The sequence below is a fragment of the Phascolarctos cinereus genome, unplaced genomic scaffold (assembly GCF_003287225.1).
Source record: "Phascolarctos cinereus isolate Bilbo 61053 unplaced genomic scaffold, phaCin_HiC Scaffold_1;HRSCAF=81, whole genome shotgun sequence".
Classification (NCBI taxonomy): Eukaryota; Metazoa; Chordata; class Mammalia; order Diprotodontia; family Phascolarctidae; genus Phascolarctos; species Phascolarctos cinereus.
Window position 1 is genome coordinate 295,113,199 of NW_027555514.1, and position 143,304 is coordinate 295,256,502.

The 143,304-nt window shown below is 44.7% G+C and overlaps 5 protein-coding genes and 2 pseudogenes across 7 annotated transcripts; 1 reads left to right on the forward strand and 6 right to left on the reverse strand.

Annotated features, from left to right (window-relative positions):
• Nucleotides 1-16,903: 16,903 nt before the first annotated feature.
• LOC110201631 (uncharacterized) lies at nucleotides 16,904-64,451 on the reverse strand. Its single transcript, XM_020977436.2, has 7 exons — nucleotides 64,360-64,451; nucleotides 62,769-62,903; nucleotides 62,602-62,684; nucleotides 54,558-54,684; nucleotides 54,007-54,102; nucleotides 44,587-47,932; nucleotides 16,904-19,386 (listed from the first exon to the last, which is right to left on the reverse strand). The coding sequence occupies exons 2-7, from the start codon at nucleotides 62,776-62,778 to the stop codon at nucleotides 17,946-17,948; spliced, it is 5,103 nt and encodes a 1,700-aa protein (XP_020833095.2). The 5' UTR covers nucleotides 62,779-62,903; nucleotides 64,360-64,451; the 3' UTR covers nucleotides 16,904-17,945.
• Nucleotides 64,452-70,034: 5,583 nt separating this feature from the next.
• LOC110201643 (uncharacterized) lies at nucleotides 70,035-79,608 on the reverse strand (annotated as a pseudogene). The gene is made up of 5 exons (XR_013483847.1): nucleotides 78,229-79,608; nucleotides 78,062-78,144; nucleotides 76,569-77,744; nucleotides 76,368-76,463; nucleotides 70,035-73,148 (listed from the first exon to the last, which is right to left on the reverse strand). The product of XR_013483847.1 is annotated as an uncharacterized LOC110201643 (transcript).
• A 7,013-nt stretch (nucleotides 79,609-86,621) lies between these two features.
• Nucleotides 86,622-99,746, reverse strand: LOC110201621 (uncharacterized). 2 transcript variants are annotated; one of them, XM_020977414.2, is made up of 6 exons: nucleotides 99,589-99,746; nucleotides 98,810-98,959; nucleotides 98,442-98,521; nucleotides 95,807-95,933; nucleotides 95,311-95,406; nucleotides 86,622-91,270 (listed from the first exon to the last, which is right to left on the reverse strand). In XM_020977414.2, the coding sequence occupies exons 2-6, from the start codon at nucleotides 98,904-98,906 to the stop codon at nucleotides 88,785-88,787; spliced, it is 2,886 nt and encodes a 961-aa protein (XP_020833073.1). In that variant the 5' UTR covers nucleotides 98,907-98,959; nucleotides 99,589-99,746; the 3' UTR covers nucleotides 86,622-88,784. The 2 variants fall into 2 exon arrangements, with proteins under 2 accessions (XP_020833073.1, XP_020833074.1); XM_020977415.2 differs by having other exon boundaries at nucleotides 99,585-99,746.
• On the forward strand, nucleotides 99,125-108,204 carry LOC110201644 (olfactory receptor 1N2-like). Its single transcript, XM_078150527.1, has 3 exons — nucleotides 99,125-99,249; nucleotides 99,723-99,884; nucleotides 105,059-108,204. Exons 1-3 carry the CDS (start codon nucleotides 99,125-99,127, stop codon nucleotides 106,032-106,034), a joined length of 1,263 nt encoding a protein of 420 aa, XP_078006653.1. The 3' UTR covers nucleotides 106,035-108,204.
• Nucleotides 108,205-108,426: 222 nt separating this feature from the next.
• LOC110201607 (vomeronasal type-1 receptor 4-like) lies at nucleotides 108,427-109,341 on the reverse strand. The gene has a single exon (XM_020977379.2). The coding sequence runs from the start codon at nucleotides 109,339-109,341 to the stop codon at nucleotides 108,427-108,429; it is 915 nt and encodes a 304-aa protein (XP_020833038.1).
• A 17,936-nt stretch (nucleotides 109,342-127,277) lies between these two features.
• LOC110201645 (vomeronasal type-1 receptor 4-like) lies at nucleotides 127,278-128,192 on the reverse strand. The gene has a single exon (XM_020977458.1). The coding sequence runs from the start codon at nucleotides 128,190-128,192 to the stop codon at nucleotides 127,278-127,280; it is 915 nt and encodes a 304-aa protein (XP_020833117.1).
• Nucleotides 128,193-142,188: 13,996 nt separating this feature from the next.
• LOC110201646 (vomeronasal type-1 receptor 3-like) lies at nucleotides 142,189-143,099 on the reverse strand (annotated as a pseudogene).
• Between the last annotated feature and the right edge of the window lie 205 nt (nucleotides 143,100-143,304).

Below are 143,304 nucleotides of genomic sequence, written 5' to 3' on the forward strand. Positions count from 1 at the left end.
GATATTCCTCTGTACAAAAGCCACTCATTGCTATTTTGTCTTTCCTCTGGGGTGAAGCACAACTATTCTACACAGAGCACCCCTCTTTCAAATGTTTGAAGACAATCAACAAGCCATATTCAATCTTCTGTCCTTCAAGAAGAAAGATCCTCAATTCTTCCAACTGGTCTGGAGACATAGTTCTATCTCAAGGCCTTTCACCATCCATATCACCCTACTCTAAAGGCTCATTTCCATGGTCTTCTCTCATTACAAGCCTCTGGAATGCCCCCTAATTGAGGAATTGCAACAAGATGTGTACGAGAACACTTATAAGCTCATGGTGATTGAAAGGAAGATCTATAAGGAACAATTAGGTTCATCAGTGAGGCAGATTAATAACAGAGAAACATTATATACTTAGAAAAATTACAAATCAATTATGATAAAAAGGGTTGGAGAGAGAAATATTCTTCCTCAGTGTAGAACAGAGTTGCACAATGAGGCCTGTAAGTTCACATGTTCCATTGTTCCCCTAAGTGATAAGTGAGAACCATGCTCCCAAAGTATAAATTCCACAGACAGGAGAGGAAATCCTGGAATAACTGGACCACAAGCATTCATCACATTCAGAATCACTGGAAGCATATTTGTGTCTATATGCAAGGAAGTGTCTTTTCTTTTCCCCCAAGAACATCCCAGAGATCACCTTGGGAAAATCTTGAGAAAAAGGTTCTCCTTATCTGGAAAGTGTTTTATTGATCCAACAGATTCTGGCATAGTTATGCAAAGAGATGCAGGACCAATTTATGGGAACCATCATTTATCATTTGGGAAGCCCACGGCAGCAACCCTAAAGTAGTAGCACCCTCTATTCCTGAGGAAAAATCCAAGATACTTTCTGTGTAAAGAGTACTGAAGGTAGACTCAAAAGATATGGGTTTTAATCATGGCCCTGCTTCTTACTAGATATGTGACTCTGGAGAAACTTCTTTTACTCACTTGGTCCATTTTCTTCTCTACAAAATTTATAAAATAAGACCTTTTCTCTCCACAGTCATAAAGATGTTATGAGGGGTGGAGGGGGAATAAAAAGGGAATAAGCCTTTACAAAGAGACAAGTATATGCCAGACTCTTCCAAGTGATTTACAAGTGTTGCATTTCATCCTCATAACAGTCCTACAAGGGAGGTACTATTAGGATTCACATTTTATAGTTGAGGAAACTGATGCCAACCCAAGTTAAGTGAGATTCTCATGGTCACACATCTAGTAAAAAAATGTCTGTGGCCAGATTGCTTTCAGTTCTTCCTGACTCCTGGCCCAATGTTCTATCTACTGGCCCTAAATGATATGTTAGGCAAATTATAATTCCTTAAGCAACTTAGAAAGGCCACTCATGCCTCCTCCTAAAAGTAAAAGGTGGCTCTTGCATAATGATCATTCTTACCATGAAGAGGACAAGGAGCAGATGTTCTAGCTGAGGTGGACCATGGGAAGGGAAGAAATCATTGTGTTCTGCTCTCTGATAGAGTGAGTGAGCTGGGGAAGCAGAGAGGTGACCAATGGATAGAAAAGAGGTTCCTTGTTTCTCATTTTATACACCTCAGCTGTCTGCTTTCACTGGGACCCAGATTTCTTCTAGAACAATGTCAGTGGCATATCTGAGGTCAACAGACAGGATGCACTTTCTCTATAGTTTACTGGAATGGTCCATGTTTAAAGTGGAGGACACAAAGTTATCTAGTTAGATCATTGAATCAAACAGATGGCCAGAGAAGGAGACAGACAGTGGAGGTGTTTTCCTGGGAGAGAAGATATTGATTCTCTCCCTCAGAGACCAGAGGAACACAGACAAGAGAAGGCAAAGTTTCAGAGGGAATCTGCCACATGAAATAGGAGAGGTGACAGAGCTCCTGATGGATTTTCTCTGAAATGAGCATTTGTGGATGTCTGCTGATAGAGAAGGACATGGGGCAATGTTGAAGGCCTGTGCAAGCAGACTGACCAAGAATCCAAATCGTGGGCATTAAGGAGGCACCTGGGTATCACAGAAGGTAGAGCCCTGAGCCTGGAATCAGAAAGACCTCGGCTCAAATCTAACCATAGACCCTAGCTGTGTGACTTTTGGAAAGTCACTTAATCTGTGTTTCCCTCACTGGCATCACCATATGATAATATAATAAAATAATAGCAAGTACCTCCCAGGGTTGTTGTGAGGAACAAATGAGATAATAACACTAAAGTGCTTTAGTGCCTGCCACATAACAGGCACATGATACATGCTGGCTATAACTATTGTGATTACTTCTTTGGGTCATCAATTGTCATCTGAGTCTGTTCTTCATTAATTTTGGATTACTTTTGACCTCAATGACAGGTATTTTTTCATAACTGTTAGAACTCAATTGACTAAATACTCAAAATCAGTCTCCTGAAAGTCATTTTTAACTCTTTAAAGAGTCTCCCTGATCATTAAATGTGATGTAGTTTGACAAATCAACTCATGATGCAGATGATGTACCTGCTACATGTTGTGCTCTTTGCCAAGCAGCAAAATGGTAAAAAAAAAAAATGACCCTGAATCTGAGGAGTCTAAACACCAATAAGCTAAAAATTGAAGAGTGTGGTTACACCAAGAGGACCAGTAACTTTAATTGAGAGGGGAACATGATGTAAGTGGGAGTTATATGACCTTAGAGACAATCTAAAGAAGGAAAGGAAACTTCCAACCATTTACACTGGTGAGGTGGGATGTAGTTTCTTGTTCCTTTTAATATTCAGGTGTTTCTTAAAGCAAAAACATAGCCAGGTATGAAAGAATTGAGTAGGAAATATTGATTTTTATTTTCTTTCTAATTGAGGTGAAACCAACTTGACAAATTGGTTCACTGCTCCTGGAGGAAAAAGGCTCCAAATACAGAGGTGATCATGATGACCAATCATCCAGGCAGTTATCCCAGAAGGTTTCAGCAGACCGCCCATTCCCATTTCCAGTGGCAAGAAAAGGATGCATCATTTCTAAGACATAATATGCCACCGATCAGTTCCTCAAGCAGAACTCAGAGATGTAACTCAGATGTTGCACAAAAAGCTGGTCAACCACAAGGTAAAGTTCTAACGGCCAATCTTAGAAGCTGATCAATTCGATTCCCGCATGTTTTGGTAATTTTTTCTGATTTTTCATTCATCTTTTGAGCTTGATGATACAAGCAACAACAGAATATTTAATTGAACCACAGGCCTGGAGTCAGAGAATCAAAGAAGACCAGATTCTCAGGACCTCAGTGATGGCTGCATAGTCTGAGTTCTGTCTCAGTTCTTACTACACCAGTCTCCAACCCTACCTCTTCACTGCATGCATTAAATGCAGACATGGGGATTCTGATGGCAGATACCATGTGGAAGACATACATTTGAATTCTCACTCTCTAACTTCTGTGAACTCAACCTAGTCAATTCAGCTGTCTGTGTCTACATATATATAATATTCTGTTAATCTAGGCTTGTCTATGGATTCTTGCTCCTTTAAAATTGGAACTAAGTATATTGCAGATGCTGTCTGAGGTCCTGAAGATTTTTTTTTTAATGACTTGAAGTTTGTCGAGGTGAGGAAGGAAAGGGAACAAGCTTTCTTTCTTTCTTTTTCCCTTTTTTTTTAGAGGAAGGATTTCTTTATTGAATACTATAAGCCAGAGTTATACATAGGGTAGGGTGATGAGTTTAAGGGCCTAATAGGTTCCAGACACTGTGCTAAATACTTTATAGATATCATCTCATTCAACTTGTCTGAAAGACCTGAACTTGGTAGGGAGAGGGTTGCCATGAAGACACAAATAAAGTCTAAAGTATTAGTTTTTAGTTAGAGAAGGAAGAGTCTTCTGGAATGGGATTCAGTTCCTTCCTCTGTGTCCTATATCTGGAGACTTCTGAACCCCACACCACCGACGTGAATGTAGTAATTAATCAGTAGCTACTTGCTACTTTGTTCTTCTCAAATTTGTTATGTCTAAACCAAACCTCATCAAGTTGCCTATGAATCCTACTCATCCTCCTAACTTTCCTTTTCTGTCAATGGTGCCATCATTCTTCCAGTTATGCAGCTTTAACCTGAGAGTCCTCCTCAGTTCCTCACTCACACCATCTACCCAAGCGACTCAAAAGTCTTATTGCTTCTATTTCTGAGTCAAGCACTCATTTGATCAGGTCACCCCCATACTCATTAAACTCCAGTAACTTCACTTTACCTTCAGGACCAAATACAAAACTGTCTGATTGGTGTTCAAAGCCTTTCATAACCCAACACCCCTATCTTTCCAGTTATCTTACACCTTACTCTTTCCCCACCTACTCTTTGATACAATGTCACTGGCCTTTTTGCTGTTCCTCCCACAAGACACTCCATCTACAGACCCTGGGCATTTGCACTAGCTCTCCTCCACGTCCAGAATTCACCTTTTTCCTTTCTATCTTGGCATCCTTCCAGTTTCCCTAAAGTCCTAACTTCTACAGGAAGCCTTTTCTAATCCCTCTTATTTCTAGTGCCTTTCCTCTTTTATTATTTCCTATTTGTCCTGCTTATAGCTTACTTGCACATAATTGTTTTTCTCCGTTTTTAGATTATGAGCTCCTCAATGACTGGGATTATCTTCTGTTTTCATTTGTATATCGGGCACATAGCTCACAGCTTGTCATGCAGTAGGCAATGCTTCGTGGCAGATTGCCCGATGTCTCTCTCCTTCTCTCAGACCTCAGCACCTGATGCTAAATCCAGGGGCCACCACCTCTCAGTCAGACCATTTCCACATCCTCCTATCTGGTCTCTTCCCTTTCACATTGTCCCTTCTCCAATCCATCTTCCACACACCTGCCAAGTGATTTTCCAAATGTGTGAGTCTAACAACAGCATTGACCTGCCCAAAAATCTAGTGGCTCTCCATTGCCTCTGAATGACCTAGGAACTCCTCTCATTGGCATTTGAGTTCCTTCACAATCTGATGACAACCTGCCTTTCCTTCCTGAATATACATCACTCTCCTTTCCACAGCCAACTAACCAGCTTTTCTCACCTTTTTGGCTCTTCCCTACGTACAACACTCTCTGCCTTTCTGCTGGGTGTGCTCCATGCCTGAAATGCTGTCTCTCCTCACCTCAACAAGGAGGCTTCTGGAATCCTTCAAAACTCAGCTCAATCACCACTTTCTAATTGAAGTCTTTCCTTATCCCTGTTTTTGAAGCCTCCCCCCTCTCTGCTCCCCAGGCTTCCTGGGGTTCCTTAGGATTCCTTTTTTTTTTTTTTTGCATATTTTGAGTGAGTGGTATGTGCTGCCTCCCTAGGTAGAATGGAAGCTCCTCAAGGACAGGGACTCTTTAGTATACTGGGGTCTGTCTATCCCCATGCCTGGCCCAGTGACCCAACAGAGTCCTTGATGATTCTAGGCTGATTGATTCATTTTTGACTCATTTCCTCCCATGCAGGTGTAGCAAGGAACTTAACTGGCTAGATTGCTCCAAGAGGGGCTTCATTTCACCCCAGTGAGACTCAGATCCACAAAATGACATTTGAACAAGTTGTAAGCTCCATCCTCCAGTTTCTTGGAAATGATCCGCTGTACATGGCATCTGTTGACCCGAACCATCATGGCCAATCCAAATCACGGAAGAGGAAACAGAATTCCAAGGTAGCTTTCTAGCACGAATCTTTGATGATTCTCAATATTAATTCACTCTACATGGCCTTTGTCTTAGATTTTTTTTTAATTTACTGTTTCATTATATCGATAAATTTTCTGAGTTTCATTATATTCATACATAATATTACTATGGTCAAGTAGGAAGATGGATGGCTTTAGAGTCACAGCTCTTGCCTTCAGATGCTGGCCCTAATGGCTGAGTGGCCTCAAGCATGTTGGCTCTGTGGACCTCAGTTTCCTCAAATGTAAAGTGACTGGCTTAGACCAGGTGGCCTCTAAGGGTCCTTCCTGCTCTGAAGCTAAATTTTATTAACTTGTCATACTCAAACTTTGTTTTGTTCATCTCAAAATATGATTTTGAGAAGGGTTTCACCTGATTGCCAAAGGACACCATGATACACAGGAAGGGGAAGAACCCCTCTTACAATCGATTTCCCTGTTCACACTTCAATCCATTCTCCACTGAGGTTTTTCTAAAGCTATTTCCCTAAAGCAAGCTCTGAACAAGCCCCTCCATGATTAAGTAAATTTCAGAGCTCTCTATTGATCCTAGGATCAAAAGCACTGGAATTTCTTCATCATCTGCCCCCTTTTCTCACCTTTCTACTCTGTTTATGAGAGAATATTTGAATAATAGTTGTAGATAAAATAATATTTCTATAATACCTAGGACAGTACTGGCAAAAAAAAGAAAAGGCATTTAAGACCCTGCTGTCTTTCCTCCCTCCTTTCTTTTCTCCTTCCTTCTCTACCTTCCTCCTTCCCTTTCTTCTCTCCTTCCCTCCTTTTTTTTCTCCCTCCCTCCCTTCCACTTTACGATACATCTGCTATTGCCTACTTGCTCTTCCTCACACAATACTCCACTTCCCACTTCTGCTTTTGCATTGGCTGTCATCCATGTCTGGAATGCTCTGTCCCCTCACCTTTTGTTCTTAGTTTCTCTGAATCCCTCCAGACTCAGCCCACATCTTTCCTTCAGCAGGAGGCCTTTCCCAATTGCCCCAGCTGCTAGTGCCTTCCCCTCCCAGATTAACTTCAATTTGACCTGTGTATATCTTGTGTTTGCCTTGTTATGTGCATGACTTCTATTAGAATGTGAGCTCTGGGCCAGCAGGCACTCTCTTTTAACCTTCCCTTGTAACCCCATTGATCAGTACATGGTCAGGCTGATGGCTTGCCACTATCTCTTCCCCCTTCCTGCCCCATTACTGAACCTCTTGCTTTTCTTCTCAAACTTCTCTTCCTTTTGTCCCACAAGATTCAGTCCTTGTGCTGCAGCAACTTTATTGCCTTCTCATTCCTTCAGACTTTCTGTTCGGCTTCCTCTATGTAGTATTTTGTCCATGTGGGTCTTTTGTAACAACAACAAATATCACCATCATAATAACCACTGTTATCACTCTAGAACTAGCATTTATTGGTTACATCAAGTTTGCAGAACTTTACATATGATAACTCATTTGTTCCTCACTACAACCTTGGGAGGTACATGCCATTATTATTTCCTTTTCACAGTTGAGGAAACTGAGGCAGGTTAAGTGACTTGATCTGGTCAGGCAGATAGAAAATATTCCATCCACTCAATTTTAATTATTGGTTTTGTTTCATTTTTCATTTCACCATTCAACATGGTATTTCAATAGTTACCCACCAAAATTAATCCAGGGCACCAGCTACATGTTGCCATCCATTGTCTTAATACCATCTCATTTGCCATTTTGTTTTCATTTCAGCTCCTGGAGACAACAGATCAGGCTCCCAAGAAGAGGACAGAAGACAAAACAGTTAAGTAATTTGGCCTTTTCACCCTCGCTCTTTTTTACCATCTAATTCCCCCTGAGCAGTAGTCCAATACTACCTTAGATCATTTAAGCAACACTTATTAAGCCTCTGCTGTGTAATTGGTGCTGTGCTGAGCACTCAGGAGGAAAGACTAAGGAGAAACAGTCCCTGCCCTCAAGTAGCTTGCTTTCTATCAGGGAAGAGAAATGCATATCTACATTACATATGTATGTGTGTGTGTGTGTGTGTGTGTGTGTGTGTGTGTGCGCGTGCACGCGCGCCTCCAACACACAGAGCTGACACAATGTAACATTGGGTGGCAATCATCAAGAAACCACCACTGATAAGCAAATAAGGGCAAAACCCTGGAAACATCTCTTTCTAAGTCCTCCAGCCACAACCCTGCATTCATCTGGGGATGGAGACCTTGAGACTCCACAGGGGCTGAAGTGCCCCACCTGCTCATTAATACTATTACTAAAGATCCATGAAAGAATGTTTGGACCACCAAAGCCCTTGTCACATTGACCCTATGCCAATATCAGCATCAGATAGTTTTATCACTGGAAATATTAGTATGGGAGATGAGTTACAATGTGTTTTCTAAGAACCATGCATTGTTTCCATCTGACTTGCACATGAAAATTCCTATATATGCTGTCTCCCTGTAATTAGACAATAAATGCTTAGAAAGCAAGAAATGCCTGGATTTTGTGTTTCTATGCTGTCATACTGTACCAAGTTTGGCATATAGTGAGTAGTTAATAACTGCTAGTTTTGGGTATTTAATATGGATGTATATGTAGAGCTTGTATGAGATTTGCATATCATTATGGGGTGGAGGATGGGGGAGAAAATTTGGAACTCAAAATCTTATGGAAGTGAATACTGAAAACTTAAAATAAATAACTATTTTATAAAGAAAAATGTAGAAATTTTACTTATTGAAAAAATTAAAATATCTTTAGCACATAGCTGAGTGTCTGACACATAGGAGGTGTTTAACAAACACTTGCTAATTAAGTGGATATTAAAGGTGACAATAGAAATAAATTGTGACCAGCCCAGTGAATGTTGATCAAGATCTCTGGAAGCCTACATTCTCTCATGTTGGCTCTACCTTTTACCCATCATCCCCTCTTTCATTCATAGATCAGTTCACTGTCTCACTTATTTCACCTGTTCTTGGACTTAGGCTCTGATGGATTTTCTGTTTGTGTGGTTGGAGGCAGCCTGGGAGGTAAGGCTAAATAATTTAGAAAAGGCCAAAAGCAGGAGTCTAGTGTGAATATGCAGACAAGTTAGAGATGGGTTTAAAGTCAGAAAGCTGGCCAACCAATCAATCCACAAACATCAACTGGCTGTCTCTAATGGGGCAGGCATGAGAAATGAGAACAAAGGAAGCCATCGGATTTACACAATCTGAATGGAAGCAGAGCGTGTGGACTCTGGTGTGTTTGTGATTCACTTGCAAATTGGGACATTTGTATTATCAGTGATCTTTAAGGGCTTAGTGGTCTCAGGACCATCAGTCTTTCCTCCAACTCTGGAGCAACACTCTCCATGACACACTAATGATGGGCTACCAGACAATTTGTGTCTGCTTTCATGTTGGAGTTTTTGAAGCAGAGGCTGACTGATCCTGAACTTGAAGATGATGCATTTTACAACTGAAGTTACATTGGGAGTGAGGAGGGCTCCAGTGCGTGTGAAGTTAGACTAACAGGCTTCAGAAATTGGTCTTTACACATCCCCAGATTGAAGTATCCATAATTGTTTAGCTGACATCTTGATCTGAGCCTATGTAAAAACATCATCCCTCTGAACTCACCCATAAAATAGAAATTGATAGTACAATGGATTAAAAACCAGAATCCTACAATGCGCTGTTTATAAGAAACACATTTTAAGCACTGAGACACAGCCACAGAGTATAGGTAAGGGGCTGGAGCAGAATATATTATTTTTTAACTAAAATTAAAAAAAAAAAGCAGCAGTAGCAATCATGATCTCAGACAAAGCAAAAGCAAAAAATAAATCCAATTAAAAGAGATAAGGAAGAAACTATAGCTTGGTAAAAGGTGCCATAGACAATGAAGTAATATCAATACTAAAGATATATGCACCAATGGTATAGCACCTACATTTTTAAAGAGGTTAAATTAGTTGCAGGAAGAAATAGACAATAAAACTATGCTAGTGGGGGACCTCAACTTTACCCTCTCAGAACTAGACAAATATAACAACAACAACAACAACAACAACAACAACAACAACCCCAAGAAAGTAGGGAATAGAAGGGAATAGAATTCTAGAAAAGTTAGATATGATAGATCTCTGGAGAAAATTGAATGGCAACAGAAAGGAATATACTTTTTTTAAGCAGTACATGGCATCTACACAAAAATTGACCATGTGTCAGGATATAAAAACCTCACAATCAAATGCAGAAAAGCAGAAATGTATCCTTTTAAGATCTTAATAGAATAAAAACCTCATTCAATAAAAGGCAGTGGAAAGATAAATTAAAAATTAATTTGAAACTAAGGAATCTAATCCTAAACAATGAATGGGTCAAAGAACTAATCATAGAAACAATCAATAATTTCATTAAAGAGTATGACAACAACGAGACACCTTATCAAAATTTATGTGATGCAGCCAAAGCAGCACTTAGGGGAAAATTTATATCTCTAAGCGCTTACATCAATTAAATAGAGAAAAAAAAAAGCAGATCAATGAATTGGGCATGCAAGTAAAAAAAAAATTAAAAATCCTCAGCTAAACATCAAATTGGAAATCCTGAAAACAAAGAAGAGATTAATAAAATTGAAAGTAAGAAAGCCAGTGAACTAATAAATAAAACTAGAAGTTAGTTTTATGGGGGGAGACAATAAAATATATGAATCATTGGTTAATTTGATTTTAAAAAGTAATGAAGAAAACCAAATTGCCAGTATCAAAAATGAAAGGAGTGAATTCACCACCAATAAAGAGGATATTAAAACCATTATTAGGAACTATTTTGCCCACTTATTTGCCAATAAATCTGACAATCTAAATGAAATGGATGAATATTGGCAAAAATGTAAATTGCCCAGATTAACAGAGGAGGAAATAGAATACTTAAATAGTCCAACCTTAGAAAAAGAAATTGAAGAAGAAATCAATGAACTCCCAAAGAAAAAACCCCAGGGCCAGATGGATTCACAAGAAAATTCTACCAAATATTCAAAGAACAATTAATCCCATATAAACTATTTGGAAAAATAGGCAAAGGAATCCTACCAAACTCTTTTGACAACAAGAATATGATGCTGATACCTAAATCAGGAAAAGTGAAAACAAACAAACAAAAACAAAAAGAGAAAACTGTAAGCCAATTTTCCTAATGAGTATTGATGGAAAAATTTTAAATAAAATACTGGCAAGATGACAGCAATATATCATAAGGATCATACACTATGGTTAGGTATGCTTTTACTACAAATGCTGGGCTGGTCCAGGATTAGGAAAACTATCAGCACAATTGACCATGTCAATAACAAAATTAACTGAAATCATATGATATTTCCATAGATTCAGAAAAAGTTTTTGACAAAATACAGCACCCATTCCTACACTAGTGAGCATAGGAATAAATAGAGCTTACCTTAAAATAATAAATAATATGTAACTAAAACCATCAGCAAGCATTATCTGTAATGGGAATAATCTAGAAGCCTTCACAATTAAATCAGCAGTGAAGTAAGGATGCCCATTATCACCACTATTATTCAATATTGTTCCAGAAATATTAGGTATAGGTAGTTATAACAATAAAAGAAGAAAAAGAAATGGAAGAACTTAGAATAGGCAATGAGGAAACAAACTATCACTTTTTACACTTGATATGACAATTTAGGGAATCAACTAAAAAACCCGTTGAAATAATTAGCAATTTTAGCAAAGTTGCAAGATACAAAGTAAACCCACATAAATCATCAGCATTTCTACATATTGCCAAGTCCAGTAACAAGAAATAGAAAGAGAAATTCCATTTAAAATAATTGTAGAGGGGCAGCTGGATGGCGCAGTGAATAGACCACCAGCCCTGCAGTAAGGAGAACCTGAGTTCAAATCTGGTCTCAGACCAGAGGCTAGACACTTACTAGCTGTGTGACCCTGGGCAAGTCACCTAACCCCAATTGCTTCACTACTACTACTACCACTACTACTACTACTAATAATAATAATAACAACAACAACAACAACAACAAACAACAACAACGAATAATATTAGACAACATAAGGTATTTTGGAGTCTACCTGCCAAGATAAACCCAGGAAGTATATGAACACAATTATAAAACACTTTTCATACAAATAAAGTTAGATCTGAACAATTGGAAAAGTATTAATTGCTTATAGGTAATCTCAGCCAACATGATAAAAATGACAGTTCTACCTGAATTAATCCACTTACTCAGTGCCATACCAAACTACCAAAAAATTATTTTATAGAGCTAGAAAGAAATAACAACAAAATTCATCTGGAAGAACAAAAGGTCAGGAATATCAAGGGAATAAATGAAAAAAAAATGTGAAGGTAGCCTAGCTTTACTGGATCTCAAACTTTTTTATAAAGTGGTAATTATCAAAACAATTTGGTACTGGCTAAGAAATAGAGTGATGGGTTGTTGAGGGCCAGCTCTGAGGAGTCAGAGGATTCAGGCCATCCCAGGTTTTCCCTGTAGATTGTCCTCTATTCAATGGCTGTATAAACTCAGGATGTTGGCTGACCACCCCCCTGTTCTGTCTCTTGAGAACAGGATAACCTTGGAGATTACAAGGAAGCAAGAAGGAATATACTTATCGTTACTTTGGGTGATGTTCCCAAGAGAAATACGCTTGTTGCAAATATGCTTATTGTTGCCCTAGTTAAAAGATATATAAACCTTACCCTCAGATTAAAAAACGGAGTTTGTTCTTCACATCTCCCACCTGGCCCATGTGATTCTTTCTCTCCTCACACTCAGCCGGATTAGATTAGACCACAGCCATGGACACTGGTGCTCGTGGCAAGTGGCACACAAACAGGGACCTGAAAGAGTGGCTTCCTCTGGCAGAGTAGCCCTGGACAAGGTGGGCTGTTTGGCCAACAGCTCTAGAAAAGGACCTCCGGTCATTGAGAAAAGACAGCTAACAAGGTGGGGCAATAATTTTCCGTTAAAATAAAGCAAATCACCAGGTTAAGAGGGGATTAAAAAGAAATGAGACTGCCCTTTTCAGCGTCTCCCATTCAAAGCAGTCTTCAAGACCTTAAGGAAATTTTTGCCTGGTCTCCATAAGATCTGGAGAACCATGAAAACATTGTTTGATTTGTGCAGGGAATTTCTCACAAGCCTCTCTGAGGTTTTGGATTTCCCCTGTCATTACCATCTTATCTGTTCTGTGTGTGTGTCTGTGTGGTATGAGTGAGCGTCTGTGTGTGTAATCTGAAACCCTTTGCAGTCAGATAGCTGGAATGCAGCTTTCTTTCTCTCCCCTTCCTACCTCCCTGATAACAGCAGCCTCAGAGGAGTGGATGGGAGAGAATAGGAGAGAATAATACTTTATTATTTAAGTTATATTATTGATAAAAGGCAAGTCGAGAAGGATCCTCGAGTGTCAGGTCAAAATTAGAAAGAAGTAAGATATGTGCAGTTTTAAAGGGACTTTAATAGAAAGAAAGGCAAGAAAGTTTAAGCATGTAGAAGAGAGGAGTAGGTGTAGAAAGCTTAAGGAAGGTATAATTTATTTGCATGAACAGTGTGAACAGAGGGTTTGAGAATAATAGATTTGGAAACTTTTGGAGAATTGTTAGGAAAAAATTATCTTTCTTTTTACATTCTGGACTCTGGCCAAAGTTTTTTGAGTGTGGATGGAAAGATAAGAAAAGCAAAGTTGTTGGAAAGTTTTCTCTTCCCCTCTTCTGCATTCAGCTTTGGCTGGGTTGTGGTGCCCAACTAGTTCGGGGCTGGGGTGCAGGAGAAAGGATGAGAAAAAGGAAAAGAGGGTGAATTTTTTCCCCTCAGATCAAAAAGAAAAGTTTTTATGCATTTGGAACAAAACCAAAAGATAATTTAGTTCATTCTAATTGGTAATGTGTTTGTTTCAAGTTTTTAAAATCTAGTATTGTTTCCAATTGGTAAACTTTTGTATTGTTATGTCAAGCAATTTTTCATAATTTGGATGTTATTAAAATGTGAACTAAAAGAAACTAAAGGATGGTGGAAGAATTGGGTAAAACCAGTTAAATTATTTTATCAAGCCCTGTTAATCTTGTCTCATAATGTTTTATAGCTGTCAATTAGAAAATCAGGTATTTCCATCTTTACCTGTAATTAAAGAACAGCTTACAGTTAAAACAATTTGACTATCACTTATGAAAATTACCAGATTGTTAATTAAGTTATTTGAAGTTACTGTTTTAATGTTAAAACCTAGAATTTTTAATTACTTATGAGTGAAAAGGAAGGGAACAAGGCAATTCCCTTTACTTTGTGGACTTGCCAGGGTTCCTAGAAACCATCTGTGTGGGCAAGGTCATCTGCCCTGAGAAAAGAACTTGTTTGTGTTATAGAGTTCCTAAACAATTAATTTGGCTTACTGAGAAGTTGCAACTTTATGTACAATAGAAATGATTTCTAATAATTGGATTTTACAGCAGAACAAGTTTAAATTTGAGAAAAAAGGATATTAAATGAAATCTCTTACATATGTGAGTCCTACTAAATCTTCATTACTTATTACAACTCCATGAGAATAAAATTAACTGTATCTGGTTTTAAGCTGTGATTAGTGAAACTTGCTGTTTGAGGTAAAAGACTCCTGAACTTGTATTTTTAGCAATAGTAGCTTTACTTTCTGCTCAAGTGTGTAATATACAGAGTGCTCAGCACTGGACTTATTTTCCTTTTCCACCCTGGTTGCAACCCCTCACATATATGGACAAATTGGGAACTATATATACACTAATAACACCCATATATTCGGAAGACAAGAATATTCCTTTCTCCAGGACAGAGGCAACGTTACAATTACCCTCAGATCTCTAGCATCCAAGACACCTATATGTTTTTCAAAATTTAACAATAATATTGAACCCTGTGTTTTTCTTGTTACATCATTTTTAATACCAGTTTGTCTAATGGATATGTAAATTTTACTCAATCTAACACTACTTTTGAATAGAATGTTACTTCTGTCAATTTACTCTCAAACAATGTAATGATAACAATGACCATATTGTACTTTTGGTAGAACAATCATCATTTGCAATTTTCCCTACTAACATCTCACATGAATAGTTCCAGAACTCTGGTGAACATGCTCCTCAAATTATTACTTTCTCCTTAAGTCAGTCAAAACCATTTATTGGTCTCCTTATTACCGGTTTAATCATTGTTGCTTCTCTTATTGCATCTACTACTGTTTCATCTATTGTGCTACAATCTGAAATTCAAACTGCACACTTTGTAAATGACTTAGCAAAAAATATATGTTTAGCACTTAAAACACAAGAAGTTATTGATAGAGATATATTGTGTAAGATATATTAGAGCAATCAGTATTGTCTTTAGGAGATGAGATAGATACCTTGAAAACAAGGTTGCTATTGCAATGTGATTATAGATATTCATATATTTCTGTTAAACGCACTTCAATTTGAAATGTAATTACCTCTATTCTTTTATCTGTGTGACTCCATACGTATACTCAAATTCCACTAACGTGACTATTGAACAAATACTAAATAAGCTCCAGGGTGCATGGCACTCTGAAAATATTACATGGGAAATCTCCCAGCTGTCTCTTACACAGCAAGAGATGGCTGAGGCTTATATTGATGGTATTGACCCTCAAGATATTGCAAGCAAACTGTTAAATTGGATGAATCAATTTAATCCTTTTTAAAATGTATTGAGCTTGCTGTTGCAATTTCTACCTTGGCTATGTTGTATATTAGTTTTTTGTTTCCTTTTTCTCTGTTTTTTAAGATGGGCTCACCACATCTTAAGTGAGCTTCATACATCCCTTCATTATCTCAAGTTAGCACAGAAAAAAGGGGGAGAATTGAAGGCCAGCTCTGAGGATTCAGGCCAGCCCAGGCTTTCCCTATAGTTTTTCCTCTATCCAATGGCTGTGTAAACTCAGGATATTGGCTCACCACCCCCCTGTGCTGTCTCTTGGAGATTACAAGGAAGTAAGAAGGAAGCGAGGAAACCCCCTGTTCTGTCTCTCGAGAACAGGATAACCTCGGAGATTACAAGAACGCAAGAAAGAATACATGTGTTGTTAGTTTGGATTATGTTCCCATGAGAAATATACTTGTTGTTGCAAATACGCTTATTGTTGCCCTAATTAAAAGATATATAAACCCTTATCCTCAGATTAAAAAAAGGAGTTTGTTCTTCACATCTCCCACCTGGCCTGCGTGATTCTTTCTCTCCTCACACTCAGCCAGATTATATTAGACCACGGCTGGCAATGGGTCAGTGGAAAAGATTAGATACACAATATGTCACAGGAAATGATCATAGTAATCTAGCCTTTGATACACTGAAAGATCCAAGCTTTTGGGACAAAAATTACTGGGAAAACTGGAAAACAGTGTGGCAAATTAGGAGATCAAGGAACAGTTTGCTTGTCAGGTCTACAGATAAGGGAAGAATTTAGGACCAAACAAGATATAGAGAGAATTACTAAATGTAAATGGATTATGTTGATTACATAAAATTGAAAAGGTTTTGCACAAAAAAAAAAACCCTAACGCCACCAAAAATAGAAGGAAAACAGAAAACTTGGGGGAAAAAATTTTATAGCAAGCATCTCTGATAAAGGCCTCATTTCTTAAATAAATAGAGATCTGAGTCAAATTTGTAAGAATACAAGTAATTCTCCAATTGATAAAGGTTCAAAGGATACAAACAGGCAGTTTTCAAAGAAATCGGAACTATCTATGGTCACACACAAAAAAATGCTCTAAATCACTATTGATTAGAGAAATGCAAATTAAAACAACTGTGAGGTATCACCTCACACATATCAGATAAGCTAATATGACAAAAGACGAAAATGATAAATGTTGGAGGGCATGTGGGAAAACTGGGACATTAAATCACTGTTGCTGGAGCTGTGAACTGATCCAACCATTCTGGAGAGCAATTTAGAATTATACCCAAAGGGCCATAAAACTCTGCATGCCTTTTGATCCAGCAATACCACTGCTAGGTCTGTATCCCAAAAGGACTTTTTTAAGGGAAAAAAAACCTGTTTCTACAAAAATATTTATGGCAGCTCTTTTTTTGGTAGCTAAGGATTAAAAATTGAGGGGATAAAAGGGACAAGATAGAAGAACAGTATAGGAAAGGGCTAGATGGGATGGTGCCCATTTGCATAGTACAGAACAAAGAGTCAAAGACAAATTCTTCAATTCAACAAATGTTTATTAAATACTGACCTGATGCTTTCAGCTTCCTTTAGAGGGCAGTCCTGCTGCTTCCTCAGTTTTTATTGTATCTTTGGATCAACTGGAATAGCCAGGCCCAGCAGTCAAGAGCATAACCTGATGTGAAAGGGACTGGTCAAGTTCTGCAGACACTCCCTAAGTCTGGTCCTCTCTGCCTAACTCCCAAACCAAATTAGTCTCAGCCACTGGCTGGATCAGTTGCAATACAAAGGCTTCTACATGTGTTTCAGTCCTGTGGTACCATAACTTTATCACTGGAGGGAATAAAAAGGTAGGAGGATTTAATAGGCAGGGTAAGGAAAACTAGATAAGAATAGGGAGGAATCTAAGGAAGGGTTACTTAGGTTGAATAAGGCTTTCCTTCAGGTTCTGGAATTTGTTTCTACTACAGGAACTATTTTAAGCTTTTAAGTATGATGGAATCCATTGGTCAATGGTAACAAGCATATTTATAGCCAAAAGAGCAGAGTTCACAATTAAACTTGTTCATCAATTTATGACAACATAATCAGGGCGACCCTGATTATGTGAAGTTATGAACAGTTACGGAAAATCAGAGGTCATGAGCTATAATACCAGCTCCTTCATCCAGATAATGACTTAATTTTCAGCTGTGATGAACGACTTACAGATTCTTTTTCTCTCTCCTTGGCATTCTCCACTTCCTCCTGATGCAGGAAGAAAATCTTTCCTTTAACCACTCACAATCATATGATTTCTTTTCACTCTGAATTCTCTGATATAGAAAGGTTGTTGGTAAAAAGCCTCTCTGGGTCCATTGCAACCAAAAAGATTCTACTCCATGATGCAACTGGTGATATGCAGTAAGAGTTACCCTCAGGTCAAAGATTTTCCCACAGGATTTTCACTCAAAAGGTTGATTTCCCAAGCGAATCTTAATGATGCCTCATGAGGGACGTGCTGCTACTGAAAGCCTTTCCCCAGTCATTCCATTGAAAGAGTTTTCTTCCAATGTGAATTTGATGATGGCTCCTACATTAGGAGTTTATGAGGAAGGTCTTTTCACAATTATTACACTTATATTGTTTTTCTCCAGTGTGAATTTTCAGGTGTTCTGTAAGGATTCCCTTTTGATTGTAGGATTTCCCACATTCATTGCATTCAGAGGGTTTCTCTCTGGCATGAGTTGTCTGATGTGTGGCAAGATTTCCACAGTGCCTAAATGTCATCCCACATTCGGGGCAATGAAAGAGTTCCTTTCCAGTGTGAATTATCTGGTGTGACCTGAGAGATGAGCCTGTGGCAAAGGCTTTCCCACAATCATCACATCCATATGGCTTCTCTCCAGTGTGACTTCTCTTATGTTCAATAAGGGATGCCCCTCGGTCAAAGCCTTTTCCACATTCATTACATTCAAAGGGCTTCTCACCAGTATGAATTCTCTGGTGTACGGTGAGGTTTCCTTTCTGGCTAAAGGCTTTTCCACATATACGACACCCAAAGGGTTTCTCTCCAGTGTGAATTAATTGATGGGATCTAAGGGTTGAGGTACTCTTGAAGGTTTTCCCACATTCGTTACATTCATAAGGTTTCTCTCCAGTATGAATCTTCTTATGTTCAGTGAGAACTGTCCTCCAGTTGAAGCTTTTCCCACATTCATTACAAGTGAAAGGTTTCTCTCCGGTATGAATTCTCATGTGCTCAATAAGGGTTACCCTCTGACTAAAGGCTTTCCCACATTCATTGCAATCAAAAGCTTTTTCTCCCGTATGGGTTCTCTGATGCTTAATGAGGTTGCCCCGCTGATTGAAAGCTATCCCACATTCACTGCACTCAAACGGTTTCTTTCCAGTATGAATTAGCTGATGCCTCTTGAGGGACATGCATTTGCTGAAGACTTTTCCACAATCATTACATTTGTACAATTTCTCTCCAGTATGAATTCTTTTGTGCTCAATAAGTCTTTCCCTCTGGCTGAAGGTTTTCTTACATTCACCACATTCGAAGAATTTCTCTTTGGAATGAATTCTCTGATGCATGGTAAAGTTCCCTCTTTGGTTAAAAAACATACCGCATTCACTGCACTCAAAGGTTTTCTTTGAAGTATGACTTTTCTGATGTGTCCTGAGGGCTGAACGATTGCTAAAGGTTTTCCCACAATCATTACATCCATATGGCTTTTCTCCCGTATGAATTCTCTTATGTCCCATAAGGTTTGTCTTCCGGTTGAAGCTTTTCCCACATTCATTACATGTAAAGGGCTTCTCACCAGTGTGAATTCTCTTATGCTCAATAAGGCTTCCCCTCTGGATGAAAGCTTTCCCACATTCATCACATTCAAAGGGCTTTTCTCCAGTATGAATTCGTTGATGTTTAGTGAGGTTTCCTTTCTGAGTGAATGCTCTCCCACACTCACTGCACTCAAAGGGTTTATTTCCAGTATGAATTAGCTGATGTTTCCTTAGGGATGAGCTATTCCCAAGGACTTTCCCACAATCATGACATTCAAATAACTTTGTATTTGTGTGCTTTCTTTTATGCTGAATAGGATCTGGACAATAACTGGAGGAATCACTGTACTTACTACACTTACAAACCTTCTTCCCTGAGGAGATTCTATTCAACTGAATCAGGTCAGAAAATGGTTTGAAACTCTTTCCATATGTAGCACATTTCTGGAAACTTCTTCCTGTGCAAATCCCTGGCAATGAATTCAAGGGTGATTGCACATTGAAGCTTTGCTCCAATGTAGTATGTTCATTGGAAGGATGACCAGTTTTTTCACTGGTGATGGCTAGCTGCCTGGATTGTCTCTTCTTGCTCCCATTCTGTCTCTTTAACCAAACAGGAAATTCCCAGGCTTCCCCAAATCTGGAATCCCAGATGCCATCCTTTGCAAAACTTTGTGTGGATAATTCTCTTACAGAAGTGTTCTCTTCTGGAGTCAACTCTTCAGTTGGACAGCTCTCCATCTGTTTACAGAAATCTGAAAGGAAAAAAGAAACATCAACATTGACTGGTTTCTATTACTTACTAAAGGTAAATGCTTTACATCTAGCTGTTAGAGTCCATCTCCTTCCTTAAGAAGGATGACTATCAGGGGCAGCTAGGTGATGAAGTGGATAGAGGATTGACCCTGGAGTTGGAAGGACCTGAGTTCAACTCTGGCTTCAGACACTTATTAGCTGTATGACTATGGGCAAGTCACTTAACCCTGATTACTTCTCTAAGAAAGAAGGATAATTATCATTCATACATGACAGAACACTGCCCAAGAGGGAATCTAAAGACAATATAAGGAACAGGCCCCAATGTAGCCTGGAGGGGCAGCACTGCAAAACACTATCCCACAGAAGTAATAAGATTCATGTCATTCTTCCAGTGAAGATGGTAATGTAAAAGGCAGAAGCTCTTACAGACTCACACACACATAGGTGTGTACCCAGAAGATATCTGAAAAAGTACCCAGAAAGAACAAAAAAAAAGTGGATAGAAACAAAAACAAGCTCCTCTGTGCGTGCACACACACACACACACACACACACACACACACACACACACAATATGAACAGAACCCAGAGGCAGTGAAGTGATGGCTCTCAGCAGGGAGCTCAGGACAAGCCCCAACAAACATAGGGAGAGTGGCCTTGAAAGGAAAATACCAAGACACAATGAAGAAGTATTATGTATTAAAAGGAGTCCAACAGATGAAAAAAATAATTTTACAAACCAAAGATTGAGCTTTGAAAAGCTTGCTTAGCCACAAGGACTATAACAACAACTAGAAGAAATGAAGCAAGAATTTTTATTTTTAGCAAAATTACAATTGAAGACTCTGAAGGAAAAAACTGGAAAGAAAATTAATAGTTTAGGACAGGAGATAGAAAGTCTTGCTCAAACACTGCGCTCCATGAAAAACAAAATGGAGCTATCAGAACTCATGTCTTCCCTCCATGGCACCACATTAAAAATCTTGGAATAGGACGCTCCAAAAGGCAAATGAGAAAGTCTTACAATCAAGAATAACTTAACTTGCAGAAATGAGCATAATTATCCAGGAATAAAAATGGACATTCAAGCATTTCTAATGAAAAGAACCAAGCCAAGCAGAAGCCCTGAAATACAAACATCTTTTACTGATGATGACATCAAATAAAAATTAAAATCATCAAAATGCCTTTTAAGAAAGGATTCAAATTTAGATAGTAAATAATTTAATTCTAAAGAATTTTTGGGTCAAAGAACAAATCATAGAAATAACAGGTAATGTCATCAAAGAAAATTACAACAATGAGACAACATACCAAAACTTTTGGAAAAATATGGCCAAAGCAGTGGGTGGGGGGAGGGGAGAGAATTATTTCTTTAGTCACTTGGCACAAAAAATAAAAATAAAAAAGGACAGAGAGAAAGAAGAGATAAACGAATTGGGCAACAAAAAATAAAAACAAAAGCAACAAGCCAAAAAAGCTCCAACTAAATATAAAAATACAAACTCCAAAAATCAATGAAATAAGTACAACTGAAGGCAAAAAAATCCACTAAGGTGATAAATACAGCTAGTAGCTGAACTTTAAAAAACTAATAAAATAAACCATTTTCTAATATGATCTTTTTTTAAAGAGAAAAAAAAACTACCAATCAAAAATAGAAAGAACTCCCAACCAATAAAGAAGAAATAAAGCAAATTTGAACCCAGGTAGCCCAATTATATGTGTACAAAAATGATAAAGAAATGAATGAATATTTTTAAATAGCTGATACACAGATTAATAGAAAATTAAATCAAGAATTTAAAAAACCCAATCTCAGAACAGGAATTTGAATAAATAGAAGTTCCCCAAGGGGAAAAAAAAACAGAACCAGGTAGATATAATAAAAATAAGTGTATTCTATTAAAAATTCAAAGAACAATTCATTCTAATATTATATAAATTGTTTGCAAAAATAGAGAAATAAGAGTTGATTAAATTGCCCATGAAATTAACATCACCCTAATAGCTAAACTATGAATGAGCGAAAGAGGCAAAGGAATCAGCCCAACCACAACTTCCTCTAGGGAAGCCCAAGCCAGAGTAAACTCTCATTGAGAAAGAAAGAAACAAAAATCCAACAGGTGAAAGACTGTTAATATGTAGTTTGCTAAGTCCACACAGCAGTCTACAGGGATCCTTCCTTAGTTCAGTGACCCCCCTTTCTATTTAAATTTGACACCACCAGTTTAAAGTATGCTCGGCTTAAAAATGAAACAAACAACAACTAAGAAATTAGCTGAAACAGCAACTCTACTAATGTAGCAGGAAACAAGAGACCTCCCACAATGTTCATCAGCCATCCCCCGTGCTAGGTCAACAAAATACAGCAGGAAGAGATGGAAAAAATGAAACTCCTTTCAAAGTAAAGACAGAATGTATAAAATATCGGAGAGTCTCCCTCCCAAAACACAGGCAAGGCCCAAATGAACATAACCATACACCATTTCCCAATAGGTAAGGTTCCCTGGAACCACAACCCTGTGCCCCTTTCCAGGCATTTCCACAGATGCCACCACAGACGTAACCCAACCCTTCACCTCTCCCCTCTCCCACTAGCTTTAATTTTTTTTTCATTTTTAATATTTTATGTTTCCCCAACTACATGTAAAAAAAAATTAACTTTTTTTAAAAAATTTTTTAAGTTCTAAATTTTCTCCCTGCCTCCCTCCCCTCTCCCCTCCTTCAGACAATAAGCAATCTGACACTGGCTAGACGTGTGCAATCATTTATCATTCTGTCCGACTAGCTTTACTGACCTTTGTCTTTCATCATGAAAATGTAAGCTCCTTGCGGGCAGGGATGGTCTAGGGGGCTTGTATTTGTATCCACAGTGCTGGGTATAAATAAGCACTGAATAATTGCTTTATATTCTCTCCATAAATGAGTTTATGTAATTCATTCGCTTGTTATATAAATAAAGACAAAAAAAATTGAGAGAGATTAATTGCATATGGTTGGGCTGAATCTGAACTCTGGTCTGGCTGACCCAAGTTGAACACTGTTGGCCCACCCTGCCTTCCCTTGGAGTGGGATGTGTGGGAAACAGCAGGGTCAAGCCAAGAGGACTCAGGAATACTGTTTTCTTTCTAATTCTAAATCAGATGATGTCCATGGGGGGGGGGAGGGAAGCAAGCAACCTGACCAGAAGGAGAGAAGAGGATGCGGCAGGCCAGGGTCAAGAGCATCGCTCACTCACCTGGACAGCAGCTTTGGTGGCCTCCTCTTTCTGGCCTCCATGGTGCTTCTCCCCTCTCCAGCCGGGAGATCACAGCGGGTTTGCAGCCCAAAAGTCCTGTTCAGAAGCCAAGAAACAGCAGGCCCAGCAGATGACACAGACAGGATGTCCTCTGTCATCCAGTCAGCCCCCAGCCCACCCTCCCATTGCACAAAGCAAAGAAAGTCCCTTCCCTGAGACCTGAAGGCCCTCTCCCCAAAAGCCAAGACTCCAGGAGAGCCTCCCAGACCCCCTGGCCCAGCAGCTGGTGAGAGCACATGGAGACCCCAGGACTGTCCTGAGCACTCCTTACCCAGGGACACGAGGACCTCATAGGTGTCTAGCATCACCTCCCTGTACAGGTCTTGCTGCGCAGGATGCAGACGCCCCCACTCCTCCCAGGTGAAGACCACAGCCACATCCTTGAAGCTCACAGCTCCCTGGAACCCCAAACACATCGTGCTCAGGCAGGGATCAGCCCTGGCATGCAGGGGGCGGTGGGGACGGACACCAACTGGGCAGGAGTCACAGGGAGCACCCCTCAGCTGGGGACTCACCCTTGAGTGCTCCACAGGGTTACTTGATGTCTCAGGTAGACAATTGTGACTTTCCATCCCTACTCCGCTTACCTTGACAAGATGGCCCCAGAGTGAGCCCCTAGAACATCACGCTGCAACCTTCCCCACAAACACACATACAGCAACCAAAATCCACATCCCAGGAGTGAAATGGAAATTCTACCCATTGCAGCAATCACAGAAAATTACTGGGCCAGATGACTGGCCAGAGGATGGCAGCCCTGGAGTTATCAGGGACTTGAGAAGCCATGAAGTCCAACCCCTCATTTTACAAATGAGGAAACTGAGGCCCAAGGAACAGGAAGCCTGAGGTGGGCCTTGAACCCAAGTCTCCCTGACCCCCCAAGTCCAGGGCTTAACCCACCACTCCACACGGCCTCCTCCTGGACATCAAAGCCTCCTGCTCTCAACAGATTCATCCCTAACTTGCCCTGATTGGTTAAAATACACATCCTAGAGCTCAGCCCACACAGCCCTTCTCCTTGATCCAGAGGCCTTTAACCCACATGTCATCCCCTGCCCCCAAGCTGTCCACACACCTGTTATGACTGGCACCCAGGGCAGTCAAGAGGACACCAAGGTCTCCCCCTGGAAGGCGGGGGGAGCCCCGTGACCCAAGCAGGGCTCTCCAGGATTTAAGGCTGGAATGACAGGTTTAAAACCAGCAAGACATCCATCTAATTATACAGCAAAGGACCAGAAAGACCTGAAATCAAGAAGCAGCGTCCACTGGCACAGCATTATTCCTTATCCATAAGGCAAAGAAAAAAGAGGTCACAGGATGAAAATTTATATTGCAGCATAAAATTATAATATATTTGCATCAATGATGAGCCTGGTCCTGTTAGTGTTAAAAGTTTCTGAAGGGAGCACAGACAAACAGGACAGCTTTGAAAGTTCCATCGGGAAGTTCAAGCTTGAGCGTGTGTGCGTGTGCGTGTGTGTGTGTGTGTGTGTGTGTGTGTGTGCGTGTGTGTGCTTGTTTTAAGAGAGCAAGTGTGGGGGCAGCTAGGTGGTGCAGTATACAGAGAAACAGCCCTGGAGTCAGGAGGACCCAAGTTCAAATCTGGCCTCAGACACTTACTAACTGTGACTCTGGGCAAGTCACTTAATCCCAATTGCCTTTAAAAAAAAAAGAAAGTGAATGAAACGGAAATTTTGTTTCAAATAGAATTCTATTCTGAGCTCTGCTGTGGCGCAGAAAAGCTCTTCTTGAGGAATTAAAGGTTGAATTTTAAAAGGCAATTTTTAATTTATTTTTGTTTGTTTTTTTTTGGTTAGGCAATGGGGTTAAGTGACTTGCCCAAGATCACACAGCTAGTAAATGTTATGTGCCTGAGGCCGAATTTGAACTCAGGTCCTCCTGAATCCAGGGACAGTGCTCTATCCACTGTGCTACCTAGCTGCCCCCTTAAAAAACAATTTTAAAGAACCACAGACCAGAAGAACACATGGGAGTTACCTACTGCCCCTTCCTTCCTCCTCCCTTCTGCCCTTCTTCCCAATACTCATGTTTAATGTAAGTTGTGAACATGGAAGAGACAAGACCTAGGCTGCCAAGTCTGCATGCACCTTCCTCCAGGCCCCTCCACACCTCCACAGCCAGGAACAATGGCTTGTGCCCCAGCTCCTCTGCCCCACCAATTCTGCACAGAAAGGAAATCCACAGATCAAATCCGGGAAAAGCAGGGCAGAAGCTGGGCTGAACCCCAAGCCATTCTGTACTACCTGCAGCCAGACGTCCACAGCTACTGCCTCACTTAGCTCTACCTAAGAAACCCAGCGTTAAATCAACACTGTCCCTTCTCCAAAGGGGTGGAGAGGGAGGCAGGGGAGTTTTCAGGATGTACAGTCCCTGTGCCCGGAGTCAGAAAGACCTGAGTTCAAATCCAACCTCAGAAACTTACAAGCTGTGTGAGCCTGGGCAGGTCACTTCACCTCAGTTTCCTCATTTGTAAAACAGAGGCCACAACAGCACCTACCTCGATATCTCAAAAGATTGCAAAGATCAAGTAGGTTAATATTTGTAAATCACTTCCAACGGTGTCTGGCGCTTAGCAGGCAGGTGCCTAATAAATGCTTTTTTTCTTCCCCTCCCCAAAACCTCCGGTTCCTGCTCGACTCCTGAGGCCAACGAGGAAGGTTCCCCTCACCTGGTGGGATGATGCCCGGGATCTGCTCTGTGACCTGACCATCTCTCCCAGGAGCGGCTAGGTGGGGAGGGGAGACTGGAGAAAGAGATCCGAGGTAAGAGGCCCATGCCCTGCCCTGCTAGCTCCCAGCACCCCGAGAGCTGCTGTCAGCACACCACGCTTCTCCCCCAGGCCCTTCCCCGCTGCACTTGGCCCCTCTGCCCGCCCAGCCCCCCACACGTATGTACTGCCAGGGGTCCCCCCCCAGGTCTGTATCCTCTATTCCCCAACCCCCATGCAGGTGTATTCAGCAGTCCCGGGCCCCTTCCCCGTGGTCCCCTCCCCCTCCCCCAGGCCCTCTCCACCTTTCCCGACGCCCTCCTCCAGGAGCGCTAGGGAAAGAGAGTGCCTCTCACTGCCAGGCCAGCAGAACACCGGGACCACACCCACCCGGGCTCCGGGCCGAGCTCATTCCTTCCCCTCCCCCGCTCCGAGGAATTCTGGGTAGCGGAGACTGAGGGAGGGGGTACTTAACCAGTGCGCACGCGCTCACGCCCTTTAACGAAAAGGGAAACTGAAGTCACTTTCCTTACGCAGCCTCGCTTGATCTTTGCGGCCACAGAGACCCTGACGCCTGTCCGAGCCTCAGTTTCGCCGCCGGCTCAGGGGATGGTCCTGGGTCGGGGGGTACCGAGGAGGGTTTGCATCGAGCGGCCCTGAGTTCAAATAGCGGTTCGGACCTCCGGGCCGCGTCCCTTCACCTCGGAGAGCCTCAGTTTCCTCCGCTGTGAAAGGAGGTGGTCGCACCGGGACGCCTCGGAGGCTCAGCTCGAAATTCCTTCTTGGGGATCTTCAGTTTCCTTGTCTGTAGCAAGTCGGAGCACCCACTACCGACCTTGGCGGAAGGTCCGGGGGCCAGTACCAAGGCGCCAAGGGGGCGGAGGCCCTCGGGTCAAAAGGGAGCCCTCCCTCCTGTCGCAGCCCCTTCCTGACTCCTTCCCCCCGGGGTCCAAGCCTGCGTCCTCCGGGGCCTAGACTGCCGAGCCCAGCCGGTTCTAGAGTCAGCCGAAGAGTCCTGGGGAGGTAGTGGTGGGGGGAGGGGAAACTGACCGAGCTGAAATTGATCAGCCGGCAGCACGGTGATTGGCTTGTGGACGCCGAAGGCCCGCCTCTACGGCGGCGCATCCCCGACTCCAGGGCCGGGGTCAGGGTTTATAATGATTGGCAGAATGGCCAGGGGGCAGCCAAGACCGCAGAGGAGTCGCCCACCAACTGTGCCACCCGCATTTGGAGGAGCTCCGGGTGCCAGAGGGCCTCCACAGGTGACACTCATAGGTGGGCGCTGGGCAGAGACCGTCTAAGCAGCCGTGGATGCCACGGTCAGACACTGACCGCCGGCGGCTGGGCTCATTCTTCACTCCCCCCCCCGCCCCCAACACACACACACACACACCCTCCAGCTCCAGTCGGGGACAAGCTGCTTGCACCGTGTGACGTCAAAGTATCCAACAGCCAGGTGATGAGCTTGGATTCTGGGGACAGCACATACGCCTTTTCTGCCAGGCTACAGCCTAGCTAAACTGTCACTAGGAAATCCAGCCCGTTCAGCTGGGGCTGTGCCCCTGCTGGCCCCTGGAGATCTTTCTCCGACTCTCAGACCCCCTGGATTCTATGGACTGACTTCCCATGAGAAGAAACTCGCAAAGGGGTTTTGGGGTTTCTCTCCTAGAGAAGGAAGACCGAGGGATTACTCGAACCTGGACATCTATGTTTCCCCCTCTCAGTAACAGGTCATTTAGGGAAGAAGGAGGGAAAAACCATTTGGTTTCCAGATAGAGGTAAACTTGTGACGTGGGACCCTTTAACTATAAAGGGGAAGAGAGGCCAACCCTAGAATGGATTTAGGATAGACCAAAAGCACCCCACTGCCATCTTGTCATTTCAGCCCACCACAGGGTCGGATTACCTCCACCCGGGTAGAGGTCTGAGGTTACAAAGGCGTAATTGTGGCCCCAGCCCATATGCCCTCTCCTCGTCCATGACCAGAGCACAGCCTGCCTCCGTGTGTGAATGAGTTTGTGTCTCCCGAAGATTTGTTGAGTAAGACTGTTACCTAGACCTCACCTAGTCCTCTTTCTTTTCCTAGACGTCTGGGCGTGGGATCGACTAAAGAGTCTGGTGTTTTATGCATGATTGACACTGTATCCTACCCGAAATTCTTAAGGGAACGTCATTTTGACTCTTACACATACACAAATTAAAAATAAAGGACACACGAAGAAAGAATTCCAGAGAAAGAATTAATAAATAGAACTAGGTATAAAATAATTTTATATGTAATATACATTATACATATATAATATATGTATATCTGTGTCTAATAACCATCTCTAGGGCAGGACAGAGGAAGAAAAAAGAAATTTACCTGTTAACTTATATATTAAAGGGAATAGCAAGTTGTACATAATAGATTTGTAGTTTCATGTGCAATTCTTTTTTTTATCATATGTTATGAAAATGTGTCTTTTATTCCACAAATTAAAAATCAAATACATTTTAAAAAAACATGTGACTTGTGTAAGCCAATGATTATTGGTAAAGTGGTCTTCAGGACTAAGGGGTGGATTGTGCTCATTGTAAACTTTCTAGCATTTGATGCAATAATGATAATGATAGGACTCCATATGGCATCACTTGGGCTAAGTGGTCCCAATGCCCATAAAGTCTTTGGGTGATGCCACGTTTGGACTTTTCCACTATTAATTGTTCGTCGGGCATCTTGACAGGATGACACTCTGGACCTCCTGCAGGGGTCTGAGCCTGTCCTCTCATCTGCTCCTGAGATAGCAGTAGATCCGACCCTAGTCTGTGGTCCTAATAAAGAAACTCCCTCTATGTGAGCCTCACCCAAGACTAGCACGGACAAGCGACCCTGACACGTACTGCACCAAATCTGGGTATTATTGGGAACGCCTCCTGCCGCCTCTGGCAGGGATTACTCGTTCTCAGCCACGCCCATTCTTAGGGTATGGTTCAGTGTTTCCACCCCACCTCTGCCGGGTGAGTTTCTGCCGTAGTGTTTGTATGTCGTGTGTTTTGTTTGCCAGCTAGCTGAGACAGAGCACTAAATTTTAGCAGCTTCGTGCCAGATTCCTGGAAAACTCGAGCTGCCGGCGGGTGGATGACTCAGCGGAGCTCCAAGAGACCGGCTGTCCAAAGTACAGGCACACCTCGGAGGTAGTGCAGATTCGGTCCAGACCGCAGGAATATCATCATAAACTGAGCCACACAACTTCTGGGGTTTCCCAGTGCATATAAAAGTTATGTTTACGCTATTCTATAGTCTATGATGTTTGGTGTTAACTCGTCATGACCCCTTTTGGGGTTTTCTTGGCAAAAATACTGGAGTGGTTTACCATTTCCTTCTCCAGCTCATTTTACAGTTGAGGACTGAAGCAAAGTGAAGTGACTTGCTCAACTTACACAGCTGGTAAGTGTCTGAGGCTGAATTTGAACTCACAAGGATGAGTCTTCCTAACTCCGGGACGGCACTGTATCCACCTCCTAGCTGCCACCTAGTAAGCGTGCAATAGTTGTCTAAAGAAAAATGCACATACCTTAAACATACATTATGGCTTTTAAAAAAAAATGATAACCATCACCTGAGCTTTCAGCAAGTCCTAATCTTTTAGCTGGTGGAGGGTCTCGAGCCATGCTACTGGCTGCTGGGTGGCAGTTGCTGAAGGTTGGAGTGTGGCAATTTCTTATAATCAGATCCCAATGACTTTGCCACATCAATCAGCTCCTCCATTCACTTGAGCCCTTATAGGACAATGTAGGATCATTAATGGGCTTAAATTCAGTATTGTCTTGTCTCAGGAAATGCTGGCAGGTTGGTGGGGCAGTCAGAACACATACACAGCATTTATCAACTACATTGGATGCTTTATGTGGGTGGGGTTTGTGGGGCCCCAAAACAATGACGACAGTAACATGAAAGATCACTGCTCACTGGTCACCTTAACAGACAGCACAATAATGAAAACGTTGGGACCAGTTCGAGCAGAGCATTCCCAGACTGTGACATGATGTGGGCCCCTGCCGTTGGGGAAATGGTGCTCATGGATTTGCTGGATACGGAGCCGTTTGTGGCCACCAATCTTCAGTTTGTAAAAACGCAGCCTTCCAAGGGCAATAAAGTGAAGGGCCTGTGGTCTGCTTGTGGTCTCTTCCCTCCCCCTCCCTCATTAGAATGGGAGCTCCTGGTGGGCTGAGTCTTTGGGTTCCTGGCACCCAGGAGGTACTTAATAAATGCTCACTGACTGACTGTATTGACATTGACTACTAGGTAGTTTCCCCCAAGTTCACAACCTAGAAATCAAGCTGTAGGCCTCCCATCTCTCCCCACTCTGCTCTCCACCACCCCTATCCAATGTGTTGCCTAGGCCTGTCCATCTCACCTCTGCAATATTTCTCTACAATTCCCCCTTCTCTCCTTTGACACTGTTCCCCCACTGGTGCAGGCCCAGACAATTGCAATGGGGGATGGGGGAGTGGGGGGCTGCCTCAAATCTCCTCCCGAAGTGATTTTCCTAAAGCACAGGTGTGACCATGTCACCCCCAAATAAATAAACTACAGTGGCTCCCTATGGTCTCAAGAATCAAACAGCAAATGTTCTGTTTGGCATTCGAAGCCCTTTGTAACCAGCCCCCTGCCAGTCCCCACCACACACTTTTTTTGATCTGGTGACACTGGTCTCCTGGCAGGTCCACAAACAAGGCCCTCTGTCTCTGGGCTTGGGAGCTTTTCTCTGGCTGGCCCTTCTGCCTGGCATGCTCCCCCTCCTCTCCTCTGACTACTGACCTCCCTTCCAGTCTCAGCCAAAACCCCACCATGTACAGAAGCCTTTCCCCACCCTTCTTAATTCTAGTGCCCTCCCTCTCTCCATTTCTTCCTATTTATTCTGGCCAAAGCTAGTTGTGTCCTCCATTAGACTCTGAGCTCCTTGAGGGCAGGCACTGGCTCTTGCCTCTTTTTGCATCCCCAGCATTTAACACAGTGCTTGGCACATAGTAGACACTTAACAAATGCTTAATGACTGACTGACTGATAGTTATTGAATGAAGGCCACAACCTTTTGGGTTGGGGGAACCCCTTTGTTTAAAGCCTCTTCCTTAAAAACTCCAGAAAGAAAATGCAAATGGCAGGGAAAGAGAGAAATCCTTGGGTCGTTGCTTCATCCAGATGGACAAGCCTGACTGGATCAAAGCCCCAGGAAGGTATGTGTATGTGTGTGTGTATGTGTGTGTGTGTTTGTGTGTTTCATGTAGCTCAGCCAAGAGCAGAAAACAAGTGTGGGAATGTGTTCATGTGGCCTGGCATAACCTTGCACAAGTCATTGACTCTGCCTCAGTTTCTTCACTTGTAGAATGAGAATAACAGCCCCTGACTCAAAGGGTTGTTGTGAGGGTCAAATGAGATAATGTAGGTCAAGAGCTGAGCACAGTGTCTGGTACACAGTGAGTGCTATAAAAACGTTAGCTATCATTATCACTATTATTATTATTATTATTATTATTATTATTATTATTATTATTATTATTATTATTACTGTTAGGATTACATGCCAGAGAATCAAGGCATGAGTGTCCACTGTCACTTGCTGTAAAAGGAGAGGCCAGGTGAAGCAAGAGTCAGAAGAGCAAAGCTGCTGTTTCCCTTACTTTTCCTCTTTCCTATGGTCCAAGCAAGAGTGTGTGTTTATTTTGTTCCTTTGGCTTCCTCTGTTTTTGGAAGTAATCTGATCAAAGGAGGTAATACTTGCAAGGCTCTTAGCGTGGGATTCTTGGGAGCTTCCCTGCTAGAGGGCGATCTGGCCAACTTCTGGAGCTGTCCTGAGGAAGGGGTTGGGGACTTACCCTGGCTTGGCTGACATTTGCAGAAGGAGATAAGACATTGAAAGAAAAAAATCAAAGTTGAAATCATGCTCATGGAGGACACCCACAGTTGGGGAGCACAATAAGGGTGATGAGTCCATGAGAAGTCAGAGAGGCTGGGGCATACCCAGGGAGAGCATTGACAACAGAGGGTGGTGGTGCCTTCAGGCTTCCCTGCCAGTCTCCTTAACGTTTTTCTGCCTGCAGCTAGGCCCTCCCCTTGCTCACTTCTCTTTCACAGCTTGGACACTGAGGGGGTTGGTAAAACTGCCCAACTCCCATTCGGCTAATCAGTCCCAGGTTTCCCGGGCATCTCTGTTATCTCCAGCCCACCCTTAGTCGACTTCTAGTCTCTGATCCAAGAACAGACCTAACAGTGAAGTGGGGTCAGGCTTTTGGGTGGCTGTTGAGAGGACTCTAGTCAGTGCCCTGGCTGGGGAAAAGCCAAAACTTGCAGGGAGGAGGAGGGAAAGTGCAGGGGACAGGTAGGGAGAGACAGAGGTGAGCTGAAGGCAGCCCAGCCCCGGCTGAGCAGGAGGCAGGGAGCTGCCTGTGTGGGACTGAAGAAAACAGGCCTCAGCAGGCAGCTCCAGCCTGGTGGAGGGGCTCCTCGCTCAAACAGAAGGCAAGGAAAGGAAGTCAGGCCCTGTTGAGGGTCCCCAACCAGCCCTGCTACCCCACTGGCTCTGCTCAGCCCGTGGAGATGGACAGTGTCCAGCATAGGTTCCCTGTGAAGCTCAGGAGGGCTCAACCAGCATCTGAGGAGAGGGACTGAGCAGTTGAGAAGCAGGTTGTACCTTGGAGGAGAAAAAACATGTCTGGCCTAGTGGGGTGTAGTCGCCTATCTATTCTACCTTGGTCTGCCCCTCTGACAATGGAGCTGATGGAGGCTCTTTGAAATCACCACAAGAGGCACACTGTCCGTTTAGCCTTGAGCCTGTGTGAGCCGAGCTCAGGGGGGCCAAAGCCCCTGGCTCCAGGCCCTGGGGAGGTTGGTGGAGGGCAGAGGTCCCTCCTGGCCTGGCCCTGGCTCTTCCAGCCTAGGGAGGTTGGGATCAGTGCTGGGATTAACAAAACTTATTGCCAATAAATTTTCAAACACATTTATCCCTTCAAATTCAACATGTGACTTTGTTGTTATTCAGTCATTTATGTTGTGTGTGACTCCGTGACCCCATTTGGGGTTTTCTTGGCAGAGATGCTGGAGTGGTTGGCCATTTCCTTCTCCAGCTCATTTTACAGATGAGGAAACTGAGGCAAACAGGGTGAAGTGATTTGCCCAAGGTCTCAAAGGTAGTAAATGTGCAAGGCCAGATTTAAACTCAGGTCTTCCTGACTCCAGGCCTAGCTCTCTATCCGCTGCCAAGTCAGTGAGTAAATAAAAAGTCAAAAGCAGTGCTGGTGAAATCATTAGCTGGTTAGGAGTTCAAGGAAACTGGCTTAATTTATGCATTTGGTTATTTCTGGACTAGTCTTTCCATGGATGAGATGACTAAGCTAAGAGAATTTAGGGTTAAGAAGGCAAGTGCCTCCCCCTTCTGATCCAAGCTTGGTGGGCGATGGGGCTGGGGGAAGGTGGGAGCTGTGCCTGGCCCAGCCTCCCACTCATGAACCAGCTGTGGTGGGTTATGGGGGTGGGGGAGGGTAGGAGCTGTGCCCCTGGCCCAGCCTCCCACTCATGAACCAGCTGTGGCACCTGAGACAAGTCATTCAAGCCTCTGACTCCACGCCTGCTTCACAGCCACGTGGCCTGAGCAGAGTGGAACAGCAGCCAGCCTGGGTCTGGCATCTGCAGGGTCTCTTTCTGCTCCAAGAGGCCAGAGCTCTACTCGCCTCCTGCCAGCAAGGCTCTGCTCCTGGGAGGTCCATACTTGAAGCCTCCTTAGCCACTAGCCTTAAGCCTCAGCACATGGCTGGCCAGCCATGCAGTCAACCCCATTAAGTACCCAAGATAGGGGTGGGAGGTAATGGGACCCAGGCTGGGAAGGATGGGAAGGATTTGTATTCCAGAGAAGACCCTGGCCTAGCCAGAGTATTGGGATTGGTTCTGGGCCTCGCCATCAAGAAAAGACTTTGCTAAAGCTGGAAATCATTGAGGACGTGACAACTAGGCTGCTCATGGGCCTTGGGCTGGGGTCAGATAAGGCAGGACCTTGGGGCAAGGGTGGTCCTTTGTCCCTCCTGATTCTCCTGGTGGTGGGGAGGAGGGGAGGTTAGGGCTGGGTGGAGGCCACAAGTGAGGCCCCAGACAGCCAAAAGGAAGGCCCTGGCTCAAGACAGAGGGGAGTGTAACAGACGGATAGCTGGGGAAACAGTGTCCTGGGACTGGAGCTAGGCAGAGCCACCACCTCTGTTTTACAGTAGCTTAGATTCATGCCCAGGCCTGCACAGGCTGGACTGACCAGCTGAAACCTGACAAGCATTATTCCTTCCCCTGGGAGCCTTGACTGCAGAGTCATTGCAATGACTTTTAACTCATCTCTCCCTGCCCCGCCCTTTCCCCCACTCACTCCAACATAACTAATTATTCTGTTTAGTGGCCTTGATTCTGCACCTGCATCCATATTGTAATTAGCAAAGAAAATAACTGATGGAAAAACATGTTTGGAAACTTCAGAGTGTCCCCCAAGGGAGGACAGAAGGGACTGCTCTGTGGGGGGGCTGGACTGGGATTTGGGGGTGCTCCCTCCCTCTCTCCTTCCCACGTCAATGAGCTCTCCAGGCATGTTACATCTAGTGGTGACAGCAGCTGCCTCACATGGGAGGTAGAGAATCCCCTGACTTTGACTCCAGTCACGGAAAGCCAAATCTCAGGAGAATTCTGGGAAGCCACAGCAGTGCCACACTTCATTGGCTTCATGGAGCTCCTTCAGTCCAGACTCCCCTGCCCCTGTGTGAAGACTCCCTCCCTCCCCCCAGATGCTGAGCAGAGAGATGGGGGCACAGGGTGGCCTAGGCCAGGGGTTCTTAACCAATCAGGACACTTTGGGACCCCCAGAACTCTGGAGATAAGGTTGAGGGTGCATAAGACCACCTCTTTATTTCACTAATCTCCAACTCAAAGTTAGCATTTCTTTCCATTTTTAAAAAATTATTTTAAAAGTCTGAGAAGGGGTCCATGGTCTCAGCAGATACCAAAAGGGTCCATAACACAAAAGAGAGGAAGAGCCCCTGATTCCAGGCAAAGCTACTCTGACATAAATCTCAAAGCTGTTTAAAAAGTCAAAATGCATCCAACCGAGTCAACATCTACCAAGTCCTTCCTGCCCCACTCAAACAGATCCTGCAGCTACCTGTCCGTGGTCTCAGGTAGAAGCCAATACCAGCCACCTCACACTTGAGCAAACACTGCTGCCAGTCCAATGTGGCCAGTCAGTCAGAAGAGCTGTGCCCCTGGCCCAGCCTCCCACTCATGAACCAGCTGTGGTAGGCTACAGGGCAGGGAGGGGGTGGTGGTGGAGGAGGGCGGGAACCCACACAGAGCCCGGTAGGTGATACAGAACACAGCCTTTGACAACCAGACAGGGGGAAGTCAGGATTTTGTGTCTTCCTGCACCACCCCCACCACGGGGCTCCCAGACAGGGGAGATCTGGCCAGTGGGCCAGAGAACACTTAGGGCTGGGGGAGTACCATGAACTTCTCTCTCCTCACGATGAGGGTCAATCACTGCATAGGAGATGTCCTCATCTTTGCTGTAATCATGGACTCAGCCCTCCCTTCCATGTACAAAAGAAAAGAAACCAGCCGAGCAGACTCAGCTGACCCTGCAGCAGGGGGCTCACCAAGCACCAGCAGGTGCAGAAACCTCCGATGTCCGCCAGCCGGGAGACGATTGGTGTCCCCCATGGATGAGCAGCTCTGGACCCCGAGGCTCCTAGGGGCAGGACTCCAGGGGCAGCTCCCTTCCCCCCGCCCCAATCTCAAAGGCCTCCCCCAGGCATAGGCACCTACTGATCTTGGGTTGCAGAAAGGTGGCAATGTACTTTCTAAGTACCGGCTGTGTGCCAGGCACCTTGGCAGCACTAACAAGGGTAGGGGAGGGTCAACATCAGGCTGTGTCTCTGTGCTGGCCCCCAGAGGGGCTCCAGCTGGCCTTGGCTTCTCTTCCTTCTCTCTTTGGCCTCTGGAGCTGATCCAGGGGCCCAGAGTCTCACCTAGGACATCCCAGTCTTCACATTCGGGGCACCCTGCCCACAATCTATTCCACAGAGGACAGGGTGGTTGATGTTGGCCCTGGCCTTAAGGGATCCTGCCCTCTCCGTGCTGGATGCCCACGAAGGTTGTGCAGGATGTCAGACTTACCTGATGAGTGTGGGAGACATCTTAGCACTGATGAGGCAGCCCGACAGGCCGCTGATCCCTATCTTGCCGGACTTGCTGCCGGTGCTTCTCAGCCAGTGTGGATCTGGGGGGAAGCAGAGATGTGTCTGCTGTGGGCTGATGAATGCTCTGAGCTTTCCTCCTCCCACTGGAGGCTCAGTTTCCAGCTCCCAGGAAAGAGGAGGAGAGCCCAGTCCAGAGTCCTGAAAAGAATCTTTGGCGGGCCTTTCTCTGGGGGTGGAAGCTCTCCAGGCTCTGTCCACATCCTGCTTTGAGTGTGGTCATGCAAACCCCATGACCACTTTTTCTGGAGAGTAAAAGTCATGGAACAGTTCTTCCTGCCTTCCCCCTCCCCCCATACTAAAACGCCCTTCTCTGCCCCGCCCAGGCCCATGTACTGTCTCCCCCTTTTAGAATGGCCTGGACAGTCTTTCTTCTACATTGGGCCTGGCATACAGTAAGCACTTCATAAATGTCTTCCCTCCTCATTTATTCAACAAACCTGTATTAAGCCTCTGCCCAGGGAAAGCAGTGCTGAAGCGGTCCCTGGTGAAGATGAGGAGATCAGCTGGGAAACTGGGTGGACCAGAGGAAATCCAGGTGGATGTCCCTACCTGTGAGGCCCAGGTGCATGATAAGGCCAGAGCCTGTGAACCTTGGTTAAGAAGTCATGTGGAGCCACAGTCCTGGGATGGGTGGGGTCTCACGAGCCTCTCAAGGGCCAGCCCCAAGCCTCTGATGCCATCCAGGGCCGGCCTTCTGATCTTTTACTGGGCTTAACTTATTGGGCCACAGACAGTCAAGGTGGCCACAGCAGCCTACAGCAGGTAGCCTCTCAGGTCCAGGGCGAAGGGCCACTGAGTCATGGGATTTGGAGCTGGAAAGGACCTTGGAGGTCTTCCAGGCTGACAGAGCAAGGCCAGCTAGCTCAGCTCCATCACTTTGGAGGGGGGACAGGGCAGGGACTGAGGCCCAGGAAGATTAAATCCCTTGCCCAGGGTCCCATGGCTAAGTGGAAGAGCCGGATTCTAATCTGTGAGTGGGGGGCAGCTCTGCTGACCAGCAGCAAAGTCTGCGAAAGGGTTCTTGAAAGGGTTCTTGACCGGAGACTGTGAGGCAAATACAAAACAGATGGGACTCCAAGTGTGATGGAAAACGGAGTCAACTTTATTAGAGCACAGCAGGCAGTTTTATATCTTTGACTCATGGGAACATACCCCAATGGAACAGTGGACAAAGCGACAAAGTTTACATGTCTTTACCAATATGCAACAAAGAGGATTTTTCTTATGTGAATACCAATCAAAGTATCAACAGGCACATGTCTTTGCAACATTGTCCTGGCTGTGTCCTTCTCCTGGGCTGTTCCCGTGAAAACGCCATGGACTTCTTGTTCCCGGAATGCCCCAATACTTGATACATGAACTAGCAATACTTGATACATGTTTGTGCTAGAGCTAGCTGTGCTTGAGCTAGCAACATTGTTTATGGCTGAGCTTGCCTAGCTGCCCTTCTTTCTGGGGAGTGGAGAACCGATCCAGGCGAAGGAGCAGGCTTCTCACCTGAGAGGGCTTATACAGCCATCAGGCTCAGAGTTCTACTCACCTGCGGTCCTCTACACTAACCCAGTTCCTCTGCCTGCAAACACACAATGCATTTAGAACCCTGAAAGAACACACAAGCTGACTGTCCTGGCTCTGGAGGTAATACCATTTGGACTCCAGGCCTTAGATCAGCAGGGGTCCGTTCCTGAATTTTGTGTCTTCTGTGACCATGTTGGAGTCTGGGGCTGCTGTTTTCCAGGAAAGAGCCCATGAGGCGAAGCCCTGATCTGGGGATGATCCATGAGGATCTGGTTCTGGTCCTCAGGCCCCTGTCCTAAACTGGTTTAGGGGCAGGTGTGCAAAGATAACATGTCACACCAGCCCAAGTCTATGGGCATCGCCATACTGAATATTCCCCACATCTAGAAGCCAGCACCAATCTTTTGTTCCCTCTGCCCAGAGTGGTGTGGGCTGCCCCAGGATGCTGCCATCCCCCCTCCCTGCAGGTCCCCAAGCTAGCCCTGTGGGTGGGGCAGGGGACCACTGGAGGCCCCAGCCTCCATCTCAGAGAGGCTGTGATTCAGCTCATGCTTCCTTCTATTAGCATGGATGGATGGGCTTTGCTCTTGTACCCTGTGGGAACTGTACCAGCTGTACATCAAAACCACAGCATGCATCCTCATCTGCAGGGTTCTGACCAGGTCACTGAAGGAAGAAGGGTGACTCACATGGTCACGGACATCTTCATCACGCATCAAGCTCTGAAAATGGAGGACCTTCATCCACTAGTTCTTTAAGGTTGGAAAGTCCTATACATATATTATTTCATTCTCATAAAACACAATCTTGTGTGGTAGGTGTGATTATTATTCCATTTTACAGATGAGCAAACCGAGGCAAATTTTCCCAGGTTCACAACAAGTAAATGAATGAAGCAGGTCTTCCTGGCTCCATATTCATCCCCCTAGTTATTGGGTAACTAATTGTCTAGGATGAGTCCCACTAAAGAGGAATTTTCCTAGACTCTAGTAGCAAGCTCCAGTATTATCCCTCTTGCGGAGGGTCCCACCCAGGGTAATAATATGAGTCTGGATAAATGTACAGGTCCTTGAGATACCAGAGAGAGAAGGGACCTTAATTTGGATGTTTATACAATCACCTGAGTCCTTTGTGTTTTCTGATGTGTTACATAAACCCCCATCCTATGTTTAATATCTTGTTAGCTTCATATCTTTTGCTTCTCAGCAAGAGTGAGTGTAAAACCCACCTATTCATTATTATCTAGCCATCAGCCTTGACTCTGTCCTTCCTTCTCCTCAGCCTTAGGGCCAGAGATAATGTCCTCCTCCCTGGGGGAGCTCATGCCCTCAGTTTTGGAACTCTGCCTAGGACCAGAGCTGTCTGGAGTTTGGTGAGTGAGTGAAAGCAAACCCACTCCACCCACTCCGATCCAACTAGCTGAAGATCATGTTTCATCTCCATCCCCATGTCATCTGCCTTGTGACTCACCTCCATTTCCCTTTGTTATCTCCTGCCATTCAAAGAAAAGTTCTTATGGTCTTGTAGGACCTTTGAATTTCTGTCCTGGTTGCTTTGCACATAATAGGTGCTTAATATTTGTTATACTGAATAAAGGCCCATAAACTATAGGATTGTAGGCAGTGGAGTACATTCCCAGGCATTTCCTACATGTGGGTATCTCCCAAGGTTGTCTTGGACTCACTTCTCTCTCATCTGCTGTCTCATCAGCTCCCATAGGTTCAATGATCATCTCTGTGCAGATGATTCCAATTCATTTATCCAGTCCTAACCTTTCTCCTCACCTCCAGCCTCCAATCACCAATTGCCTTTTAGACCTGTCAAACTGGATGTGTGGTGGACATCTCAAACTCAACACGTCCCAATCTAAACTTACCTTTGCCCTTCCCTTTCCCCCGCTTTCCTGTCACCATGGCAGGCACCACACCCTTCCAGTCACGTAGGCTTGAAATGCCATCACCCTCGACTTACTGCATGTATTGTCTGTTGCTATCTTGTAGCTTTTGTCATCTCTCTCCTATTCTCCTACCTAGACCTTTCCCTCCACTGACACAGCTCTCATGTCTTCCCTGTTTTACTGTCCTAAACCTCTCAATGGTCTCCCTGCTTTGTCGCTCCCCCATCCAATCCACCACCACCCAGGTACCAAAGTGACTTTCCTAAAGTTCAGATCTGACCATATCATACCATTTCCCTCCTGTTCAGTAAGCTCTGATGGCTCTTGATTCCCTCTAGGATTGAATATAAAATCCGTATGTCTCACAATCTGACCCCTCCCTACATTTCCAGTCTCTGCAAACTCTACAATTCAGCTGTCATGGTGACTTGTGGTTCCCTGCCCCCAACACTCCATCTCCTGACTCTAGCTGTCCTCTATGCCTGGAATGCTTTGGCCCCTCCTCTCCATGCTTCCTTCAAGAGACTGCTTATACATGTATATAGACAGACTCCACAGGCCTTCCCTTTGAGATTAGCTTTTAGTTACACTGTACATTTCTCATATGTGAATTAGGATTACAGTTAGTCTCTTCTATTAAAACGTGAACTTCTCAAATGTAGTCTTTGTCTTTTTTTGCACCCTTAGAACTTGGCACAGTGTCTGGAACGTTGTAAGCACCTAATAGTAAATGCCTTTTGACCAACTGGTAATTCCAGTATATTTAATCATTTGAACAATTGGGGGGGGGTAGTAGGGAAGGAATTGGCTGATAGTCACAGTAAGTAGACTAAAATTTCATGAACCCTGTCTTCTCAACCACTCTGAATGCAAGAACAGGCTGGGAAGATCATTTTGGTATAGCTTTCTTCTGTAAGGAAGGAAAACTCCCAATTCTCTAGTCCCTCCAAATCACTGATGACCAGTACCACTTGACGACTTTGCTGGATTGCACCTGGAAATTGAGGCTGCTGATGCTCTGCAGACCCCAATACTATGGAAGCCTATACATTCTCTCTGTAACTCAGAATCATGCACTGAGGCACCTTTGTTTACTGTTGTTGAAGTAAGCAAAGTGAACTGACTTTTGGCATAGGGGTGAAATCCTTCATCTCCTGTAGATCTAGAGAGAACTGGATGGGGAGGACATCTCTCTGGTACCCAACCCTGCTCCTTCCCCACATTGCCTAAAAAATCCAAAAATCCAGACCAGTCCATATGGACTCTCTGGAAAGCAAGGAAGATGTTCCCATTTATATACAAGTTTCCTACAAGAACAAGACAAGTTAGTAATCCTTAAAGCAACAGGCCATTTATTACAGCATATTTTAACTCTCACAACAGAGATTTTGAGATGTCCAGGGGTGGGGGCAACAAGGGAAAAGTACAACCAAGGCAGCATGCTAACACCTCCACTTCAGTGCCAGGGAAGGGTGTGACTACGGCAGCTCAATGACATGGGCATGACTCAACTGTGTTTCACACAGTGGGAACAGGTCCTTTCTGTATGGATCCATGAGAAGTCAAAAATTCCCCTTTTCCCCCCACTATAAGGAGGTACAAATGAGTCCATTCCTTTTGTCAATGGGAGCTGTCTAAGCTGCTCTGCCACATCTTAGGAAATAGTTTCTGAGCCCCTTTAGGTACTCTGCTTGTTTCTCATATGGTATTTGGATGAGTATTGTAGAAAGAGGGCTAGTTTTGGTGTCAGACACTCTGCTGTTTAATGTGTGACCTCATGACAGGTACTTAACATCCAGCCTTGAATTTCCTTGTCTGCATATGGAGGGGGTTGGACCACGTGGTCTCTGTGGCTCTTTATATGGTTCTTTACCATTGTCATTCCTCCTCTCCGCAGGCCAAGGGGCTAGCATTGAATATTGGTGTTTCCATGGGTCCAGTACATGCTCTCCCCATTGGAAGGCAGAGAAGGGAAAGGATTAAACATCTATACAGCAGCTACCAGGCATGTTAGCATGGCTGACATGTGCCAAGTGCTTTACAAACATCACCTCATTTGATCCTCACAACAACCCCTGGAGGAAGGTGCTCTTATCATCTCTATTTTATAGTAGAGCAAACATGCTAAGTGACTTGCTCAAGGTCATGCATCTCTTAGGTGTCCGAGGCTGGATTTAAATTCAGATCTTGACTCCAGGTCTAATACTCTATGCAACACCCCACCTGGCTGCCCTGAAGCACCCTGCAGAGCTGTATAAGGCAGGTGAGAACCAGGCAGCTGGGACCCACTGTTAACTACCACCTAGGTGGGCAGAGCAGGAGTGACATCTGTCACTCCCATTCAACCCCTTCATGTAGCAGCCATATCTGGACCACCCACAAGTGGCTCAGCAGCAGCAGACCTGGGATTAGGTCCTGACCTGCCGCTGGCCTGTATTCACTGCATCACCTGGATGGATCCTCTTCCCCGGAGAGATGGAGATAACATCTGCAGTACTTCCCTCACTGACTCATGAATTCCATTTTTACTCTACTCACAATTTGGCGTGTGCCAGGGCCTGGAAAAGGGAATGGGAAGCTAGTCACATGCACACGCAGATGGTGTTGGTGGTATGAACTAGTCTGGTTTTCTAGAAGTGGAATTGTCCAAGGAAAGTCTGGATGGTTCACATCCTTTGATCCAGTAATCCCAATGCTGGGCATAGACCCCAAGGAGGTCCAAGGCAGAAGGCGCCATAGATACCAAAATATGCACAGCAGCACTTTCTAGAGTAGCAAAAACTTGAAGACAACGTGGGTATTTGATTGGGGAAGAGCTAAACACACTGTGGTATATGAGTGTAAGGGAATAGTACGGTGATCTGAGAAACTAAAAATACATGGAATACAGAAACATAAGAATAACTGTTATGAATGGAAGCAGAATGAGAGGAACAAAGCATACAGTGACGACAGTAATGTAAATGTAAAAAAACAAACCCAAAAGAAAGGTGAATTCTGAAAAATCACAATCAACCTCTTCCCTTTCAGTAAAAATGCAGGGACCTGCAGGCATGGAATGAATGTCACTGTATATACTGTATATGTGTGTGTGTGTATAAATACGTACATATATACATGTATGCATACAAATATGTAAAACATGCTGTTTGAGTTATCATTGGTCTTGGGTTTTTCTTTGTTACAAGGGCTCAGCTGGGTTTGGAAATGACTGAAGAATGAGAAAACAAAAGACATGTATTAAAAACCAATTAAAGTCAGACACGCAGGAGTTATGATTCAGATATTGTACTGTCTCCGAATTCCCTAGAGACTGACAGTCCTCCTGTTTGGCTGTCCAATTACTCTGCCCCTCTCCCCCAAAGGCCTGTTTTCCCTGGAAAGCACCACATTCCCTGATGTGCTCTCCTCCATTACACATTCCCTGGTGCCCATAGTTGTAAAGTTTGAGAAACTTCCAGAGGACAGGTAAGTGCTGCTGGTCCTGTCCTTGTCACCCAAAGGTGCTTCAGCCAGGGCCAGAGACATATTAGACTTGTGTGATCAAGCAGCCTGAGCCTGAAGCTCTAGCAAAGATGGGGCAATGGAACAGTGGTCAACTCCTCCTTCCCACCGTGGGAGCTGGAGAGAATATTTGACTCTCCCAAGTGTGGCCTCCTCACAAAGTTCCCCACGCTCCCAAACTGCCTCTTGTTTCTGCCACCACCCCAACAACTTTCCTTTTTACAGTTGTCTCACGCAGTGTCCCTGAAGGGCCCTGAGGAAAGCACACTACCCTTCTCCACTGCTGTTCGATCCTCAGGCTGTCCTTCTATATATATAGGTGGTATTATGACTTAAAATAAGAACCATTAACTCAAAAGATCTTCCCTGAAAGCCTGAAATCTGAGTTGGAACCCAAAACATCACCAATGACAGATTCCTTCAGCCCAATTGACTCACATTGCCGGGAGAGATATGAGGCATCCCAATTTCAGTTACCCTAATTAGGAATGAAGATTAACTATGCCAATGCATTCTAAGATGCAGTGAAGAAATGGGATTGGGAGACGGAGATGTAATGTGAAAGTCTAGAGCAAGGAAGGATTCTGTGGAGAACTATGCACAAGGACACCAAAAACTTTGGGATGGAGAGTGCTCCAGGAACCCAGAATGACTGCTTCTGTCTCACTGGTTTCCTCTCCATAATCACTGTTAAATAACTGCCAGATCCCACATTTCCATGAAAAGGTGGACAAACACCACTGACCCTTGGGTGAATCAGGTTCTGTTTTTCTGGAACAACTTCCCACCAACCTACCTCTACATACCCCCAAATTATAAGATCCACATCCACACATATCTAATTTTCTTTTAGATCCCAATGAACAGCTATCAATCAGGTCTCATGAGGATGGGCCATTGAGAACTGTCAGATGCATATCAATAAAAACTATATGAAGGGGTGCTCACAATTAATAGAGCTGCTTATAAATATCTCAGTGGAAATTCTGGTTATCAGCATCTATTTCCTCTGTTCCCTCACTAAAATGTTTAAGGAACAGATTCCTTTTCTCCTGTCCAAGAAAGCTCAGAGCCTAAGAGCTGCTAGGTCTCACACCTATAAACCTCTTATTTGGACTCATATAAGTGTAATGCTCCCAGGTGTGTTGTAGAGAAGAGGCAAATGTCTGGGAAAACCTTTTTTCCCTCTCAACTCCCAAACGAAAAACTAGGTACCATGATTCTCAGCTACATGTTAACAAGTCTTAAGCTTCCTGGTATTAATACCAAGAGTTCGTCTCTTTTGTGAAGTCTCTGATGCCTGGACTAACCCACAAAACCTTTCCATATGCATCTTATTTGTAATATTTCTGTTAAGCATGAATTTTTGGATGCTAAATGGTTTTCCCATTAGGGGAAGGTTATCCCATAAACACTGAACTTTTAGAGTTTCTTTTCAGTGTGAATTCTCTGATGTTGAAGAAGCCCTCTTCCCTCATTGAAAGCCTTTCCACACTCACTACATTTGTATGGTTTCTCTCCAGTATGAATTCTCTGATGTACAGTAAAAGATGACCTATGAGTGAAGGCTTTTCCACATTCAAGACATCTATGGGGCTTCTCCCCAGTGTGGGTCCTTTTATGTCTCGCAAGTGATGAGCTGGAGCTGAAAGACTTCCCACATTCATTGCAGTTATATGGTTTCTCTCCAGTATGAATTCTCTGATGATTTGTAAGGCTTCCCTGTGCACTGAAGACTTTCCCACATCTATTACATTTATATGGCTTTTCTCCAGAATGAATTCTCTGATGTACAATAAGGGATGAGCTTTCACTGAAAGCTTTGGAACATTCACTACATTTATAGGGCTTCTCTCCAGTATGAGTTCTCATGTGTCGAGTGAGTTGCATACTATAAATGAAAGCTTTCCCACATTCATTACATTTATATGGTTTCTCTCCATTATGAATTTTTTGATGCTGAGCAAGACCTCCCTGCTGACTAAAGGCTTTCCCACATCCATTACATTTATAGGGCTTGTCTGCAGTATGAATTTTCTGATGTAGATCAAGGGATGAGTTGTTGCTAAAGATTTTTCCACATTCATTACATATATAGGGTTTCTCTTCAGTATGAGTTCTCTGATGTAGATTAAGAGATGACTGATCACTAAAAATTTTTCCACAGTCATTACATTTATATGGTTTCTCTTCCACATGTATTTGCTGATGCAGGTTAAGTGATGAGCCGTTACTGAAGGTTTTTCCACATTCACTACATTTATAGAGTTTCTCTCTAGAATGAATTATCTGATGTTGTGTAAGGCCTGAAGATTGGGTGAAGGCCTTACCACACATGTTACATTTATAAGGTTTAACTCCAGTGTGAATTCTCTGGTGCTGAGTAAGGTACATTCTCCGGCTGAAGGCTTTTCCACATTCACTACATTTATAGGGTTTCTCTCCATTATGAATTTTTTGATGTTCAGTAAGATGCCCTCTCTGGCTGAAGGCTTTCTCACACGTGTTACATTTGTAGGGTTTCTCTCCTGTATGAATTCTCAGATGTACAGTAAGGCCTGCACGACTAGTGAAAGGCTTCCCACATTCATAACATTCATAGGATTTCTTTCTACTATGACTTTTGGGATGTGGAATATGAGATGAGTTATTACTGAAGGCTTCTGAATAATCACTAGATGTTGAAGGTGCCTCTCTAGAATGAACTATCTGATGTTGAATAAGACATGTACACCGAGTACTACTCTTACCACATGTACTACATTTACAAGTTTTCACTCCATTATGAAGTCTCTGGTGTTTAGTAAGGTATATTCTCCGACTAAATGCTTTTCCACACTCACTACATTCATAGGGTTTTTCTCCACTATGAATCCTCTGATGAAGAGCTAGGGAAGAGCTACTTTGGAAGGCTTTACTACATTCAGTACATTTATAACATTTCCCCCCAGTTTTAATTCTCTGACATTGAGGAAGGTCTATACCATGGGGGATAGCTTTTTTACGTTCACGACGTTTATGAGGCTGCTCTGTAGTATGAATTCTATGATGTAGTGTAAGCCGTGAACGGCTACTGAAGGCTTTACTGCATTCATTACATTTGTAAGGCTTCTCCCCAGTATGAATTCTTTGGTGTTCAGTGAGGTGACCCCTTTGACTGAAAGCTTTCCCACATTCACTACATTTATAGGGCTTCTCTCCAGTATGAATTCTGTGATGGAGAGTGAGGTGTGAGTGGTTGCTAAAAGCTTTACCACATTCATTACATGTATATGGTTTCTCCCCACTGTGAGTTCTCCGATGTTCAGTAAGATGTCCTCTCTGAGTGAAAGCTTTTCCACACTCACTGCATTTGTAGGGCTTCTCTCCATTATGAATTTTCAGATGTTGAGTAAGGTGTCCCCTTTGACTGAAGGCTTTTTTACATACATTACATTTATAAGGTTTCTCTCCAGTATGAGTTCTCCGATGTACAATAAGACCTATACACTGTAGAAAAGCCTTCCCACATTCAAGACATTTATAGGGTTTTGATCCTGTGTGAATTCTTTGATGTACAGTAAGAACTGAGCTGTTACTAAAGGCTTTCCCACAGTCATTACATTTGTAGGGTTTTTCTCCAGTATGAATTCTGTGATGCAGAATAAGGGATGAGGTATTGCTGAAGGCTCTTCCACACTCATTACATTCATAGGGTTTTTCTCCATTGTGACTTTTATGATGCTCACTGAGATGCCCACTTTGGCTGAAGGCTTTTTCACATATGTGACATTTATAAGGTTTCTCTCCAGTATGAATTCTCTGATGTACCACAAGTCCTATGTACTGAAGGAAGGCCTTCCCACAATCATGACATTTATATGGTTTGGTTCCAGTGTGAATTCTCTGGTGGACAATAAGGACTGAGCTGTTGGTGAAGCCTTTCCCACATTCATAACATTTATATGGTTTTTCTCCAGTATGAAATCTGCGATGTAGAATAAGGGACGATTTATTGCTAAAGGTTTTTCCACATTCACTACATTTGTAGGGTTTTTCTCCATTATGAATTTTTTGATGTTCAGTAAGATGTCCACTCTGAGTGAATGCTTTTTCACATATATTACATTTATAGGGCTTCTCTCCAGTATGAATTCTCTGATGTTCAGTGAGATGTCCTCTTTGGCAAAAGGCTTTTTCACATACATTACATTTATAGGGCTTCTCTCCAGTATGAATTCTCTGATGTAGCATAAGGTAGGGAATCCGACTGAAGGTTTTCCCACATTCTGTACATGTATATGGTTTATCTCCAGGTCGAATTCTGTGATGTCGAGTAAGGTGTCGCCTCTGTTGAAAGGCTTTGCCAAATTCATCGAATGCATAGGGTTTTTCTCTAGTGGCTGCCCTGTGATATCGAATAAGGTCTGAATGGTAACTGAAGGCTTTGCTGCAAGCATTAATCATATGAAGTTTCCTTCCTGAGGAGATTCCATTATAATTATTCAGGTCTGAAGACAATTTAAAGCTATTTCCATGTGTATCATATTTAGGGAGGCTCTTTTCTGAAGGAACATTCCTTTGTATTTCAAGGACTGATCTTTGATGAAAATTTTTCCTAAATAAACATTCATGCTCTCTTGACTTCTTAGAAATCTTCTTTCCTTGCCTTAAGTCTCCCTTCTGGTTGTCCTGATGCCTGTTAAACCTCTGGCCATAACTGCCAACTTCTCCAAACTTAAACTCCTTGTGACGATCTCCTGAGAATCTTTCCTGGGATGATTTTCCCACCAAAACACCCTGCTTTAGAACTGTCTTCTTGGTCTTCAGACTACTATTTTGGTCTGTAAGAAAAAGAAAGAATGTAAATATCTTACTGCCAATGCTGTGAGAAAGGAAAGAGCTGCAAGAACTCATTGTTTGTTTCACAAACTTCCAAGGGTTATGAGACGCACTGAATACCTGGGCCTTACTCAACCTGGTATTTTTCCAGCCTATTTGGAGGATGCCAACATAGCATCTCTTACAGCAATGTGCTGGGGCAGGGGTTGGGAGGCAGTGGTGGGCAGGAGGAGGGAATTTTCTGACTGCTTGTGGAAGGAAAAGGAGCTTTTGTCTCTATTTTGGAAGGGATGGAAACCCATGGAAGCCCATGCCCAATGTATTTCCTTCACAAGGTACTTTGCCTGCTCTTGAATTTCTGAACCAATTTCTCTGCTGCCTTCTGAACAGAGGCAACATGATGTGTTTGCTAGTATTATATACTTCAGTTTGCAGAAAATAAAGACACAATAACAGAGAGATAAACATGGAATCAAGAGACCGTGAAGTCTCATTACAAAACATTAGCCAGGTGAAGTGAGCAGAGGACGAGCCCTGTCTGGTTCATCATGCTGGGAAGGCTTTGAGCATGGCCCTGGCCACAAATCATATCTGCTTCCTTAGGAGCAGCCAAGGTGGGTACAGAGCTCCTGACCACCAGCAGATTGTCCACTTGGGGATAAAAGAACAAAAGAGACCTCAGTTCTCCGTGGCTTCTTCCTTCTCTGCATTGGCAGTGGAAGAGTAAAGGAGCACAGAGGGTGTTAAGAATCAGAGTTGTAAGATGATCTACAAACAACAATTTAGCTAGTCATATTCTAAATGTGAGATCCTCATTCAATGACCAATAAGTAAACGTACTGCAGGAACTAAATCATACCAATCCTGATACTGTTGCTATAAAAGAAACCAGAGGATAAAAGGAAGTTGTGGACAAATGGAAAAATAGCCCACGGGGTCTCCTAGAACCGGGGTTCTTCATCTATTTCGTGTGTCATGGCTCCCTTTGGTAGTCTGGTGATGTCTATGGACCCCTTCTTAGACTCATGGTGTTTGTTTATATTACTGTCTTTGGAGTTTTTTGTTATTTTTGTTGTGTTGCTATTGTTTTCTTTTGGCTTTGGTTCTGATAAGAGGGCAGTGAAAGATCCATAACATATATGTATATACACACACATCTATACAAACAAATAAATACACATGTAATCAATCTTCAACTTTTGTGGGAGTGATGCTCCTCAAAAATGGCATGAAAGTTTAAAATAAAGCTATAGAAAATAGGGAGTTAGATTTCTATAACCATCAAAAATGATAAATCTCTCACTAGAGATCATTGAAAATATGCTATTCTGCATATAATTCTTCACAACAAAACATTAATTCTCATTATATGTACTTTTCCTAACATGGTAATTATAAAATAATCCATAAAATGCAATACAAAAAATAAAATTGGTAACATGTAAAACATTTTCTCTAGAATCATGTTTTTAAATGTAGATAAAAACACATAGGTTTATAGAAGAAACCAAATGTAATGAAATAGTTAATGAAATATTTTTTAAAAGCCAGGCTGACAGTTCCCAAATTAAGAATCCCCCTCCAAGAACAATTAAATAAGGGAGCTAGAAGAGTTGGTTTTATTGCGCATTCATAGGCAACAAAGAATATTTCTTGGGACATTTGGTCACCTCATACTGTAGTGCTCATATCTGCAAAAAGATTACCAGGAAAATAATTCCAATTTCTATGCAAATATCAGTTGCAAATTATGAGGAAGTGGAGTCTTCTATGAAGAACTCAACAAGCCACTCCAAATTAAACCAATACAAATATATACTTTGCTATTTAGTCATCTCTATGCAAGGGTGGTTATAGGGGAGGCAGCAAAAGAATATTAGAAAATATGTTTTCAAAGAAACAGAAGAGGCCAGGGGCCTCTGACCCACAAAGAAGCCTCATGCCTACGTAGCACGACTACTTTCTGTGAGAAAAAATCCTGGTGACCCTGAACATGGCAAGAAGGAAAATAAAGCTGATCACATGTGGCAGACATGAAACGACCCATTACTCATGTGGGTCACTCCAAAACCAGGTGTGCACAGTCAGATCACCAACTTCTTAGAGCAAAAATTACAACTGAAACAAAATTAGAAGAATAAGAGAGAGAAAAAGACGTGATGGGCAGTTAAAACAACTTTAATCTGACCTATTTTTAAAAGCTTTTGGAACCAAAAAATGGGCAACAGTTAGAGAAATGTACACCAACACAGACTAACAACACTTCCTAGATAAACATTTCCAAGATAAACCAGCTGCCACAATGAGGAACCCCATAAGCCTGGAAAGCACCAGAGCCAGCAAAGACTTGACCTCATTAGCAGGGTGAGAGACATGGCAGCTCAGGGTAACACTGGTTTAGAAGAAGAACTTCACCAAGGAAAGTTGTGAGGATTTAAGGATGAAACTGGAAGGAGAGCAACAGGAGAGGAAAAAGGAAAGGCCAATGTGAAATCTGATAACAAAATCTCTTCCCCATCAAGGACATTTGTCCTTGGAACACCATGGTCTCCCATGGGCTGAGAAGGCAGCAGAAACAGTGGTAAGACAAACATGTGAAGAGCTATTGGCCCTGCCCAATGGCACACAGAGGAGGTGTCCACTGGAGGTGACCAGATTGAGGGCAAGATAAAAATAGAGGGAAAAACTGGACATCATCACCAACTGCCCTCCCTATGTGGCTTCCCCATCCCTCCCAAACATGCCTTGAAGGTGTTCCTCAGGCAGCCTCTGCTAATCAATCATCAATAGCAGTGCTTGGCATTCGCTGTCAAACAACTGACTACAAAGAGTGAATAGGAAGCCCATTTTGCTGAATAACTATAAAAAATTCAAGTTGATAGAGCAAAATGCCAATGCTGGCCCCTCCTCCCATTCAAATGACCCAAGATCCTCTGCAAGATGTAACAGATAATTCCGTTCAGCAGCCCTCTGATTCCTCAGGTCTGATGAGGCACAATGTGCGAGCTGTGTGACTGCTGAATGCTTCTGCCACCATCTTGGGGGGGCATCCAGCACAGAGGCCCAATGGGAGAAGGTTTCCTAAAGATGGGAAGGTCCTTCAGATACTGGGGTTGTCACAGGACACTGTGTGGGTGGCAGCAAGCACCTCATATGCATGCATTTAATCAAGGCTGGTAGCTATCACAGACTCTCCTAAAAGAGATCCATAATCACTACAGAGTTCAGCCTAACGATGCACTCAGGAAAAGCCAACTCCATAAAGAATGCTCCTTGATCCAAGAGCTGCTCAGAGGGAGGGGAGAAGTGGTGAGAGGCTTGAGGAGAGGAGAAGCTGTGGAATGACTCTGTCAGGGAAGAATAAGAACACTGCGCTAGAGGCACGAGAGCCCAAGACCATGGACACCATGGATCTGTAGCAGACCCACTCAGTGGGCCTGGATGGCCTTCTCCAGCACAGATCATAGAGGGCTGGGTTTTGGAAAAGCGTGAGCAGTGGCGGAAGGGATTCTAGAACAGAGGATGGTCTAGACTACTTGGACAGTTGAGCCTACTCAGGAGAGTGACTGCAGGTCATGATAAGGATGGCTGAGTCAGTCACGGTGGTGGCCTCGGCTCCTGTGGGCTCAATCACCTCGATGCACATGACTCCATGATTGCTATTTCTGGCTGGAGCTTCGGTCCCTCATCACTAGTTCTGGACCAGATGCTCCAAAAGGTATGTATAATAGCATCTCATTCTTTTTTTTTTTTGCTTTAAATTTTTATGTATTAAATTTAACAGGAGAGTAATAGAATTGCTCTTTTGGCATCTGCATCTGAACTTTTGTTTTCTTCTACATATCTCTTAAGATGTTTTGTTAATGCCTCCCCCCTCTTTTTTTGGCATCCATCCTTCTTACTAACCCCTGCCACCGCCCCTCACCCCAAGAGCTCTGTTGTTAAAAATACAGCCATGCAAAACAAATGAATGCTTTGGCTGTGTCTGAAAATGTATGCCTTGTTTCATTCCTCTAGTTCATCGTCTCTTTGCTGAAGGTGAGATATACTTTAACACTAGTCTTCTGAACTCTGTTAAAGTTGTTTTCCTTTACATTATTGTGGTTCTTATTTTAATTTCTGGTGGTTGAGCTTATTTCATTAAGCATCACTGTATACAAGTCTTCCCAAGTTTCTCTGAATTTGTCATAGTCATCATTTGTTCAACAATTCCATAGCTGATGAGGGCTCACTTTGTTCCCAATTCTTTGCTACAGTGAAAAGTGCTGCTATAAACATTTTTTGTAACCAAGGATCCTTCCTTTCCCTCTGCCTTTTCCTTCTACCATCTTTAGGGTATAATCCTACTAGTGATATTGTCAAATCAAAGGATATGAACAGTTCAGTGATTTAGTATAATTCCAAATTGTAGCATCTCATTCTTGCTCTTCTGAAGTGGCCCAACCCAGTCTATCCTGCCATAGCTGCCAAAGACATTGTCTGCCCTATGCAAACCTCCCAACTGCCTTTCTAATCAACTATAAACTCCATCTCGGCATCTAAAGCCTTTTACAGCTAGAGGGTGACATAGAGCACAGAGCACTGGGCATAGAGTCAGGAAGACACATCTTCATGGGTTCAAATGCTTACTAGCTATTAAGATAAATCTTAGAGGCAGCTAGGTGGCACAGTGGATAAAGCTCCAGCCTTGAAGTCAGGAGGACCTGAATTCAAATCCAACCTCAGACACAACACTTATTAGCTGTGTGACCCTAGGCAAATCACTTAATCCTGCCTGCCTCACCAAAAAAAAAAAAAAGATAAATCTTAACTCTGTCCATCCGTCTCAGTTTCCTCATCTGTAAAATGAGCTGGAGAAGGAAATAGCAAATCCCTCTGTCTTTGCCAGGAAAACCCCAGATGGGGTCACAAAGCATCGGACACAATTAAAATGACTGAAATATAACTGGGCCCTAAACTCTCATTCCATCATCCTGCCCTTTCCACAGGGTAAGGTCCAGAAAAACCCTTCTGGATGACTCTTACAAGATCTTCCAGCTCCCGTCTGCGCTTCTGTCCCGGCAGGCCTCCTGCCTGGCATGCTCTCCCACTACTTCCTTGAAGGTGCAGCCCAAGGGTCGCTTCATGTTTACTTTCTGCTTGTAGACCTCCAAGTTTTCTCCTCTAACTGAAGGTAGGGAGAGGCTTTTTCTTTATTCTGTGCCTCCAGCACTGAACACAGAGTCTGGCACACAAGAGGTACTTGATAAGAGTCGCTGATTGACAGACGGGCTTTTCCAGAGCTCAGAAAAGTTTCAGAATTCTGGACAGGGAGACCTCACACTTAGGTGTGTGATGAGATGATGGGCACACTCATCAGGAGGGAATCTGGGGGACACCAACACGTATGTGGAAATCCCCAAGTCTGAGGGCAAGGGCTGGAGATGAGAGGAATGTTGAGTGAGGTAGTGAGGATGAGGAGCAAACCAAAGAGGAAGGAAACAGGCGGGGTGAGCCTGGGAGGGACCTCAGAGCAAGAAGTCTGTCTGCAGCGTGAGAGCTGGGGCGCCTGGTCCAGAGGCAAGCTCAGACACTATCCCAAAGGCACGGCCAAGGCACAGATTAAGGCAAGGCATACCTGAGCAAGCCTGAGGGGGCACGGGAGACATGGACAGATGGGGGAAAGGGCCCCTGAAAGGGAGGACACTGTGTAATCGACAAGATTATAAGCTGAAGACAGGTCTCATCTCTCAAAGCCTGGGACTGGTTGGGAACAAAGGTTCTTGGGATTTTTTTGGTTTGTTTTAAGAAGACAGGACTTGTATGTATATGTTAAACCACCTGGAAAAGGATCTGAAAAGGCTGTGGATAAGGACGCTAGAAAAGGAAGAGCTCTGTCTCAGGGAGAGCTGGTAGGGATGTCTGCTGCCCATGGCCCTGGTGAGAGTCCAGTTTCCAAACACCAAGACCACAGACCTCGCCTGGACGTGAACACAAAGGGAGAGAGGCTTAAGAACCCACTGCGGAGGTCAAGATGGAATCCAGAAGGGCCTCCCCACCCGCACTGCCAACAGCAGTGTTCTGCTGCTGTCCTCACCTGCACAAGGGCTTCTCGGCTCTTCCTCCAACAGCATCCATGGGCCTTCCCCACACTCCAGCTGGGAGATCAGCTCTGGCTTGGAAACCGGAAGCCCTGCTCATGGGGAGAGAAGTGGGAGCACCCTCTTGAGTCCATCCCAGCTCCCTCCTCTTCAGGGAAAGGCTGGCACTTTGGTAGTGCCTATGGGATGGGATGATGCGAGGCCTCTGCTGGGCACTGTCCTGGGACCTGAGGGAGCCAGTCTGGGGCTACACACCTGCTGCAGGAGCTTAATAAGCTCTGGTCATGGGGACTCTGGGGCACAATGCTCTACTTGGGGAACAGAATTCAGGCAGGGGCAGCCCAGGCAGGATACCTGTTTCTGGTGGCAGAGCTCCACCTGGCCACAGGGGCACAAACAGTCTCATGGATGGAAAAGGTCAGGCCCGAGGCCAAGGCCAGACTCAGCTAAGCACATGTGTGGACAGGCCATAGCTTGTGGTGAGCAAGGCCACAGTGATGCTGGGAGGGGCAGGTTCCAAGTGCCAGAAGGAAGCCAGGCTCCTTACCCAGGAAGACCAGATGTCGATAGTTCTCTAGCATGACCTCCCGGTACAGGGTCTTCTGAGCGGGGTCCAGGCATCTCCATTCCTCCCGGCTGAAGGCCACAGCCACATCCTGGAAGGTCAGTGATGCCTGAAACACCAAGCACACCTGTCACCCACAGTCCAGCCCCTGCCATGCACCGAGAAGCAGCAGGGAAGTGGCAGGCAAGAGAGAGGGGACTTAGCTCAGGTTCTCCCAAGCCCAACATTGATTGAGTTCCCAGAAGAAGAGCCCTCTTTATCCCTACATGACCCGAAGTGTGACCAAAGTCACAAAAACACTGACTTCTTACAAGCAGCTGTAGTTAGGTCAGACCCTCAGGGGCCTTCCACCAGTTAAGAAAAGGAGGTTTCCTTAGCCATAGAAGAGAAAGGCCATACACTAAGGAATGGTCGGGCAGAGGGCAGTTGCTGCCAATATTGGCCAAGGCTGACCCTTAGGTGATCAGCCCCACTCAGGCCTCCAGGAAGACCCTGCCCTACTTGAGCCTTCATCCTGAGCCAATCAAGTCATGGGGACGGCTTCTTAACCCTGTAGGAAAAGAACTAACTGGGATGGCAGGACACCCAGCACTACATCTCAGCACACCCTGAGCTGCCACACTCTCTCAATATAAATTCCATGGAGAGAAAAAGTAGCAGTCCCTAATCTAAAATGGTCTCCCCTGCAACAGCTTTGGTTTTCCACAAGCTATCCCCCCTCCTTTCCTGCTCTTGACACCTTCCAGCCACTCCAGCCCCTCCCCTCCATCCCCACCACCTTTCCTCCCTTTCCTGGCTATAAACTCTTGAGAGCACCATCCACGTTCTGACCTCATCATCCACCCATCTTCTTTTAATTACCAAATCCAACCGATGGCCTTTCCTTGGCTCTCATGCTCCTGGATCACTCTCTGCAGCCTCTGACAAGGCCCCACCTGCCTGGCCACCATTTCTCTGAATGTCCCCCCCCAGGTTCTGGCTTGGGCTCTCTTCTCTGCTCCCTCTAAACTACTTCACTTGGCCACCTCAGGGCTTGTGTTCAGGGAGAAGAGGGTCCAGGTTGGACTTGAGGTGAGAACTCTCCACAGACGAGGGGGAATGAGCAGGAGGTGGGGACAGACAGAGGAGGTTGGGGTGAGGGTGCCTGTGGGGGGTTCTGTTGGAGGGGCTGTGGAAGCAGAGGAGAATTTTGGCTGGGTATCAGCTTTTGACTCTCAGAGCGGCCTCAAGGGCAGTGCGCTTCCTCTCCTCGCAGGCCTTCAATAAAAGGCTGAATGTGTTAGGGTGGGGATTCCTTTCCCACATGGCCCTGGGGTCCCTTCCAGAGACCAGGGTCGGTAGGGGGGTCATCAGCATACAGATGGTATCCAAAGAATCATAGAGAGGGCCTGTGTAAACAAAGCACTCCCATTTCAGGGCAAGGCTTGCAGAGACTACTCCAAGAGGTTTCCCCTTTCTTATGTGGACATTCTATTCCCTTGAAGGGATTGTGAGAACGGTATGAGGCAAAGCCCTGTTCTCTCCAGGCTGCACCAGAAGCCTGCTTCCATTAGCACCCGACTCTCTCTGAGCTTCAATCTCTTCTTCCCTACTGGAAAGTGATACCTAGGATAACCAAGAAGAAAGACGTTGGAAGAACAAATTCAGGTGCCCGGCCCACATGAGCACCCTTGGGTTCTGAACAGACTGGCAGAAGTGGCTGCTGAGCCACTGTCTGTGATGTGTGAGAGACCACAGCCAACGGGACAGAGACCGCCGGAGGGCAGGAGGGCAAATGTCCCAATGTTCAAAAAAAAAAATAAGCAGGGGTGAAGAGGGGGAAGAGAACAGAGTTTACTGACGCTGGGCCAGGGAGCGTGACTCTGATTCCTAAGCCGGGGAACAAGTGATGTCCCATCAGCCTAGTGGCTAAACCAGCAGGTGAGGGGAGCTCTGTGGACAGGACCTCTCTGAACTCTGGCTGCAAGTGGGCTATGAGGGCTCTTGTTATTCCAGTGGACAAGGCGAACGAGGGATCAGGCACTAAGACATTCAGACCTGACTGGATGGCCAGAGGTCTCTAGTGGCACGTGTCTCTGCTTGGCCCTATCCTGATGGGCATGTTTTGATCAATCATTTGGGCGTAGGCAGTACACTCATCCAATCTCCTGATGACACAAAGCTGGGAGCAGTGGCTAGCACATTGGATGCCAGAGTCAGGATCTGAAAGGATCTTGGCAGGCTGCAGCAGGGCATTGATTCAACAAAATTCAACAGGGATAAATGTAAAGTCTTACGCACAGAAAAAAGTATAAGATGGGGAGGCCCAGTTAGAGAGCAGTAGTCCTGAAAAAGATCTGAGAGTTTTTGTGGACCACAAGCTCAGTGGGTCAGCAGGGGATAAGCAAGCCTCCCTGTGGAGGAGGGGCCAGGCTTGTTCCATCTGGAGCCTGTGGGCGGAGCCAGAAGGAATGGGGGTCAGCTGCCAGGAGGAGACGCTAAGGTGGATGTCAGGGAAAGCTGCTTAACAGCTTTTCCAAAGTGGAAGGGGTGGCAGTGAGAACCGGACAGAGGAGAAGCCCGTGGCTGGGATGTATCAGGTGGCTGCTGAGGCCCCTCTCAGCATTACTCACTGGTTCAGGCTCCTTCCTAGTTGCCCACAAACAGTCTTAGGTCTCCCCAGCCCCCCTCCACTGATCTGACAAGTCGCCAGGTGTCACCTTGTGTCACCGTCTCTTCCCCCATCTAACCAGGCTCCTCCACTTCTCCTCTCCCTCTGTTAGAAGCATCCCCCCCTCCCCAGAATTGCCAGCAATCTCTTAATTGTATTATCTAATGGCCTCTTCTCAAACCAAACCCTCCCCAGCATCCTGGCAGCTTCTGCTCCTTGATGTCCTCTCCTCCTGGTTCTCTGCCAACCTGTCTGGGCCAGCCCAGGACCACTGGTCATGGGGACCCTCTTTGAGAATCACATCACCTCCGTGAAGATGACTCCCTCCGTCCTCCTCCCAAGCTCCATCCCCACCATCACCAGCCACCTTTTGGGAATTTCAGATTGGACTCAATGTGTCCCAACAAAACTCATTCTCTTCTCCCCAAACTTTCCTCTTCCTGTTGGAGGCACCACCAGCCTCCCAGGCCCCAGGCTAGAAGCCTTGGTGTCACCCTTGACCACTTGCATACTCTCCCCACAGAGTTAATCCATCACCAGGTTGTCACTTCTACCTCCACATCTGTGTCTCCATTCACACCACAGCCCTTTGGTGTAGACTCATCACCTTACGCCTAGGCCATCACAAGACCTCTGGCCTCCACTAGGCCTCCAAAGTGATTTTCCTAATATGTGGCTCTGACCATGTCAGCCCTCTTTCTCAGTAAATTACTTCCTGGTTCAAATACAAAATGCTCTTTCTCATCTTTCCAGTCTTCTTCATTTGCTGCCCACCCCCACCATGCCCTCCAGCTTCACTGCCTGACTTGCATCTATCCTCATCTCCAGACTTTGGGTCTTTGCACGGGCTGCCCCTCATGCCTGGAATGCCTTCCCTTCTTATCTCTGACTCTTGGTTTCCTCAAATTCCCCAAATGATAAATGGTCAAAGTATAGGAACAGGTAGTTTTCAAAGGAAAAAATAAGTTACCAACAGCCATATGAAAAAAAAAAAAGACACCAAGTCACTAATAATTAGAGAAGTGCAAATTAGAGCAACTCAGGGTCTGCCTCCTGCTCATCTGATTGGCAGATGGCCAAAAAGGGCAATGATAAACATTGTTGGGGCTGTATGTGGGAGCCCTTTGCGAAGCTGCTGGGACTAGTAGCCCCAACATCATGACCCTGGGCCAGTAATACAGAAAGGCACGAGGCCCTTATCTACAAAGAGATTGATGGCGGCTCTTCTGGGCTGGCAAACAACTAGAAGCCCATGGTACCACCAGGCCCCATGCACTGGGAAAGGGAGAAGCCTGGAATGTCATGGGCACCAGCACCCAGGGAAGGAAGGGGCGCAGGGACAAACCACACACACAACAGCCACTATGGAGAGGACTCATGAGGAAGCCCAGGGAGGCAGAGGCAGCAGCTTGAAGGGATTTCACTGACTCTGCTTCTGACAAGGTTTGCTTTTCTCTTGTCCAATGGGGAAAGGAAGAGAAAAACAGTGCTTTTAATTGTATATACACACACACACATACATAGAGTACACACAAAGTGGATTCAAGGTAAACTATTGTTTTAAAAAGACATCTCGTGATTTAAGAAAAACGTGGAAAGACTTACATGAACTGATGCAAAGCAGTGAACAGAACCAGGAGAACACTGTACACAGCAACAGCATCATTGTAACAATGAAGAACTGGGAATGACTTAGCTCCTCTCAGCAATGCAATGATCCAAGACAACCCCAAAGGACTCATGATGAAATATGCTTGCTGCCTCCAGAGAAAGAATTGATATTGACTGAATACAGACTAAAGCTTACCATTTTTCACTTTCTTTCTTTCATTCTTTTTCTTTTGTGTCTTTTTGTACAAAATGATGAATATGGAAATGTTTTACATGATTGCACATATATAACCTATATTGAATTGCTTACCATGTTAGGGAAAGGAGAAGGGAAGGAGGAAGGAATAGAACTTGGAACTCAAAACTTAAAAAAAAAACATTAAAAATTTGTTTTAACATGTAATTCGGGGGAAAAAATAAAATATATATTAAAAAAAGACATCTTGAATCCCACCTTCTGCAGGAGGTTTTTCCTGGGCCTCTCCCCCACTGACTACCCTTCCCATCCTCTTCCCTCTCACCTCAGTGCCTAACTTCTCCCATTTACACCAGGGATTCTTACCCAGACGTATGGTGATAAATGTTTAACAATTAGCTCTCTGGTAGCAAGATGCACCTTTAAGTTTAATACCTGAACTATTTTCATTTTCTCCATCGCTTTCTTAAGTCTAGGCAAGCAACAAAACCATAAATCAAGCCCTGATTTGTAGCACTGGCTGATTTGTGAGAGGTCAATGCTCCCAGTGACAATTTAACAATTGGCTCCCCAGGCCAGTAAAAACTGGCTCCAGCACCCATCTGAATCTCCACTTTCTTTTGTGTCATGGAGCCCCTGGACAGCCGAGTGAAGGACGCCCACAGGCCCCTTCTCAGCATCAGGTCTTTCAACACAAAACTATACAGGACCCCAAAGAAAACCAACTTTACTGAAACACAAATTAAAATCTGATTGATACCACCTCCACCTTTACTTTTGCATAATGTCTCTCCAGTGTGAATATGAGCTCTTGGGGGTGTGGAGGATCATGTTTTGGCTTTCTTTGTATCCCCAGTGTTCACTTGACACAGTGCCTGGCACACAGTTCTTGTTGATCGAGTCACTGACTGCCACATTTCTCCACATTACACAGCACCAAAGCTGGGTGTGTACCACCGCCTAAAAACAACTTCATCCACAAATGCCGAAGAGAAGCGATGTCAGGGACATCCTGTTGTGGATCACACATGATAAAAATCACAAGAAGGGGAGTCTGACCTGAATGGAGACTAAGCAATCCGATCTTTAAGAATGAATGAAGGGGTCAAAGAGCAAATCACAGAAACAACAGAGAATGTTGTCAAAGAACACAACAAGGAAGCGGCACACCAGGAGTCAGAGCAGTCCTGACATAAAAACGTACGTCTCCAAATACTACCATCAATCAACAAGGGAAATAAGAGATCCGTGAAATGGATGCACAACAAATCAAAACCAATAAACTCAAAAAGAGAAATTATAAACATCAAAGAAGGGAGAAAATGTAAAATGAGAAATTAACATTAAAGTAGGGGACCTTTTTGAAGAGAGCAAGAGAAAAAAGACCATTTAGCTAACCCAATAAAAAAGGGAAAGTCAAATTTACAAAACCAAAAATGAAAAAAGGAGAAACAACCCCAGATATAGAAAAATCATTAAAAACTTTTTTCCCATTGTATGCAAACAAAAATAACTTTAAAAACAGAGAATTTAAACAATCCATTCTCAGAAAAAGAAAATGAACAAGCCCCTCCCCCCAAAAAACCCCCCAGGTCCAGATGGATTTACAATTGAATTGTGTCAAACATTTGAAGAATAGTGAACGCTGACATAGCATAAGTTAGTTCAATAAATTAAAAAAAAAGGCATCTCCCAGAGATCTAGGACACAAATATAGTCCTGATACCCAACATGGGGACTGAGAAAACAGAAAAAGAAAACTTGCAGACTAGCACGTATCATGAATACAAATGTAGAAATGTGGAATAAAATATCATCAAAGAAACTACAGCAACATATTAAAAGATTATTCACTGACCAAACAGGTCTCATATCAGAAATAGAGTTGGTTCAAAAAACTACAAGCATAATAGTTCCTACTAATAAAAACAATAAAAGTCACACAATTATATCAAGATACAGAAAGTTTTTGTTAAAACACTCATTAATGTTCAAAATTCTAGAATGCTTAAGGATAAACAAGACTTTTTCTCGAGATGGTAAAATACTGTTTATCTAAAACCAAGCAATGCCTGTATTGGAGAAACACCGGAGGCCTTTCCAATACGGACAGGGTTAAAACAGGTATTTCCTCCACCACCACTGCCACCACCGCTACTATGTGAAATAAAACTAACTCTAACAGACAAAAAAAAGAAAAAAAGGGTATATGAACATACGCAAGGACCAAAAACCAAAACTATCAGCATTTGTAGATATGACACTTTACTTGGAGAAACCTAGAGATTCAACTAAAAAAAACCCCAAAACCTAATTGAAACAATAGCTTCAACAAAGTAATATAAAATAAACTCACAAAAATGATTAACTTTCTTTATATTACTAAAAAATTAAAAAAATAAAAAACTCAGTAGGAGAGAGAAGAAAAAGGAATTCCATTTAAAATAACTCTAATATGTACAAAGTATGTGAGCTCTTTAGTGAGACAACTGGGGTTAAGTGACTTGCCCAGAGTCACATAGGTAGGACTTGCCAAGTATCTGAGGCCGGATTTGAACTCAGGTCTTCCTGACTCCAAGGCCAGAGCTCCATCCACTGCACCACCTAGCTGCCCATTAGAAAGCTGGCCCTACTCTGTGGACTGTGGGCTCTTAGAAATCAGCTCTGGGGAAAGGACTTAGCTTTTTTTGGCTTTTTTCCCCCCTTCAAATGCTTCTTAAAAATAAAGAAGATTTGACTAGATGGAGAAATCCTCATTGTTCCTGGCCGGGCTGTGCCAACAGCATACAAAGGCTATTGCCTAAATTTACAGATTTAGTGAAAAACCAAACAACTGAGGGTTACCACACAGGAGCATAGTTTATAAACCCTGACAAAATAATAAAATTCATCTAGGGGAAGACGGTCAAGAAAGTTCAAGGAAATATTAAAAAATGATAGGAACAAAGGAGGTTGAGAAACATCAGATTTCAAACTATTCTACAAAACAGTAACCTTTTTAGTGGTATGCCAAATTTAAGACATATGATTCAAAAATCAAGAAATGATTAAAAGTGTGCAAAAGAAAAAAACTCGGGACACAAAAGAGCAATTTGGTTATCATGATGTTAAATCGATTGTGCTTTTCAAAAAGAGCACAGACAAGTTTGTGATTTCTTAAGATAATTCTCTTTTTGATTGTTCTCTGAATAGTGAAATGTTCTTGCTTGTCCATGTTTCTCAAACTCCTCCTCCTCCTCCTCATCATCATCAAAGACCCTGGAAGGCATGTATGAAGTGCCTACTGTGTGTACAGTGTTAGGTGGGACCCTAAGGGCCCATGCATGGTCCCTGCCCTCATGGAGCTGACGGTCAATGACAGACCCCTGCTATCCAGTACTGCCAGACAGCCGCCTTGCCTTCTAATGATGGCTGACAGCATCACCACTCTGTGCCTTGGTTTCCCCCTTGGCTGGCTGACCCCGCAAGCATCCTCCCGGCTGCAGAGATGTGTGGACTCTGCAACCACCTCACTTTGGGGCTTGAGGACCCCAAGGGGACCCACACTCCACCAAGGACTGTCCACTCACCAGGGAGCCGGGGGCCGCCGGGAGCCTAGAGGTCACTCCCTCCTCAGGCTGACCTCTGCTCATCTCTTGGGGGAGGGCAGAGTCTGGGGGAGAAGAAGGGGATCAGCACTCGGCCCTGCCCAGACCCTTCCCTCACTGCCCCCACCCAGCAGGCCTGTCATGCTCACCTCTGTCCATTGTCCCACTTGCCACGGTGACCTCTCCTGGGTCCTCCTTTCTGGGGGCTTCTGACTGGACACAGATCCTGCCCCCCCCCCCAGCCTCAGATTCTGATCCTCGTCCTCAGCCACTGCCCGGGAGCTCTGCGGAAAGGTCTCACCTGGTTAGATCGGCCCCCCAGCTTGGCCCCATGGGGGACTCCAACAAGGTCAAGAGAGCTGGACCCTCCCCAAGAGCTGCACTCCAACCCAGCCCCAGCCTCAGTCCCCAGCAAAGTGAGAGAGACAGGGAGGAGAGAGAGACAGAGACACAGAGAGAGACAGATAGAGACGGGAGGAAAGGAAGGAGAGAGACTGACAGAGAGAGACAGAGAAGAGACAGAAAGACACACACTGACAGAGGAGAGAAGACAGACAGAAAGGTGAGAGACACACAAAGAGATAGAGATAGAGAGAGGAGAGGGAGAGAGACAGAGAGACATAGAAGAGACAGAGAGAGATAGAGAGGAGACAGAGAGAGGAGAGGAGGAGAAGGGGAGACAGAGAGAGAGAGAGAGACAGAGAGAGACAGGAGGAAAGGAGGAGAGAGATAGAGACAGAGAAGAGACCGAAAGACACACTGACAGAGGAGAGAAGAGAGATAGAAAGGTGAGAGAGAGACACACACAAAGAGATCGAGGTAGAGAGAGGAGAGGGAGAGAGACAGAGAGACATAGAAAAGACAGACAGAGATAGAGAGGAGACAGAGAGAGGAGAGGAGAAGGGGAGAAAGAGAGAGAGAGACAGATAGAGACAGGAGGAAAGGAGGAGAGAGACAGAAAGAGAGACAGAGAAGAGACAGAAAGACACACACTGACAGAGGAGAGGAGAGAGACAGAAAAAGGTGAGAGAGAGATAGAGACAGAGAGAGGAGAGAGGGACAGAGAGAAGAGAGGAGAAGGGGAGAGAGACAACACACACAGATAGAGACAGAGAAAGGAGAGGGAGAGAGACACAGAGAGGAGAAAGAGACAGGGAGGAGAGAGAGACACAGAGTGAGATAGAGAGAGAGAGAGAGAGACAGGGAGAAAGAAACAGAGACAGGGAGATAGAGAGGAGACAGAGACACACTGACAGAGGAGAGGAGAGAGACAGAGAAAGGAGAGAGAAGAGACAGAAACAGAGAGACAGAGACACACAGAGACAGAGAGATACAGAGGGAGGGAGATAGAGCCCAAGCACAGAAAGCCAGAGACAGAGACACAGTGGATAGATGGCTGGGCCTAAAGTCCAGAAGCCCTGAGCTCAAATCCAGCCTCAGGAACGTACTAGCCTGTATGATCCTGGGTAAGTCACTTCCCTCTTGCCTGCCTCAGTTTCCTCATCTGTAAAATGGGGATAACAGCCCTTCCCTCCCAGGGCTGTTTGTGAGGACCCTCTGAGCACACAGAAGGGGCTCTGTTGGCCACAACTGTCGTTAGAGACAGACCCAGAGACAGACCTCTCGTAGAGACAGAGAGACAGAGCCCCAAGGGGAGACAGAGGGGGAACAAGGGAGGCAGAGAGAACCCGAGAGATGCCCTAAGGCTCCCAAAGAAAGAGACACAAACCAAAGACGCACCTCCAGACCCGGGAGCGCGCGCACGCGCACATGGACGCGCGTGCGCCACCGGGCACGCGCCCCTCGGCCATCCACGCTCCCCGAAACTCCTGGGCCAAGGGGAAATTGCGCAAGCGCGCTGAAAGTACTCAATGACCATTCCCACAATGCCGTGGGCTCTGCACTACCTGACCCCGCACGGCCTCCTGGGAAATGGAGTCCAGCTAATGGGAAGAAGGAAACCGTTTGCCCAGAACGCCTGCGCAATGCTTCTCTTCTAGGGGGCCTGTGGGAGCCCACGTGACCGTGGAGGAAAGGAAGGAAAAAGAGGCGGGGGGCCGAAAGACGTCCTCCAGGGAGGGGCCGGCAGAGCAGCCTCGGGAGGGGGCGGGGCTTCCGAAGGAGGGCAGCCACTTCTCCAGGGGACACCAAACTCTCCTAGAAGTCCCCACGTGAGGGCCTCCCTCTGATTGGCAGATCTTAGCCGTGAGCCCTGACCCCAGGGTTTGTCCGTGGGCCATTGCTCAGCCCTGAAGACCCTTGCATTCTTTGTATTCATTATTTCTTACAGATCGACATAATGACAGCCGGACAGAATAGGCAGATAGAGAGAGGCTGATGGCTGGATGATGGGTGGATGGTACATGATAGGTAGATAGAGGGTGGAGAGAGAGAGAGATGGTGGATGGATAGGTAGGTAGATATAAGATTGAGGGACGGATGGATGATATTGATGGATGGATAGCTATGGATGGATGACTGGAACATGGATGGATGGATAGATGAATGTAGCCAGATAGAGATAGATGTTGATGGATAGATGATGAATGGATGATTAATGGCTAGATAGATAATTGATAGATATAGATAGATGGTTGATGGATATAGATAGATGGTTAATGGATGGATAGATATAGAGTCTTCCAACACATCTTCTGGGTAGACGTTATCTTTCTAAGACCAAACACGTCTAAGAAGGGTGGAGGTACCATTATGTGGTGAAAAGAACACCTAGCCTGGCATCCAGAGGCTGGGGTTAGAGTTGTACCCTACCGCTCCCTAGCTGTGTGATCTTGGACAAGTCATCTTGTCATCTCTGAGACTTTCCATCAAGTGGGGCCCAGGATGCTTGGGCTAACTACTTTATGGATTGCCAAATTACATCAAACAGGCCTCAAATGCTCTTATGCTCTGGGCACTTTGCCTGGCACCTTGTTTGAATCAAATAAGAGAATGTCACCCTCAAAAGCTCCATGAACATAAGCTTTATTAGGCTCATGGAAGGGCCTCCCGCCTTTGGAAGTGCACCACTTGGGTCTGTTTTTAGATCTGAATTATAAGGCTCATCCAAGAATTTGGCTCTAGTTCTAAGTGGCCATTTCTCATGGTATTTAGAATTTAAGTCAAGACTGGAAATTAACTGTGCTACTGGGTAATTAGTCAACAAGCATTTCTTAAGCATCTGTTGGTTACACGTCAGATACCTTGTTAGCTGCTGGCAACACAAAGACACAAATAAAATAATCTGTATGCACCAGGGACTTAAGTTGTACATGCCAAAGTATTAAGTGGATACAGAATGACTAAGGGTGATTTTGGATAACGGGGCACTCCTCTCCTTCCCACCAAGCCTTCTGAACCTCTCGCTCTTAATAGTGTCAAGAAGGAGAAAACAACACACACACACACACACATACACACACACACACACACACACACTTTTTGCGACACATTTATCTGTGTCTTATCAAAGCCGTATTTATGTGTAATAAAAACAATGAGTACCTATGGGGATTAGACTTGCCTTTGTAATCCAGTTTTGAATTGGCAGTTATCTTTTGTATGGTGGGTAGTAGTAGGAGTGTATGGGGTATTCAGGGAGGATGAGTAGCTCTGGTGGGAGAGCTGCAGAGCCCTTTTCAGGGATGCTCATCCATCTTTGGTGTTCATCTGTCACCCAACTCTCATGTGTGGCTCCAAGAAGCTGTAGGGTGGGCAGTGGCCATCCCCTGGTAAAACCATCTCTGCAATCCAGTTTAACCAGGTTGAGGGGAATCAATGGTCCTCCATCCAGTTGGTGATTTGGGGGGATGGTGTCCATCCCACATGTGTGAAGGTTTCCCCCGGCAGACTGGCCAGATGGGAACAATTTGTTCCAATGGCCATGAAGGCAGCTGACATAGGTGCTGTGGGAATCCTTAAATCTTGGTTAGCCACCAAAGTGGAGGGAGTGTTGGACCATGCTTTTCTGTTTGCAGAAAGCCAGTTTCTGGCTGCACTCAGTGCAGTCTCTGAAGCTGAGATGCAACAAAGTATGGATTGATTCTCTGCTGCTTGTGCTAATTTTGGCCTAACAGTTAACACCAAGAAAACACAGGTACTTCATCAGCCATCACCACATCATCCATACGTGGAACCATCGGTGACAGCAAATGAAGAAGTTTTGAATGCTGTGGATAAGTTCACTTACCTTGGTAGTGTACTTTCCAAGGATGTACACATGATGAGGTTGACCCATGCATTGCCGGAGCTGGCTCAGTGTTTGGGAGGCTCCGAAGGAAAGTGTGGGAGAGAAGAGACTGACCACCAGACTGAAGGTCTACAGAGCCATTGTGCTGACCTCATTGTTTATGCCTGTGAAGCCTGGACCTTCTGGACACCAGCACCGTGTCCCGTCTGGCATCTGAAGCCCACTGTTGCTGCCAGTTTTGATGGGGCAGCTGTATAGATGGTGGCACCTGGCTGGGGTTGCTGGTTGTGTATCATGGTTCAGGCCTCAGCTAGTCTTCTTTGCACAAGGACCAATCAGGACTTGGTTCCATCTTCTGCTGGGCTCTGGGAAGCTGTAACAGGGCGCTAGAAAGCGCATTTGTGTCAGGCCTCCTCCTGCTGCTCTCAGGTGCTCTGTAGGCAGTTTTCTGCTGTGGCTTCCAGTGTTCTGTGGCACTGACTTCATGCCGTCTCCCTAAACAGTGACTAAAGTGCTGTTTCTATGCTTCACTTCTGTTCTTATAAACCAAGGCTAGGATCTGGTTTCAGGTGCCTGACCATGGGGCAGGCACCACCTTGTGATGGCCCTGTCCAGAAAACTGGCTGCCTTCTAGCTGGCACAGCAAATAGAGCTTTGGACTTGGATTGAAGAAAACCTGAGCTCAATTCTGGCCTCAGAAACTCAGCAGCTGTGGGACCCTGGGCAAATCATTGAACCTGTCTGCCTCAGTTTCCTCTTCTGTAAAATGGGGGTAATAATAGCACCTCCCAAGGTTGATGTGAGGATAGACTGGAATGAGATATTTCTAGAGCACTTAGCACACTGGCTGGTACATAGTTGGCATGTAATAAATACTTGTTTCCTTCCTCTCTCCACCTTCCTGGCATCCTATAAACTTCTACCCTTTTATGGACATCTTTTTAAAAAAAAATTATTTTGAATTATCAACAATCACTTCCATAAGCTGTTGAGTTTTAATTTTTTCTCCCCCTCTCTCCCTCCCTCCCCAAGATGGCGCACAATCTGATATAGGCTATACCTATACATTCCTATTAAATATATCTTCACATTAGTGATGTTGCAAGGAAGAATTAGAGACAATAGGAGGAATCACCAGAAAGAGGAAACAAAACACAACAGAAGAAAAAAAAATAGCAAATAGTATGTTTCGATCTGCATTCAAACTCCATAGTTCTTTCTTTGGATGTTGAAGGGTTAATGTATAAGATCTTCCCTACCCATAGCCCAAGCCAAGGGACAAGGAACTTCCCTAACTTATTGTTCTGGGATTTGTTCCAACCCAGACCCACCTTGGGGTACTATTCCTTAAAAACAAGTCTTGAGGTAAACATCCAGGGACTTGGCCAGTTCCTGGGTGTTGATCTGAGACATTTTTGACATAAAAATTGTTCTTGAGGTCGGAGAGTTTTGGCCAAAACTCTCAGGTCCTTAGGATTAATCACTCATTCCCTGGCTCCCTGCCTTCTTTGTGTAAGGATGATAAAAAGGGTCTTTCTTGGAAAGTGACTTTGGAATCTCCCTCAGAGAGGACGCTCTGCTGTAGGGACTTTCCCAACCGAGACCCTGACGGCTGTGATACAGGACTCCCCCCGCCAGATGTTCAGGAGTTGGTGGTTCCTTGGATTGGTGATGTATTTCTTCTTCATCTATCTTTCTGTTAATAGTCTTTGCTTCTAAGATTGTATAATCATATGCAATCACATTTATGTGCATGTATGTTTATGATTATCATTATTAAATCATTTATAAGGTACGAAAAGTGTGAACATGTCTTTGTGGGTATAGACCAGAACCTGTGAAACAAATTATAAGTGTGGTAGCCCGTAACACCTTACTGTTACAAATGTGGATAGCATTTTCCATCACGAGGCCTCTGGAGATGTCTTAGAGCCTTGTATTGCTGAGAAGGGTTAAGTTTATCAATATTAGTTATGGACATCTGTTTACACAGTTCTGGACTGGACAGAGGAGCTTACTTCTGCTTCCTTTGGGATTTCATTGGTAATTCTGTGACATGTTTCATCTTTTTCGTAGTTAACTATCAGAAAGCTGGGTTTTTCTACAACTTTTCACATTTTTACCTTGACTGGAAGTCTCTTTTGGACATTTCTCATCATGATATTCAATTACCTTAAACATAGCTTAATGTAATTTACTGAGCCATCCCCTAATTGGTGGGTACTCACCTTGCCTCCAGATCTTTGTTATAAGAAGTGCTGTCACTATTTCTGTATATATGAATTTTCTAACTATCTCTTGGATCCCTTTGGGGTAAAAATCTAGTACTGGTATTGCTGGGACAAAGGGTATGTGAGTTGGACATTTTGTTTATAGTACCAGATGGACTTTGAGAATATCATTGAAAAACTTCATAGCTCTGCCAACTGAGCATTAGCACACAAGATCAACACAAGGGATGGGAATCACATTGGTGCCCATAATGCCTCCACAATATCATACAAGTGCTGTTTCATTTTTTACATTCCCAGCACATAGCCCACGGGTTGGCACATAGCAGTCATCTAATTAATGCTTATTGGTTGATCTTTTCCAATCTGATAGGTATGTCATGGCACAACCTCAGAGTAATCTGAATTTGCATTTCCCTTACTGTTATCAATGTGGAGCACTTTCCATATAGTTAACAGCTTGCCCATCTTTTCTGAAACCTAAGTTTGTACCACTTTACTAAGGAATTGTTCTTGAACATTTGTATTCATTCCCTGTTCTGCTATCTCCCATAGTAGATCTTTATCAGAGAAACTTGCTTCAAAGGTATTTTTCCAAGGCAACTATTCCCCTTTTAATTCTACATGCATTGATTTTATTTGTGTGGATTTTGGGGAGAGTAATCTAAATTGTACACTTATTTTCTGTGAGCCTCTCTAGTCCTTCTTTGTTCAAAACTGCTTCCAGTTTTTACAATTACAAATATTGCTCTTGTCAAAATCTCTGATTAGACAGCTCTGTTTGGTAGTTTTTTTTTTTAACACTTGTAAGGTATATTCTAAACAATGGAATTTTGGGATTAAAGTCTTCCCCATATAATTATTTTTCTGATGTTTACTCCAAGATTGATTTACAAAAAGATGCTGAGTTTTCACCCTCAATGAACATTCCCATTTCTCCCCAGACCCATCAGCAGTGTCAGTGCTTTTATTTATTTATTTACTAATTTCAAGAATACTTCAATAACATTTTTATTTGTTACTTTTTAATACAGGAACTAAACATTTCTCATGTGATTGTTTCCTCACCAGAAAATCATGTTATATCCTTGGCCGCTACTCTAACGTAGACTAGGAGTCACCTTTGTAAGTTTTAAATAATTCTTTATTACATATATTATGTGTCATTTGCCTCCTATGTGTTATTTTTTCCCAATATTTTTTCTTTTCATTAGTTTTGTTGTAAATATATTTATGTTTTGATGTCATGTAGCACATATAACTTGTTCCTAAAACTGAGATAAGTACAAAATTCCATTTTCCTTTCCTTTTTATAGTGCATTTTACACAAAATCTTAAGGTGATAATCTAGGGTGAACTCAGAGGTATATGATGTAAGAAATGGTTCTAAATCTATTTTCTGTAAAATTGTTTATTAATTTTCTCAAGGACATTTGTTAAATAATGAATCTTTCCACTAAGTTTTTATTTTCTATAGGCTTATTGATGTTAAACTTTCATTTATATTTTGTTGCAACTGATAACTATTTTGTTCCTTCCTCTCTCCTCCCTCCTCCACTCCTTCCCATCCTGCCCCATCCATTACCAGGGTATTTTAATGGAAAAAAAAAAACAACAACCACGTTTTAATGTGTGGGAGTGGACATCTACTTTAAATTTTTAGGGTTTCTTTTTGGTGTTAATTTCCTGATGGTGAATAAAAATTGTACACTAGATATACAATGGGTAAAATCTTTACTTTACCATATATAGTATATTCATTAGGATCAAGTGGGAAAATTTGCATAAAGCACAGTGCAAAACTTAAGGCACTATAAAAATATTAGTTATCACAGGCATTATTACAAGATTTCTCACTGTGAACTCTTTGATGTTGAGTAAGATATAATTTTCGGCTGAAAGCTTTTCCACATTCACATTTATAGGGTTTCTCCCCAGTATGAGTTTTCTGATGTCGAGAAAGGTCTCCCCTCTGGCTGAAGGCTTTTTCACATATATTACATTTATAGGGCTTTTCTCCAATATGAATTTTCTGATGTTCAGTAAGACTTCCTCTCTGGGTGAAAGCTTTCCCACATTCCCTACATTTATAAGGTTTCTCTCCAGAATGAATTATTTGATGTTCAGTAAGATGATGTCTCTGGATGAAGGCTTTTCTGCATATGCTACATTTATGGGGTTTCTCCCCAGTATGAATTTTCTGATGCTCATTAAGTTTTCCCCTTCTGGGGAAAGCTTTTCCACATTCACTACATATATAGGGTTTCTCCCCAGAATGAATTTTCTGATGTTCAGTAAGGGATCTCCTCTATAAGGTTTCTCTCCAGAATGAATTTTCAGGTGTTTAGTGAGGCTTCGTGGATGACTAAAGTCTTTGTCACAAATGTTGCATTTATATGGATTTTTCCCAACAATGAATTCTCTGATGTTCAATAAGGCTTCCCCTTTGTGTGAAAGCTTTTCCACATTCACATTTATATGGCTTCTCTCCAGAATGGATTTTCTGATGTTCAGAAAGAGTTCCTCTCTTGAGTGAAAGCTTTTCTGCATTCACTATATTTATATGGTTTCTCTCCAGAATGAATTCTGTGATGTTCAGTGAGGCTTCGTGGATGACTGAAGGCTTTTCCACATATGTTACATTTATAAGGTTTCTCTCCAGAATGAATTTTCTGATGTTCAGTAAGGATTCCCCTCTGGGTAAAAGCTTTTCCACATCCACTGCATTTATATGGTTTTTCTCCAGAATGAATCTTCAGATGTTTAGTGAGGCTTTGTAGATGACTGAAGGCTTTTCCACGTAATTTACATTTATATGGCTTCTCCCCAGTATGTATTCTCTGATGTTCTGTAAGGTGTCCCCTCTGGAAGAAATGTTTTCTGCAATCATTACATTTATAGGCTTTATCTCCATTATGAATTTTCTGATGTCGAGAAAGGCCTCCTCTCCAGCTGAATGCTTTCTTACATATATCACAATTATAAGGTTTCTCTCCAGTGTGAATTATTCGATTACAATAAGGCCTGAATGACTAGTGAAAGACTTCCCACATTCAAGACAATCGCAGGGTTTCTCTCCACTATGAATTCTGTGATGCTCAATTAGACATCATCTCTGGATGAAGGATTTTCCACATTCACTACATTTATGGGGTTTGTCTCCATTATGAATTCACTGATATTCAGTAAGATGTCCTTGTTGGCTACAAGCTTTTTCACATACATTACATTTATATGGTCTCTCTCCAGTATGAATCTCCTGATGTTCAGTAAGGTTTCCCCTCTGTGTGAAAGCTTTTCCACATTCACCACATTTATAAGGTTTTTCTCCAAAATGAGTTTTCTGATGTACAAAAAGGTTTCTGTGATTGCTGAAGAGCTTCCCACATCTGTGACATTCATAGAATTTCTGTCCACTATGAATTATGTGACACAGAATAAGGGATGAACTATTGCTTAAGGAATTCCCATAGTCAGTACAATCGCAGAGTTTATTCCCATTGTGAATTTCCTGATGTAGAATAACATGTGTCAATTGTCTAAAGGTTCTTCCACAATCTCTACAGGCATGTTTCCCTGCAGGATGACTTCTATGGTGTTGAGTAAGGTCTGATGGAAAGCTCTGCCAAATCCAATATATGTATAAGGTTTTGCTTTAGTACTTATTTTGTGATCCTGAATAAGATCTTTGTAGTCACTAAAGGCTTTATTGCATTCATTGTCCTTGTGAGATTTCTTTCCTGAGATTCCATTATGACTACTCAGGTCTGAAGATGGCTTGACATTATTTCCATGTGCACCATATTTATAGAGCCTCCTTTTGGAAAATACATTCCTGTGTAAACTGAAGACGAACTGTGAACTGAAACTTGCCCTAAATTTGTTACATTCATGTCTTCTTGCCTCATTATGAATTTTTTCCTGAGTTCCTGGCTTCAAATCTCTTGCCTTGTTGCACTGATGTCTATCAAACTTGATATCACAACTGCAAGTTTCTTCAGGCTTAGTTTCCCAGGGACCAACTTTTCTAAGTCTGTCCTTGCATGATTCTTCCACAGAAATGCCTTTCTTTTCAATTATCTTCTGGGTCTCCAGCCTAGTTTCAAATTCTGAGTAGAAAAGAAAGGAGAAAAAAGAGAAAGAAAGGAAAGGAAATGCCTTCCATTTCCTGGGTAGGAAGAAAGGAAACTGATTCTAGTTAGTCCTCATTGTTTTTCAAGAATATTTTCCATGTGTGCAAGGACACTGAGAGATACTAAACACCAGAGCCTTGCATTTTTCAAGAAGATTTGGAGGTTTCCAATATACTCTCTCTCTTCTGAGGTGTCAGGAAGAGCAAACGAGGCTGCTCTGGGGTTGGATGGGTCCCACAGGACTAGCATTAGTAAAAGGAAATCAGCTCTGTGAGGGAGCTTGTTAGAGAAATGGGATGGAAGTTGAGTAAGGTATTCTCCTGTCCCTTCTTTGGAAACAAATGCTGAGGGAGAACTTCTCTCTAGACTCCTGCCCCATGAAACTGCTCTCTCCAAGTGCTTAGTCGACTCTTCAGTTCTGGAACCATTCATTCTCCGGCCTTCTGGAGAGTGGCAAGGTTGTTTGTCTATCATTTCTTCCAGTGTTTACAATATAAAGGCACAATGATCAAAAACAAGTTCATTCAAATGGCTGTAAAGTATAAACTAAGTTCTTTCCTCCCAAATGATGAAATAACAAAAGGACTTAAGAATTAGAAGAGCTGAATCACTGAAGGAGGGTCATAAGAGGAATAAAGTAAGCAGAGGATCATTGACAAGCAGAACTCTACAATGAGAAGCAGGCTTTACTAGAGTTCAGCCCTGACCACTGAACACCTGTACTATCACTCCTAATTAGGCTCCCTACTTACAGTTTTTTCTCTCAAAACCACTCAGAACATAATCATTCAATTAATCTAGCTTCAACAGTGATTGCTTCACATCACTAACATTTCAAAAGCCTCCACTTATTTACTTCTCTTTGACTTATGGGTTGTTCTAATTCTCTGGGAAAGCAGCTGAGCTTCCCTCACCACACCACCCTTCTCCTATTAGGACACTAGCCTGTGTATCAGCCTGAAGGTGCCTCAAGAGGCTTGTGACTAAGCTCATGGAATCACACCCTCAGAGTCAGAAGGGATATTCACCCAGTCAGTCCCATTTCTGAGCAAGAAGAGCTTCTAGGACCTTCCTGACCAGACTTCCAGGGACAGGTAAATCACTACCTAACCTAGCAGCAAATTTGACATTGAGACAGTTCTAATTCATACAAAGCTTTTCCATGGATCAAACTGAAATTTGCCTCTTCCAGCCACAAGTTTGTCCTGTGTGGTCAAATAAGTACAATCTTTTCCTCCTTATCATGGCCTTCAAAGACATGAAGGCAGACCTCAATGTTCTTTCCTCTAAATTAATCTTTCTATGGCAGGTTCACCAGTCCCCATGCCATCCTGGGCCCTCTCCTCTTGTGATATTCCACTTACCAACATCTTTTCCAAAATGGGCACATTCCTGAAAGGAGCAGAGATCAAAGTGGAGCAGGGCCAGCCCCCTCCTTATTCCGGGCTTTGAACAAGGGAGTCCCCCTGCCCCCCCAGTCTGGAATCTGCTCCCTGCTCACCCTTCCCTCAGGGAATCAGAGGTTCCTTTCAAAGCCCAGCACAGCTGCCACCTTCTTCCTGAGGCCCAGATGACAATGCTCTCTCCCTCCCTGCCCTCTCTCTTTCCTCCCTTTCTTGCTCTCTCTCAGAACTGCCTTGGGTCTGGGTCCGGGCCCATGTGGCATACACCAGGACCTGATTCATTTCTGGTCTTTGTAACTCCACTGCCTCACACTGGGCTTGCACGGAGAACAGACTTATGTTTGTTCACTGGTTTCTGCTGGGTTTCTGTCTGTGCAGACCCTGATCTTGTCTGCTGCTCTGGCTGCCCTGTCACACTGCTGACTCATTGCGCCCGGAACTCACTCACACCCAGATCTGTTCTGGTCACAGCTGCTCCTGCCTCAGCTTGTTCCCCGAGTCTAAGCAGAGGACTTTACACCAGCTTAGGACCCACCAACACTGAGGGGAGAGACACGGCCGTGGAGTGGAAGCAAGGGAGGATCAGCACTGGAGGGGAAACCGAGGAAACAAAGGTGAGCTATCCCCAAGGACATACACAATACTCTGAGTCGCTGATCACTAGAGAAATGTGAGTCAGAGCTGGAATGAGCAGAGTGTGGAGAGGCCCCAAGTCGGGCACATCCGGCTCAGCCAATACTCCTTCTGCACCTGCACATGCAAGGCCCTGGGATGGGTGCTGGAGACGAAAACCAAAGGAAAGCCCAACTGCGCCCTTCTCCCTGGCTGCTGCCCATCTCCTCACTTTCCTGGCCTCCGTTAGGTCTGAGATAAAATCCTGCCTCCTATGGAAGAGCCCCACGATTTTAGTGCCTTCCCTGCTGGCTATTCCCCAATTGTCCTGTATACAGAGTGGCTGTACAAAGGGGTTTGTGTGTGGTGTCCCACTAGACTGGAAGCTCCAGGAGAGCAGGACTGTCTTTTGCCCTTCTTTGTATCCTGAGTCCTCAGTTCCTGGCACATGATCAATGCATAAGTGTTTATTGACCAAATGACTGAAAGCCAGTCTGGCCCACAGCCCCTTATGTTCTCCTGGGATGGGGAGAGATAATGGTCTGATAGAGCCGGGGGTGAGGGGACAGAGAGGCAGACAAGCGCCTGGGAGTATCTGTGGAAGGAGGAGAACACTGTTGGCTAGGGAGGTCGGGAAAGGCTTTGTGGATTCCCAGAAGAAGGTAAGCTTTGTGAGGGCAGGGACTGCTTCCTTTCAGCCCTCCTAGTTCTAGCACCCAGGGCAGTGCTTAGCACCCATCTGGCACTTGTGGAATAGAACCGAACTACCCCATGGAGCCTGAGCTGTGCACTCAAGAAGAGACAAGGAATGGGAAAGGCTGGGATGGCATTTTGTCATTGGGGAACAGTCAGCAGCCCAGGGCCAAAGAAAGAGCACGGCCTTGCAGGCAGGAAGGTGTGGGGTTCAGAGTCATCACTTAGCTGTTGTGGGACCCTGGCCAACACCCTTCACTTCTTAGAGGTGCTTCCATTTCTTCGTCTGTAAAATGGGGATAAAAACATCTGGGGGACCAGGGTAGATGTGAGGCTCCAATAAGAGGAGGCAGGCAGAGCCCCCTGAGTGTGGGCCGACTTTACACCTCACAGATTGGGAGTAGGGAGGGAACATGGAACAGGCTGAGGAGGCTCTCAGTGCCAGCCTGGGAGAGGCCAGGACTCCCCGCCTGCCTGCTGTCCTCACCTGCACGGGGGCTTCTCGGCTCTTCCTCCAACAGCATCCATGGGCCTTCCCCACACTCCAGCTGGGAGATCAACTCTGGCTTGGAAACCGGAAGCCCTGCTCATGGGAAGAGAAGTGGGAGCACCCTCTTGAGTCCATCCCAGCTCCCTCCCCACAGCCACCATCCTGGAAGGTCAGTGATGCCTGAAACACCAAGCACACCTGTCACCCACAGTCTAGCCCCTGCCATGTCCTGAGAAGCCGCGGGGAAGCGAGGACTCAGAGTTAATGTTCCAGAGGGTCTCAAGCCTGACGGAGACTGGATATAGAGGATGGGTCTCTCTTGTTCACCGTTTTTGTGACCGATCCCTTTGGCAGTCTGGGAAATCCTTTAGACCCTTCTCGGAAAGTTAGTTTTTTGTTTCTAATTATAAGTGAAAGGAAACACTACATTTCTGCTAGAAAGTAAGAAAAGTAGAGGCGTAATGATTTATTTCCAGCCCAAGTTCACAAACTCTGTTGGTTAAGAACCTGTTCTGAGCCAGAGCAGCTGAACACGGAGGTAAATGACCTAAGAGGGCCAGTGTGAAGCACTCAGACTTTTGCGGCGCCCTGCCCAAACAAAATAACATCTAGAACTCAGAAGTTAGGGGGCCCAACTAGGCAGGGCCGAACGAATGTGGGATGTGAAGGGGGCTCGAAACAATGTGTCTGGAGGGAGGCAAACCCAAGGGGGTGAGGCCAAGAGAAAGGACACTGTTCTGAAAAGGAATCCAAGTTCTCTCTCTTCTCCTCCCCCTCTTGCCTGGAGGAGCCACAGGACTGGGCCTGGAGTCCTGGAGATCTCAATTCAAATGCAGTCCAGGACATGTCCCAGCTGTGTGATCCTGGGCCAGCCATTCACCTCTGCCTCAGTTTCCTCAACTCTGAAATGGGAAAAATCATACCACCTTCCTCCCAGGGTTGTGGTGAGGATCAACTTAGGTGACACCTGTAAAGTGCTCCCAAAATTAAAAAAAGAATCCTTGATAAAAACAGGCAAAGTCAAACAACACGCATTCCTCCGCTGCTGCTGTGCCAAAGATCCACGTCTCGTTCTGCCTCCTGAGTCCTTTGGCTCCTGGAATATCTCAGAGAAGGAGGCAGCACCAAGGGGCACACCTGGGAAAGCTGCTGTCGCTGCCTCATCTCTGGAGGGAGGCGTGTGACTTTGGACACAGCCCAGGGGTGGCTGGCTTTGCCTGACGACCAGGACTTGTTTAAAGGAGGGCATGAGATGCCCGAGAGCACTGCAAATCTGAGGTCACAGAAGTGCCCGGGGTCATCTGTAATCATCCCTTTGGTCGTTCTCTGAATAGTGAAATGTTCTTGCTTGCATCATCATCATCATCAAAGACTCTGGAAGGCACATATGAAGAGCCTACTGTGTGCACAGTGTTAGGTGGGATGCTAAGGGGCCGTGCATGGTCCCTGCCCTCATGGAGCTGACGGTCAATGACAGATCCCTGCTATCCAGTACTGCCAGACGGCCCCCTTGTCTTCTAATGGCGGCTGACAGCGTCACCACTCTGTGCCTTGATTTCCCCCTTGGCTGGCTGACCCTCCAAGTACCCTCCCAGCTACAAGGATATGTGGACTCTGCAACCATCCCACTTTGGGGCAGGGGCTCAAAGATCCCAAGGGGACTTACACTCCACCGAGGACTGTCCACTCACCAGGGAGCTGGGGGCCTCCGGGGGCCCAGAGGTCACTCCTTCCTCAGGCTGACCTCTGCTCATCTCTTGGGGGAGGGCAGAGTCTGGGGGAGAAGAAGGGCATCAGCACTCGGCTCTGCCCAGACCCTTCCCTCACTGCCCCCACCCAGCAGGCCTGTCATGCTCACCTCTGTCTATTGTCCCACTCTCCATGGTGACCTCGCCAGGGTCCTCCTTTCTGGGGGCTTTTGACTGGACACACGTCTTGCTGCACCCACCCCAGGTCTCAGATTCTGCTCCTCGTCTTCAGCCACTGCCTGGGAGCTCTGGGGCAAGGTCTTACCTGGTCAGATCAGCATCCCCCTCCCCAGCTTGGCCCCCTGCAGGACTCCAACAAGGTCAAGAGAGCTGGACCCTCCCTATGGGCTACACTCCACCCCAGCCCAGCCTCAGCCCCCAGCAGGGTGAGAGAGACAGGAAGGAGAGAGAGACAGAGACACAGTGAGAGATAGAGACAGAGAGAGGAAAGGGAGAGACAGGAGGAGAGGAGGAGAGGGAGAGAGACAGAGAAGAGACAAAGAGACACATACAGACAGAGGGAGAGGAGAGAGACAGAGAAGCGAGAGAGAGTCACACAGCAAGAGACAGAGGAAGACAGAGAAACAGACAGGGAGAAACACACAGGAGAGCAGAGAGGCAGAGAAAGGAGAGAAAGAAGAGAAAGAAACAGAGAGATACAGAGAAGAGACACAGAGAGGAGAGACAGTGAGAGACAAGGAGAGGAGAGGAGGAGAGACAGAGAAGAGACAGAAACAGAGAGAGACATACACAGAAAGGAGAGACACAGAGGAGAGAGACAGAGAAGGAGAGGAGAGGAGGAGAGAGAGACAGAGACAGAGAGGAGAAACAGAGAAGAGACAGAAACAGAGAGAGACACACACAGAGAGAAGAGAGACACAGAGAAGAGAGACACCGAGACAGAGAGAGGAGAGCTACATACAGAGAGACAAAGGCAGAGGACAGACAGAAAGAGAAGAGAGGGAGACAGAGAAAAGAGAGACACAGAGACAGTAGATAGATGGCTGGGGCTAAAGTCCAGAAGCCCTGAGTTCAAGTCCTGCCTCAGGCACACACTAGCTGTATGACTCTGGGTAAGTCACTTCCCTCCTGCCTGTCTCAGTTTCCTCATCTGTAAAATGGGGATAACAGCCCCTCCCTCCAAGGGCTGTTTGTGAGGACCCTCTGAGCACACAGTAGGAGCTCTGTTGGCCACAACTAGAGACAGACCCAGAGACAGACGCAGAGACAGAGACAGACACCCCCCCCCAACTTTGAGTTACGTTACAGAGACAGAGAGACCTGCGCAGCACAGAAACAAACCTCCAGACCCAAGCGCGCACACGTGCACACACACACGCACGAGCACAAGGCGCGCGCATGCGCCTCCCTCCCGTCCTCGCTCCGCGCTCCCGCTGTCAAGGTCCCGGAACTTAAAGCTCCGGGCCACAAGGGAACTGCGCCTGCACGCAGAGAGCATTCAACGACCACTCCCACAATGCCGAGGGGTCTGCACCCCCTCATCCCGCAGGCCTCCTGGGAAGTGGAGTCCAGACGCCGGGAGAATGGGGCCCGTTTGTGCAATTCATGCTGGGAAATGTAGTTCGGCGGCGGCTCGGGGCGCATGCGCAATGCTCACAGGAGCCTCCTCTTGGGGGAGCCCACGTGACCGCGCGTCGGCTACTGATGGGGAGCCGAGGTGCGTGTCTCCCACCTGCGGAGCCAAGTGGATGGACCCCGAGCTTTGCCCTCCTTGGTCCCTTCACCCAAAGAGGCTTTTCCGGATAGATTCTGTTTCTTACGTCACTGCAGTTCTCCGCCCCTCCCCGGCTCCCCGCCCCCACTGGAGGCCTGCTGAACCTAGGCCGTTGGGCGCCATTTTGGGCTTCCCGGGCCGAGGCTGTGGGCCCGGTGTCGCCCCCGTCCTGCCTTTTCCGTCGCCATCCCCCATAGGCGGTACCTGCCCCGGCAGGATCTTGGGCACCTTCTTATCCATAGCTTCGTGGGCGTGGAAGCGCAGGCAGGGAGGCTCTGGTTCAAAGGCCTTGGCGTTTCGGTCACTTTATTTTCCTAATTCCACAGCTCCACCAACTATGTGTTAGTGTGCCTGTCGTTCCGCAATCCCTCCAGCAGGGCCTGGTGCCATTTTGGGTCTTTTTTGCCAGTTTGCAGGGTGTGGGGTGTTGTTTTGATTTGCATTTCTCTTACCAAAAAACGTTCTTTTTTCAGGTAGTTGTGAATACTTTGCAGTTATTCTTTTGGGAATTGTTTGTTCATATATTTTGACCCTTTATCTCATGGGGAATGGTTATTAGTCGTATATATTTATTAATTGCTTGTATATCATGGATACTATATTGAGGTTTAGGCATTTAGGGCTGCTGGGACCCCGAAATTATGACACATGGGTCCTGCCTCAAAGAATTCCACCAGAGCCTTGGTTCAGCCAAAAACAAGATTTATTAAAGATCTGCCATATTAGCCAGACTCTTAAGGAATCTGAGCATCAATGAACTATTGGCTAGATTGTAAGAATCTGAGCGCCTTAATGGGGAGCTTGGGCCAGCAACGGTGAAAGGCCAGTTGGTGGGATCATAGCCTCAGACAAACACCATAGATTTTGGGAAAGTCCAGGGATTTTTCCTTTTTGGGGTGCACATCTCATCCTCATCGATACCAAACCATTGTCAAAGAAATGAGGTACAAAGATTCTTTTCCCCCATTCCACCAGTTTCATTTTGTTTCTATATGTATTAATGTTGTTTGTGCAGAAACTTCACAGTTTCAAGTAATCAGACATATCTTTTGTAACTATCTTTTCTTTGTCATAGCTGTAAGAGGTATATGATCTGTTTCTCTTCTAATTTTTTTATAGTATGATCTTTAAGGTCACATACCATTTGGAATGTATTGTAGATTATGATGTAAGGTATTGGGCTAAGCCTAATTTCTGCTGGTCTGCATTCCAATTTTCTCAGCAATTTTTATCATAGGGAGTTTTTTCCTAGGCACTTCATATTTTTCAATTTAGCAAACACTGGGTCATTGATTTCTGTTGTTTATGAATCTTTCTTGGCTAGTCTGTTCCATTGATCAGTTTTTCTTTCGTAACCAATACCTGATGGTTTTGATGACTACTGTTTTATGATAGAGCTTGGGGTCTGGATGCGCTAGTTTCCCCTCCTCCCTACTTCTTTTCATATTTTTCCTCGGTATTCTTGATCTTTTGTTTTTCCAAATGAATTTTATTATTTTATCAAGTTCTGTAAGACATCTCCTTGTAACTTGATTGGTATAGTATTAAAAGGGCAGCTTGGTGGCACAGTGCATACTCATCTTCCTGAGTTCAAATCTGCTCTCAAACACTTCCTGGCTGTGTGACCCTGGGCAAGTCACGTAACCCTGTTTGCCTCAGTTCCTTATCTGTAAAATGAACTGGAGAAAGAAACGACAAACCACTCTTTGCCAAGAAAACCCCAAATGGGGTCACAAAGAGTTGGATGCAACTGAACAATAACAGTAGCATTAAAATGTAAATTAATTTTGGTAGTATTGTCATTTTTATGTTATTGGCATGGCCTAGTCATGAACACTGAATATTCCTTCAGCTATTTAAGTTGTACTTTATTTCTTCAAGAAGTATTTTGTAATTGAATATATATATATATACACACAAGTCTTTTGTGTGCTTTGGGAGGTTGATCCCCAGCTTTTATGTATTGTATAATTATTTGAAATGGAATTTCTCTTTTATTGCTTTTTGGTTTTTGCTGTCTTTGTTATAAAATCAGTGCTTTTGATTTTTCAGGATTTATTTTGTGGCCCATCTCAGCTCCTATGTCTCTTTAAAGATTGTTTTACTCAGGTTCTCCTTAATTTGTAAGAAGTAGAATTGCAGGGCCACAAAGATGGCCCATATTGTTTATGGAAACTTTGGGCTTAATAGAGGACCCTGTGTCATTTGAAGTACTTCCTGGATTGGATTTAATTCCTGGATCCTTTCCCTCCCAGGGTTTTCATGCAGTTGTTCCCTATTGGTTTTGCTTCTCTCAGCCCTCTCCTTTAGCATCTTTCCTGGATCTGGAGCCATATGCTGCCTTCTCTCTATCTACTTTCTCCAAACCCTCTCTCTTGCTGATCATCTCCTACATGCACGTCTAAATATACAAATCCAGACCTCCTTTCTTGAGCATCAGTCCAGTATCGTCAACTGCTTGCTGTACATCTGCATTGTATGTCCCATAGACATCATAAACCCAACATGTTCAATATAGAATTTGTTTTTTCTCAAACTCTACTCTTCTCCTCGTTAGCCTATTCTGTTGAGGATACCACCAACCTTCCAGTCCCCCACGGATGCAATCTCAGCCTCTCTCTCACATCCAGTCACTTGCCAACCTTTTTCTGCCTATCTATAGCTAGCCAGCATTTATTTAAATAGATAACATTTGCAAATCACTTTACATGTTATCGTAGTTGATCTTCATGATACCTACTGGGCAGTGCGGTGATTTTCCCCGTTTTACAGAGGAGACAGGCTGAGAGTTGAAGTGACTTGCCCGGGGTCACCTAGCTAATAGGTAAGTGTCTGAGGCAGGGCTTACGCTCAGGTTTTCCTGACTGCAAGGCAAGCACTCTACTATCATGAAACCTAGCTGCCTTTGAAAAATATCACACCCTCTTTCTCCCGCTCAAATGTCTACTACCATGGTTCAGGGGCTCACCTGGACTATTGCCTCTTAATTATTCTATCTGCCTCTTTCCTTTTTTTTTTTTTTTTGCCTTTTTGGTGAGGCAGTCAGGGTTCAATGACTTGCCCAGGGTCACATAGCTAGTAAGTGTCATGTGTCTGAGGCCAGATTTGAAATCAAGTCCTCCTGACTTCAAGCTGGAGCTTTATCTACTGCGCCACCTAGCTGCCCCTTATCTGCCCCTTTCCAATCTACCATCACACCTACCAAATTGATATTTCTAAACCACAGTCTAAACATATGACTTCTTCACTCTAAACACTTCAGGGCTAACCAGAGTTTCTGCATTAAAATTAAAACTCTTTGAGTTTTATATTTAAAAAATTGCATTAACTTCTTTGTTTTTGTATTTTTTAAGTTTTACAACATATCCCTCCTCCCATATCCCTTTTCAAAGAGCCAGCCCTTATAGCAAATAAAAAAGAGAATCGAAGTTCAGTTAAACTAGACAATGTATTGAAAAAAGGTTGATGTTATGTTCTACATCCCTTGTCTCTACTCCTGCATAAAAATGGGAGAAGGGACTTCTCGTGTTTCTTCTTTGGGGCTCTCTTGGTTATCATGATTTCACAGCATTCTGTTTCGGTTGTTTTGCTGTTATTTTCATTTACATAGTTGTAGTTGTATATATTGCTTCCTGCTTCTTACTTCACTTTGCATCAGTTCATATAAGTTTTCCATGATTCTCTCAATTCATAATAGTCAACATGTCTACAGTGAGGTAATATTTCCTTACATGAATGGATCACAGCTTGTTTAGCAATTCCCTACTCAGTGCATTGGGGTACCAAGGAGAGCAGGTCACAGCCTTCTGTTCTGATTGATTCATTGCTCTTCCTATTGACAGTGGCATAGTGATTAGACTACATGATGAAATGGTTGTGTCTACACTGCCTCTCTCTTGGGTTTGCTTCTTTACTCTGCATCAGTTCATGAGTCTTCGATGTGTTGGTCACATCCATTGTCTCTTCTGTCCTTTTGACATCCCCTTACATTTAGAAGCCACCACTTAGTCATTTCCCAACACGTGGGGCCTGGCACATAGTAAGTGCTTAATAAAATGCCACAGGTTCCCCACCCCTACTCTAGGCTGTTTCTAAAGCCTCTTCCTTCAGGAGCCCTTTTAAATTTTGACAACTTCATTCTCTTCATTCCTGACTCCATCCCTTCCCTGAAACACCAGAGGAGGAAATAAAGTTCAGAGACATTCACCTGCCCATCAATCCAGGCTGAAGGTCCATGCAGTGTTACAATGAAGAGACCAGGTATGTTTTCTCCTCTCTGGAGCCATCTCATTCATTCTAGTTATGTAGTGCTCTGTTTTGGTTTCATTGTTCTTTCCTTATACTTTGTTGTCATCTGCGCATGTGTCCTTTTCTTGGACCTCCTTACTTCATTTGGCCTCAATTCGTGCCTTCCTCTGCTTATATGAATTCTTCAGTTGTTATTTTATACTAGCTATTCTCCAACTGATAAAAAATGACATTGCTTCCAGTTCTCTTTTTTAATCATAAAGTGCTGTTGTCAATACTTCCACGGACCCCTTCTCTCTGTGACTTCCTAGGGCATCTGCCTGTGTAGTGCGAATATGTGGACATTTGAATCCCATTCTTAACGTCATCCCATATTGCTTTTCAGAATGGTTAGATCATTTCATAGGCCCAACATCGTGTTTCTTTCTGTCTTCCTACAATGCTCTAACAATGCTCTTCCCATTTTTTTGTCAGCTTGGTTGATTTGCTAGGTGTGAAGTGAAACCTCAGAGGGGTTTTGATTTGCTTTTCTCTCATTAGTGACATGGAACAATGTTTCATCTCATTAAGAGAGCAGTTTTTTTTTAAAGTTGTTTATTTGCTTCCTTTGGCCATTAACCTACTGGGGATTGGATCCACAAGAGGCTGCTCATACTTCTGTTAGATGTTGGCATTTCCCCTGTTTTTTATTCTAAATGTGTGTGTGTGCACGCACATGCGTATTTATTTCACTGGGTTGTAGAGCCAGAGAGATAATATACCTCAGAGGCTTCATTTTACAGATGGGGAACTGACATGAAGTGAGTTGCCCAAGGCCACACAGGCAGTAAGCATAAGAGTCTGAATTTGAATCCAGTTCCTCTGGCCCTGGAGCCAGTCAGCTTCCTATCATGCCCATTTTTCTATGTACGTGGTATTTCCTCTAGGGGAATGTAAGTCGCTTGAAGGGAGAAACTGGTTTTCATTTTGTCACAGTGCCAGTAAAATGTACCCTTCCACGCAGATACCAAATTATTATTATTATTTTTTCTTTCATCATTTTATGGTTGTGTAAAACCCCATTTGAGGTTTTCTTGGCAAAGATACTGGAGTAGTTTGCCATTTTCTTCTCCAGCTCATTTTACAGATGAGGAAACTAAGGCAAACAGGGTTAATTGACTTGCCCAGGGTCTGAGCTAGTATCTGAGGCTAGATTTGAACTCAGGAAGGGGTGTCTTCCTGACTCCAAATCCAAGGGGATCATTGTTCTGTGAAGTTTGGATTCAGTCAAAGGACCGTACTTAAGGATCTAGAAGGTCCTCACCCCTGGTTAGGGTTAATGATCAAAGAGGATGAATACTTTTGAATATTTCAATAGAAATATGTCTTGAGTTTACAGTTGACCAGGCTGAAAGGAGAATCCTTAGGGCAGGAGTTCTAATTTCCAGGGGTCCATAAACTTCCATGAGGGAAAAAAAAATTGCATCATTTGTATTTTCACTAAGCTTAGCTTTTTCTCCAATTAGGATTTTTTATATCATATCATTCCAGAAAGGGGTCTGTAGGTTTCACCAGACTACTAGAGGGGTTTATGACACAGAAAAGGTGTAAAACCCTGTCTTAATGGGACTAGCTAAAGACTATTTGAATGTTTTTAAGATGATACTTTAATTTTAATTTTCACGGGTTAAGTGAATGTAGTTCTGCTGGGGGGCACAGCATCAGGAAGTCAGGAAAGCCTGGAGTCAGGAAGATTTAAGTTCAAATCCAGTCTCAGACACTTATTAGTTGTGTGACTCTGGGTTAATCACTTCATCTTCACATTCATCAGTTTCCTCAACTGTAAAATGAGGATCATAACCACACTTCTACAGTTGTGGTGAAGACCACATGAGGTATTTGTGAAGTGTGTAGCCTGGCACATGGTAGGCATTTAATAAATGCTTGCTTCCTCCCTCCCCACTCTGGGCCAAGCAGAGGGGACAGTGTCCGGACAGGCCAGTGGCGGCTGTTCAGGAGGAGAGGTAGCTGGTTTAGCAGTAGGGCACATAAGATGCTCTTGCTGGAAGGGAGTTACTACTCACTTCACCTGTTTCCTAATCTGTGAAATGAAGGGGCTGGAATAGATGGGACTAGAAGTTCCCTTCCAGCACTATAATCAATGACCCTATGATTCCTAATGTGACTATTCTGATGTACTTCAGAGATTGGCTAGGGCTAGGCTTTCTCATTACCTCCATTGGCGTTCTCTTGCTGGCATATTCTCATTTCAGTAAGTTGCCTGCTGCCGAGGGAGGCCTTTTCCCATCTATTACATTTATGAGATTTGTCTACATTATGACTTTTCTGATGCAGCACAAGGATGAGCTGTCACCCCAGGTTTTTGCATATACAATTTCTAGGGTTTTTTTCTTTAATGACAGTGGCTTATTCACATACCTTGCAGTTTTAGAGTTTGTCTCAGACGGATTCTTTTTGAATTATTAAACTTAATGAGAAATATTAATACAACTAAATAAATTTGCACAGAAATCTTTCACATTTAATTTTAAAATAATTTTATTGATAGTTTGCATTTATATCACATTTTCCAATGTTTTCCTTCCCAGAGAGCCACCCCTTATAACAAAGAGAAAAGGAAAAAGAAATAATTCAGCAAAACCAACCAACATTATCAAAACCCGCCAGATTTTACATACACTATTTCACACCCATACTACCCCAACTCTGCAAAGTGGTGGGTGTGTTGAAAGAAATAATCCGTAATTATGTCAATATTGATTATCCTGCTGACTTATTTTAACATATAAGACTTAGATAGCTTTTAGATTAAGAGATAAGTAATCATTGTAGTCAGAGATTTAAGTTCCTCATTTTGGTAGAGCTGAGCAGTTGAGCTAAGCTCCTGCAGAACTGAGCTGGAATGAACATTTCCCCATTTCACAGAGGGCCAAGTTTCCTTTTGTAGTTGGCTAAGTTAGCACTCTCATCTGTGCTTACTGCAAGTAACATCACTTTTGAGTTAGCACAATAATCCCATGATATCAAGACTGGCTGATGTAAAATTGTAACCAGATGGGCAATAGTGCCTAGCTAGTCTCAGATTGTTCCACAATGTACCTAGCTTAACCTCAAGTCAAGTGTCATGCACCATCCAATCAGAATTCAATCAAGTTTCCCAAGAATATGTAATACTTCATTCCTTTTTTTATGATTATAAAAATAAGCTCTGTAAACCTCATTTGTCTATGGCTACTGAGGAGCCACTGACCTCACTTATTGGCAACTGTTAACTTTGCTAATAAATTGATTGTGTGCAGAACTTTTTGCCTCAGTTTCTCTTTATCACAGATTTCCATCATGGCAGTGTATGAAAGAGTATATAAGTCTCAAATCACTTCTTTGGAGCCAAGCTTAGTCATTATAATTTCACAGCATTAATTTTTTATCATTTTGCTGTTGGGTTATTTCCATTTCCATTGTTGTAGTTATTGTGAAGCTGTTCTTTTCCCAGTTCTGTTTAGTTAACTTTGTATCAGCTCATTTAAGTTTTCACGTGCACCTCCATATTCAACATGTTTATCACTTCTTACAGAACAGTGATACTACACAGTCACTTATATGGAAAGAATCTGAATATGCAGAAGTCCAATAAGTTTTCAGTTACTCCACAAGTCTCTCTTACATTCTTGTTCTTTCATTTCAATCACTCTTACATGGTAGTAGCTATTGCGACCTTTATTTTGTTTGTTGTGGTTACATTCTGTACTTTGTCATAAAGACCCTCATCTACATTTCATCATATTCCTCAAAGTTGCCTATTTTAATTACATAATGGGATTTCATCATATGAATGTCTCACAATTTAACACTTGCTTTCAGTTCTTTTTATTATAAATATGAAATATTAAAATCATAGACCAGATAGCTGTTTTGTTTCTGATAACACTTTTAGAGTATATAGTTAACCAATGCAATGATCAACAAGTGTTTTGTGTTTTTTTGTGACATTTACTGTGTACTGAGGAACTGTTTTCTAAAGTCTCTTTCTACCACCAATATCTCTCTTCAATTCCACAAGCAGTTTCTAATCATTTTTTTGATAATTTGATGAGTATCTCAATGATACTTCAATGTATATAATTTTGATTGAGACTGAACACTTTCTGTGTTATTAGCAATTTGTTTCCTCATTTGAAAATGATCTCTTCATACCCACTGACCATTTCCCTATTGTGGACTAAGAGCTACCTTTGTAGATTTTTAGTAGTTCTTTTCATATTTATCATATTTGATATCAACACTTTTCACAACTGCTCTTTTACTTTGGTTATATTACTTTCATACTTTTCCATTTTTTTTGTCCTTAAATACATCTTAGCTTGACCCTTCTAATTCCTCCAAATTCTTTAATACCTTTTCTTAATTGTACAGTTGAAATAATTGCATAACCCCATTTTCTTTCCCCTCCCCTGCCTTTTTAGTTCATTTTACATATATATGAGGCTACAAATCAGGGGGAACTTCTTTTGCTAGTTTGTATTTTTGATAAGTTTATAAAACATTAATATTTTGTCTCTATTTTGTTAGATAGACAGTATCCCTATTCTGTCTCCTTACCCTCCTGCCAGTACTAGAATATTCTGATTAAAAGAAGTTTGTAATATGTTTTAATGTCTGGGAGTACATGTCTACTTTAAATTTCTAGGGTTTATTTCTAGTATGAATTTTCTGATGCTGAATAAGTGTTGTACACCGAGTGAAGGCCTTACCACATGTAGTACATTCATAAGGTTTCTCACCACTATGTATTCTCTGATGTTGAGTTAGGTATAGTTTCCTGCCAAAAGCTTTTCCACATTCACTACATTGATAGGGTTTTTCTCCACTATGAATTCTCTGATGGAGAGTAAGACAATGGCCATTTCGGAAGGCTTTACTACATTCATTACATGGATAGCACTTTTCCCCGCTATGAACCGTTTGATGACGGCTAAGGTACAGATTGCGGCTGAAGGCTTTTCCACATTCACTACATTTATAAGGTTTCTCTACAGAATGAATTTTCTGGTGTTCACTGAGGCTCCCTGGACGACTAAAGGCCTGTCCACATTCATTACATTTATAAGGTTTCTCTCCCGTATGTATTCTGTAATGAAGAGTGACCTGTGAGCTGTTGCTAAAGGCTTTACCACAATCTTTACATTTATATGGTTTCTCCCCACTATGGACTCTCTGGTGTTCAGTAAGGTGTCCCCTCTGGGTGAAAGCTTTTCCACAGTCACTACACTTATAGGGTTTCTCTCCATTATGAATTTTCTGGTGTCGAGAAAGGTCTCCCCGCTGGCTGAAGGCTTTTTCACATATGTCACATTTATATGGTTTTTCTCCAGTATGAATTCTCTGATGTAAACTAAGGCCTATACCTTGGAGGAAGGCCTTCCCACACTCAAGACATACATGGGATTTCACACCAGTGTGAATTTTCTGATGTACATTGAGTGCAGAGCTATTGCTGAAGGCTTTCTCACATTCACTGCATTTATATGGTTTCTCTCCAGTATGAATTCTCTCATGCCGAGTAAGGTATGTAATTTGGCTGAAGGCCTTCCCACATTCAGTACATTTATGAGGTTTATCTCCATTATGAATTCTGTAATGTTCAGTAAGACGTCCTTTCTGGATGAAGGCTTTTTCACATAGATTACATTTATAGGGCTTCTCTCCAGTGTGAATTCTTTCATGCATATTGAGCTGTGAGCTGATGCTAAAGGCTTTACCACATTTGTTACATTTATAAGGTTTCTCACCACTATGAATTCTTTGATGTTTAGTAAGGTCTCCCTTCTGGCTGAAAGCTTTTCCACATTCATTACAATCATAAGGTTTCTCTCCATTATGAATTTTTTGATGTCGAAAAAGGTCTCCCCTCTGGCTAAAGGCCTTCTTGCATATATTGCAATTATACGGTTTCTCTCTAGTATGAATTCTCTGATGTTCAGAAAGATGACCCTTCTGGCTGAAGGCTTTTTCACATATGTTACATTTATAGGGTTTCTCACCAGTATGAATTCTTTGATGTACAATGAGGCCTGCATGATTACTGAAAGGCTTCCCACATTCATGACATTCATAGGGTTTCTCTCCACTATGAATTCTGTGATGCAGAATAAGGGATGAGCTATTGCTGAATGCTTTTCCACATTCATTACATTTATAGGGTTTTTCTCCATTATGAATTCGCTGATGTGCAGTAAGATGTCCTTGCTGGCTAAAAGCTTTTTCACATACATTACACTTATAAGGTTTCTCTCCTGTATGAACTTTCTGGTGTCTAGAAAGGTCCCCTTTCTGGCTGAAGGCTTTTTTACATATGTTACACTGAAAGGGTTTCTCTCCAGTATGAATTCTCAAATGTACAAATAGTCCTGTTCGATTGCTGAAGAGCTTCCTACATTCATGACATTCATAGGGTTTCTCTCCACTATGAATTATGTGATGTAGAATAAGTGATGAACTATTGGTGAAGGCTTTTCCACAGTCACTACATTTATAGGGTCTCTCCCCATCATGAATTCCCTGATGCTGAATAAGGTGTGTGATCTGGCTGAAGGTTTTCCCACAATCTCTACAGATATATGGTTTACCAGAAGAATGACTTCTATGACATTGAGTAAGGTGTCGCCGCTGGTGGGAAGCATTGCCAAATTCAGTACATGCATAGGATTTCTCTTTAGCAGCTCTTCCTGGATCTCCGTTAAGGTCTGAGGAATCACTGAGGGCTTTACTACATCTGCTGTCCTTATGAGATTTCTTTCCTGAGGAGACTCCACTGTGATCACTCAGTTCTGAAGAAAGTATGAAGTTATTTCTATGTGTATCATACTTAGAAAGACTCTTTTCTAAAGAAACATTGTTTTGTGTATCAAGGATTGACTTCTGATTGAAACTTTTCACAAATTGATTCCCTTTATGGCCTCTGTCCTTATTAAAATTTGTATCCTGACTTCCTTGCATCAGATCTCTTGCTTGGTTATTGGCTTTATGCCTGTCAGAGTTTTTACAGTTTCCAACTTCTCCAAATTTACAGTCCCTGGGACCACCCTTTGTGAGTCTTTCCTGGGATATGTCTTTCAGGGAAATGCACTGTATAGGGATTGTCTTCTTGGTCTCTGACTGAGTCTCCCAATCTGAAATACAAAGAGAAGGGAAAGAAAAGAGAAGAGGAGAAAGGAAAGAACAGAGGAAAGAAAATAATTTTTTCCTATTTTCTAGGTGGGGAGAAAGGTGTCAAGGATCCATTTCAAAGTGTATGAGAATACTGAAATATGCCAAACACCAAGAATCAACTTTGTGTTTTTCTGTAAAATCTAGGTTTCCAGTATAGCACCTCCCCTCCACTCAAGGGGAAGAGTGAGGTTGGGGGTTGGGTGGCTCCAGTAGGATTAGGGTTTGAAGAAGGAAATAAGCTCCTGTCTCTACTCTGGACACAGATACTGAGGGGGAATGTCTTCTGGGTAGATTCTAACCCTGTCTATTTGCTCACCTAAGGGCTATTACCCTCAAATGTAGGATTTTTCTTCTTTGTGAAAGAGACAGTGTTCTTTGTCTGGGTGTCATGTCTTTCAGCGTAGAGAGCATAAAAACAACAGAGAGCTAGCACATTCAAAGGCAGGTGAAGATTCATTTCAAATGAAGTAATAAAAGGAAGAGATGAATGATTAAGGAAGGGTCACGAGGAGGAACAGAGTAAGTAGAGGGGATGGGGGACAGCAGCAAGACAGGCCAAGGAGCAGGCAAGAATGGAGACTCTGGTATCACAATACCACCCTGCTCATTCCTGTTAAAACAGACTCCTACCTAGTCTTCCTCCCTAGGTTTCTCACTCTGATTTGCTAAGAACACAGTGATTGGATTAATGTCTACACCATGCATTCAGACCCTGTAACTGTACTGCTCTACACTTCACTCATCCATTTCCTATTCTGAGGTCTTGCCTTCCCAAACATCATGAATTTAAGGGGTCAGTACATGGGTATCATGCTGCTAATTCAGAATGGTTTGTGTGGTAGGTAGCCAAAAGCCCTCACTGAACAAAGCATAGGACTCCCCATCCCAGAGAACTCAGCTCCAGAACAGGTAAGGCCAAGATCCAGCCTGCTCCTGCGACAAGGTCAAATCTTCTGGGGGGCCCAGCTCCTCCTGTCACAGAGAGTCCCACGATAGCCTGAATGGCCATGTAGGCTGCCCCCTCCTCCCACAAAAGCATGAATCAAGGAAGCCCAAGAGGTGATGTCACGTGAGATACGGGGCATGCGAGATGTTCCAGGCAACTATGGTTACTGAAACATGCATGCCCACCAAAGAGCAAATGGTGGTGTTGCAGACACTATGCCCACTTATCGAGTTTAACAGACACAGCCTGATGACTAGAGGCAGTGGCTGGAGTTCTAGTCAGGAAGATACGAATTCAGATCCTGCCTCAGACATGGCCTAGCTGTGAGGCCCTGGAAAGTCCCTCTTCTGTCATGATAGAATAGCTATCACTGACTAGCAAAGTGCTTTACACACGTTACCTCATTTGATACTCACCCTGAGAGGAAGGTATTCTTACTATGCTCATCTTACAGATGAGGAAAAGCGACTACCCAGGTCTATCTGCTACCCTGCCCTGCTTGGTTATGTAAAACGAAGCCAGCCCAATCTAGGATCCTATGAGGCCTCTTTGTGGAGCTGGACTCACGGTTCACAGAACCAGAGTCTTTCTGCGTGGGACGGGACATCTATTTGGTGGAGCCATCTCCTGGGCTGGAATCGTCCCTATGATGTCCAATGACAATGAAGCGTGCTAAATTTAGACTGCTCCCCTCTGTAGCAAGATTTTTTACATTTTAAACTGAAATCTCCTTCTTCCAACAATAAGGACCAGTTCTGTCCTATCCCATGTAGCCAAGCCAAACCAAACGACTCCCTTCCCTTCCAGGGCATGCAGACGGCTTTCCACCTCCTCTTCTCCAAAGCCAACAACCCCAGCTCCTAGAACAAATCTGCAGAGGGTGCAGCTGCCAGTCCCCAGGCCAGCCTGGGACCCCTTCTCTCCAGATGCTCCACACACTGGTCTTTTACAAAACGGGGCACAGAAGGACCAAACAGGGCAGAGTGGAGCCCAGCAGGGCTCTCCTCAGACATCTTATTTCATTACCTCATTTCCCACCAACCTGCACTCATTTTGGACTTGGTTTTGCTTCTTCACTAAGCCCCCAGGAAACTTGTCATTGGGAAATTTCATCATCTTTCAAGATCCATTCCCCCTTTGTCCCTCTGACTAGAGGGGGAGCCATAAACGCCATTTCAGGAGAAGGTAAAGACTCACAGCTTGGCCTTCTTTGGTGTACTGTCTTCATCTCCGGGCAGGCACTTTCCTTTTCTGTATTTTTATTGCTAGTAACTGGCACAGGGCCTGGCACTTAGGTGCTTAATAAACGTTTACTGCTGCTTGACTAGGCCCCCTCCTTATTCTGGGCCTTTGAACAAGGGAGCCCCCTGCCCCGCCCAGTGTGGAATCTGCTCCCTGCTCACCCTTCCCTCAGGGAATCAGAGGTTCCTTTCAAAGCCCAGCACAGCTGCCAACTTCTTCCTGAGGCCTTGCTGGAGACCCCCAGATGACACTGACCGCCTTGGTCTGGGTCTGAGCCCACGTGACATACACCAGGACCTGATCTATGTGACTCCACTGCCTCACACTGGGCTTGCACAGAGAACAGACTTATGTTTGTTGACTGGGTCCTGCTGGGCTTCTGTCTGTGCAGACCCTGATCCCATCTGCTGCTCTGGCTGCCCTGTCACACTGCTGACTCATTGTGCCTGGAGCCCCCTCACGCCCACATCACAAATCGAGGGAGACTTCCCTCGTGTCTGGGATCAAGCTTAGGATCAAGTGAGAAAACAAAGGCAGTACACTTTGCACACCTCAGGGTGCTATGAAAATGCTAGTGACCACTACCATCTTCCTTCCTCCTTTGTCTCTATCCTCATCATTCCCATCATCCCCATCATCCTCATCAGTCTCAAGATTACCTTCCTCCTCCTCACTATCATCTTCCTTTTCCTGACCACCTCCTCTTCCTTATCATCACCATTACCATCCTCCTCACCATCATCATCTTAATTCTCACCATCCTCCTCCTCACTATCACCTTCCTCATCTTCACCATCCTCATCCTTATCATCACCATCACCATCCTCCTCACCGTCATCATCCTAATTCTCATCATCCTCCCCCTCATCCTTATCACCATCATCATCCTCATCCTTACCACCCACAGTGTCAGTGACGGAAGTGGGCAGAAGGTTCAGCCTGGATTTATGGCAAAGGTCACTGGTGCCCCTAGGACTGCTGTCTATAGAGTCATGGTCCAACACTGTAAGAAGAAGGGTGAAGCCAGGAGATGGGCACAAGTGTATCTCAGTACAGTTCATCCAATGTTTTCTAAGCACTTGCCACATGCAGGTGTGACAGGTGCTGGGGACAAAGAGACAAAGCCAGTCTCTGGCCCACAGCCCCTTATGTTCTCCTGGGATGGGGAGAGATAATAGAGCAGGGAGTGATGGGGGTAGAGAGGGAGACAAGCACCTGGGAGTATCTGTGGAAGGAGGAGAACACTGTTGGCTAGGGAGGTCGGGAAAGGCTTTGTGGATTCCCAGAAGAAGGTAAGCTTTGTGAGGGCAGGGACTGCTTCCTTTCAGCCCTCCTAGTTCTAGCACCCAGGGCAGTGCTTAGCACCCATCTGGCACTTGTGGAATAGAACCAAACTGACCCCATGGAGCCTGAGCTGTGCACTCAAGGAAGAGAAAAGGAATGGGAAAGGCTGGGATGGCATTTTGTCATTGGGGAACAGTCAGCAGCCCAGGGCCAAAGAAAGAGCACGGCCTTGCAGGCAGGAAGGTGTGGGGTTCAGAGTCGTCACTTAGCTGTTGTGGGACCCTGGCCAACACCCTTCACCTCTTAGAGGTGCTTCCATTTCTTCGTCTGTAAAATGGGGATAAAAACATCTGGGGGACCAGGGTAGATGTGAGGCTCCAATAAGAGGAGGCAGGCAGAGCCCCCTGAGTGTGGGCCGACTTTATACCTCACATATTGGGAGTAGGGAAGGAATATGGAACAGGCTGAGGAGGCCCTCAGTGCTAGCCTGGGAGAGGCCAGGACTCCCTGCCTGCCTGCTGTCCTCACCTGCACAGGGGCTTCTCGGCTCTTCCTCCAACAGCATCCATGGGCCTTCCCCACACTCCAGCTGGGAGATCAGCTCTGGCTTGGAAACCGGAAGCCCTGCTCAGGGGGAGAGAAGTGGGAGCACCCTCTTGAGTCCATCCCAGCTCCCTCCTCTTCAGGGAGAGGCTGGCACTTTGGCAGTGCCCATGGGGTGGGATGAGGCAAGGCCTCTGCTGGGCACTGTCCTGGGACCTGAGGGAGCCAGTCTGGGACTACACACCTGCTGTAGGTGCTCAATAAGTGCTGGTTATGGGGATTCTGGGGCTGAATTTGGGAAACCTATTTCTACTTGCAGAGCTTTTCCTAGGAAAAGGGGCATAAACTGCCTCTCTGAAGGTCGGCCAAGTCCAAAATGAGGTGAGCAGCCCTTCAAATAGCCCACAACACTTAGCAAGTGAGGACATCCCCTCCCTGGGGAGGGCAGACTGTGAGCCCCCACGGAAGCTCTGGATCTTACCCAGGGAGACAAAGTTCTCATAGTTCTCCAGCATGACCTGCCGGTACAGGCTCTTCTGGGCCTGGGTCAGCTGCCTCCATTCCCTCTGGGTAAAGTCCACAGTCACATCCTGGAATGTCACGGACTCCTGAAACAGCCAATACGTTTCTGCTTTCACTTGGTCCAGAGGGAGAGGGGCAAACTGTGTGGGACGGATGATTCTGAACTGTAGTATCTGCTCACTCTTTCTCCATCCCAACCCTTCTTGGCCCCTCAGCCATTCTGGGTCCTCTGGGTCACCTCCTTCTACAGTCTTTGCTTCCTGTGATTATTTCTTGGTTCTCCTCCTGCCCATCTGACCACTCTGCTCCTTGGCCCTTCACTAAAGACATACTCTCTTTATGCCCCCACCATCCCTGGTGGGTTTAACTATTAGTTTGTTCACAGTAGTTTGCATGTCTTCTCCCCACTGGAGTGTGAGCTCCTGGTTTCTGCCCTTCTAAGTGATCCCAGTGCTTAGGACAGAGCCTGGTAGACGTGATGCACTTAAGGGATGCTTGTTGGCTAGACCTGAATATTCTCCTGATGTCAGCTGGAGCAGTAGGTCACTCCTGACCCAAGTGACAATGGAGTTGTAACGGGACCCCAAGAGAGGACAAAAAGGCGCATGAGGAGCCAGCCTCAGAGGCAGGTCAAAGATATCAAGTGCCTACTGTGCACACAATGCTGGGGGAACACCAGGAGGCCACGTTCTCTGCCTCTGCAGAGTTTAGCATCTACCAGTGGGATGCTTTCACCTGCAGTGATGGTGGAAGGGGAAGATGCGGACTGAAGGCTCCAGGACACACTCGAGTGGGGGATCAGACAGCCTCTCCCCAAAGAGGGAGCATGGGAGCTGGGCCAACAGGGATAGGAGAAGGGCGAGGCAGGGAAGGTGGCCTTGAACCTGGAATGGGTGACTGTGGGTGGCAGACAGTCTGGAAACCAGCCAGGCCGAGGGGCCTGCTTTTGATGGTGTGATCTACAAGATACACAATTACACAGATATCTAAGAAGAGAACCATTCCCCAATGGAGAGGGGGCCAAAGACATGACAGCACCGGCATAAAAAGAACTGCAAGTAAATCACAAGCCAATCACCAATAATATAAGAAATGTGAATCAAACAACCCCCAGGCTTAACCTGAATTGGTACAGACCATCCTGGGAACCAATTTGGTGTTTGGCTAAGAAAGGGACAAGAAGTCTATTGACTCATGAGACCCAGAGATCTCATGGTCCAAGAGGTCAAAGGGAGAGCAGGGGTCCCATCTACACCAGAATATTCATAAGCTGGAGACAACTAGAAACAAAGCAGACACCCATTGATTGGAGAATGGCTCAACAAACTGAGGCCCAAGAGAGTAAAGAGAAGCCAGGGAAGGCTTTGAGAACCAGACTCAAGGTCTCTGAGGAAAGAACAGCCACTACCATGAGCAGCCTGGTTCTGGGGAAGGGGGCAGGGCTGGGGGGAGGGTCAGTCCCCCTCCCCTCTCCTCCTAGTTCATCATTACAAAAGGTGGCTCCTGATCTGAGAGGTGGAGGGCGGGGGGGGGGGGGCAGAGGGGCAGAAAGGCCTCAACCACAACAACAGTTATTCCAGTGGCTGGGTGAGAGGTGGTGAGGGCTTGGGGACACAAAGAGACCTCATCTCAACTAGAGTTATCATTTGTGTATTTGGGTACGTATGTGTGTGTGACTGTGTGTACATGTCTGCGTACGTGTGTGTAACTGAGTGTGCGTAAATGAGTGTGACTGTGCACGTGTGTACTTGTGTGTGCACGTCGACGTACATGTGACTGTGTGCATGTGTGTGATTGTGTGTACGGGAATGTGCTGCATACACGTGTGATTGTGCATAGGTGTCTATGTATATGTGACCTGAGTGTGGATGTGACTGGATGCATGTGTGTAAAATTGCACATATATCACCACATACATGGGTGATTCTGTGTGCATGTGATTCTGTGTACTTGTGTGTACACATCTATGCATGTATGTGCAACGGAGTGTACGTAAATGAGTGTGACTGTGCGTGTGTGTAATTGTATGTATGTCTATGTGTGTGACGTGTGTATGTGTGACTTGTATGTGTGTGCATGTGCACACATATCTCTTTGGCTATTGATCCCTTCTAGCCCTCCACTCACCGATGAACTCACAGGGGACTTGGAGTTGGAGGAAGGGAGGGAGGAAAGGAAGGAGGGAGAGAGAGAAGGAGAGAGGGAGGAAGGAGGAAGCGAGGAAGGGGGGGAGAGGGAGGGAGGAAGAACGGAGAGAGAGGGAAGGAAGGAAGGAGAAAGAGAAGGAGGAAGAGAGGGAGGGAAGAAGGAAAGAGGGAAGGAAGGAAGAAATCAAGGAGGGAGAGAGGGAGTGAAGGAGGGAAGGAAGACTCCTGAGGTCAGAGCAGGCAACAGATAAAGTCTGGGTTCCAGACCGGGAGACCCAGGTTCTGGTCTTGATCTGTCATTGGGGGTTTCGGTCTCCCCCTCCGCTGGCTGACTCCCAAGCACCCTCCTGGCTGCGGGGATGGGTGGACTCTGCAAGTATCCCACTTGGGGGCAGGGGCTCGAGGACCGCAGGGGGATCCACACTCTACCGAGGACCGTCCACTCACCAAGCCGGGGGCTGCCGGGAGCCCAGAGATCGCTCCCTCCTTGTGCCGACCTCCGCTCATCTCTCGGGGGAGGGCAGAGTCTGCGGGAGAAGAAGGGGGTGAGGAGGGAACCCCCCCAGTCCCCACCCCTGCCCAGGTCCCTCCTGCCCAGACCCTTCCCTTGCTGCCCCTGGAGTCCCTGCAGAGGTGGGGGGCTGGAGGGGGCCCCAGCAGCTGCCCGCGGGGATCTGGACAGCCTAGGAGCCCCTGCCTGGCTCCCGGGATCTGGGCCCCGAAGCTCACTCACTATCTGCAGCTAAAGGGAAGTCACTCACATTTTCTGCTGAACGAGGAAGGCAATGAGGATGGGAAGCAGGTGTCATTCTCACCTGGGTCCTCAGACATCCTCCGTGGTCGTCCCTGCTCTGGTGCCCGGGGTCCGTGCTGTCCTCTCCGCCCAGGTGGCCAAGCTGGGGCGAAGGCCATCCTGCTGAGTGCGGCCAGGCAGATGGGAGGGTCACCCCTTCTGGTGCAGGAGCCTGAGGAGAGAGCCAGAGACACCCCCACCCGCCCTCTTTACAGATGTTGGTGGTCGGCCTGCAGAGTGCCCACCAAGGGTGGAGGAGGAAAAAGTGGTGGAAAGGTCAGGTGGCCCTGGGTTCAAGTCCCACCCTCCCTCCTTCCCTTTCCTGGGACGTGGGCACATGCACCCGACAGCCCGGTCATCACGTAAGGCACATAAGAGTGAACCAGGCACACCAGCCACGGTGCGCCCAGGTGTGGGCGCCGGGAAGTTCAAGGGCAGCGGCCTTCCCCTGCACCCCAGAGAGTGAGACCTGGGTGGGGTGGGGGTAGAGACAGAGAGAGATACCGAGGCACAGGGGCAGAGAGGGGGAAACAGGGAGAGACACAGAGATAGAGATATACAGAGACACAGAAACAGATGGGGAGACAGAAAGAGGCACAGAGATAGCGACAGAGGCACAGAGGCAGAGGAGACTGATATACAGAGACACAGAGAGATGAGGACACAGATGGGGAGAGACAGCAGAAGCAGAGAGATATCGAGGCGCAGAGATAGTGACGGGGAGACAGAGAGATGAGGAGCCAGACCCGGCAGTGGAGATAAGGCTGCGCAGGGACGGGGCACGAGCACACACTTACATACCCACGCTGGCACGCGCAGGTAGTGACCTGGGCAATCCGGATAGCACGCATGCGCACGGCTTCGGACACGCGTCTCGCCCACCCCAGCTGGGCTTGCGCAGACCAAACCCCGGAACTACCTTTCCCACAATACAGCGGGAGGCACGGATATGAGAGGTCGCCCGGCTCGGGGAATTCTGGGAATGGGGTGCTTGTCGTTCTGGTCCGAGACTCGCGACCTCCTTCCTCCACGTCCCGCGCTGGGCCCCACGTGACCCAAGCCAGTTTCCCCCCCCCCCCGGCCCCAGCCCTCCAGGGGTCCGTGTGGCTCCTGAGACCCCTAATATCCTGAGGGGGTGCGTTGGACATTGTACTGTCGTCTCCCCCCCCGCCCCCCCGCCTCTTGGCCCGGCTCTGGCCCAGCCGCCCAGGCCTCTCTTCCCCCTTCCCTCGAGGCCCCCTCTTTCCTCCCAAGTTGATTCGGAGAAGTTGGGGGGGGCTCCCCAAAGCCGGCGTGGCGTGGCCGTCCTCGGGAGCTCGGGTCTCTGCCCTGTGCTCAGGAAGGGAAGGAAACAAGCCGTCGATCCATCCACACTGCCTAGGCGCCTACTCTGTGCCAGGTTGGGCTAAGCGTGGGGGATCCAGAGGCAGGCCAGGGCCAGGCCTGCCCTCCAGGAGCTTCCAGTCTAACGCCGTCCAGGGCCGGTTCCAGATGGCCTCAGTGGGAGAGGATTCCAGCGGGCAGGCGCGCCTTCGGGAGCTTTCCAGGGCCCGTGCAGGCAGATGGCCCCTGTGTCCACCCCGCTCCCCTCCAGTCTCGAGGTCCAGGCAGAGAAGGACAGGGCCTAGCGCCCCCCACCCCCCGCAGCTCGCTTCTTAGACCCCGGAGGGTCCGAAGGCGGCTCTGGACCAAAGTACGCCCCCCCCCCCCCGCAAGTCGGACTCCTTTCCTGACCCGTTCTGCAGTGCAGCTCCTCACATCTACAAGTGGATCAGGAGCTGCCTCCTCCAACTGCAGCTCCAGGCTGAGCTTACCCTCCCCAGCTACTCTCCTCCTCTGGGTTCCAGGGGCACTCCGGGCTTGGGAAGCCTTTCCCTAATGACCTTGGAGGTGTCTTTCCTCAGCTGTTAACTGCCAGGGATCAGTGTCCAGTTCCATTTCACTTACTGACATCAAATAGATTTCACAAAGAGATATTGGCTGTGAACTATAAACGTTTCCCTTTCCCCTCCATACCTGACGGCACACTCACCCATCTGCCATTTTGGTGGCTGGATGCACGGGCTCAAACTTAATGCAGGCTCTACATATCATTTGCCACGTCAGGCACCCTCACATATGTGACATGATTGATGATTCCGAGGTGCACAGCTCTTCATTCTGAGCTGTCTCAGGTACTGCTGGGTTGGGCCTCTCAGGTCATTCTGTTCGACTGGATGGTCACAAAACACATGCAAAGAAGCAAAACAGAGATTCCCATAGGGCCAGAGGCCTCTGAGCATCTCTCTCATCCCTGGCAGCATCTCCGAAGGAAAGAGAACAAAGCAAAAATTTCACCTTTGGGGGTCAGTGCCTTTTGAATGCCCTCCAGCTGTGGCTATTCACCTCACCAGCTTCAAAAAGTAGCCCTCAGGAGTTAAGACATTAGTTCACAATCAGTTTTCTTACAAGGAATATGGACCCAATTTTTAACAGATGGAAAAACTGAGGTACTGTATGACCCACCAATTAGTAAAGGGATTCCTGAGGAGTCAGAGGAAAGGCCTAGGTATCTGATTCCATAGCTTGTGCTCAGGACACTGCCAGAAAATCATTTCACATATAATGGGGGAAAGACTAGGGATCTCTGGGAACACTTTGCAGTGGCTACAAAAGAATGAAGACCTACCCCAAGAATGTTGGACACAGCCTGCTGGGTACTTCTCCCCATATCTCCCTTCCTCTCCGTCCCCACCACTCCATAGAGGATGCAGGGCTCATACCATCAGGGATGGAGTAGGATAATTAGACTCTCTCTGTCTCTAAGTAGAAGCTCTAACAATTGGCTCCCAAAGGCCTCCAAACCTGACAGTGATTCCCTTAGGGCTGAAGGCCCAGGTGTGTGCACCCCACTTTTCCGAGTCCCACATGGGGCCATTGCAACCCTTAACTGTGTCTTCTCTGCTTCTGTGAATTTACCACCATCTGGATCAGAGGAGAGGAAATAGCACAGTGAGAAGCCTTAGAGATATTGCCTTAGATAAACAAAGACCAGTTAGATAAGTGAAGGATCCCGGCCTGGAGAGGCTTCTTAAGTCAAGTCCACAAGCCTTTATTAAGTACTTCCTTAATACCTATGGTACCATGCTAAGCATTAGGGGCATAAAGGCGTCCACCCAAACCTCCCCAACCGCAGCACCGGCCCTCGAGGAGCAATCCAATCCAGTAAGGGAGACAGTGAGCAAACACTTAGGTATGAACAAGCTAGAGGTGGGGATTTGGAAATAACTGAAGGGGGGGGCAGGCACTAATGACTTGGGGAGTCAGAACAGGCCTCTAGGACAAGGCTGTGCTTGAGCAGAGCCTTGAAGAGAGCTAGGGGTCCCAGGAGGTTGTGTTAAGGAAGAAGGGCACTCCAGATACGGGAATATGGTCTGTCCAAAGGCATGTAGATGAGATGAGCAAATAGCAGCTGAGGCATTGGGGTTCAGGGAAAGTCACGCTGAGTTCAGAATTGGAAGATAAAATCCTGCCTCGGCTACTTCCTTCTGGGACCTGGGTCAATGACTCTGCCTGGATGAGGCTCAGTTTCTTCATCTGTAAAAACCAGTTAGACTTACTCTCTGACTTCTGAAGGCCCTTTCAGTCTCTGATCAGAAGTCGGCCAGTTTGGTCAGAGGGTGTCAGGGAGAGTGTGTGATGGTCCTGCAAAGATTGGCCAAAGCCAGGACATTAAGGACTGTAAGTGCCAAGCAGAGGATAGTGTGTTCGAGGTAGTGGAGAGCTTCTGAAGCCTTGTGAAGAGACCAAGGCTTTAGGGCATCAGTTTGGCAGCTGAATAGAAGATGGATCAGAAGGGAGGGACTGGTGGTGATTGCTGTATTTCAGGGCAGGGCTGACATAGGCTCACACAGGTCAGTGTCTTCCCTCTCATTGCTCAGAGGCAGGGTGAAGGAAGGAATGAAGAGGAAGGGGCATCCCTCAGGCAGGTGCAGATGGGGGGAGCCAAGAAAAAGCCATCAGCTCTGCCCTCAAGGGGCTTGCTGTCGACCTCAGCAAAGACTCCTCAGTGACTATCCCCATTCAGAAAGTGCCCAGTCCTAAACCCAGTCACCCTGAGAGTGGAGGAGGCACTCAGAGCAGAAGAAGGGCATCGGGGTCCGAGGGTCCAGGAGAGATTTCCTGGCAGAAGGGGGTTTAGCTGGCATTGGGAAAATGAATCATAACAGTCTGAAGATCTGGGTTCAAGTCCTTGCCCTACTCCGACTCCAGACATAAGGGGTCTGGAGGAGCACGTCCCTTCCCTGGGCCTCAGGTTCCTCACCTGTCAAAGGGGGATAATAATAGTCCCTATGTCCCAGGGTTGTTGTGAGGGTGGAGTGAGATAACCACGTGTAAAGTGTTTTGCAAACCTCAGATATTAGCTGTTATTCTCTACAAGCATATATTGAGTTCCCACTGTGTGCCAAGCACTTGGATTAGGCACTGGGGAGACAAATTCAGACAGACCCCTCCTCGGAGGTCAGCCATACTATAGGAGAGGCCATGTGAGGATTCTTTGTCATCTTTCATATGAAGGTCCAGTGAACCACCCAGGGTCACACCACCAAGGAACATCCAAGTCAGGTTTTGGATCTAGGTCTTTCTGACTGGGTCTTGGGCTGATGGAGTAGGGTTCCATGGCTATTTCTGCATCAGTTCAAAGCTTACTATTTCTCAGTGACTGAAGTTTAAACATCCTTGTCCCCCTTTTACAAATGAAGGTGCTGAGCTGAAGCTCAGAGAAACTTGTCTGGCCTCAACAGCACAACTTGGGCTTGAGCCCAGGTCTTCTGATGCTTCCCAAGATGCCCCCCTAATCTAACTAGATGTGCCTATGGGGAGATAGGAAGGAACTGGAAATGAGCCATGAGCCTGGTCTGAAGCGCAGGGTCACTGAGTTTGGGGTGGAGGGAAGCAGGAAGAGTAGAGATGCTGGAGAAGAGCTGAGGGTGGAGGCCCTTGAGGGGCCAACTAAGGCCCTGAACTCTACAGAACTCATGGACACATGAATGCGTGTGAGGAGGACTTGGGCAAGGTCAGGGCTGCTCTTCCCAAAGGAGGCCAGGAGCAGAGCAGGAGAGCACGTTCTGTTCAGATGCTTTCAGAGTAGTTCAGGTGAGAGGTCATAGGCCTGAGCTGGCAGAGTGGGGAGGACGAGAAGGAAGAAGACACTGATGGAGATGTGACAGGGGAGGAGTAAGAAGCCAGGAGGAAGCAGTGGCCCACAAAGCTGGAGGCTGTGGGGGTCAGCTGGGTGTCCCTTACTAAAACAGAGTCCATCAGGAAGGGAGCTTGGTAAACAGGCAAGAGGTATAGCATGTGTTGGCTCCCATAAACAGACACAGAAGTGCATCAGGCATTCATGTTAACCACAACCTCCCCTCAGAAGGGATGACAAGTAGCAACGTCCTGTGTTTAGACTTCCCACGGAAGTCAAAGGTATTGTGGGGGCTGATGATCAGGCAAACTTCTTCCCATGAGACCTGCACTCAGACCAGACATTTAGGCAATATGGCCAGAAGCAATGAGAAGAGCCATAATGGAGGAAGACCCAGCTGGGAGGCCAGAGATGGAGCCAGTGACTGGGGAGTCATTCACCCAGAAGCAAGAAGTGAATTAATTGGAATGTTTGGGATCTAGCTGGTTGATCTCACTGCACTGCGCCCACATTCGTTGTAGCAAAATTAAACAAAGATAATTTCTTGTAACATCCAAACCAGCATAAAGACACCCCCATTTTTCAAGAAAGGAAGGAAGAGAGAAGCCAAATATGTGCGGAGGGAGGAGATGTCAGTAGGTCAGTCAGCAAAGATAGGTCAGGGAGGAGAGTGAGGACTGAGATAAGGGCACTGGGCCTGGGTACCAGCAACTGTGGGAGGAGTATTTTCAGGACAGTGGTGGGATGAGAGAGGTAGGAGAAGAGAGTGAGGGTAGAGAGAAAGGGAGAGGGGAGAGGCGGAGAAAAATAGAGGGTCTGAGAGAGACAGAGAGGATGTCCAAGGGTGGACAAGTGTGTACAAATAAGTGTGTGGTCTGTATGTGAAGGAGTGCCTTCCAAGACATGTAAAGGATGGGATCTTTGCCTCTGTAGGTCCTGACAAAGGACAGAGCTGGACTGGTGTCCATTGGTCTTCTCCATCCCGATCCACTGATTCTGAGGGGCTATTCGTTGGGAGGGAAGGCCCTGCCCCCCTCCCCCAGGTTGGTTCTGTTGCTCTCATCCCTTCATTTCTGTCACTCTTCCCCTCAGGGTCATAAGCAGAATAAATTGGACCAGTGCTTCTGAGTTCCTCCTCCTGGGGCTCTCTGAGAAGCCCGTTCACCAGCCGTTGCTCTTTGGCCTGTTTCTCTCCATGTACCTTGTCACAGTGACTGGCAATGCTCTGATTGTCCTGGCTATCACCTCCGATGCTCGCCTCCACACTCCCATGTATTTCTTCTTTACCAACCTCTCCTTGACTGACATAGCCTCTATCTCTATCACGGTTCCCAAGATGCTGGAAAATATTTGGACTGAGAATCAGACCATCTCCTACATTGAGTGCTTGACCCAGCTTTATTTCTCCATTGTCTTTGTCACGGTAGATAACTTCCTCTTGGCCACCATGGCCTATGACCGTTACGTGGCCATCTGCCGGCCTCTCCACTATACCACAGCTGTGAGCCCAGGTCTTTGTGCTCTGCTGGCCGCCATGTCTTGGGGCCTCACCAACTTGGTCGCTTTGGTTCACGTTTTGTTGCTAGCCCAGCTGCAGTTCTGTAGGGGCAACACTGTTCCCCACTTCTTCTGCGACATGCCCCTGCTGCTACAGCTGGCCTGCTCTGACACTCACCTCAACCAGCTCTTGATCTTGGTCTTGGGAGGCTCTGCCATCCTTCTGCCATTTGGACTCATCCTGGCATCCTACGTCCACATCATCATGGCGATCTTCAAGATCCCAGCAGCCAATGGCCGATGGAAGGCTTTTTCTACCTGTGGCTCCCATCTAACTGTAGTCATTCTGTTCTATGGGACCATCGTTGGTGTTTACTTCCTGCCTTCCTCGACACACTTTGCTGGAGGGGACAAAGTAGCTGCTGTGATGTTTATCGTGGTGACTCCCATGCTTAATCCCTTCATATACAGCCTTAGGAACCAGGACATAAAGAGGGCCCTGGGGAAACTGAGTTTCCGGAGGAGGCCATTTTCCTTGGTCAGGAAATGCTGTGAGCTGAGCAACTGCTAGACCTGGAGCATGCCCATCAGCAGGGGACAGCTTCTCTGAAGCAGCATCTCCAGGTGATAGAATCTAGGCCTGCTAGCCCTAGAAGCTGCTGTAGAGATATCTTGGTTTGATCCTCCCCTGCCAGAAGATCTGTGTTCTCTAATCTCCCTGGGCCTTTCCTTCACAAAGGCAATCCTCTTCCTTTTCCTCTCTGATAGATTCTCTATCCTCTCACCCCTCAAATATTCCAAACTTTCTCATGTCTTCTTAAGCCTGCCACCCACTCAGCTGAGGACTGTGCCTCAGATAACATTGAAAAAATGAAGGGACTATGTATTTGAGGCTATGCCAGTCTAACACTGTGGCCTTTTATGCCAGGATTATTGAACTTGTAGATGAGGAGAATGCTGTGGATGAAATTTACCTAGGCTTTAGCCAGGCTTTTGATAAAGTATTTCATACTTTTCTAGTGGAGAAGATGGAGAGATGTGGAGTAGGAGATAACATTATTCAAGTTGGATGGCTGGACTCCCAGAGTTGCAAATGGTTCAATGTCAGTGTGGCAGGAGGTCTCTAGGGGAGTGCCACAGGGATCTGGGTGTGGTCCTGCACTCTTCAGTATTTGTATCAATGACACTGATATTATGTTCATACATTTGCAGTTGACACAAAGCAAATTGGGACACTAAATGATAGAGTGAAGATCCAAAAGGTCCTTGGCAGGCTAGAATATTGGACTACATTTGAAATCACAAAATTCAGTAGGAATAAATATAAAGTCTTGCATTCAGATACAAAAGCATCAACTTCAGAAGTACCAGATGGCAGAGGCACAATTAAACAAACATCAGTTGTTCTGTAAAAGATCCAGGGATGTCAGTGGACTACAAGCTTGACACGAGTCAGCATTGTGATGTGGTAGTCAAAATAGCTAGTGCAATCTTAGGCTGCAGCACCCATAAGAGTCCCATGGTGTTCCACCCTTTTCAGACCTTATTTCTTTCTCCTTCTGTTCCTGATTTCCCCTGCCCCTCAAGACCACACCTCCTCTAGTGCTGCCTCATCATGGGATTTCCCTCAGTGTCTGGGGCCTCTGTGGCCTGAAATAGCCTCTAGTCCCCTTGGCCCACTATTCCTGAATATCATCTGCAAGACTTGCCCCCATTGGTGAGTTGCTCCTGGAGCCTTCATTTTGTGGAGGATCAAAGGCCAACCTCCCTTCATACTCCTCCTGGCCTCATTCCTGACTTCTCCTAGGCTTCAAAGTCATGCCCCCATGTAGCCAGGTTCTTTCATCTCCCATTCTCCTCCCTCTCTGCTTTTCAATTCCCTTTCATATATAGTTTTTTCTCATTAGAATGTAAGCTCTTTGAAGATAGGGACTTTCCTTCTTCTGGCCTGTATTTGGATCCCCAGCAACTAGCAAAGTGGCTGTCATCCAGAAAGCACTTAATAAATTCTTATTTCCTTCCATTCTTCCTTCTCAATGTTATGGTTTAAGAAGGGCACTGATGCGCTAGAATATCCAGAGGAGGGCAGTCAGGATGGTGAAAGGCTTTCAATCTTTCTTGAGCAAGGACTGGTTGAAGAATTTAGAAGGGAAGACTTGAAGGAGGAAAGGACAGCGGTTTTCAGAGATGTGAAGGGCATGCATTTGGAGCAGGAATTAGCCTCGTTCTAGCTATCACCAGAGGCTGGGACCAGGAGCCCTGGAGGAAAGTGGGAAAGAGGGAGAGAAGACTGCAGCAGATTTTCAGATATTTAAAATCTCCTCGCAGAACAGAACTCTGCCACCGGGTTCACTGTGACTGTTATTGCCCAGCCCTTTTCAGTTGTGTCTTACTCTTCATGGTCCTATTTGGGGTTTTCTTGGCAGAGATGCTGGAGTGGTTTGCTGTTTCCTTCTCCAGCTCATTTTACACATGAGAAAGTGAGGCAAACGGGGTGAAGTGACTTGCCCAGGGTCCAGCAGAGAAGCAGTAGGAACTGTAAGGAGAGGCCACAATGGCATTTTGTTGGGGGTCGCAGATGACAACGAGGCCTCTGGACCCAGTTGGAGGCTTTTGACATGTGGAGATGCTATCTGCAGACAGCCAATCTGTTCCACTATTGAATATGAGGGTAAAGAGGTTGGTGTGGGGAGGACACCAGAGGGAGGTGACCACTGAAATTCAGTCCTGGAAGCTCAATCCACAAGGGTCATGGGCTCCCTTGGTGTCTCAGTTCCCTTTGTCCCCTAAAAATCATGAAAGATTTTGGGCAATGTTCACCAGCCTCAGGTCCTGGTCTGTTTTGGTGTTTCTGTATGGGGTCAGGGTTAAGGAGTGGGGTCCATCAGACACTGTCTTCCCTGAAGATCATCAAGGAGGGGTCCTTCCTTAAATGTCGGCCTAAGGGTGCTGAACCCTCAACATTAAGCGGGAGGCCAGGGCTTGTGCCTGTCTCTGGGAGCACAGCAGGCTCTGGCCACTTGGCTATCCCTGGAGATCAGGAGAAAGGGGCTGATGGTTGGGAAACATAGCACCAGAAATGCAGACACATTCACCAGCCATGAACTGGAATGAAGAAAGTAGTTTTGGTAGACGGCAAAAATTCCATTGGCAAAGTAAAAGGAGACAAAAGTGCTCACCACCAGCAGGATGGACCCAGTGACCCGGATCTCTGGGGAGGCTCGGGGACAGCAGCTGGTCCTGTGCAGGTGCTGGACTTGCTGGTGGTGTTTCCTCAGGAGAATCACCTTGTAGCCACTTGTACATATCATCAGTGCCACACAGAACACATCTCTGAAGGTGGTTAACCACACAAAATTGCTACTTGGTTCTTTCCAGGTACAGAAAATGAGGTCATCTGATACTGTGAAATTGGTGTTGTGTCTCTGTGGGCCTGTAATGCCTATAGCTGTGCCAACTTCTATGAGCAGGCTGAACAGCCAGCAGAAGATGCAAGAAGAGATAACGTACTTGGGGGCTCTGGCTTTGACTCCTTCCCATGGAGAGCTGACGGGACTGATGACAATTGCCTGGAAGCCACTTAACAGGCAAGTGCTACAGAGAGAAAGACACCGGCTAACTCTGTGAAGGTAAAAATCAATTTTACACCAGGTGTCATCCAGGAAATCTTTCACCCCAAATGCAGACATTGTCATTGGGATGCCCCTGGAGAGCAGGAAAATGAAGTTGGCTAAAGTCAGCTGGCCCATGATTTGGTCTGTGGGCCTCAGCTTGCGGCTAGTGAAGATAAAAAAGCACAGGAGGATGGAGTTCCCCAGCACCCCAAGTCCTGTCTGAGAAAGGTAAAGAGTTCCCAGGATCACATCATGTGGAATCATTCCTTCAGTGTTTAAGGGAGAAGAATGATGGCCAGAGTCAGGGGGACCTTGATAGAAAAGAAGAAGTAAAAAATATCAGTGTAGCAAATGTCTTGAGGTGACTCTTCTACTTACCACTCTCACTGGCAAATTCAAGTTGTGTCCCTAGAATATGGCTACTACATCCCCTCAACAGATCCAGGAGTAATCCTGAGATACTGGAAGTGAGGTTGTCTTTGTGATGTCATAGGTCATGAGCCCCCACCAGTGGGTTTCTTTCCATGGTTATCAGTTGATATCATTTAATCTTCTGACATGTAGCTTTTAGAAAAGCTTCTATCTATCTATTTATTAAAGTTTTTTTTTGTTTTTATCATCAACTTAACCTACTATGAACAAAATAGACATGGACATATGCATGGTAGAACATGGCAGAGGCAACTAGGCAGCTCAGTGGAGAGAACATTGGGCTTGGAGTCAGGAAGACTTGAGTTCAAATCTCTCCTCAGACACTTACTGGCAGTGTGACCTCTGCCTCAGTTCTCTCACCTGTAAAATGGGGATAGTAATTGCGCCTACCTCCCAGGGGTGGTTGTAAAGATCACATGAGGTAATATTTGTAAAATGCAGGCACAGTACCTGGCAAATAGTAGGCACGTAATAAATGCTTGTTTCTTTTCTTTCTTCCTTCTAGTCAACTTGCTTTTCTTTTAAAATACATAATACAGTCAATAAAGGGTTTTTTTACTAAGGTGGCAAGTAAGAACAGTAGGTACAAAAGATCCCCCTAAATGTCAATGACAGTATCCCATGTCTTCATACAGGGTCCAGGGGAAAATATGCTGAAGCTTAGAGAGCCCATATGGCAAGGGCTTAACACACAGCCCCTAGAAATTCTTGAGGTATGGTGTGGTTTTCTGCTGGGCTCCTTGTGGAGCTCTGACTCTGCATCTAGTCTGTCCTTGGCACTTAATACAGGCTCTGCCATAGGCTGATCTGGGTCTGCTGCTGGGATGCTGATGGGAAGATGGGAAGTATGCAAGACACACCTTGGTCCATGGCATGGGAGTGTGGAGGGAAGCACGGTGAGGCTGAATCTCCTCCTCCTCCTCTTCACTCTTTCTAGTCTCACTTTCTACCACTAGCTGATCACTTAACTTCAAATCTCTCAATCAATCAATAAACATTTAGTAAGCACCTACTATACGCCAGGTAAGAGCTGGGAACGCGAAAAAAGAGAAAAGATAGTTCTTGCCCTCAAGGAGATTACAATCCAATGGGGGAGACAATATCAAAACATACACAAAGCAAGTTCTATACAGGATAAATAGGAAATTAACTGAGAGAAGGCCCTGGAATTAAGAGGGGTTGGGGAAGGCTTCTTGTAGAAGTGGAGAATTTAGTTGGGTTGTAAAGGAAGCTAGGGAGGTGAGTGGTCAAAGAGGAGGAGGGAAAGTGTTCCAGGCATGGGGGACAGCCAAAGAAAATGCTTGGAGCCAAGGGATGGAGGGTCTTGTTCATGGATCAGCCAGGAGACCAACGTCCTTGGATCGAAGACAACATGTCAGGGAGAAAGATGTGAGAAGATTGGAAAGGTAGGAGGGGGCAGGTTAAGGGGGGCTTTGTATGGTAAGTAAAGCATTTTATATCTACTCCTGGAGGCACCAGTGAGTATGTCAATAGATGCTGAAAAAAGATTTTTATCAAAATCTAATACCTGCATTTGTTAAAAATTTTAGAGGACATAGAAATAGCTGGATCTTTACTTAACATAGTAAATTCTATCTATAAAACATTTTATGCTACAGAGAAAACTTAGAAGCTTTTCCAATAAGATGAAGGGTAAAACAAGAATGTCCATTATCATCATTAGCATTTAACATACTTCTAGAAATGCTAGCTATAGCAGTAAGTTAAGAAAGAGGAACATAGGGAATAAGCATATACAAAAAGAAAGAGAATCCATCCTTTGATGGATGATATGATGATTTACTCAGAAAAGTCCAAAGAGTCAAAAGTAATTAAAATAATAAATGCACTAAATTATATGATACAAAACCAATACAGGTAGATCTTCAGCAGTCCTGTATGTCATCAAAATCCAATGAGAAAAACTAGAAAGAGAAATTCTATTCAGAATGACTACAGAAGCTATAAAACATTTGGGAACATGTACCAACATGCACGCAGGAGCTATATGGCTCCAAATATACAAGACTTTTCAGAAACAAAGACAGATGTGAATAATTGGAGAAACATTAACTATCTATGGTCAGGTCAACCTATATTACAAAAATGATAATAATACATAGATTAATGAATTTTTTTTTCTGTGCTGTCCCAAATGACCAAAGGAACTAGAAAAAGAATGAAATTCATGTTTCAAATTAAACAACTCAAAGGAAATAATGAGAAAAGTGGGAAGAAAGGGGATCTATCAGTACCAGATCTCAAACTCTACTACAACACTATAATCATTAAAACAACTTCGTATTGGTTAAAATACCAAAAGGTCACTTGGCACAACAGATTAGGTATACATCATGCTGAAGCAAACACAGTAGCATAGGGTTCAAGCAACTCTAAGTTCCCAGTTCCTGGGGGAAGGACTTATTTGACAAAAATTACTCAGAAAACTGAAAAGCAGTCTGGCAGAAATTAGGAGCAGATTTCATGGAAGTGCGAGCTGCAGAGTGGTTTCCTTTGGTGACAGAAGAAGATATAATCTCATGTGCTTATCAACATAAGTGTTCACCAAGAGAATACAGAAAGGCACCAGACCCATCCCCGTGAGAATGAGGGGAAGATACTAAATGGAATAGACATCTAGGCATGTCAAGTCTCCTCATATTGAGAACTGAGATGATTGTTAAGGTGCACAAACTCAGCTGACATCACCTATTAGAAATGATTGTCAGGCACTCCTGCCAGACCAGTGAGTCTATTTAAGCCTGTTTTGCACTACCTTTCATTGCCTGCTACATTAGCCAGACTAGCCCAACCCTTGTGAGAATGTCAGTGCCATGTAGGAGAGACTGGGGAAGTGAACAATAGGCAAGGTTTGGAGGAACTAGGAGGGTCTTGACTTGGATGGTCTTGGACTTGGACAACCCTCCTTTGTTGGGGACCCTAGTTGTATACCTGAGAGAGCATGTGGTCAGCTAAAAGGTGTGTCTGCATTTCCTTGAGAGTCCTATGTTGTCTGTAGTTAAGTCTGATGCTAATTCAGAGTACATCAAAGATGTGATCTGAGCCTTTTGATTCTGCCCCAGAGAGGCAAACTGGGTTTCTCATAATTTAACTCAATGCTATTTCATTGGGATAGACTAGTAACATTTGTGACAAGTTGTGCTAATCAGATGCCAGATCTGGCTGTCTTCAGATTACCTAGACACCAGCAGACCTTCTGAAGGATTAGTAGGCTCCATTTCTGTAACTCAGCTAAATAATTCCTATAACCTGCTTATTCCAAAGCTACACCATGTTTAACTGCCTTTCACCATAATCTCAAACTATGTCTCAAATCCTTGACCTTTACCACTACTTGCTGAAGGACAGGAACAGTGAATTGTTTAGGGAACCTTGATTCACAGGGACAGTGGTTCTGTTTCCATTAGCTAGTGGACTGGTCAGGGTATGGGCCTGAGGAAAGGACATTGGGATCAGCCCACAATATGGAAAACCCAGATTTAGTAGAAACCTTCCACCAGTGCTATTCCACCAAGTCTTTGTCCTTGACATTTGGAGATATATTCTTCATCTGCCAGAGATGGATGGTCCACAACTGTACATTCTACACATTTATGCTAGGTCAGTAGACCATCTGGTGGACTTAACCCCCAATAATGCCAACATTTTGGTGTTGGGTGGGGAGGGAAGTAGTGTCACCAGTAACCACACTTGAACTGAATGTTTTTGGAGACAAGTTAGTCAAGATAAGTGATCATCTCTTCAATACTACCAGCCTTTTGCTTCCAGATCATAAAGGGACATCCCTTCTCTGTCATGGATAGCATGTTTCCTTATTGGTTCTCTGGAGTTATGGATGGCCATTGTATCGATCAATGTTCTCACAGTTTTCTATTTGCTTGTTTTTACAGTGTGATTGGTTTTATAGAAATTGTTCTCCTAGTTCTGCCCATTTCATTCACCAACAGTTTCTACAAGTCTTACAGACTGTCCACTTTTATAATATTGATTCTCTAACCCACGTTGTTCTGGTTCTGCTCTTTCATGCTGTATCAGTTCCTGTAAGTAATTTCAAGGCTTCTCTGAAGTCAACTATTTCCTCATTTCTCACAGCACAATAATTCTCCATTACATTAAAACATGACCATTCCCCAATTGATATGCATCCCCTCAAATTTTCAGGGTTTATTTTGTTATTAAAAAACTGCCATAAACATTTTTATAACCTTTTCCTCTTTCTGTGATCTCTTTTGGCTAAAAACAAGCAGTTCACTAAAATGAATAAACATTTCAGTTATGTCTTAGGATGTGTATGTACAACATTCCACACCTATAGCTGCTCACCTCTTCAAAGAAGGTTAGGAGGTGCATTTTCTCAACTGTTTTCTAGGTCCAGCCCTGGTCATTATAATTACAATGTTCAGTTTCTATGTTTTGATCTTTTCCTTCACTTTGCCACAGTTATTATGTATATTGCTTTCCTGGTTCTGTTGACTTCACTCTCCATTGGTTCATATAAATGTTCCCACACTTCTCTGATTTCATCGTTATTGTTTCTTAAAATGCAGTAGTATTTTATTTTGGTAATGTACCACCATTTAGTTATCCATTCCCCAACTGACAGGAATCTATTGTCTTTCCAATTCTTTGTTTCCTCAAAAGTGTTGCTGTAAATATTTTGTTGTGTATGAGACCTTTCTTTCTGTCTTTGACCACCGTGAGTTATCTGCCTAAAAGTAGGACCTCTGAGTGAGAGGGCCTACTCATTTTAGTATCTTTCAACAACAACTCCAAATTGCTTTCTGGAGTGGTTGTACTGATTCCCTAATCCATCAACAATATATCAGTACACCTACCTTCTGATTGCTCCTCCAACACTCAATATTTCCACATTTTGCCTCCTCAACAATGTAGTAGGTTTAAATATAATTTTAGAGTTTCAGTGTTCAATTCTCATATTATTAGTAACATATGACAGTCTTTTATGTACCCATGAATAGTTTTCAGTTTTCTTTTGTGAATTGTTTGTACCCTTTGATCACTTATACATTGGGAATGGAACTTTTTATTATAGGTTCATGTGAATTTCCAATACATTTTAGATGTCTCCACTCCTAAGGAATATTTGATACAAAGGTTACCCTCCCACATTTACAGCTTCCATTTTAGTAGAAAAGACATGATTTTCTTCATGCAAGAGATGTTCAATTTCATTTGGTCAAACTTATCTTGTTTGCCTTTTATGATTGCCTCATTCCTTCGGTTCAGAACTCTCTTTCTAGACATGGATGTAAAAGGTATCAGGTCATGTTAGTATGAACTTTCATTTTCAAGTTGTGTATCTGTTTTGATTTTATTCTGTGATATGAGTTATAAGGTATTACTCTAAAAATAATTTCTACCACACTATTTTTAAGTTTTTCCAGAAGTTCATATCAAATGAAGGAAGTTTCCAAATAATTCATGTTTTCCTGTTTTTTGAACATAGGGCTATCAAGTTAAATAACTTAAATGCCTCTGGTTAGCCTTTAAAACCTTTACAGCATGGACTTAACTGTCCTTCGAGTCTTCTTATGCATTGCTCCTCTTCATCCCTCTGTGGTGCAGCCAAAATGGCTCATTTTCTGTTCCTCATTGCATCTCCACCCTATGAACTTTATACAGGCTATATCTCATACCTGAAGTGACCAACTTCCTCACCTCTGCTCTTAAAATCCCTGACTTCCTTCAAAACTCAGCTTAAAGGCCAACATGCACATTAAGCTTTTCCTGATCTTTCCAGGGCCTCCTCCTCCCCAAATAACTTTTTTTTTGCTTTGTGTGGATTTTTACATGTAAGTGTTTCCTTCTGTAATGAAGTGTAAGCCCCATGAGGGGAGGAACTGCTTCATCAGTTTTCTTCATAACCCTCAGAGACTGCCTAATGGATAGTAACTTTTGAAGGAGTGCTTGCCAACTGATTTTTCTTTCTGATTCTTCCTACTCATGGCTTAACCCAGAGCCCCCTGGCAGTTTGGGCTGTGGAGCAGAAGAGAATGATGCACTCATGGGCCATGAAATATTTAAGAAAGAGAAGTTTACTGAACCCTGAAAAGGATAGAGAAGGATATAGTTTACTTGTTCAAATGTGTGTTGCCCTCCTTTGCCTCCCCTCATGGTGGCAAAGCTGTACCACAGACATCCATCCCACAGAACAGTGGGATGTCTAACTCTAAAGATGCTCCTGAAGTTCCACAGAAGAATTGCTCCTAGATGGACTCGGAAGTCATGCCAGTGGCTGAGATACTATCTGTAAAGCACTTAGTATGGTGCCTGGCATCTTGTAAGCATTGGATAAAGCTTGTTTCCATTCCCCTATGAATGGTTTAGGTCTCTGTGGTATGGAACCCCAAGATTCTGAGGATCACCTATTTGTTCTCTGTAAGAGAAATCAGCACAGTCTATGTGATACAAATGTTATTCCTACTACATCTTACTCCTTGGTGGCAAGATCTCAAAATCTTCCATTGCTGTTCAGTCACATCCAGCTTCTTGTGATCACATTTGGGATCCTGGCAGAGGTACAGTAGTGGTTTTGCTATTTCCTTCCATAGCTCATTTTACAGATGAGGAAACTGAGGCAAACAGGGTAGAGTGAGTTGTTCAGGTTCACAGAGCTAGTAAGTGTGTTACACCAGATTTGACCTCAGGTCTTCCTGACTCAAATCCCAGAGTTCTATCTGGTGCATCACCTAGCTTGCCCCTTGAAATCTTCTGGGATCATCAAAACACTTAGATGACTTTAAGGCTCTACAGAAACAACTCTGACCTCAGGGATATGAGAAGCCACATAGGCAGAGGAAATGAGTACAAATAAAAGATTGACACACATATCAGACAATGTGAAAGTCCTCTAAAATGGCACAGTGCATTCTGTGGGGGTAACATCACGGGCAGTGCACAGTGGGTCTCCCAACGTAAAGCAGCAATGATGAGCAGGACCACAGAGCAGATGATGACGCCTCCAGCACAGCCACCAATCCCCATCCTGGGTCAGGATTCTCTGTAGCAAGATAGCTAAGAGGTCATGGGTTGAGTGCAGCCTCTCCGTGGGCCTAAATAACAGCAAGCTTTGGCCTGAACTACCTCCCACTCAGTGTTCCCCTGTCTTTCAGCCTGAACTTTCCCTGTATTTTCCCAACAATCCCACTCTTTGATTCCACAAATCCTTCTCAGGATGAGTTATATGAATCATCCCAGGGGAAAGGAGACTTGACAATTGCTGGGATGTAGACATAGAAGGGGAGTGGGAGCTGCTGGGAGCACTCCAGGAGGGCAGAGACCCTGAGGCCTGGGTGACTCTCTACAGGGCACAGAATAAAGAAGGGTAAGAGAAGACCCAGTGGAACTCTGTCTCAGAACAGCCCAGCTGTAAGCCATTCTGGAGGCTGGGTGCAGGGAATCCCAGGACTTCCTCACCCTTCCTAGATGGGCACCATGTAACAGGGACACAACTTCTGGGAGGTAGGATTCCTAATGTTAGCACTCAGGGTCATGACTGTGGTGAAGCTTTTTAAAAATGAGGAGCCAATCTCCTTTCCTCTCCCTCTGCCAGAGCCACAACCTGTTGGTGAGCATGACCGGCAACTCTAGCTAATCCTAATATCTGGGAGCTACTCTGCTGAGGCCTGTCCTGCTATGGTGGCCATTGTCCTGTCTTCAGAGTCTGGTTTAGAATGGGGCCTGTACCCACTCCTAGTGCCTGCTTCCAGGACCCATGATGCTGCTCACTTTCTTGGGGCCTACACTGCTGCCAGGACCCCCTTCCATTGTCTCTATGTGAGTGTTCCAGACTACATCGAGAACCATTTATGTTCTCCCTACCCATTGCATTCTCCCAAATGGACCCTGGGAATGGTCCTGGAGTTTCTTAAGTGTGATCTCTTACCCTTTGCTCCTCTGATGGGGGGGCCACCTGAACCAGGGCCTCTGCCACAATAGCTTCATGTGTCTTGGTCAACATTCTGTCATCAATGTAGTGGTGGACATGATGCCCTCAAGAAGTAAGCCATATCAGAAACTGCTTACCAGACTGTGACAATATAAAGGAGAACTCAAGTAGGGCTGGTGTGGGAGAGTCAAGGTGAACTGAACTCCTTGCCAGGTGAAAGCCAATTGCTCCTGACTAGTCCCAGCCTTGAGAATGGATTTAAAAAGAAGCATTCATGAAACCACTGGCCCTATGCCCCTTATCTGGCACATTGCCAAGGCCAGGACTGCTGCTGGTATTGGGTGACAAGCACCCACACAGCTAACGCAGAAGAGCTCCTTGTATTCCTTATCAAGTGGTCGACATTTCCAGATTCACCATAGAAATTGGGGTACCCTAGTGGACCCACCGGAGATCCCCTGATATGATAATAACCTGGCTAGCATTATTCAGGAGCCTTTTGTATCCATGTTGGTGTGGGTGAGGTCTTTAGAGGATGCCTTTGGCTCAGGTGAGGCTGAAGGTGCCCTTGCATGATTTTGTTAGCACTTGCTAGACTGTTGCTCATTCAGGTAGAGGTTGTGACCTTGATGGATACTGAGATTTCCGCTCCCAACCTCAGTACTGTGCCTCTTCTGCTAGTCCATTGGACTCTACCTGGGAGGGCTTGGCTCTTGAGGCTTGCCTCCACTGCTGGTGCCCACCTACCTCTTGGGTAAATGAAACATGTAAACTGGACCTTGGTGGGGTATGGGAGCATTAGTCCAGTGACTAGGGCCAGATACCGTTAAGTCCAGGAGAGCCAAATTCAAGTCTAGGTCCCAGGTACCAGTGAAATCTTGAGTGTGGCCTCCTCGTCTCATTAAGTGGAAACTAGTCCAACCTATGTAGAAGAAATCCTACTCCTACTACACTTCCCTATCTAGTCTGCTGCACTCATCTCTTTTGTTGTTTTTAACAACTATGAAATCATTTTTGATGATTATGGCTTCTTAAAAGTTTAAAGTCTGTAAGGGCCATCTTTCCCCCTCCTCCCCACCCATTCCTACTTTTCACATTATTTTCCTTGAGACTTTTGGCACTTCAGGTCCTCCAAATGAGTTTTGTTGTTTTTTGATCTAGCTGAATAAATTGTCCCCTTGGTAGTGTGCCCGGAGTGGGGCACACCCTGTATGTTCATTTCTTTAATATCATCTCTCTTCTTCTATTTGTGTAAGTCAAATATGGGCAGTAAATAGTCCTCCTGTTGTTAAGGCCCTTGTTCTTAATGAGCATTTGTTCTTTGCCTTCATCTATCAGAGGGGTCTTGGGAGACAGGCTTCCAAATATGTTGTACATCTGATAGTCATTGTGTACAGAATTTTTCTTTCTGCTTTTCAAATTAGTCTTTTGTTTTTATATTTTTGCTTCTATATAGAAATACTTCTGTTGGCTGTGAATTTATTGTTTTTGTAAATAATGTACTGAATCTATTAATCATCTCAGTTAAAATTTTTTTTCTGATTCTCTGAGAATTCTCTGGTAAACTATCACATTATCAGCAATTAGGGAGAATTTGGTCTTATATTTGCCAATTTTTGCATCTTTAATTTCTTGATCTTTTTTCATAACTATAGCTTAACCCATATTTTTGAAAATATGAAAAATTATAGAGTGGAATGATACCAGTTATCACTTTATTTCTACATTTACTGGGAAAACTTCTGGTGTTTCCTCTCTGTAAATAATTCTAGTCTTTAATAGATCTGTGCTTATGGATATGTCCATTTAGCATATTAAAAAGTGATTCTAAGCTTTCACTTTGTTTTGAAAGTATTTTTTTAATGTCAGTAAGCATTGGACTATGTCAACAACTTTTTAAGAGCCTGTTAGTATAATCCTGGGATTAGGATTTAAAAAAAACCTTTTAATATAATTATTTTAATTGTTTTCCAGTGTTGAACCATCCTTGCATCTGTAGTTGGAAATCCAGCTTGGTCATGGTGAATCATTGGACATATTGCTATAGTTTTGTCCTAATATTTTGTTTAAAATGATTGCACTTCTTGAGAGATAGTAGTCTGAATGATACTGTCTGTAGTTTTCTTTCTTTGCTTTATTCTTCCCTGTTATGGACTAGATTCTTCTCCATGAGTCACTTTGTCTAGTCTAGTCTAGTCTAGTGGCAATTTGATGGCCTATCCCTCAATATGTAAGTTAATTTAGTGTCTCATAAAAGGCATTTAGGACAGTGTTTTTATTCCCTCATTTTTGAGGCTAATTTGCTGAATCCAGTATTGATTGCTTATTAAACTTTCAATAAAACTCACCTTTAAATCTACCTAGGCCAAGGTCCCCTCTGTCTCTCCCCTCTTCCCCCTTGGAATTTCTTTTACAACTAGTTCAATTTTATTTCCTGCCACTGAATTGTGTAAAATGCCCTCCTTTTTTGCTCAACTTCTAATATTCTAACCCATAACTGAGTATGGGAGATTTTGATGATTCCTTTTTTTTTTTTGGTGGTGATTTTAAAAGGTGCAGATTTCATAAACCACTCAGGATCTAGGAGGTCAGATCCTCCCAAGAATGCATCTGCCCCACCTCCCATTTCACTTTCTGTTAAAACACTGGGGCCCTTGTCCTCCTGTCCTCAGTGCCCATCCTTACAGTGGCCATTGTGCTAAGTTGTGGATGCCTGATAGCCTTCACAATAGCTGTATTACCTGCTTCTTTCCTCTATACAAACTAGGGAAGCACCACTCCTAGCCCCTAGAAACCATTAACCAGCTCCCAGTTAGGTGACTCACCCATGGCCTTGCAGTGGGTAATGATGCAGGCAGGATTCCAGTTCAGGTATCCCCTAACTACAAGTTCTCCCTCTTTGTATGGCTGTATGTGTGGACACACACTCTTGCTGCCAACATTGTTCTCTAGGAGTGACTCTCCAAGCACTGTCAAATGGGGCGTCACAAGACCAATTGACTCCCTGCTTCCATATGGCAGGGCTGTGGGTGCAATGGCTGGAGCTCAGCAGACACTGGCTCATTGCTTCTTCCCCACAGGCATGGGGAGGTGACCCTCCCTCACTAAGAGATAAAGGGCTGGGGGATAGGGTGAGGTGAGAATGGAGAGAAGGCAAACGACAGACATTGACAACTTATTCCTGATCATCCAGTTCCCCTGCACTTGCTCTTCCACAACTCCTCCATCTGCTGGAGAAGATTCTCCAGCTGCCCCCACCACAGCGAGGGGACATAAGGTCTCTGCTCCTGTGCCCAGTCTCTCCCCAACTTACTTTGCCTACTCTACTTCCTTGACTGGACTAGGCTCCTTCCATCTGTGACCTGAAGGGAAGAGGCAGATACAAAGCCTAGCAGGGAGGAGGATGAGTCTGGAGTCAGGAATTCCTGTCTACAGTTCCTGCCTCTGACTCAATCTGGTTATGGGATCAGTCTCTGCCTCTAGATATCAGGGCACTAAGGCTTATGGGACTATCCTCACAGAGTGATTTGGAGGCCCATGTGCTAAACCCAGCAGTGATGCTCTAGAGATGGCAGTGATAGTGATGCTGGACATCTCATAGAATCCTACAGTGGGTCAGCTATGGAGCAAGAGACCAAACCCTGGGGTCTTGGCTCCTTGTCCTGTTCTACAATCAAGTGGCATCAGGACAGGACCAGCTCTGTTCTCTGCCCTCAGAGCCCAGGTTGTTGTGGCCAGGAATTTGTATGAGAAGACAGAAAAAATTCAGGCAGATAGATGGGTAGGCAGACAGTTAGGCAGACAGGAAGGGAGGCAGGCAGGCAGGCAGAAAGGCAAGTGGGAAGACTGACAGGTAGGCAGCAGACAGATGGGCAGACAGACAGGTAGGCACATGGTTAGACAGATAAGTAGGCCAGCAGAGAGCAAGGTAGGAAGACAGACAGGCAGGCAGTTGGAAAGTCAAGTAAGCAGGCAAACAGACTGACAGGTGAGTAGTCAGACAGGCATGTGTGCATACAGCCAGACAGGCAGATGGGCAGGCAGACAGGAATATAGACAGGCAGACAAACAGGTTATTAGACAGACAGATGGGTAGACAGATTGACAGAAGGGTAGGCTGGCAAGCAGTCAGGGAAAGGGTAAGAAAACAGGCAGGCAGGTCAATGGGCAAACTAGAGCCATGGTTAGGTACAGCAGACCCAGAAACCTGAACCATCACCTTGAAGAAGAAACAGCAGGACCCAGATAGATTCCACAACACATACGCCTGGAGACAAATGCAAAGTTGATATCACAATTTTTTAAACCTCTCAGAGCCTCTGGACTTGGGAGACAGAGAGAACTCCCTACTGCATTAGCAACATCCTGAGCAAGTTCAGTCTCTCACCATGAACTGGCCAGAAGCGAGGAGTTAGGGCTCCCAATCTGAACCTCAGGGTACAGACATACTGGACCCAGGCAAGTAAAGGTCCTTCCCTGGTCTCCTTCAGTCTTGGACTGACTGGAAAATCCTCAGGGGCCACTGGATGTTTTAGCACAGGCTATTGTAAACATCTGAATCCTTTCTTCCCCCAGGCAGTTGCCCCTGAACTTATCCTGCCTCGAGCAAGGCCTTCTGCCATATGAGGGAAAGGAGAACGGTGGGTGTTTTCTCAGAGCAGGGACAGTTCTCCTGCCAGTTTGTGCACAGGTCCTGTCCTCATGTCTGTGCCCCATCCCCAGCTCCTTGAGGACTTGGCCAAGGCTCCATCCTCCCCTTTACCTATAATAGAGAAGGAAGGGTTTTTGCTCCAGTTCCTACCAGAGAAGTTGAGAGACAAGGAGGGACTTACCAGGCTGGCCTCTGCTTCTGAGAAGTGTGACAGACCTTAGCAGCCAGGACCCCAGCGTCTGAATCCAGGGATAGAATTATATGGGCTGCTGGATGGCTTAGCTCATCTCCCCTTGGAGCTGTCATAATCAACGGTCATGTCACCTAGAAGTAGCACTGTCTGCAGTGGGGAGAGAGGGATGTCTCCTCAGGAGTCCTCTGCCCCCTCCTCCAGTCAATTACCACCAGAAATTATGACCAATTAATATACTATGCCATGACATACATCTGGGAGCAGGTGACAGTAAAAACTTTTTGTTGCTTCCTAGGAGGTGGGGTAGTAATGTGAGAATCACGCAATATCATGAGTGAGGCTTGGGGAATGAAGGTCTCAGCCTGTGCAGATCTATGGCCTGGACTAGTACCAGGTGGTTGGACCTGGCCACTACAGACCCACTCTGGACAGGCTGCCCAAAGGATGGACCAACAAAGATGACAGAGACCTTCTGGTCAGAGTCATCTCTTCATCTTCCCTTGAAGACCTGGAAGCCATGACCCACAGTGATGGTAGAAACCAAAATGGAGTAAACAGACATGAATGTCTCAATATTAAGTAAATTTCCTAGAGTCCTGGAGACTGAGAGGAGTGAAGGGGCCACAGAAGGACCAGCAGCTCTGTTCTCATGTAAACCAAAAACTTTCTCTTACGTGAAAGACCTGTCTGCACAACTGCCCCCAAACCAGGAACACAATCAAGAAGCATGGGTCGAGGTCATTCTAATGACAACTTAAATGGTGGAAGTTCTATTTATAATTGGAATACTGTATTTCCAAATAAGGCTTTTTGGATTTTCCTGGAGACTTCCCTGAGGATGGCAAATGCAAAAGTTGCCACTAAGCTCAGCCTGTTACCACACCAGAATAACAGGAAAGTTGCACAACTATGTCCCAGCCCAGCCAAATAGAAGAGGACAAAGCAAACAAACACCAACAATGTAATTCTTACTTAAAACAACAAAAACAAAACCACCCCAGCAGAGGTCCCCATTATTGGAATAGCACTTCTGGCCCTCCACCCACACAGCCCACCATGTTGGTCTTCTGTCCCATCCTCTGTGTGACTAATCACACAGCTGTGTCTGACATCACCTCTTGGGTTCTCTACTTTTCCACTTTTCAGTGTCCTGGGTGACAACAGTTCTTCTGTTACTTAAGGGACTGAGTTTTGGGCTCAAAACGAAAAAAAATGTGAGACTACAGGAGGGCCAGGGCAAGAAGGGTGGACATTTTTATATCACTGTTGAGTAGAGCCAGGACTTGGTTTTGGCAAGAAGGCTGTAGAGAATAAGCCTCTCTGAAAGGTTTCCCAAAGCCATCCTTTGTCAACCTGTACCACCCCATATCAAAGAAAGGTCAAGGAATTCACCCAACCCATCTGGAGAGGAAGGGCAGCCATGTTTGAGGGATTCACCTGATGACACTGAGCCTATTTGGACATTCTTTACTGTAAAACAGGAAAGCAACCTTGGGGAAACTAGCAGAGTGAAACCAAACGAATCACTGGAATTTTATTTTCCATGAGGCCAAGTTGGTGTCTAGAACTGAAGTGTACCTGTGACAGGCAGACCCAGCAGCAGATCATTCCAAAAGTCCAAGTATGGAGTGTTCAATGCCATGACCAGGGTGGTGGCCATATAAGTGGAGAGAATAATTTATGTGTGAGAGCTTTGGCACATCAAGAAATGGAAATATTATGAAAGACAACAGACTTAAAATGAAGAGTGAGAGAAATGAAGGAGTCAAGAATTATGAGTTTTAGAGCCTGGGTGAGTGGGAGCCTGGTGGTGCTTTGGGCAACAACAAGGACATTCTGAAGAGAGAAGGATTTAGGGTGTAAGGTGAGGATTTCTCTTTTGGATTGCTATGTCTCGTTGTAAAGTCCAGTAGGCAGCTGGAGATATAAGACTTGAGGTCAGGAGGGCAGGCAGGCAGGATTGGATAAGTAGATCAGAGAATCTTCTACATACAGATGAGAGTGGAAGCATTGGGAGCTGATGAAAGTGAAGAAGTTATAGAAGGTTAAGAAAAGAAAGCCCAGTAAAGAGCCATGGGGGACACCCACAGTTAATAAATATACCCTGGATGAAAAGCCAATCAAGGAGATGAAGAATAAGCTAGAGAGGGAGCAGAACTAGATGTGTCATGGGAACCTGGAGAGCAGGGAGATTTGAGAAGGGAGTGAATGTGTCAAAGACTGCAGAGAGGTCAGAAAGGATGAGGACTCAGAAAGAACCATTGTATCTGATGATTAAGAGCTCATTGGGCAATGAAGCATTTTTCCTTCCTTTCTTTTTCCTTCCTTCCTTCCTTCCTTCCTTCCTTCCTTCCTTCCTTCCTTCCTTCCTTCCTTCCTTCCTTCCTTCCTTCCTTCCTTCCTTCCTTCCCTCCCTCCCTCTTTCTTTCTTTCTTTCTTTCTTTCTTTCTTTCTTTCTTTCTTTCTTTCTTTCTTTCTTTCTTTCTTTCTTTCTTTCTTTCTTTCTTTCTTTCTTTCTTTCTTTCTTTCTTTCTTTCTTTCTTTCTTTTTCTCTCTTCCCAAGTCTTCTTGCACAAAATGTGTAATATTGAAACGTTTTCCATGATTGCACATATACAACCTACATCAGATTGCTTACTGTCTCAGAAAAGGGGAAGGGAAAGCAGAGAGGGAGAGAATTTGGAACTCAAAATTTTAAAAAAGCCAATGTCAAAAAGATTTTGGCATGTAATTGGGGAATAATATACAATATTTTTAAAAAAAGACATGGTTGGTAACTATGAAGAAGAGTCTAGTGGATAATGAGATCAGAAACCACATTGCAGAGGGTTTTAGAATCTAGTGAGAAGAGTCAGAGCCATTGTTTAGATGTTTTCACCAGTGTAGCTGAAAACAACAGGTGGCATTTAAGACTCTAGCTAGTAGAGATGATAAGATCACATGTTTTTCTTTTAAGGATGAAGAAGATGAGTGTATTTATACGCAGCAGGGAAGGAGCCAGCAGATAGGGAGGGATTGAAAATGAGAGTGAGAATGATAGAGGGGTAATCTGATGGATAAAGGATAGGATATTATCAAGGTTGTGCATACTACTTGGTAAGGAGAGGGACAATTTCTTCATGAGAGGGAGAGAGATGAAGTAAAAGGTGGGATTAAGATGTTTGAATGATGTGAGATGAGGAGGAGGAAAGAAAGGGGAGGTTTTGCTTAACGATCTCATTTTTTTCCAGTGATGTATGAGATGAGTTCCTCAGCTGAGAGGTTGTGGGTACCACCTGCCATGGGAGATTTGAGGAAAAAGTTTGAAATAACTATTTCAGCTATTTAAGAGTTCATGAACATGGAAGTAGAATACTTGTGCGTGAAGGCAAGGCCAAGGGTACATCTATTTCTATAGCAGTTCAGGTGGAGTGGAGTAGTGTGTCAGGAGTAAGTGAAGGTATTTGAGTGAGATTCAACATATATTGAGAATCTCTTCATAATATGAACACAAGGAGATGACTGTGGGAATATGGCAGAGTAGATCTAGAAACTTTCAGCTCCATAAATTTCCTTCAAAAAGCAAGAGAGAACATCACCTCAGAGCAGCAGATAGAAACACAGGGTAAAGCAGTAGTCCTCCCAAAACAATTTGAGAAGAATGCAGGAAAGTCTCAACCTCCAGAGTTGAAGGTTTGGATTGATTGATGTGCAGACACCTCCAGACCCACTCTGCAGAATTAACAAACAAGAAGCCCTGGGAGCAACTGGGTTGAGAGGCAGCCACAGCCTTAGAAACTTTCATTTTGCAGACAGTCTTGGGGATCTGATGGTTGAGCAGGAGAAGATTGTTGGACCTTCCTCTTTGAAGGGATGCCAAGCACACCTTGTACTGGGAAGGGCAGTGTGTCCTGGGCTGTGGCTGTGGGGAGAGGGAGGTAGCACACAACTGGTTAGTGCAGAAATGAGGAGCAGGGACCCTTTCGGCTGTGGGCACTTGTTGGAGAGTTGAGTCTTTGGTTTCAATTCAGGGCCAGAAAGGATAGCTGTAGTTTGCGGCCACCAGAGGGATTGTAGGGAGAAAGATAATTAATTGAAGAGTGTGGCTGGGAGCTCTAGCTATGCTTTAGTAGTGGAAAGGAGAGCCCAAAGGTGGGCCTCGAGATGGACCTCAGAAAGTAACAGTAGGAAGGGTCTATGGCTTGGGGTGTCATTCCCCATATCTTGGGAATTCAACTTGATTACACTAATAGCAGCTAAAAGCATAATTAAACAAAAAGTATGTAAAAATGAGTAATCAAAGGAGAACGAGCCCAACCATAGATAGTTACTATGGGGATAGTGAAGATCTGAATTACTATTCAGAGGAAGATAATGGAGCTTTAAAAAAGTTCCTCCTTTTTCAATGAGAAACATGAAATGGTTCCAGGCACAAAAAGAGTTCTTGGAAGAACTTAAAACAAAGAGAGATCAAGGAAAAGTTAGAAAAAAAAAGAGCAGTTTTAAAAAAAATATGAAAAGAAAGTCAAGTAAAGGGAAGTAGAAAATGAAAAATTTAAGGAAGAAAATAATTCCTTGAAAACTAGAAACTAATGACATTCTAAGACACCAAGATATCATAACATCAAGCCAAAAGAATGAAAGAATGGAAGAGAAAGTGAAACATCTCATCAGAAAAACCACCAATCTGGAGAACAGATCCAGAAGAAATACTATAGTATTTTGAGTGCCTAAAAATAATGCCAGAGGGGGGTGACCTCTGAAATTCAGTCCTGGAACCTAGATCCACAAGGATCATGGGCCCCCTTGGAATCCCAGTTGTTCTTTGTCCCCTAAAGATCATAAAAGATTTTGGGCTATGTTCACAAGCCTCAGATTCAGGTCTATTTTTGGTGTTTCTGTATGGGTTCAGGGTTAAGGAGTGGGGTCCATCAGGCACTGTCTTCCCTGGACATGGTCAAGGAGAGGTCCTTCCTTAAACGTAGGCCTAAGACTGGGCTGCCAAACCCTCAACATCAAGCAGGAGGCCAGGGCTTGTGCCTGCCTCTGGGAACACAGCAGGCTCTGGCCACTTGGCTATCCCTGGAGATCAGGAGAAAGGGGCTGATGGTTGGGAAACATAGCACCAGAAATGTAGAGACATTTATCAGGGATGACCTGGAATGAAGAAAGTAGGTATAGCAAAAAGCAAAGATACCATTGACCAAGTAAAAGGAGACAAAAGTGCTCAAAAGGAGCAGGATGGACCCAGTGACCCGGATCTCTGGGGAGGCTCGGGGACAGCAGCTGGTCCTGTGCAGGTGCTGGACTTGCTGGTGGTGTTTCCTCAGGAGAATCACCTTGTAGCCACTTGTACATATCATCAGTGCCACACAGAACACATCTCTGAAGGTGGTTAACCACACAAAATTGCTACTTGGTTCTTTCCAGGTACAGAAAATGAGGTCAACTGTTACTGTGAAATTAGTGTTGTGTCTCTGTGGGCCTGTAATGCCTATGGCTATGCCAACTTCTATGAGCAGGCTGAACAGCCAGCAGAAGATGCAAGAAGAGATAATGTACTTGGGGGCTCTGGCTTTGACCCCTTCCCATGGAGAACTGACAGGGCTGATGACAATTGCCTGGAAGCCACTTAGCAGGCAAGTGCTACAGAGAGAAAGACACCGGCTGACTCTCTGAAGGTAAAAATCAATTTTACACCAGGTGTCATCCAGGAAATCTTTCACTCCAAATACAGCTATTTTCATTGGGATGCCTGTGGAGAGCAGGAAAATGAAGTTGGCTAAAGTCAGCTGGCTCATGATTTGGTCTGTGGGCCTCAGCTTGCGGCTAGTGAAGATGAAAAAGCACAGGAGGATGGAGTTCCCCAGCACCCCAAGTCCTGTCTGAGAAAGGTAAAGAGTTCCCAGGATCACATCATGTGGAATCATTCCTTCAGTGTTTAAGGGAGAAGAATGATGGCCAGAGTCAGGGGGACCTTGATAGAAAAGAAGTAAAAAATATCAGTGTGGCAAATGTCTTGAGGTGACTCTTCTACATCCCACTCTCATTGGCAAATTCATGTTGTGTCCCCAGAATGTGGCTACCACATCCCCTCCCAAATCCAGGAGTAATCCTGAGATATTAGAAGTGAAGTTTTCTTTGTGATGTCATAGGTCATGAGCCCCCACCAGTGGGCTTCTTTCCATGGGTATCAGTTGATATCATTTTAATCTTCTGACAAGTAGCTTTTAGAAAAGCTTCTATCTATCTATTTATTAAAGTTTTCTTTTTTTTTTTATTGTCAACTTAACCTATTATGAACAAAATAGACATGTACATATGCATGGTAGAACATGGCAGAGGCAACTAGGCAGCTCAGTGGAGAGAACATTGGGCTTGGAGTCAGGAAGACTTGAGTTCAAATCTCTCCTCAGACACTTACTGGCAGTGTGATCTCTGCCTCAGTTTCCTCATCCATAAAATGGGGATAGTAATTGCACCTATCTCCCCGAGGTGGTTGTAAGGGTTGCATGAGGTAATATTTGTCAAATGTACCTGGCAAATAGTAGGCACGTAATAAATGCTTGTTTCTTTTCTTTCTTCCTTCTAGTCAACTTGCTTTTCTTTTAAAATACATGATACAGTCAATAAAGGGGTTTTTACTAAGGTGGCAAAGTAAGGGATATTTGATACAAAGTTTACCCTCCCCCATTTACAGCTTCCCTTTTAATAGAAAGGAAATGATTTTGCTCGTGCAACAGATGTTCAATTTCATATGATCAAACTTATCTCTTTTGCCTTTTGTGATTGCCTTATTCCTTTGTTTGGTTCAGAACTCTCCCCCTAGATATGGATTTAAAAGGTATGTGATCTTGTGGGTATGAACTTTCATTTTCAAGTTGTGTATCTGTTTTGATTTTATTCTGTGGCATGAGTTCTAAAGTATTACTCTAAAATAATTTCTACCACACTATTTTTAAGTTTTTCCAGAAGTTCATATCAAATGAAGGAAGTTTCCAAATAATTTCTGTTTTCCCGTTTTTTGAACAGAGATCTATCAAGTTAAATAACTTAAATGCCTCTGCTTAGCCTTTAAAATCTTTTACAGCATGGACTTAACTGTATTTTGAAACTTCTTATGCATTCCTCCTCTTTATCGCTCTGTGATCAAGCCCAAATGGCTCATTTGCTATTCTTCACTGCATCTCCAGCCTCTGAACTTTATACACACTATATCTCATACCTGAAGTGCTCTCCTTTCTCACCTCTGCCCTTAGACTCCCTGGCTTCTTTCAAAGCTCAGCTCAAAGGCCACCATGTATGTGAAGCTTTTCCTGATCTTTCCAGGGCCTCTTCCTCCCCAAATGCATTTGCATTGTGTGGATTTTTATATGTAAATGTTTTCTTCCCTAATCAAGTCCCATGAGGGGAGGAACTGCTTCATCAGTTTTCTTCATAACCCTCAGAGACTGCCTCATGGATGGTAAGTTTTGAAGATGTGCTTGCCAACTGATTTTTCTTTCCGATTCTTCCTGTTTATGGCTTAACCCAGAGCCTCCTGGCAGTTCAGGCTGTGGAGCAGAGGAGAATGATGCACTCATGGACTGTGAAATATTTAAGAAAGAGAAGTTTGCTGAACCCTGAAAAGGATGGAGAAGGAAACAGTTTACTTGTTTGAATGGGTATTGCTCTCCTTTGCCTCCCCTCATGGTGCCAGACATCCATCCCACAGAGCAGTGGGATGTCTAACCCTAAATATGCCCCTAAAGTTGCACATAAGAACTACTCATAGATTGACCAAGAAGTCATGCCATTGGCTGAGATGCTATCTGTAAAGCACTTAGCATGGTGCCTGGCACCTTGTAAGCATTGAATAAAGGTTGTTCCCACTCCATTATCAATGGTTTATGTTTCTGTGCTGCAGAAGTCCCAAATTCTCGGGATGACCTACTTGTTCCCTGTAGGAGAAACCCAGTACAATCTATGTAATACAAATGCTATTCCTACTACATCTTACTCCTTGGTGGCAAGATCTCAAAATCTTCCATTGCTGTTCAGTCACATCCAGCTTCTTGTGATCACATTTGGGATCCTGGCAGAGGTACAGTAGTGGTTTTGCTATTTCCTTCCATAGCTCATTTTACAGATGAGGAAACTGAGGCAAACAGGGTAGAGTGAGTTGTTCAGGTTCACAGAGCTAGTAAGTGTGTTACACCAGATTTGAACTTAAATCATCCTGAGTCAAAGCCCAGAGTTCTATCCGGCACATCGCTTAGCTTGCCCCTCAAAATCTCCTATTGATATCAAAGCAGTTTTATGACTTTAAGGGTGTACATAAACACCCCTGACTTCAGAGATATGAGAAGCCACATAGGCAGAGGAAATGAGTACAAATAAAAGAATGATACACATATCACACAATGTAAAAGTCCTCTAAAAGGGCATGGCGTGTTAAGTGGGCAGTGCACAGTCGGTCTCCCAGTGTAAAGCAGAGTGAGGAGCAGGACCACAGAGCAGATGATGACGCCTCCAGCACAGCCACAAATCCCCATCCAGGGTCTCTGCAGCAAGATAGCTAAGATGTCATGGGCTTCTTGGATGCAGCCTATCCATGGGCCTAAGGAACACCAAGGTTAGATCTGAACCACTTCCAACTCAGTGTTCCCCCGTCTGTCAGCCAGGACTTTCCCTGAATTTTTCCAACAATCCCACTCTTTGATTGCATAAACCCTTTCCACGATGAGTTGTATGAATCATCCCAGGGGAAAGGAGACTTGACAATTGCTGGGATGTAGACATAGAAGGGGAGTGGGAGCTGCTGGGAGCACTCCAGGAGGGCAGAGACCCTGAGGCCTGGGTGACTCTCTACAGGGCACAGAATAAAGAAGGGTAAGAGAAGACCCAGTGGAACTCTGTCTCAGAACAGCCCAGCTGTAAGCCGTTCTGGAGGCTGGGTGCAGGGAATCCCAGGACTTCCTCACCCTTCCTAGATGGGCACCATGTAACAGGGACACAACTTCTGGGAGGTAAGATTCCTAATGTTAGCACTCAGGGTCATGACTGTGGTGAAGCTTTTTAAAAATGAGGAGCCAATCTCCTTTCCTCTCCCTCTGCCAGAGCCACAACCTGTTGGTGAGCATGACCGGCAACTCTAGCTAATCCTAATATCTGGAGCTACTCCTGGCTGAGGCCTGTCCTGATGTTGTTGGCCATTGTCCTGTCTTCAGAGTCTGGTTTAGAATGGGGCCTGTACCCACTCCTAGTGCCTGCTTCCAGGACCCATGATGCTGCTCACTTTCTTGGGGCCTACACTGCTGCCAGGACCCCCTTCCATTGTCTCTATGTGAGTGTTCCAGACTACATCGAGAACCATTTATGTTCTCCCTACCTATTGCATTCTCCCAAATGGACCCTGGGAATGGTCCTGGAGTTTCTTAAGTGTGATCTCTTACCCTTTGCTCCTCTGATGGGGGGCCACCTGAACCAGGGCCTCTGCCACAATAGCTTCATGTGTCTTGGTCAACATTCTGCCATCAATGTAGTGGTGGACATGATGCCCTCAAGAAGTAAGCCATATCAGAAACTGCTTACCAGACTGTGACAATATAAAGGAGAACTCAAGTAGGGCTGGTGTGGGAGAGTCAAGGTGAACTGAACTCCTTGCCAGGTGAAAGCCAATTGCTCCTGACTAGTCCCAGCCTTGAGAATGGATTTAAAAAGAAGCATTCATGAAACCACTGGCCCTATGCCCCTTATCTGGCACATTGCCAAGGCCAGGACTGCTGCTGGTATTGGGTGACAAGCACCCACACAGCTAACGCAGAAGAGCTCCTTGTATTCCTTATCAAGTGGTCGACATTTCCAGATTCACCATAGAAATTGGGGTACCCTAGTGGACCCACTGGAGATCCCCTGATATGATAATAACCTGGCTAGCATTATTCAGGAGCCTTTTGTATCCATGTTGGTGTGGGTGAGGTCTTTAGAGGATGCCTTTGGCTCAGGTGAGGCTGAAGGTGCCCTTGCATGATTTTGTTAGCACTTGCTAGACTGTTGCTCATTCAGGTAGAGGTTGTGACCTTGATGGATACTGAGATTTCCGCTCCCAACCTCAGTACTGTGCCTCTTCTGCTAGTCCATTGGACTCTACCTGGGAGGGCTTGGCTCTTGAGGCTTGCCTCCACTGCTGGTGCCCACCTACCTCTTGGGTAAATGAAATGTGCAAACTGGACCTTGGTGGGGTGTGGGAGCATTAATCCAGTGACCAAGGCTAGATACCGTTAAGTCCAGGAGAGCCAAATTCAAGTCTAGGTCCCAGGGACCAGTCAAATCCTGAGTGTGGCCTCCTTATCCCATTAAATGGAAACTAGTCCAACCTATGTAGAGCAAATCCTACTTCTACCACACTTCCCTATCTAGTCTGCTGCACTCTTCTCTTTTGCTGTTTTTAACAACTACAAAATCATTTTTGATGACTATGGCTTTATAAGAGACTGAAGTCTAGAAGGACCATCTTTCTCTCCCTTCCTCACCCATTTCTACTTTTCACATTATTTTCCTTGAGACTTTTGGCACTTCAGGTCCTCCAAATGAGTTTTGTTGTTCTTTGATGTAGCTGAATAAAGTGTCCCCTTGGTAGTGTGCCTGGCATGGTACACATTCTGTACGTTCATTTCCTTAATATCATCTCTCTTCTATTTGTGTAAGTCAAATATGGACAGTAAATAGTCCTCCTGTTGTTAAGGCCCTTGTTCTTAATGAACCTTTGGCCATTGTCTTCATTCATCAGAGGGGTCTTGGGAGACTGGCTTCCAAATATGTTATATATCTGATAGTCAGTGCAAATATAATTTTTCTTTCTGGTTTTCAAAATAGTGTTTTGTTTTTATATTTTTGCTTAAATACAGAAATGCCTCAGATTGTCTACAAATTTATTTTTTTGTAAATATTGTACTGAATCTATTAATTATCTCAGTTAATTTTTTTTTCTGATTCTCTAAGAATTCTCTGGTAAACTACCACATTATCAGCAATTAGGGAGAATTTGGTCTTATGTTTGTCAATTTTTCTATCTTTAATTTCTTGATCTTTTTCATAACCTTAGCTAACCTATATTTCTGAAAATATGCAAAATTATAGAATGGAACGATACCAGTTATGACTTTAACTTGACATTTTTTCTTGGAAAGCTTCCGGTGTTTCCTCTCTGTAAATAATTCTAGTCCTTAATAGGTATGACCTTATGGATATGTACTTTTAACATATTAAAAAGTGACTTTTAAGCTTTCACTTTGCTTTGAAAGTTTTTTTTTAAACGTAAGTGAGCATTGCACTATGTCAACAACTTTTTGTGCATCTGTTAGTATAATCATGGGATCAGGATTTTTAAAAAATGTTTAATGTCATTATTTTAATTGCTTTCCTAATGTTGAACCATCCTTGCATCTGTTATTAGAAATCCAATTTGGTCATGGTGAATCATTGGACATATTGCTATAGTTTTGTCCTGATATTTTGTTTAAAATGATTGCGTTTCTTGAGAGATAGTAGTTTGAATGATACTGTCTATAGTTTTCTTTCTTTGCTTTATCCTTCCCTGTTATGGACTAGAATCTTCTCCTTGAGTCGCTTTGTCTAGTCTAATCTAGTCTGCTTGCTCTCTGGCAATTTGATGGCATATCCCTTAATATGTAAATTAATTTAGTGTCTCATAAAAGGCATTTAAGACAGTGCCTTTATTCCCTCATTTTTGAGGCTAATTTGCTGAATCCAGTATTAATTGCTTGTTAAACTTTTAATAAAATTCATCTTTAACTCTACCTAGGCCAAGGTTTCCTTTCTCTCTCCACTGTTCCCCCTTGGTACTTCTTTTACAGCAAGTTCAATTTTATTTCCTGCCAATGGATTATGTAAAATACCCTTCACCCTTTGTTGCTTAACTTCTAATATTCTGGCGTTTAACTGTGTATGGGAGATTTTGAAGATACCTTTTATTTTCTGGTCATTTTAGAAGGTGCAGATTTCACAAACCACTCAGTACCTAGGAGGTTAGATCCTCCCAAGAATGCCTCTGCCAAACCTCCCATTTCAGTGTCTATTAGAACACTGGGGCCCTTGTCCTCCTGTCCTCAGTGTCCATCCTTCACAGTGGCCATTGTGCTAAGTTGTGGATGCCTGATAGCCTTCACAATAGCTGTATTACCTGCTTCTATCCACTATACAAACCAAGGAGGCACCACTCCTAGCCCCAGAAACAATTCACCAGCTCCCAGTTGGGTGAGTCACCCATGGCCCTGCAGTGAGTAATGATGCAGGCAGAATCATCGGCTTATCCTGAGCTCGCTCTTCTGATCCCCACCTCCTGGAGAAGCTCCTCCAGCTGCCCCTGCCACAGCGAGGGGAGATGAGGTCTTTGTCCTGGTGCCTAGTGTCTCCCCAACTTACTTTGCCTGCTCTACTTCCTTGACTGGACTAGGCTTCTTTCATCTGTGACCTAAAGCAAAGAGGTACATACCAAGCTTAGCAGGGAGGAGGATGTATCTGATGTCAGGAATCCTTTTTTTCAGTCCCTGCCTGTGACTCAGTCTGGTTGTGTGATCACAGTCTCTGTCTGTGGACATTGGGGACTGTCCTTACAGAGTGATTTGGAAGCCCATGTGCTAAACCCTACAGAGATGCTCTAGAGATGGCAGTGATGGTGATGCTGGATGGCTCAGAATCCTACTGTGGGCCACATATGGAGTGAGAGACCAAACCCTGGGGTCTTGGCTCCTTGTCCTGTTCTAGAATTGAGTGGCATCAGGACAGGACCAGCTCTATTCTCTGCCCTCAAAGGCCAGGTTATTATGGCCAGTAGTTTTTATGAGAAGACACACAAATAGGTAGGCAGATAGATGGGTAGGCAGCCAAGTAGGCAGACAGGCAGGGAGGCAGGCTGGTAGGCAGGTAGGAAGATGGGTAGGCAGACAAGTAGGCAGATCGACAGGCAAGCAGGCAGGTAGACATGTAGGGAAATACTTATACAGTTAAGTAGGCAGACAGACAGAATGGTAGGAAGACAGGCAGGCAAGAAAGCAAACAGACTGATAGGTGAGTAAGCAGACATGTGTGCAGACAGACAGACAGACAGGCAGATAGGCTGGCATATAATCCAACAAGTAGACAGACATAAGGGCAGGCAAACAGGTAATAGACAGATAGATGGGCAGACAGATATGTTATCAGACTGACAAATGTGCAGACAGACAGACAGGCAGGCAAGCAATCAGATGGGTAAGCGAACAGGCCGAGGTGGGCAGACTATAGCCATGGTAAGGTACAGCAGACTCAGAGACCTGAACCATCACCTTGAAGAAGAAACAGCAGCATCCAGCTAGATTCCACAACACATGCACCTGGAGGCACACGCAAAGTTTATACCACATTTTTTTTTAAAAACCTCTAAGTGACTGTGGATATGGGAGACAGAGACAATTCCCTACCATATTGGGAGCAGCCTGAGCAAGTGCAGTTTCTCACCATGAACCAGCCATAACTGAGGAGTCTGGACTCCCAATCTGAACTCCAGGGCACATACACACTGTGCACCCAGCTGACTAAAGGTCCTTTCCTGTTCTCCTTCAGGTTTGGACTGACTGGAAAATTCTCAGTGGCCACTGGATATTATAGCACAGGCTATCATAAATGTCAGGATCCCTTCTTCCTCCCAGTAGCTGCCCCTGAACTCATCCTGCCTTAAAAAGGCCCCTGCTCTATGAGGCAAAGAAGAGTGGGGGATGTTGTCCCAGAGCAGGAATAGCTCTCCTGCCAGTGTGTGCACAGGTCCTGGCCTCATGTCTGTGCCCCATCCCCAGCTCCTTGAGTCCTTGGCCAAGGCTCCATACTCCCCCTTATCTATCATAGAGAAGGAAGGGTTTTTTGCTTCCAGTTTCTACCAGAGATATGGAGAGAAAAGGAAGGATTCACCAGGCTGGCCTCTGCTTCTGAGAAATTTGACAGACTTTAGCAGCCAGGGCCCCAGGGTCTGAATCCAGGGACAGAATTATATGGGCTGCTGGATTGCTGAGCTCATCTCCCTTTGGAGCTGTCATAATCAATGGTCATGTCACCTAGAAGTAGCACTGTCTACAGAGGGCAGACAGCGATGTCTCCTCAGGAGGCCCCCTCCCTCCTCCTCCAGTCAACGGCCACCAGCAATTATCATGAATTAATGAACTAGGCAACTGGGAGCAGTTAACAGTAAAAACTTTTTGGTGCTTCCTAGGAGGTGGGGTAGTAATATGAGAGTCATGAGAGATCATGAGTGAGGCTTGGGAAATGAAGGTCTCAGCCTGTGCAGGCCTATGGCCTGGATTAGTGCCAGGTGGTTGGACCTGGCCACTACAGACCCACTCTGGGCAGGCTGCCCAAAGGGTGTACCAACAAGGGTGACAGAGACTTTCTGGTCCCACTCATCTCTTCATTCAGTGTTCTCCCTTGAATGCCTGGAAGCCAAGACCCACAGTGATGTGGAAACCAAAATGCAGTAAACAGATGTGAATGTCGCAATGTTAGGTGACCTTTAATGGAGTCCCTGAGGCTGAAGAGGAGTGAAGGGGCTACAGAAGGACCAGATGCTCTGTTCTCATGCAAGTCAAAAAACTTTCTCTTACATGAAAGACCTGTCTGCACAACTGCCTCCAAACCAGCAACACCACCAGGAAGTCAAGGTCATTCTAATGACCACAGAAATAGTGGCAACTGCATTTGTAATTGGAATACACTATTTCCAAATAAGGCTTTTTGGATTTTCCTGGAGACTTCCCTCAAGATGGCAAATGCAAAAGTTGCCACTAAGCTCAGCCTCTTATCACACCTAAATAACAGTAAAGTTGCACAATCATGTCACAGCCCAGCCAAATGGAAGACAACAAAGGAAACAAGTGTCAACACTGTAATTCTTCCAAGAAACAACAAAAAGAAAACCACCACAACAGAGGTCCCTATTGTTGGTGTACCGCTTCTGGCTCTCAACCCACGAAGTCCAGCATGTTGGTCTTCTGTCCCTTTCCCCATGTCACTGTGATCAGCTCTTGGGGTCTCCACTTTTCCATTTGTCAGTGTCCTGGGTGAAAACAGTTCTATTACTTAAAGGACTGAGTTTTGGGGTCAAGATGAAAAAATCTGAGAGTGGAGGAGGGAGAGGATAAGAAGGGTGGAGATTTTCATATGACCATTGAGTAAAGTCAGGACCTGGCTTTTGGCAGGAAGGCTGTAGAGAACAGGCCTCTGAAAGGTTTCCCAAAGCCATCCTTTGTCAACCTGTAGCACCTCATATCAAGGAAAGGTCAAGGAATTCACCCTACCCATCTGGAGAGGAAGGGCAGCCATATTTGATAGATTTATCTCATGGCACTGGGCCTATTTGGACACTCTTTACGGTAGAAGGGAAAGAGCTCCGTTGGAAGAGCTGACTACAGGAAAGCAACCCTGGGAAAACTAGCAGAGAGAAACAAAAGGAATCACTGGAATTTTATATTCCATAAATCCAAGTTGGTGTCTGGAGCTTGAGTAGACCTTTGGCAGGCAGACCCAGCAGTAGAAAATTGCAAAAATCCAAGTATGGATTGTTCACTGCTCTGACCAGGGTGGTGGCCATGTGAGTGGAAAGTAAGGGTTATGTGTGAGAGATTTGGCATATCTAGAAATGAAAATATTATGAAAGACAGCAGATTGAAAATGGGTGAGAGAAATGAAGGAGTCAAGAATTATGAGTTTTAGAACCTGGGTGAGTGGGAGCCTGGTGGTACTTTGGGCAACAACAAGGACATTCTGAAGAGAGAAAGATTTAGGGTGTAAGGTGAGGATTTCTGTTTTGGATAGCTATGTCTCATTGTACAAGTTCAGTAGGCAGCTGGAGGTATAAGACTTGCGGTCATGAGGTCAGGGAGGTAAGATTGGATAAGTATATCTCAGAATCTTCTACATAGAGATGATAGTGGAATCATTGAGAACCGATGAGATAGCCTACTGAAGTAGTTATATAAGGTTAAGAGAACAAAGCCCAGTACAGAGCCTTAAGGGACACCTATAGTTAGTAGACATGACCTAGATGAAAAGTTATTAAAGGAGATGAAGAATAAGAGGTAGCATAACCAAATATGTCATGGAAACCTGGAGAAAAGAGAGAATTGAGGAGAAGAGAGTGACTGTGTAAAGGACTCCAGAGAGATCAGAAAGGATGAGGACTGAGAAAGGACCATTGTTTCTGATGATTTATAGAAGATTGGGCAATGAAGCACTTTTTCTTCCTTCTCTCTTTCTTTTTTCCTTCCTTGCTTTTTCTTTCTTTCTTTCTTCCTCCCTTACTTTTTCTTCCTTCCTTCCTTCCTTCCTTCCTTCCTTCCTTCCTTCCTTCCTTCCTTCCTTCCTTCCTTCCTTCCTTCCTTTCTCTCTCTCTCTCTCTCTCTCTCTCTCTCTCTCTCTCTCTCTCTCTCTCTTTCTTTCCTCCCTCCCTCCCTCCCTTCCTTCCTTCCTTCCTTCCTTCCTTCCTTCCTTCCTTCCTTCCTTCCTTCCTTCCTTCCTTCTTTCCTTCCTTTCTCTCTTTCTTTCTTTCTTTCTTTCTTTCTTTCTTTCTTTCTTTCTTTCTTTCTTTCTTCTTTCTTTCTTTCTTTCTTTCTTTCTTTCTTTCTTTCTTTCTTCCTTCCTTCCTTCCTTTCCTTCCTTCCTTCCTTCCTTCCTTCCTTCCTTCCTTCCTTCCTTCCTTCCTTCCTTCCTTCCTTCCTCTCTCTCTCTCTCTCTCTCTCTCTCTCTCTCTCTCTCTCTCTCTCTCTTTCTTTCTTTCTTTCTTTCTTTCTTCCCAAGTCTTCTTGCAGAAAGTGAGTAATATGGAAATGTTTTATGTGATTGCACATCTATAACCTATATCAGATTGCTTACTGTCTTAGAGAAGGGGAAGGGAAAGTAGAGAGAGAGAGAATTTGGAACTCAAAATTTTTAAAAAGGCAATGTCTAAAAGATTTCTTTTTATAAGTGATTGGGGAATGATATAAAATTGTATTTTAAAAAAAATTGTTCTTAACTACAGAGGCTAGTGAATAATGAGATCAGAAGCTACATCTTGTATCAGCCATAACTTCAATATTGTTTTAGACTATTTAAAATACAAGGGCAGTATAAAATATCTGAGTATAAACCTGTTGAAAACAGATATGATATTTGTATGAATATAAACATAAAATATTTTTTACATTTTTTTGCTAACAAAATCAGACCTAAATAATCGAAGTAATACTTATTGTTCATGTAAAGTCAATATAATTTGTAAAATGACAATTTTACCTAACTATTCTTTTTATTCAATATCATCCCAATTAAAGTACTTTACTGAGTTAGAAAAGTAATAACAAAGTCATTTGGAAAAGCAAAAGGTCAGGAACTTAAAAGAACCTAGGGAAAAAAAGACAAAAAGGAAATAGATTCAGCAGTATCAGGCCTTAAACTAGGTTATAAGGTGGGAGCATTGCTGAAGTGTAAAAAAGGTAACTTTGTTTATTTTAAAGTAAAATTTTCTTAAGTAAATAAATCTTTGTATCCAAGAATAGAAAGAATGCAGAATAATCAGGAAAAAAAACTTTCATAGACAATTGGTCAGATAGGATGTAATTTGATTGGAATATGGCTATAGGGAATGACGAGCTGATTGATTTAGAAAAACATGGAGAGACTTAGACTTACAAAGGAAAATGCTATTCACCTTCAGAGAAACAGATGGCAGAAGTAAATAAGCATAGTGTGGCCTTACACGTATGTGTATGAGTGTATATCTGTATATTCATAGATATCTATGTATACATAGAAGACATATGTGTGTATACACATATATATTTATGTGTACACATATAATACAGAAGAGGCTTTAGCACCTGCTTTGCTGCTGCACTCTAAGCATGATGGGATCCTTTCATCTACATGCAGTTGAAACCTGTATGTGTCATCTCTACCTATCAGAATGTAGCATTTTTGAAAGCAAGGATTATATTATCTTAATCTTTACAACTCCATGCTGATCCAGGTGCTTTGTACAAAGTAAGTTCCGGATAATTGATTAATTGATTAATTCATTCCTGTTGAATTCATCTTAGATTCAGTCCACTTCTCTAGCCTGTCAAGATTTGTTTGGATTCTGATGGTCATCATCCACTGTGTTACATATCCCTTCCAGATTTGTGTCTTCTACAAATTGAGTAAGGACACCATCTATGCCTTTATTCGGGTTATTACTGAAAACACTGAACAGCCTAGGACCCTGGGGCATCCCCTGATGTCCTCCCACCAAGGTTACATTGAATGATTGGGTTAAGCCTAGTGCCTCATTGGGCTCTTCTGTACCATTTTGATAGCTAACTTTCCAATCTGAAAACTATTAAAAATTCCCAAGTTGTAGACTCACATTCTTTCAGACTAATCCTGTTGGACTACTTTGGACCAAATAAGCAATTAAATTAAACAATATTTATTAAACTTTTACAAGTTAAAAGATTTGCATTAGGTGCTAGAGGCACACAAACAGCACCATATGTCATCACAGTGAGAATGCAGTTATCCAGTGCAGCCAAACAGAAACAAAAAAAATGCATTTGTGTGAGACACTCAATATAGGACATGACTTTATGTTACCAATGGATATTCACCAGCATCTTGGAATGAAGAGGTTAGCAATGAAGAGGTACATGGGAGTGTGGAGGTGAGCATCAGAAATCCTGGCCAGGACAATGAGCAGATTCCCAGCCATGGTGATCAATACATCCACAGGAAGAGCCCAAAGATCAAATTCTGCTGTTCTGGCTGGTCAGAAAATCCAAAAAAAGAGGAATTCATATACACTGGTTTGGTTTCATCTGTCCTTATGCCTGATGTGTGCGCAGGAAAAGCACTCCTTTGGAAACAGGTAGATTCACAGAGAAGATTATGACTCCTAAAGAATGAGGCATGATTGCTAGAAATGGTTGTTGGCACGCTTCTACTGGGCCATGACACCCAGCCTCACTTCCAGTATGGACTCAAACATGAGTGGGTATAAGGTCTAAGATATTTCTATCTGATGTCTCTTCTGTCCAGTACCCATATTCATGTCTACCTAATGGACAGAGTGTTGGTCTGAAGTCAGGAAGATGTGAACTAAAATTCACAGAGAGAGACAGAGACAGAAAAATAGAGAAAGACAGAGGGAGAGGGGAAAGGAGAGGAGAGGAGAAGAGAAGAGAGAGGGAGTGGGGAGAGATGACTACAGCAGGTTTTCAGATATTTAAAATCTCTTCTGAGAGCAGAAACCACCAGTTTCACTGTGATTGTTATTTCTCAGTCTTTTTAAGATGTATCAACTCTTCATGGTCCCATTTGGAGTTTCCTTGGCAGAGATACTGGAGTGGTTTGCTGTTTCCTTGTCCAGCTCATTTTACGGATAAGGAAGTGAGGCAAGAAGGATGAAGTGACTTGCCCAGTGTCAATCAGAGAAACAGTAGAAACTGTAAGGACAGGCCACAATGTCATTTTGCTGGGGGGTCCCAGATGACACGAGGCTTCTGGACCCAGTTGGAGGCTTTTGGGATATTGGGATCCTATCTGCAGACAGCCAGTCTTGTCTGCTATTGAATATAAGGGTAAAGAAGTTGTTGTGGGGAGGACACCAGAGGGAGATGACCTCAGATATTCATTCTTGGAACCTTGATCCACAAGGATAATGGCCCCCTTAGTGTCCTAGTTGCCTTCTGTCCCCTAGAATTCATGAAAGGTTTTGGACAGTGTTCATCAGCCTCTGATCCCCGTCTATTTTGGTGTTTGTGTATGGGGTCCATACACAAGGTTAAGGACTGGGGCCCATCAGACACTGTCTTCCCTGCACATTGTTAAGAAAGCCTACTTCCTTAAATGTGGGCCTGAGGATGGTCTCCTCAACCCTCAACATTAAGAAGGAGGCCAGGGCTTGTGCCTGCCTCTGGGAGCACAAGAGGCCCTGGCCACTTGGCTATCCCTGGAGATCAGGAGAAAGGGGCTGATGGTTGGGAAACATAGCACCAGAAATGCAGACACATTCACCAGCCACAAACTGGAACGAAGAAAGTAGTTTTGGTAGATGGCAAAAATGCCATTGGCAAAGTAAAAAAAGACAAAAGTGCTCACCACCATCAGGATGGACCCAGTGACCCGGATCTCTGGGGAGGCTCGGGGACAGCAGCTGGTCCTTTGCAGGTCCTGAACTTGCTGGTAGTGTTTCCTCAGGAGAATCACCTTATAACCACTCGTACATATCATCAGTCACACACAGAACACATCTCTGAAGCTGGTTAACCACACAAAATTGTTACTTGGTTCTTTCCAGGTACAGAAAATGAGGTCAACTGTTACTGTGAAATTGGTGTTGTGTCTCTGTGGGCTTGTAATGCCTATAGCTGTGCCAACTTCTATGAGCAGGCTGAACAGCCAGCAGAAGATGCAAGAAGAGTTAACATGTTTAGGGGCTCTGGCTTTGATCCTTTTCCATGGAGAGCTGATAGGGCTGATGACAATTGCTTGGAAGACACTTAACAGGCAAGTGCTACAGAGAGAAAGACACCGGCTGACTCTGTGAATGTAAAAATTTTAAACTAGATGTCATCCAGGAAATCTTTCACCCCAAATAGAGATATTGTCATTGGGATGCCCATGGAGAGCAGGAAAATGAAGTTGGCTAAAGTCAACTGGCTTATGATTTGATCTGTGGGTCTCAGCTTGTGGCTAGTGAAGATGAAAAAGGACAGAAGGATGGAGTTCCCCAGCACCCCAAGTCCTGTCTGAGAAAGGTAAAGAGTCCCCAGGTTCACATCATGTGGAATCATTCCTTCAGTGTTTAAGGGAGAACAATGATGGTCAGAGCCAGGGGGGACCTTGATAGAAAAGAAGACATGAAAAACTTTAGTGTAGCCAGTGTCCTTAGGTGACTCTTATACTTCCAACTTTCACTGGCAGGTTCATGTTGTATCCCCAGAATGTGGCTACTACATCCCCTCCCAAATCTGGGAGTAATCCTGAGATACTGGAAGG

What these genes read in the sequence shown, in the direction of transcription:
- LOC110201631 (XM_020977436.2), bottom strand. An exon ending in TCGACATCTGGTCTTCCTGG is followed by an intron (nt 54,103 to 54,557) that starts GTAAGGAGCCTG and finishes CCCCATGAGCAG; the next exon opens with GGCTTCCGGTTTCCAAGCCA. An exon ending in GCCGAGAAGCCCTTGTGCAG is followed by an intron (nt 47,933 to 54,006) that starts GTGAGGACAGCA and finishes TTTTTCTTACAG; the next exon opens with ACCAAAATAGTAGTCTGAAG.
- LOC110201621 (XM_020977414.2), bottom strand. Translation starts at nt 98,906, where the DNA reads ATGGCCTTCGCCCCAGCTTGGCCACCTGGGCGGAGAGGACAGCACGGA. An exon ending in TGAGAACTTTGTCTCCCTGG is followed by an intron (nt 95,407 to 95,806) that starts GTAAGATCCAGA and finishes CCCCCTGAGCAG; the next exon opens with GGCTTCCGGTTTCCAAGCCA. An exon ending in GCCGAGAAGCCCCTGTGCAG is followed by an intron (nt 91,271 to 95,310) that starts GTGAGGACAGCA and finishes TTTGTATTTCAG; the next exon opens with ATTGGGAGACTCAGTCAGAG.
- LOC110201644 (XM_078150527.1), top strand. Translation starts at nt 99,125, where the DNA reads ATGCACCCGACAGCCCGGTCATCACGTAAGGCACATAAGAGTGAACCA. An exon ending in CTTCCCCTGCACCCCAGAGA is followed by an intron (nt 99,250 to 99,722) that starts GTGAGACCTGGG and finishes CCCACAATACAG; the next exon opens with CGGGAGGCACGGATATGAGA. An exon ending in CCGGCCCCAGCCCTCCAGGG is followed by an intron (nt 99,885 to 105,058) that starts GTCCGTGTGGCT and finishes TCTTCCCCTCAG; the next exon opens with GGTCATAAGCAGAATAAATT.
- LOC110201607 (XM_020977379.2), bottom strand. Translation starts at nt 109,341, where the DNA reads ATGATTCCACATGATGTGATCCTGGGAACTCTTTACCTTTCTCAGACA.
- LOC110201645 (XM_020977458.1), bottom strand. Translation starts at nt 128,192, where the DNA reads ATGATTCCACATGATGTGATCCTGGGAACTCTTTACCTTTCTCAGACA.